Genomic DNA, 144179 nt, shown 5'->3' with positions numbered 1-144179 from the left:
CTCTCCCTACCGCTCCCCCACCCCCCTTGATAATCCAAGGTGAAACCCACTATGAAATCAAGAAGATTCTTGACTCTAGACTCTACCGAGGTCAATTACAATACTTAGTCCACTGGAAGGGATACCCATTATCTGAATCTACTTGGGTCAAAAGTTGGAAAGTGAATGCGGACAATTTAGTTAAACAATTTCACGACACTTTCCCTGACAAACCTAAGAAACCTCTTGGAGGGGGGAGGGGGGGGTAGAAGGGAATTATGCACCGTTGGCACTTTTTTTTTATCGACTCTTTGTTTTTCTTTCCTAGGATATAGTTTCTTTTCCAAGAGGGGACGCCTGTCAGGCCTGGAAACCATATTAAACTTTAGGTTTCCAGACGCTGCCACATTTTTATCTTGAGGGGAGGAGGGGGGGCTGAGGGGTATGGTAACATCCTTCCAGCGGTCAAGGTCGGATGGTGTTCACGTCAGCAGGAAGAGTGGCAAGAAGTTACTCGAATGAACTGGAAGAACGTGGGACCGTGTGATCGTCAGAGGGGTCAGGGGGGTGGGACTATTGGGGTTTGTATAACTGGGGAAACGAATCCGGAACTTCAGTTTTGGGAATTGCACTCATCGTGTGCCAGTCTCCTCATGCTAGTAAAGGACTTTGAGAAAAAGAAAAGATGCCTCCGAGTCTCTTTTACGCAGAAGAGGTATTTCTGGAACCTTGACATTCTGTCTTGGAGGGATTGAGCTTGAGCCTGTTTCTCCCCATCCAGACCCGTACGGCCTCCAGACACCAGGACAACACTTCAATAACTTCGTTGGGGTGGTCCGGTGTGGAAAAGTACAGCTGGGTGTCATCAGCGTACAGCTGGTACCTCACACCGAAACCACTGATGATCTCACCCAGCGGCTTCATATAGATGTTGAACAGAAGGCGAGAATCGACCCCGCGGCACCCCACAAGTGAGGCGCCTCGGGGTCGACCTCTGCCCCCCTGTCAACACCGTCTGCGACCGATCGGAGAGATAGGAGGAGAACCACCGAAAAACGGTGCCTCCCACCCCCAATCCCTCCAACCGGTGCAGCAGGATACCATGGTCGATGGTATCAAAAGCTGCTGAGAGGTCTAATAGGACCAAGGCAGAGGAATAACCCCTATCCCTGGCCCTCCAGACATCATCCACCAATGCGACCAAAGCCGTCTTAGTGCTGTATCCGGGCCGGAAGCCGGACTGGAACGGGTCTAGATAGACAGTTTCATCCAGGTACTGGGGTAATTGACATGCCACCACACTCTCTACAACCTTCGCCGCGAAACGAAGGTTGGAGACTGGACGATAATTACCTAAAACAGCTGGGTCCAGAGAAGGCTTCTTGAGGAGGGGCCTCACCACCGCCTCTTTCAAGGCGGCCGGAAAGACTCCCTTCCACCAAAGAAGCATTCGTAATCTCCTGGAGCCAGCCTCGTGTCACCTCCTGAGTGGCCAGAGGGGCACGGGTCCAGTAAACACGTGGTGGCGTTCAACCTACCCAGCAACCTGTCCATGTCCTCAGGAGCCACAGGGTCAAACTCATCCCAAACAATCTCACCAAGACCGCTCTCCGACGTCTCGCCTGAATATGTCTGTCATTGCCCATGCCACTGCATTCTGAACCAGCTGAAGTTTCCATATGGTGTTCAAAGGCAACCCCACATAAAGCACATGCAGTACCTAGGCAAGCTGTGAGGTGACCAGTGGCTGTCTGAACTGCCCCAAATCTGGGAAAGGGCACCAGATGAAACTAGCAAAGGCATTTCAGGTCACAGCTATCTCCTGTGCAAGGGATTTCCTGAGACCTAAACATTATTTCAAGGGTTCCTTCAGGGTAAAAAGGTTGAGAAAAGTTTCAGTAGTATGTCATACTTCATACACCTCGTTTATGGGATGTGGCTAATAGTATGTTGATATGTAAGCATGGTGGGATTCAGCCAGCTTGCACCACTTCAGGAGAACCAGTTGAACTTTCTGAGCAGTTTGGTGAACTGGTTGTTGGAAGACAACCAGTTAGGGCAAAGAACGGTTGTTAAATTATTTGAATCCCACCACTGTATGTAAGGTAGCCTCTAGATCAGAAAGCCTAGCAAAATTGGCCAGAATTCTCTTTACTAATGGCAGGCAAAGATGAGACATTGGTGCAACTACACATGATTAACTAGTCTAAACTTTATCTTCATTATAAACCAAGCCTCAATGGATCAAACCCATAATGGCTGGAGAAATTGAATTTCTATAGCTTATGGAACATTGCAAATTGGAATATAAATGCAATAAATTATAATAATTAATAAACTGGGGAAAAGTGCCTGAATCTAAGAATATAATAAATCTGAATGAATTTATATGATCTTTTGGAGTGAAGGTAATGAATACATGCATGAAAATTAAGTGCTATGAATGAAAGATCTAAATGTATGAGAAATATGAACTGACATGATATTTGTTGTGACTGCCTATGAAGGTAAGAACCTCTAGGTTGGTTTATGCTCCATTGACTGGCAATAATGGAAACATTGCGTTACATCCTCAATTCCAGAAGAATAAATATTCACTTCTATGTCATGAATATATAAATTGAGGGAATGAAGTGAAAGTGTCTGAGCCATTTGCAAACCCCAAAGTGAATGAGACTAGTGATTATTTATTGCACAATTGCATGGAAAAAGTTCTGCTAAATGCAGAAACACCTGCAGTAAGAGAAATAATGAATCATGTGGCAAAACATTAGAAGGAAATTGCTCTCCCAATAGAATGAATTGAAAAAGGATGTGAGGGGAGAGGATCTGGAAACTGCTTGGAACAAAGTAAAAACACTTATGTTACAAAGTGCCATTAAGTTATCTTAATGTGATGTATGAAAAGTACATTTAATTAAATTATGAAAGGGACTGTAGGTGAGGGGGTAAAAATATGCGTAAGACAGTGAAAATGCAAACAAAGAGAACAAGGAATAGTAAAGATTAAGAGACAAAGAAAATGCAAAGCAATTTTGGTAGAAATAAAAATCCAGTTCTGTAAGCGGGTGAAGAGGTCTAAACAAGAAACTTCTGGAAGAGTGAATGAAATTAAAAATAAAAGTGGCAAAATGCTTCTAGGAATTTGCATGAATTTGCATGAAAATGTACTTTTAATACATTAAAAACATGATTAAAAAACACTATACATGTTAGTGTCCAAGAAAAAAGTTGACAAAAAGCAAGTCGACTATGTTTCTAATTATAAAAATACTATTGTTTCCCTACATTAATGGGAAGAAAGCAGGGGTGAATGCAAAAACTATTTAACTATGTCTTAGAAACTGTTTGACAGAATTCTGATTTAAAGAGTACAATAAAAGTCAATGAACAAAATTTGGTAAGTTTGGTTCAGCCAAAGACTGGTCAGGGAGCGCATGGACTACATTTTTACTCTTTAGGGGATAACTGAAAAATAACAAGAGAATATACTCCTTGATTTATGAAATCGTATTATAAAATTATTAGGCTTGAATTGTGAAATTATGTTGTTGTTAGTTGCAAAGTCAAATCTGACCCATCGCGACCCCATGGACAACTTTCCTCCAGGCCTTCGTGTCCTCTACCATCCCCCGGAGACCATTTAAGCTCATGCTACTGTTTCAGTGACTCTATCCAGCCACCTCATTCTCTGCGGTCCCCTTCTTCTTTTGCCCTCAATTGTTCCCAGCATTAGGCTCTTCTCCAGTGAGTCCTTCCTTCTCATTAAGTGGCCAATATATCTCAGTTTCCTCTTCAGGATCTGGCCTTCTAAAGAGCAGTCAGGGTTGATCTCCTCCTGTGGAATTACAGATTTTCACAAAGCATGCAGAATCCAAGTATTAAACATGTATAGCAAACCTGAGCTATCTATATTCTGAGAAATCCATAATGGAATCTTTTGCATGATTATGGATTTGAAGATTGGTTGCTGAATAAAAAAACAGCTGTATCTAATGGAAATAAAGCATGGTTGGAAATAAGCAGAATGCTTAGGAAATGGTTCAATATTGAGCAGGCATTGACAAACATATGTGATATCCACTTAATTGCTTAATATATTTATGGATTAATATACAGGTAGTCCTTGACTTACAAAAGTTCATTTAGTGACCATTCGAAGTTATAATGACACTGAAAAAACAGACTTATGACCATTTTTCACACTTATGACCTTTGCAGCAGTTCCATGATCATGTGATCAAAATTCAGATACTTGATAATTGGTTCATACTTACGATTGTTGCTGTGTCCAAAGTCATTTGATCACTTTTTGCAACCTTTTGATGAGCAAAATCAATGGGGAAGCTGGATTCACTTAACAACCGTTTACCAACTTATCAACTGGAGTGGCAAGAAAGGTCATAAAATGGGGCAAAACTCACTTAACAAATGTCTCAACAACAGAAATGTTGGCTCAATTGTAGTTGTAAGTTGAGGACTACCTGTATAAGGAAAGCTTATCATGATGTGTATCGAGGACATGAATATACAGGGTTTTTTTATCAGATGATGCCATGTTGGTTGGTTGAGAACACAAATTATTTGCAAGAAATATAAGATAGACTGCATAATGCAATGTTAAGAGTATGAATTGTTAATTGTTTCTTTATTTCTAATTGTTCTCTGTGACTCACTACGGATTTCCTACTCACGAGACCATCTGCTAAAAATTAAGGAACATTTCTTTAAGGAGCAGCTTTCTTTAATCTCACCCCCGCCTGTCTTTACAAACACGGAGGAGATTCTAACACAGGAGGAGGCAATTCCCACGGAGCCATGGATTACTAAAAAAACCAAACGACGGAAACGAAGGAAACGAGGTAAACGATCTGGGATCTTAATCAAGCTAAGAACTCGCACTAAAACTCCTCTGCCTTCAATTTTCCTAACAAATATACGCTCGCTTGCAAATAAGATGGATGAAATACTCCTCTTAAACAAATACTATTCTGATTTTCGCAATTCAGCAGTCCTATGCTTCTCTGAAACCTGGTTAAATGAATCAATTGAAAATAGCAGCCTGAACATTCCAGGATTTCAAATTGAACGATCAGACAGGATTCCAGAAACATCTGGTAAAGAGAAAGGAGGAGGCTTATGCCTATATATTAATTCAACCTGGTGTCAAGATTTTAACATAATTTACAAATTCTGTGACAACAATTTAGAGACTCTAATTATCAACTGCAAACCTTACTATTCGCCTCGTGAATTTTCCTCATTTCTTCTAATTGCTGTTTATGTCCCACCACAAGCCTGTGTAAACGAGGCATTACGAACTCTAGCTGACCAAATCATGGAGGCTGAAGCCAAACACCCTGATTCACTGGCCATTGTTTTGGGAGATCTAAACAAGGCAAACTTAAGGAAAGAACTACCAAAATACTTTCAGCATGTCAATTGTCCCACCAGAGGCAAGAATACTCTAGACCACTGCTACACAACACTAAAAGATGCCTATCGGTCTTTACCACGTGCAGCTGTAGGACACTCTGATCATTGCATGATTCACCTTGTACCTGCTTACAGGCAAAGACTTAAAGCCATAAAACCAATAATTAAATCAGTGAAAACCTGGACGGAGGAATCAGAATTAAAGCTACAGGCATGTTTTGACTGCACTGATTGGAATATTTTAAAGATACCTCTGCAGACCTGGATGAACTCACAGATACTGTAACATCATATGTCAGCTTCTGTGAAGACCTATGTGTACCTACAAGGAACTTGCGAATACACAGTAATAACAAACCTTGGTTTACACCTAAACTTAAGCAGCTACGACATTCCAAAGAGGAAGCCTACAGAAAAGGTGATAAAATGCTGTACAATCAGGCCAGAAATGCACTAACAAGGGAGATAAGAGCAGCAAAAGAAGCTACTCTGAAAAGCTAAAGAATCAATTTTCAGCAAATGAACCAGCAAACATGTGGAAAACTCTTAAAATATCACCGCTATGGCAAACCTCCTTCCCAGGCTGAAGGTAATCAACAACTGGCAGATGACCTGAATGAGTTTTACTGCAGGTTTGAAAGGAAACTACAGTCACCTATCTCCACAACCCCCATCTCAGACACACCAACAACAGCCAAGCCTCCTACAACTGACCCCATTTCATTGGGTTCACAACCCCTAGTGATCACAGAAAAGGAAGTGCAGGACCTATTTCACAGACAAAAGCCAGGAAAAGCTCCAGGCCCAGACAAGATAACTCCTTCTTGCTTAAAAGTCTGTGCTGACCAATTGGCCCCCATCTTCACCCATATTTTCAATAAATCACTAGAGATGTGCTATGTTCCTTCTTGCTTCAAACGCTCTACCATCATCCCAGTGCCAAGAAGCCCACCATCAAGGAACTGAATGACTACAGACCAGTTGCTCTAACATCTGTAGTCATGAAAACCTTTGAAAGGCTAGTGCTTTCCTACCTGAAAACCATCACGGATCCGCTGTTAGACCCCTTGCAATTTGCATACCGAGCAAATAGACCAACAGATGATGCTGTTAATATGGCTCTGCACTACATCCTACAACATTTTGAGTCTCCAAAGACCTATGCAAGGGTCCTTTTTGTAGACTTTAGTTCAGCATTCAATACCATCATTCCAGACATTCTTCTAACTAAGCTAAACCAGCTACAGGTACCGGAACAGACTTGTAAGTGGATCACAAGCTTCCTAACAAACAGGAAGCAGCAGGTGAAGCTAAGCAAGATCACATCAAATACCTGTACAATTAGCACAGGGCCCCCAAGGCTGTGTGCTCTCCCACTTCTCTTCTCTCTGTATACCAATGACTGCATCTCCAATGATCCATTTGTTAAGCTACTGAAGTTCGCAGATGACACAACAGTGATTGGTCTCATTCGAGACAATGACGAATCCGATATAGACGAGAGGTCGAACGACTAGCCTTGTGGTGCAACCAAAACAATCTGGAACTGAACACACTCAAAACCGTAGAAATGGTGGTAGACTTTAGGAAAACCCTTCCATACTTCCACCTCTCACAATACTTGACAACACAGTATCAACAGTAGAAACCTTCAAATTTCTGGGTTCTATCATATCGCAAGATCTCAAATGGACAGCTAACATCAAAACATCATTAAAAAGGACAACAAAGAATGTTCTTTCTGCGCCAACTCAGTAAGCTCAAACTGCCCAAGGAGCTGCTGATCCAATTCTACAGAGGAATTATTGAGTCTGTCATTTGCACCTCTATAACTGTCTGGTTCGGTTCTGCAACCCAACAAGAAAAACACAGACTTCAGAGGATAATTAGAACTGCAGTAAAAATAATTGCTACCAACTTGCCTTCCATTGAGGACCTGTATACTGCACGAATCAGGAAGAGGGCCGTGAAAATATTTGCAGATCCCTCGCATCCTGGACATAAACTGTTTCAACTCCTACCCTCAAAACGACGCTATAGAGCACTGCACACCAGAACAACTAGACACAAGAACAGTTTTTTCCCGAAGGCCATCACTCTGCTAAACAAATAATTCCCTCAACACTGTCAGACTATTTACTGAATCTGCACTACTATTAATCGTTTCATAGTTCCCATCACCAATCTCTTTCCACTTATGACTGTATGACTATAACTTGTTGCTGGCAATCCTTATGATTTATATTGATATATTGATCATCAATTGTGTTGTAAATGTTGTACCTTGATGAACGTATCTTTTCTTTTATGTACACTGAGAGCATATGCACCAAGACAAATTCCTTGTGTGTCCAATCACACTTGGCCAATAAAATTCTATTCTATTCTATTCTATTCTATGAATCTGAAAATCTGGGTATCGAATTCCAAGGCAATTGGTCTCAAAAACAGAAATGGTGAAAACTATAGCAAGTAAATGAACGTATGTTCCTTGAAATATTAAAAATAGGAAACTGGATGGATGATTTTTTGAACATACAAATAAAGCTAAATACAGCAAGAATGGGATACTTAAGAAGTTATTTAGTAAACAATAATGGTAATAAAAGAATTAATGGGTGCCACTGAGGAATATGATTTCATTACGAGAATGAGTCTTGGTCTAGAGGAGTGTGGAGTTAGCCTTGAAAAGGGTTTTCAACCACCATTAACAGCCATTAAACTTATCTTACCTCATGGTTTAGCCCTAAAAGGAGGGAATGAGGCCGAAAGTTAACACTGCTCGCTTTTCATTCTTAATATAAGAAGGAGATAAAATCTTCGTCAGACTTTCAAAATTCTGTTGTTATACCCTGCAACAATAGAGTTACAATAGAGTGTAACTCTATTGTTGCAGGGCTAGCACACAATAGCCATGCAATCCTAGGAAAATACCTATCTTAAGGGCGGCAGTCTAGTTCAGAAGAAATACGCTGAGGCAGTTTATAAAGAATGAATGAGAAGTGAATTACAAAACACAGTATGACTGGGTCAGGAGGAAGACTAGGAAAGGTAAAGATGGATGGAACTGATGAAATCCTCAGAATGACAAAGAAAAAAAAGGATAGTGTATGTCTTTTGAGGGACGCGGTGGCTCAGGGGCTAGGATGTTGAGCTTGTCAATCGAAGGTCGGCAGCTCAGTGGTTCAATCCCTAGTGCTGCCTTGTGGTGCAACCAAAACAATCTGGAACTGAACACACTCAAAACCGTAGAAATGGTGGTAGACTTTAGGAAAAACCCTTCCATACTTCCACCTCTCACAATACTTGACAACACAGTATCAACAGTAGAAACCTTCAAATTTCTGGGTTCTATCATATCGCAAGATCTCAAATGGACAGCTAACATCAAAAACATCATTAAAAAAGGACAACAAAGAATGTTCTTTCTGCGCCAACTCAGTAAGCTCAAACTGCCCAAGGAGCTGCTGATCCAATTCTACAGAGGAATTATTGAGTCTGTCATTTGCACCTCTATAACTGTCTGGTTCGGTTCTGCAACCCAACAAGAAAAACACAGACTTCAGAGGATAATTAGAACTGCAGAAAAAATAATTGCTACCAACTTGCCTTCCATTGAGGACCTGTATACTGCACGAATCAGGAAGAGGGCCGTGAAAATATTTGCAGATCCCTCGCATCCTGGACATAAACTGTTTCAACTCCTACCCTCAAAACGACGCTATAGAGCACTGCACACCAGAACAACTAGACACAAGAACAGTTTTTCCAAAGGCCATCACTCTGCTAAACAATAATTCCTCAACACTGTCAGACTATTTACTGAATCTGCACTACTATTAATCGTTTCATAGTTCCCATCACCAATCTCTTTCCACTTATGACTGTATGACTATAACTTGTTGCTGGCAATCCTTATGATTTATATTGATATATTGATCATCAATTGTGTTGTAAATGTTGTACCTTGATGAACGTATCTTTTCTTTTATGTACACTGAGAGCATATGCACCAAGACAAATTCCTTGTGTGTCCAATCACACTTGGCCAATAAAATTCTATTCTATTCTATTCTATTCTATGAATCTGAAAATCTGGGTATCGAATTCCAAGGCAATTGGTCTCAAAAACAGAAATGGTGAAAACTATAGCAAGTAAATGAACGTATGTTCCTTGAAATATTAAAAATAGGAAACTGGATGGATGATTTTTTGAACATACAAATAAAGCTAAATACAGCAAGAATGGGATACTTAAGAAGTTATTTAGTAAACAATAATGGTAATAAAAGAATTAATGGGTGCCACTGAGGAATATGATTTCATTACGAGAATGAGTCTTGGTCTAGAGGAGTGTGGAGTTAGCCTTGAAAAGGGTTTTCAACCACCATTAACAGCCATTAAACTTATCTTACCTCATGGTTTAGCCCTAAAAGGAGGGAATGAGGCCGAAAGTTAACACTGCTCGCTTTTCATTCTTAATATAAGAAGGAGATAAAATCTTCGTCAGACTTTCAAAATTCTGTTGTTATACCCTGCAACAATAGAGTTACAATAGAGTGTAACTCTATTGTTGCAGGGCTAGCACACAATAGCCATGCAATCCTAGGAAAATACCTATCTTAAGGGCCGGCAGTCTAGTTCAGAAGAAATACGCTGAGGCAGTTTATAAAGAATGAATGAGAAGTGAATTACAAAACACAGTATGACTGGGTCAGGAGGAAGACTAGGAAAGGTAAAGATGGATGGAACTGATGAAATCCTCAGAATGACAAAGAAAAAAAAGGATAGTGTATGTCTTTTGAGGGACGCGGTGGCTCAGGGGCTAGGATGTTGAGCTTGTCAATCGAAAGGTCGGCAGCTCAGTGGTTCGAATCCCTAGTGCTGCCGTGTAACGGGGTGAGCTCCCATTACTTGTCCCAGCTTCTGCCAACCTAGCAGTTTTGAAAGCACATAAAAATGCAAGTAGAAAAAATAGGGACCACCTTTGGTGGGAAGGTAACAGCATTCCGTGCGCCTTTGGCGTAGAGTCATGCCGACCACATGACCATGGAGACGTCTTCGGACAGCGCTGGCTCTTCGGCTTTGAAACGGAGATGAGCACCGCCCCCTAGAGTCGGCAACGACTAGCACGTATGCGCGAGGGGAACCTTTTCCTTTACCTTTATGTCTTTTGAAAAAGCAAGAATGGTAAGGACTGAAAGTTAGAGAAGTATAGTGAATGAATAGTGCTGATGTAAAAACTGGGAATGCACAGGACTTTAGATCCAAAAGTTATTCATCGGAGCAGCCCCTCTTTAAAGAAGCTGCATCTTTTCTTGGGCACACACAATAGCCATGCAATCCTAGGAAAATACCTGTTTTAGTTAAGCAGTGTGCACACCCCAGTTCCAAAACATGATTTTGGCTGTAGATCACAGATGCAGTGCATCTTAAATATAAATAGATGATGATGATGATGATGATGATGATGATGATGATGATGATGATAATGATAATGATAATTATTGTTGTTGTTTCGATTTCTATACCGCCCTTCTCCCAAAGGACTCAGGGCAGTTTACAGTCAAAGTAAAATCAATTAATACAAAGGAAAATTTAGAGTTGATTGAAGAACTTAAAACCAATAAAACCCCTTATTAAAACCCCACTAGGCCAGTCCTGCACAGTGAAACAGAAATGTTTTCAGTTCGCGTCGAAAGGTCCAAAGGTCAGGGAGTTGACGGATACCTGGTGGTAGCGTGTTCCAGAGGGTTGGTGCCCCCACAGAGAAGGCCCTCCCCCTGGGTATTGCCAGCCGACATTGATTGGCCGACGGCACCCCACAGAGAACCTCCCTATGGGAGCGCACTGGTCAATGGAAGATCGCCGGTAGCAGCAGGCGGTCCCATAAGTAACCCAGTCCTATGCCATGGAGCGCTTTAAAGGTGATAACTAACACCTTGAATTGCACCCGAAAGACCACCGGAAGCCAGTGCAGCCTGCGCAGGAGAGGTGTTATATGGGAGCAACGAGTCGCTCCCTCTATCATCCGCGCGGTCGCATTCTGAACTAATTGAAGTCTTCGGGTGCTCTTCAAGGGAAGCCCCCATGTAGAGAGCATTGCAGTAGTCCAGACGGGAAGTGACGAGGGCATGAGTGACTGTGCACAAGGAATCCCGATGTAAGAAGGGACGCAACTGGCGTATCAGGCGGACCTGATAAAAAGCTCCCCTGGTGACGGCCGTCAAATGCTCTTCTAACGACAGTCGTGCATCCAGAAGGATGCCCAGATTGCGGACCTTCTCTGTGGGGGCCAATGACTCGTCCTCCACAGACAGCAATGACCTCAGCTGATTATACCGGGACGCCGGCATCCACAGCCACTCAGTCTTGGCGGGGTTGAGTCGGAGCCTATTTTTCCCCATCCAGACCCGCACGGCCTCCAGACAACAAGACATCACCTCAATGGCTTCGCTGGGATGGTTAGGGGTAGAAATGTACAACTGCGTATCATCAGCGTACAGATGACACCGCACCCCAAAACCACGGATGATCTCGCCCAGCGGCTTCATATAGATATTGAACAGGAGAGGTGAGAGAACCGACCCCATTAGTGTATATCCTCCTTTACCTCATTTTTTAAAACTATTTGGCTTACTATTTATCCTTTTCTGTGAAAAGTTATTTGACTTACTATTTCTTAGCATTTTCTGTAGAGAATGGAAATAACAGATTGGTGGATATATACCGTATTTTTCGGAGTATAAGATGCTCTGGACGATAAGACGCACCTACCTTTTTTGGTGAGGAAAACAAGAAAAAGAAATCTGCCTCTGCCTCCCAGCAATTTTGCCTCCTTGCAGCAAACAGCAAATAGCCTGCTTTACTTTTCATTTTCGTTTTCAGCATAGCTTGATTAGTACAAGAAAAAAAAAATCTGCTCCCAGCAATTTACCTCCTTGCATCACCCCCTTATAGGGGGTGAAAAGGTGCGTATACTCCAAAAAATACGGTATGTGCTACCATTTCTCAATTTGACAATACAAGATTGCCACCTGCTGAGTCTGTCAGTTTGTAAAATCATGCTTTTATTCTGAGTCTGACAATGTAGGAACTTATTGAAGGAAATGTTCTTCCCTATTGCAAATAGGTAGTTATCAAATATAGCTACCATGTGGAAATTATATATTTCAAGAGTATCTAAATGATACATAATCTTATCAGTTACCTATTCAAACATCCTTCTTAGCGTATCTATAATATGATAAAAATTAAGTGTAATATAGATTTTAAGAGTCATTTGTTAGATATACCATCTTGAGTTTGATAGATATAAAGCAAAATTGTCTCCAAAAGTTCCTTTATGGATGTCATCTTAGGAAGCCTTTTTCAGAAGAAAAATGACAGTTAAATCTACTAGGTTGATACAATATACAATATATTGAGCTATTAACATTTGTTGAAAAGAGAGACTATCTTAAAAACAAGGAAAACTTGGAGGAGGGTTTTATTTGTCAATGGATACATACAGTATGCTCAATTGCTTGAAAATTTTAAATTGGACAAAAATAACTTTACTTTTACAGATGAATGAACTGGTTTTGAAAAAGATGTATGTACAGTAATGAACAACTTATTGTTAAGGTACTGTATATAAATTGTCATGGATGATGAATCAGGAAGATGAATATTATATGATTAAATGAGCAAAACATTTAGGGGTATAATATAATGTCAAACAGATTTTGGAAATGTGACCAACATGAGGGATAGTTTTTATTACTTACAGTGAATCTGTAAAAGTGAAACGAAATATTGGGATCAGATAGGTTTGTTAATCCAGACGTTTCTTAAAAATAATGTACAGTATGGTTGAAACCAGAAGTTTTCCTTTTAAGTTTAATGGAGAAACAGACTGAAAGAAAACATGAAGCTTTATTTTTATATGTGATATCTGCTGCAAAGGTTTTGAATGCACAGAAATGGAAGATTGTACTAATTCCCACAAACAATAATCTAGGAACCACCAAGGGGTTCTATGACAATTCACCACAGCCAACTCACCATGGCCAATTTGCCACGGCCAGCTCACTATGGCTATCCCGCCAGTCTGTTGTGGCCTGAGGAGCTGGCAGCAGAGTCAGACAGTGAGGAGGCTGTGGAGGAACATGGGCCAGTCTTGGAATCTGGGGAAAGCTCGGACAAGGGCTCTGCGTCAGAGGCAGAGATGGGGCCAGGGCCATCTGGGAGTTATGTGCAGACTCCGGAGCCACCAAAGTCGGACATCAGCAAGGCAGAGCACGCATGCACAGAGCTGCCAGAAGGCAAGAACAGTTAAAACAAAAGGGACGACTCAGGAGTAGGGCTTGGAGATGATTGGCCCCTCCCATAAGACATAAAGGAGGAATAAAGGCACGTGGGCCTTTGCAGGAAACAATTGTTTTTGTGCTGGCCAGTTTCAATTCTCAAGCTCCATTTTGACTCCGTGTTCCATGTGGCCTTGCAAAATTAATTGCCAATTAGGTCTTGGCAGCGTGTCAATGGAGATAAAGGTGGGTGCTTATCAGCCTTATCCTGAAGAACTGTGGCAGACTTCTGTCATACTCTTTACAACTATTTGGGACTCATCTGTGAATGAACAGATTGAAAATGAACAGGCTGTGTGAATGAGCAGACTTTGCAGCCATTGAAATAAAGAGGGTTTTTGGGACTCATTGTGTGCTTTTATTGTATCAGGAAGCCTAGGTTGAACACAGTCAACTTGCCATGGCCAACCCACTGCAAGACAACTCGCCACGGCCATCTCGCCGCAGGAAAACTTGGTGCGAGACAAGAGTCACACTAATATCAAAGAAATTGTGGAATAGAATCATTATAGAAAGAACGTAAAAGGAGGGACAGAATGAAATGTGAATGGCAAAAATTAAAATAATTTTTATTTATTTTAAATTATTAAATAGAATTGTTAAATTGTCCCAGAGTGAGTTGTCCCACGGCGAGTTGGCTGTGATGTAAATTGGCCATGGCAAGTTGGCTATGGTGAATTGGCTGCAACAAGTTGGCTGTGGCAAGATGTCCCATTCCCCCACCAAGAACACTTCCAACCAGCACTGACAGGGCATGTCACTAGTATATAAAATGAGACTCTCCCTTCTAGCACTGTTGTCACCTAGTTTGATAATAAACCCTCTGCAAGAAAACACCAAGCTCAGAGAGCACCAGGGACATGACCATTTGCGGAATTGTTATTATGATGCATTTATGTGCTATCTGTTTTATTTAGAGTAATAAATTATGGTATATATATTGCTATTGTTATTTCATGGTTAGGCTGTGGGATTACAGACTTAACTTGATGTATATTGCTGTTATTATTTCATTATTAGACTGTGGGGCTTACAATCTTAACTAATAAAAGTGCCTTTTTTGAAGCAGAAATGATTTCTGTGTTACCAATGTGTTCAAGGACGCTACACAGAGATGGTGTAGGATTCTACAGATAATTTTGGAGTAGAATAGGAGAACTTCTCCAAGATATCTGTGTACCTCTCTTTTCAAGTTGAGCTGAGCTGAGTTAGTCTTTCTTCCATCATTTTAAACCAAGCTCAAAAAGTAGGTCAAGAGGAAAATGCTTATCTGGTAAGATACCATACCAATGTCTACTGGTATTCCCCTAAACTAGGAGTGTCAAACTTGCAGTGTCACATTGTCATCACATGACATATTGCGACTTTTCACCCTTTCCTAAACCGCAGGTGGGCGTGGCCACTGCATGATGCATCCAGCCCACGGGCCCCTGCCCTATACCATACTAGATTGTAGCACAGAAAAGTTTTCTCAAATATCTTCTGAAAAAGATAGTAATGTTTATTTCTCCTCTGTGTCAGCTTCCTCTCAACCCTCATTCAAAGAAAAGTTATACACTCTCTTTCAACAGCTGAGTTCTTAATTCACTTTCTTGCAGAAAACACTTAAGACAACTTGATTCTCATTTTTTTAATGGATTTGAAAAACATATTACATATACTGGAAGATCCCACAATATATATTATATCCATCAGTTGAGTCAGTAAAACTAATAACTTGTCTTGTGAAAAGAATACATATCCAAACGTAAAGATTCTCAGGGAGAATTTCATGTTAAGAAATAAAACATAGGTCAAATTCATTGAAAAGTTGAGCAGCAGAATGCAAACTTAAGAATAATCTTCACATATAGCTTGCCAGCCTATTCAGGTGTTTTTTTTAAAATTAAACAAAAAGCTATATTCTTTACAATACAAAAGGAATATCTCATTCCCAATATTCTATCTTGGGAATATATTTCTATCTTTCCCATAGCTTAGCGAAAGATGGGTGTACACCTCTGGAAGCCAAAGAAACAAACCCACAAAGACCAAAATAACAGCTTGTAGAATTTCATTGATGAGACAGCATATCGTAACTATCCCTAGGCATCCACTAGCGTAAGTCCATCATGAAGGGCACGTTTCCACATGTAGTAAGTGGAGCGTGCTGTTAAGGGAAAGTGGGTTCTGAACTCTTTGTATGTTGGAAAGGTCTTTGATTCAAACCGTTGCTGGAGAAACAGCTTGGCCTGGGCTTTGAACTGAGCTGTGGCAATCACATCCATCACAAACATGCTGCTGTTGACATTTTCAGACATTTGATAACCTGGAGTTGTACTGCTGCAGGGTTTCGGCATCTGCTCATCCACAAGCACTGGAGCAAACTCTTTTGGGTGTGTGGAATGGAATTTAATTTCTGCCTTTCTATTAATCTCAGATGATGTGGGAGTCTGTTGCAAATTTCGTGAAGCCACTATTGAGGGGAGGCAATGCTTTTTGGTCTCCTGGACACTTGTTTTCCTCCAAAACCAATAGGATGTAGAAGAAATACGATGATAACGCAAACGAAACTTACAGAAAGGCATTTTCCATTGGCAAACACGTTTCCTGGCCAACTCACGAGCTTGCTTTTGCCAACCGTAGAGAGATTGCTTAATACCCATGAGAATCCGGGGCCCTGCATGTTGCCCATTGAGCATCTTCACATTAGGCAGGTTTCCTGACTTTAGTGACAGATACAGATTCCTGGTTGGTTTCTGGGCTACAGAAAGAGGCTGGGGAGGCTTGAAATTTGGATTCCCTTTGATGGCTTTTCTTCTCCAGTTATAATATGTTGATCTGGAGATGCCAGGAAAGCTACGTTTAAAGTTTCTGTATGGCACAAGACTATTCATGGAAATGCATTTTTCTAGATAAGATTTGGCTCCTTGCATAGAAGTTCCATTTCTGATATGATTTGGGAAATTTGTTGAGCTCTGGCCTCCTTCAGATGTTGTTGCACCGTCTGGACTAGCGTGGCAAGGCAAGGCAACATCAGAAGAGGAAGAAACCTCACGGTTTTTCACACTTTGCATCTCGTGCTTCCAGGAATAGTAGGTGGAGCGAGAAATTTCTGGGAACAACTGTCGGAAGCGTTGAAGAGGAATAGTAGCACCTTCCTGAAAACAGGATTGCAAGAAATGTTTGGCTGCAAATCTGGCAGCTGCTTTCTGTCTATGCTCTCGTGACTGGCGTTTCCATCGATAGAAGGTGCTTTTGGTAATGCTGTATCTTTCACGTAGGTTAGAGTAAGTCACCTGGGGATCATTGTTCAGCAACTCCAGTGTCTTTACAGGCTGAACCTGAGGTTCCGGAATGGATGCTATGGGTTCCAGCTCTTCCAGACCCATGACAGGGACAAAACACTCAGCTTCAAAAACCTGGGTGGAAACCTGCTTCCCTGACCACATGATGTGAAGTGTGGAGATGTGCAATTTACACGTTCTGGGTCGGATGAGTCGGTTGAAGTAAGGCCGTATGTTAAGGTTGCTCATTGGGTAGATGGAATAAATGTTGCATTGTAGTACAGATGCTAGAGCGTACACATGCCACATGTTGACATAGCTGCTAATAAAGCAACTAGCTTTAACGTCAATATCAAAGATAGCCTCTAGGGTAGCCAAAGGTAACTTAGTCATGTGAGGAGATTTATGCGTACAAAGAGAATAACGAGAAGCTTGCAGCATCACCTTAGAATCAATCATGCCATTGAAATAGTACTGCTTGTGAAGCAACATCTCCACAACCGTGCGGACCCGTAACTCCAGAGTTAAGCTAGTGTTACCCCACAACAACACACTTGCTGCCTCAAACAAGTGGTTCCCACTGCCTTTACAAATGAAAGGCAACATATTGCGAGGAGCATCTTCTGGGTAAAGACTTTTTGCCACACGGTCAACTTCCAGCTCTTCCTGGAACTGCCTCCCATAATAGCTGGGTAGTGAAAAAGAGGACAATATCGTATGAGATTTCACGGCTGCCTTAATTAATTTCTCCAGCCCACTGTATTCACTTGCCTTCTGGAGCTTCTGGAGCATGGACTGCATTAGCTGATGGCGCTGGATCATTCTGAAAAATAGAAGTTTGACGAATTAGAATGTCATGTTTTGCACAGATATTCCCTTCATGGCTCCATAAAACTACTAGAGAGGCACAGTTATGCTGTTTTGTCTTGAACTATATGCTCAACTATACTTCTTGAGCATATCAAAAATCCATATATAATTAAAGGAGAAGTCCAAACTAAGAGATGTTTTTGTGGAAACTGGTGCACAATCCTGTGGGTTAGAATACTGAATTAAACCTTATTCCCTAATAAATAGTCATATGACTGCACTATGATTAATTTTACATTGGACCACACATTTTATGAAATTAAATTTAATCAAGTATGTACATTATCCCATCATCTTACCCATTGTTAGCATATACCAAATTAAGCTCTAGTATTATCCACTTGAACCTACTTAGCAGACTTTGCCATTAAACAGACAGATTAACGCTTGAAATATGATCAGTGTAAAATATGATCAGTGCTAAAATTCATTGGAGAGCACAGCAATGCTAAAAGATAAATGTATGCTTTCTAAATGAAGAAATATTCATTATGAATATTTTCATCATTTTAATGCTGCCCTTCAGTAACTTTTGCTCTTTAAAGGACAGATATTAGATTTAAATGCAGCTTGTTCATATGCTGTACTCTATCCACAAAATCTCTCATCTTTTATTTGTCTGGGTTTTTTTTTCATTTGTCAAATATTTGCTTATGTCCTTTAAAGAAAGAATTTAAAAAAAAAATCGGTGTTGCACCCCTGTAGTTTTTATTCTTTCCAGCCAGTCAGATGCATAGCAAGCATTGCAACTGCTGATTCAAGGGCCCATATCTAGTAGACTGAGGAAGGCTGAGGTAATGCAGTAACAAGCTGTTTTGCTTTAATTTGTCATAAATAATTCAGCACAATAGTTCATTTGTGTGTTTACATTTTACAGATTTATGTTCTAAATGTAACAGTACCTGGACTATTGTACAATTTGGTTGGCTTTGCAAAGTCAAAAAAAAAAAAAAAAAGCCAATATAAGACAAGACTTAAAGAGCCCTCTTCTGGTGATTAGACAACACTGCATTTCTATACCGGCATTTAGATAATTTACTTAGTGATTTATAAAGTAAAAAATAAATACAAGAATTACTGCAGGATGGGAAAAGTGTGGATATCACAAACACCTTGCAAAATTAGGAAATAAGTACCGTATATACTCGAGTATAAGCCGAGTTTTTCAGCACGTTTTTTGTGCTGAAAAACGTCCCCTCGGCTTATACTCGGGTCTATACGGCTTATACTCTAGATTTTTTTTTTTTTAAGCCCCTCGGCTTATACTCGAGTATATACGGCTTATACTCGAGTTTTTTTTTCTTCTTTTTTTCACATTTTACCGGACGGAAGCCCTGCCGGTGCAGTGAGAGGGCGGGGCGGGGGAGCCGCCAGCCTTCTCAGCTGAGGGAGGGAGGCTTTCCCCAACCGGTAGGTGCCTCATTTCCCACCCTCGGCTTATACTCGAGTCCCCAGTTTACCCCAGTTTTTGGGGTAAAATTGGGGACCTCGGCTTATACTCGGATCGGCTTATATTCGAGTATATACGGTATTCTCTTTTACCCGGGAGGAGTCTTTCCACTGAAAGCTCAGCAAGATATGAACATGAAGCAAAATTGTGCTTCTGTTTTTCTTAGCTGAGATTGTTTCTTTAAAGAAAATCCTAACAGTGTTTTGCAGTAATCTGAGAAGGTAACAATATGGTTTCAGCCACCTCAGGGTCATATAACATTGCTTATAAAATTCAGCACTTGTGGGAAATTCAGTTCTGAAAACCCAAGACCGAAATACCATTCTTCATAATGGTAATTATAAGGCTGCAAATTTATTTATTTATTTATTTTTCAAATTTATATACCGCCCTATCTCCCTAAGGACTCAGGGCGGTTCACAGGCAGTTAAAATACATATAAATTCAGATTAAAAACAACTATTAAAAAACTTATTCTATTGCCCAAATTTAAAATAGTATAAATAATAAAAAACCCTTAAAACCCATAACTTTAAAATCTAATCCAGTCCCGCGCAGATAAATAAGTGTGTTTTAAGCTCGCGACGAAAGATTCGGAGGTCCGGAAGTTGACGAAGTCCTGGAGGGAGTTCGTTCCAGAGGGTGGGAGCCCCCACAGAGAAGGCCCTTCCCTGGGTGTCGCCAGACGGCACTGCCTAGCTGACGGCACCCTGAGGAGTCCCTCTCTGTGAGAGCGCACGGGTCGGTGGGAGGTATTTGGTAGCAGTAGGCGGTCCCGTAAATAACCCGGCCCTATGCCATGAAGCGCTTTAAAGATTGTCACCAGCACCTTGAAGCGCACCCGGAAGGCCACAGGTAGCCAGTGCAGTCTGCGCAGGATAGGTGTAACACGGGAGCCACGAGGGGCTCCCTCTATCACCCGCGCAGCCGCATTCTGGACTAACTGAAGCCTCCGGATGCCCCTCAAGGGGAGCCCCATGTAGAGAGCATTGCAGTAATCCAGGCGAGACGTCACGAGGGCGTGAGTGACCGTGCATAAGGCATCCCGGTCTAGAAAGGGGCGCAACTGGCGCACCAGGCGAACCTGGTGGAAAGCTCTCCCGGAGACGGCCGTCAAATGGTCTTATAAGGCTTTTCTCATAAAGTTTACAGGATGCAGCACTGAGTTATATGGTAAAGGTATAGTATGCCTCACTTAATTTGAACACTTCAACAATGGGAAATATTCAACGTAATATATGCCTTTTACCGTTCTTGCCACAGGACCCATTTTCCTATTTCACGTAAGTGGGTAGACAGGAATAGCTTAATGCGAGGCTGGAGAACAGATACACGTTCTCTCCCTTATATACCAATTTTAAAAGGCATAAATGGTTTCAAATCTATCATGGAAGCTCTTCTGAGTAGCAGGGAACCTGTGAAGGCATATTCAGTTCTGTCTCCTTTCTCATGTATGAAATTCGGCTTTCCACATCTAGTCTCCCAAAGTTCCGCCATCCTAATTATATTTATCCAGAAATGCTTGTTTGAAATTTTGTTTTTCTTTCAACCCGACTTTTGCTGTTCATCATCTTTAGTAATTCTTTCAATGGTCTTCCCCTCACATGGCATATTTTATTACTGTCCACTTTGCACATTGTACAGACCTTTTTGTGTAGTACGTGGTAGTATTTAGCTGAGCTTCACCGTTCATTTTCTAATAACTTAATCCTCCAGTAGACTTTAAAAATTGCTGATCTTAAAAACTGCTGATCTGTTTAGAAAAAGTGAGAAAAGAGGATCTCAGTATTGACATATATTTTCCTGACTTTTTACAAAAAGTGCAAGCCTTAATCTGCTACATTTTGCCATCCCAATCATCTGTATAACAAGATATTTTAAGCCTTACTGTACAGATAAAAAATATAGAAGAAGAAGATTTCATAGTTTCGGTTTTCTTCTTCAGGAAAGCACTTTAAAAGAACATATAAAAAGTGCAGGTAGTCCTCGATGTATAACAGTTCATTTTCTGACTGTTCAAACTTACAATGGCACTGAAAAAGTGACTTATGCCCAATTTTCACAGTTACGACCTTTGTAGCACTGCCATGATCATGTGATCAAAATTCAGATGTTTGGCAAGTAGCAGGTATTTATGACCATTGGTTGCAGTGTCCTGGGATCATGTGATCCCCTTCTGACAAGCAAAGTCAATGGGGAAGCCAGATTCAATTAACAACCAGGTAACTAACTTATTGACTGCAGTAACTAACTTATTGACTGCACTTAACAATTATGTCAAGAAAGGTCATAAAATAGGGCAAAACTCACTTTAAAAATGCCTCACTTAACAACAGAAATTCTGGGCTCAGTTATGGTCTTAAAATGAGAATTACTTGTACTCTTCTCTTAGGATGTCTAAAACCATCACTAAAAAGTGATAGAACCCTTCTCAAAAATGTTAGGAAATGTTTAGCTCAAATGAAAAAAACTTGCGAAAACGAACTGAGATAGACATAGATGATATGGTGTCTTCATAATTTTTGGAATATAGCTCATACGGCTGCGCGGGTGATAGAGGGAGCCCCTCGTGGCTCCCATGTGACACCTCTCCTGCGCAGACTGCACTGGCTACCTGTGGCCTTCCGGGTGCGCTTCAAGGTTTTGGTAACTATCTTCAAAGCGCTCCATGGCATAGGGCCGGGTAACTTACGGGACCGTCTGCTGCTACCAAATACCTCTCACCGACCCGTGCGCTCTCACAGAGAGGGACTCCTCAGGGTGCCGTCGGCCAGACAGTGCCGGCTGGCGACACCCAGGGGAAGGGCCTTCTCTGTGGGGGCTCCTACCCTCTAGAACGAACTTCTTCCAGGACTCCGCCAACTTCCTGACCTTCGAACCTTTCGCCGCGAGCTTAAGACACATTTATTTATCTGCGCAGGACTGGACTAGATTTTAAATTTAATTGGTTTTAATGGGGATTTTATTATTTGTATTGTCATTTTAATTATTTGGCCATTTGTAATAAGTTTTTTAATGGCTGTTTTATTTTGTATTTATTTGTATATTTTTATCTGGCTGTGAACCGCCCTGAGTCCCTAGGGAGATAGGGCGGTATAAAAATACGAAAAAATAAATAAATAAATAAATAAATACAATCCAGTCTGTGAGTTAACAATGGAAAAGCACCTTTGGCCTTAATCTAAACCAGGGGTGTCAGATTTGATTTCATTGAAGGCCACAGGGTTGTGTTTGGCCTCAGGGACCAGGGTGGGCATGGCCAGCTTGACATTACTTGTGTCAGGGGCATCTGTGGTGGTCTAAGCACTCTGGCAGTAGAAACGGGCTCCCGAGCTCCATTTTCAGCCGGGCTCCTGAACTTCGTTTTCAGCCGCGATGGCCTCCTGCCACCCTCTGCCAGTGAAAATTGAGCTGGGGGGGGGGGGGACATAAGCTCCATTTTTGCTGGCAGAGGCACTGCAGGCTGGTCCTTTGCTGTTTCCAGGGCAGCCCCGCAGGCTAGATATAATCACCCCATGGGCTGGATCCAACCCCCGGGCCTTGGGTTTGACACTCCTGTTCTAAACAATGTAGTCCAGCAGCCCCCAATCTTTTGGGCACAAGGGACCAATTCCATGGAGGAAGGTTTTTCTGTGAACCAGAGGAAGTATGATTTTGCATGCTGCCTGCCTCCCATGAATGGGGCTTCGCTGGGTACCTCTGATATAGGCTTTAATGAGCTTTAAAGAGCGATGGTGGTGCAGTGGTTAGAATGCAGTACTGCAGGCTAACTCTGCTGACTACCAACTGTCAGCAGTTCGGCAGTTTGATCCTGACTGGTTCAAGGTTGACTCTGCCTTCCATCCTTCCAAGGTCAGTAAAATGAGGACCCAGATTGTTGGGGGCAATAGGCTGACTCTGTAAACTGCTTAGAGGGGGCTGTAATGCATTTTGAAGTGGTATATAAGTCTAAATGCAATTGATATTAAAGGCTGATACTAATACCAGGAAAAGAGAATATCTGTAGCTTAGGGTTGATGTTGAGGGGTCCTTGGTGGTCTCTGAGCTTGCTTGTTTTCTTGCAGACATTTTATTACCCTTGCACTGATGATGTTACCCAGTTTGGGTAATGAAACGTCTGCAAAAATGCAAGAAAGCTGAGAGAACACCAACACCAATACCAGTGTTTGCTACAGCTGATGGGCGATGAAGTTGGCTCCAGAACAAAAGGCACAGTAAAATCTAACACCATTCTTAACTTCACCATGCAGTACTGGACAACAGGGTGCTGCAAAATGTTCAAAAAAGAGGCTTCACAAAGAAATAGAAGTCTAAATGAAACCCTTCCTTGAAGCAGGAATGCAGCCAGGTCCTTTGTAAAGATTACACGGCTGCTTTAAAAGTTGTTCTCAGATGTGTTCACATGCATGTGAACCCATAGCTATTTTGCAGACTCAGACAAAGTATTGATTCTGTGAGACACAGAGACAACTTGATGTGACTTAAGCTTACAGGTTTATGTATACCAATCAATCCCTCTTGCCAACTGTGGAGTATTCGAAAACCTCTATTACATAAACCACCCATTCTTTTTCCAGGCAGTCAAAACTTCCAAGTCTCCTTACAATTTTCTTTTTCCTTCTCAGCCATGTTAAAAACTATTCCCATCACAGAATTTAAAACCGTATTTCAATTATCAGATCTTCTTTCCAATGAGTGCCATTTTAATTTGTATAGTTGTATAATAAAATAAATAGTTCTCTTCCAGAGATCAGAACAAAGATGTTCCATCTTTGGAAACTTAGGCAAGAGCACCTTTTAGGGAAGGCAGACACTTTATCTAAACTAACCTTCTGTAATTAAAAGTACTGTCATATTTCTCAAAAGCACAACTATATTTCTAGCTTTAGTTCCATATACTAACACAGGGTTGTCAAACTCAAGGCCCAGGGGCTGAATCCGATCTGCAGGGTACTTAGATCTTCACCCAGGAAACAGTGAAGGACCAGCCTGCGGTGTTTCTGCCAGAGAAAACAGGCTCCCAAGCTCCATTTTCGTCTGCTATGGCCATTTGCAACCCTCTGCCAGTGAAAATGGAGCTCAGGAGGCCCTCCAGAGCTCCGTTTTCACTGGCAGAGGGTTGCAGGAGGCCATGGCAGCCGAAAACGGAGGTAGAGTCTGTTTTCGCGGGCAGAGCACTCAGGCCACCACAGGCGCCCCAACAGGAGTGATGTCAAGCTGGTCATGCCCACCCTGGTCACACAAACCCCAGGTCAAACACAACCCTGATGTGGCCTTCAATGAAATTGAGTTTGACACCCCTATACTAAGATCACCAAGCTGAGGGGAATTGCTAACACTTTGAAAGATAGGCTCAAGATCCAGGAGGACTTTGCCCTTGACAGATTTGAACACTGGGCCCTAAGTAGTAAGATAAGTAATAAGATGCGGTTCAGTGGTGAAAAAACTAAGGTCCTGCATTTAGGTACAAAAAACTAATGCAGGGTACAGAATAGGTGGCACTAAGCTCAATAATATTAACTTTGAGAGAGGTCTAAGTATCCTAGTGGAATACCACATAGGTACAACCCAGCAATGTGCTGCAGCTGCCAAAAATGCTAAAGCTGTCGTAGGTTCCATCGAGTGAGAGGTAGCATCAAGACAATGAGAAGTGATAGTACTGCTTTACACTGTACTGGTGAGACCTCACATGGAATACTGCATCCAGTTCTGGTCACAATACAAAAAATCTGTTGAGTGTGTAAAAAAGAACAATATAGGTAATAAAGGGACTGGAGGCCAAATCGTATGATGAACTATTGTAGGAGCTAGCTATGTCTATTGAAGGGAAGGATAAGGGGACATGATAACTATCTTCCAGTTCTTGAGGGGCTATCATAAAGAAGAGATTGATTTATTCTCTATGGCATCAAAGGGCAGGATAAGAAATACTGGATGGAAGCTTATTAAAGAGAGATCCATCCTAGAAGTAATGAAAAAAAATTTGATAGTGAAAATAGTTAATCAATGCAACCTGAGCTTGCATTCTGGGATTATGGATGCTCCATCACTGGAGGTTTTCAAAAATACACTGGAGAATCAATTGACTGGGATAGCATAAGGCTCCTATCTTGAGCAGAAGGTTGGACTAGACTAGAAGATCTCCAAGGTCCCTTCCAGCCCTGTGATTCTATTAAAAGTCATATATCTTGACTATATATGACTGTATTGCTTGAAAAATAATACTATTTAAAGTATATTAATATTACTGTGGCTATTCTGAGATTGGATTGGAATTGTGATCTATTGACCAGACATGGACACTATAGGGCAACAATAGTCAAGTATGCAATGAAGTTGCAATCACCTCAAATTAGTTTATTTTTTTAATAATTTCCAGTGTAATGGCAGCAATATTACTTGTTCAATGAAAGAAACAAAGCATCTGGAAGCATGTGAAAGATTATATAATAACTTTGTTAGTCTTAAAGTTCCAAATAAGCTCTTCCATTATATTTGAGCAGCTTGATTAACAGGTTGATACTGGTATCATGGAATAAAAACCAAGGAGATTAGTTTTTGAATAAAGTACATTTTAACCTGAAATAATTATTAGATTATCTTTCTAAATGTAAACCATTTAACTTACTGTCTAAATATTGGTGCTGCAAATAAATGACTTGTTTTAGAATACTTGACAAAGTTATATACACTGAAAGCTCTATATAGGCTATTTTTTGCAGATTAATTTTATATATATTATACAAACATTCACTGTGCTTGTGCTTACTGCTGAAATGGCATCCAGTATCAGTCAATACTGAGTAATGGAATAAGGCAACTTTCTATTTATATTATCTAAATTTTCAAGATACCCTGAACACATTTCTCAAAAATTCTACATTATTAATTCTACAGTATTTCATTGAAATACAGGACATGGTTATTCTTTTAGGATAACTATATACCCACACCCATATCCTATGAAGTACTACCACCATGCACAAACTATTTTATTATTTTCAATACAGTTTACGCAAATAATAGCTTGTGCATGGCGGTAATACTTCATAGGATATGGGTGTGAATAGTTAAGTTTTCCTAAAGGAATATCCATGTCCTGTATTTCAATCCTAAACTCACCACTCGTTTCATTATTAGTATAAAAGGACCACGGTACTGTGTAAGCACTAACCTTGGTTTTAAAAAAAGGTATAGTTACAATACCGCATTTATAAGTTTCCACAAACTTTGAAACTACGGTATCAAACTTGCCTGCAGACCAAACATTATTACGCATTAAAAATTAAAAAAACAAGTTATCTCGGAGGAGGGGAGCGTTATCCTGGAATAAGTCGAATTATTAGATTTTTCTCACGTTTTCGTGAGACTAAGGGGAGCGTTCCGATTTGGAATTCTAAGTAAGAAAAAAACCTTTCGCCGACACCGCAAAAACCCAAATCCCAGCCAAGGCCTTGGAAATGGCACTTTCTATGGCCTCGTCGCAAACCAAGAGCAAACGCTTAAATAAGGTCACGAACGACGGCCCAGGTATGAAAATAAAGCCGGGTTTCCTTCTGCCGGCAATGCTCTCTCGCTCCGATCTAGGGGCAAAGGCGGGGAAACCTGAAGCGGGATCTTTTAAAAAGATGGAGGGAGAGTAACAGAAGCTAACCCGAGAATGAATTTGATGAGCTCCTGATCAGCCCAATCTTAAAAAAGAGGTGGAGGGGAAGGGAAGGGAAGCGAAGAGACCCGCCATCGTTGAAACTAGCGCCGTTTCCAAAATTACAAAAGGCACATGGAAACGAATTAATTCTTACGAAAAAGGATCTTGTTCAAGAGGCAGCGAAGCAGGCTAACCATCCCACAAGAGGGCAGCCAGAAGCCCCACGAAACCGCTTGAAGACGTACTCTTGAAACAAAGGCGGCGGCTGCTGCACATGGAGGGAGAACTTAAAAAGAAAATAAATGAGGGCCGGACTAGAAAGGCAAAGCCCATGGAGGCCAATTTGAAGCCACCTCCTTTACTGTGGCTTTCCTTTTCCAAGGCCACAGAACTAATAGAGCAACCCACAATCTTTTTACCCAGCTGTGAATCCCAAGGACTTCAAATTGCAACTCTACTTCTGGCCTTACTTAAAGGAAGGTACTAAGGAGTTGCAACTTGAACCACGTAATCCCCATTCCTTTCCATTTTCCCTTGACTTTGGCTGGAGTTTGTACGGGTGTGGTGGTAGAGTCCTCAAGCTCAACTCAGTTGTATGGAGGTTTAAGACACATTCCCTCAAGAAACCGATTTGTTAAAGGTTAGAAATTTCTTCCAACTCACCTTTACTGGTTGGACAAGGCAACTGGTTCTAAACAGCTGCTGCTGCTGCTCCTTCCTTGCCTTGGTCTCTCTGCAAGGCTATTTCCTGGGCATTTAAATTTGAATCAGGAAGCGCAGCAATCCCAGCTGTGTCCCACATTCAGACTGGAACTGGTTTCAGATCTGGAGTGAACCAATTGGAGTGGCTGCTTTAGGTGTGTAAAAAAGGCTTGGCTCCACCCCCTCCCCCAAGGAAATAGTTCATTCCCAAGTACTCTTGCATCCAACATGAAAGGAGCAGAGCAAATTCTGGGGTCATTTCCAAAGTGATCATTGCTGTTGTCTAAGACTCTCTTCTTAAAGAGACAAGCACCTTTAATATTAATGAATTACCATACTTTCCAAACTTAATTAAGAAAACAGTAAGGCTAAGCTAGGAGGGGAGAGCCAAAATATACAGTGAGGAATGAACTCAGATAAAAATTAATTTTGGCATTTGGAGGAATCATATAGAGGCAAATTGATGAGAACTTCTATAATCATCTAGAAAAAGGAAAAACAAACAACTAGAATCCTTTTGTATGAATTTTAGTGTAGCACACATAGGTACTAGAAATGCTGAATGAAAAAAAATGTTGAATCTACATAAGGAAAAATTAGTGACATTTTATTCACACACACCCCTTCAATTAACCAAAAAATTTAATCAACTAAACCTGGTTTTAAAAAGGTGCATGTTTGCAGGTTTTTTTTAAATAGAAAGAAAAATGGGGAGCAAATATAACTTAAAGAACTGCATTCCACAGCTTTGGCAGCAATGCAGGATATATCTTCTACTATGCACTGAAGAGGTGGCCTGATTAATAGTGGGAGGAGGTCACTTTTACCCCTCAAATGTTTTGCTTTATAAAGATCAGCATCAGTAGCTTAAATTATGCCTGGTAAACGATTAGCAACTAGAATAGAATAGAATAACAGAGTTGGAAGGGACCTTGAAGGTCTTCTAGTCCAACCCCCTGCTTATGCAGGAAACCCTACATCATTTCAGACAAATGGTTATCCAACATCTTCGTAAAAATGACCAATGTTGGAGCAACTGGAGGCAAGTTGTTCCACTGATTAATTGTACTAACTCAGTAAATTTCTTCTGAGTTCTAAGTTGCTTCTCCTTGATTAGTTTCCACCCATTGCTTCTTGTTCTACTCTCAGTGCTTTGGAGAATAGTTTGACTCCCTCTTCTTTGTGGCAACTCCTGGAGTATATCTTTCAACCAACTGGAGTATATCTTTCAGCACAGGTATCATAGAATCCCTATTCCTTGTACTAGTTAGCAATCTAGCTGCTGCTTTTTACATTGATTGCAATTTTTGGACAGTTTTCTGTGGTATCCTAAATAGAGCCCATAGTAAGTATCAAGTTAGGATGTAACCAGAGCCTGGATAAGTATTGCCAAATCTAACTGGCTCAAAAGATTTGCAGGTGGCATAATAGTTTTAATTTTGCAAAAGCCACTCCGTGTCGCTGTCGATTCAGCTACTATAAATTTAGTGAAAGCTGAGCTTCAAAGAGCGCTCCTAAATTGCAGAGTGCTTTCAGGTGAATGCATCTACATTTCAACCTTAACCTCTGTGTCTTTTTTCCCAATTACCTCCATTTTGTCTGGATTTGATTTGTCTGATCTCCATAAACAAGATAACTGTTGAAAACATTGTTGAACATTCAACATCATTCTAGAATATGACTGATTTCTTGGGATTAGATGGTAAGGAACAGTAGGATTACATACCATGAATATTTTGATGTCAACCAATTCTAAAACTCTGGATGACCCACTCTAAAGATTTCACATAGATGTTGAATGAAAATAAGGCAGAACTCTTGAGAGCACAATAAATAATGAAGTAGTGACCCAACAGTAGTTCCCAAACATTGTCTTCTAGGCATGGCCTGACAGTTGCCAAAACCATTGGCAAAATAGTGCCCTCAGGACCTAGTTCCATGAGATTGTCCAGAAAAATACTGTGAATGGTGTCAACTAAAACTCACCAAGAACTCTAGGAAAATCATCAGCCTCTTTGTCTGTCACCAGGTCCCAAAGGTGCTTTTTCCAAAAAGCAACTGGATTTTCTTGTGTTTTTTTTTCTTTGAAAATATTTTGCTTCTCATCAAAGAAGCTTGGGTGAGAAGCAAAACATTTTCAAAGAAGAAAAGTCTAGTTGCCTTTTGGAAAAAGCACCATTGGGACAACCATGACCTGGACGATTGAGAATATCCATAGATGTCCATCATCAAGGTAATCAAAGCAGTCTTGGTGCTATATTCTTACCAAATGCCTGACTGAAATTTGTTCAAATAATTCATATTCTCCATCTGTGTCTAAAACTAGAGGGTTATCACATCCTCAGTTACCTTTCTTGAAGATTAAATGTTTGAAATTGAACTATAATTGACAGATTTTCGATAGAATTTTACTATAGCCTTTTGGGGTGGGGAGGAAACACTTCTTACCTGTAAGAAAAGTCTAGTCTCTTCTCTTAACCATTAATTAAATCCTGAGGGGTTTATTAGCCATCATTTCTTTATACACTTATAGGATGAAGCCATAGCTTTTTAAACGATCACTGTCCTTCTAAAATAGGATTCCAGACACACCCTCCACTGTCCTTTTTTCTGCCAATCTGGGAAAGGTAAGAATTTAGGCACAATGCTAAAGGCTTATTCCTTCAGATCATAGGAAATCCTACTAGTGAGACCTGCTTTGGTATCAAGGATTTTGTCTATCTTCAAACTTAACTTCCCAATTACAAGGGCTAGAATTCTGCATTGCAAATAAATATAATTTTTGAAAGTCTTTCCCACCAAAACATCTACTTTTTCTACAATTGTGTGGAATGATATTAAGAATGATAATGGGTATAAAGGTATAAAGGTAGGAGCAAAAGAAAACAGCTGAGCAATACTCGGTACTGATGCTCAGGTTTAATTCTTTGGAAATGAAACTTAGGTTCCTAACAGGCACTGATAAAGGAGGCATCAACTCAATGTGCAGTTACATAGAAAGCAGCAAAGAAGGAAAATAAAAAAGAATCATATAATCTTACTCCATTCCTGTGTTAGACGCTTACCTTTTTCAGATCATTACGCTTAAGCATTAAGAAATTCATCTTTTGCTTAGAAAATGTTTGAATTCACAAATTTTAAATACAAGCAATAAAATATTGTGTGCTATTCACAGAGAATGTAGGTCTGGCAGCAGTAATAACTTATATAATTTTATCATGCATGTACTTTTTAGTACAACAGCTGGGAAGGTCCAGCAATACATGTTGAAAACATTCACAGATGAACAGTATCACTGAGTTAATCTCTTCTATATAACCATTGAGGCCAGGCTGATTTATATCTGCTTAGACATAGTCTCTGATCATGAGACTTTGGTAACTGTTTGGTTTTCCTACACTGCTGCTAGCATCTCTGGCTACTCTCTTGAAATCAGGTATGTAAATGAAACAATTGCTAGAATGCAATCTGACCAAGAGAATTCCTCAAAACATTTACTCATCAGACAGATCTTTTCTAATCAGACTTCATATATTTAATAACAATAGCACTTAGATTTATATTCCACTTCACAGGGCTTTTTTAACCTTCTCTAAGAGTTAACATATTGCTCCCAACTATCTGGGTCCTCATTTTACTGACCTTGGAAGGCTGAGTCAACCTTGAGCCTCTCAGAATTGAACTCCTGGAGTGAGCGGTGAGTTAGCTGCAGTGCTGCATTCTAACCACTGCGCCATCACAGGTCTTCAACTAATATCAACTTTGTATAAAAAATAATTGCAATAGTATCATTGTCATGATTTGGGAAATCAAAGTGTACTTTAATAAACTATTGCTCTTTGCAGGTTTGCCTGCAAACCTTGTGAACTATAAGATGTGTGGACTTCAAGTCATGTTCATTTATTCAGCATATCTGGCTGGGGAATTCTGTGAGTTGAGATCCACACATATTAAAGTTCACAAGGATGAGAAATACTGGCTTATTGAATAGAAGGTAGTTCCTAGTTGAGCTTGGCTGATTCTGAAAGTCAGGTCAGCAGGTTAGATCTGATAGCACCTGGATGGGAATCCACTGATTAATTCTATAGCTATAGATGAACTGGATTTTTTAAAAAAACGGGAAAAGGCAACAACAAACCACTTTGTATTTTTGCCAAGAAGAATGTAATTATCCATATCATATATACGATATATGATGCTTTTTATTTGTTATTTTAGATTCTTCATCCTGCCTTTATTATTTGCATAAAGAATGCAAAGCGATAAACATACCTCTTTTCTCCTCTTATTTTTCCACAACAACCCTGTGAGGTGAGTTGGACTGAGAGACAGATGACTTGTCCAAAGTGTACCAGGCAGCTTTCATGCCTAAAAGCAGGCTAGAACTCAGAATCTCCTGGTTTCTAACCAGATGCCTTAACCGCTAGACCAGTGATTTTGCTGTCACATGCCAAAAGTGGGGGAAGTGCTGGGGGGTTGTGTGTGTGGCCACACCCATAATTCAATGTGCCCTGCCCCCACACTCTCCCTGCTTTTGCCATGTGATGGCCTTGTGGGCCCAGTAGGCTTTCTTGGAGCCAGGGGAGGGCAAAAACAGCCTTCTCCACTCTCCCAGAGGCCCTCGGGAGGCCGGAAACGACCCATTTCCCGACTTCTGGTAGGCCCAGAAGGCCCAAAAATCAGCTGGCCGGCACTGAGCTAGGGCAACGCTCATGTGCCCACAGATATGGCTTCACATGCCACCTGTGGCATCCGTGCCATAGGTTCACCATCACAGCACTAGACCAAATGAAATGTATTACAACTGAAATGTTTGCCTACAAAAACTCAAACTCAGCATTAGTGAGCTTTTGAAAGTAAGATCACTTGACAACTATTTTTGCATGAGATATTAAGTTGTAAAGTTCAGCTAATGAATGTTGATACATTGTAGTACTACTCCAATTCAAATCTCTCACCCAACTATACGCAGTTTTTTAACTAAGGATTACATTTTGGATGTTTAGATATAGGCTGTTGTGCTCATTTTCTGCATTAATTCCAAAGTCCAGTTTCTGATCATCCAATATTATGTCTGTTTCAGGTTCATAACACAGTAAGCTAAAAACATGGGTGTTAAGGGAATAACATTCAAATCAGTTTTTAATTTTTACAGCCTCAGGTGCCATGAAAACATCACCAATCTCATATATGTTTCTCAGTAATAAGTCTCATGGTGCTCAGTGAAATTCATTCCCAAATCAATAGTATAAAAGTCTCCTGATACTACTTTATATATCCTTGCATGTACTGTATTTATGGAGAATCCCTATAAATTCAAATAATAAACTTATTTTCCAGCACAATCTTTGGAGAAAAAACTCCATGTCAGTGAAACTATAATTTTCCTTCAGTGTCAGACAGATTATGGCTAAGTCAATATCCATACAGCAGATCAAGCTTTAAATTGAATTAATGCCTCCAGTTTAAGCAACATCCTTTTTCTATGTCTGGACAATTAAATCAGTCAATTATTTACTTTGATATGATAAAACAAATAGATTGCCAGGACAGTCAGTCTTTCTTTTTATGAAGCAGAAGCTTGCTGAAAGATAAATTGTAAACTGCTAAATTCTATTCTTACCAGATCACTGATGAATCATCTGCTGAAAGCATCTTCAGATGTTTTATGCTTTTGCAACTGAAAATAACATTCAGCGTATCGGCAGATTATCTGCATCTTGTATGAAAACATGCAAAGAACAGAATCTTCAGAAAGGTGCAATTTAATTTCATCATTATTGAGCTATTTTTAATAGAAGTTGTAGAACTATGATTAGTGACCTGAATATTATCAAGCTGTTGATAGTAATGAATCTACATTTCATAAATATTTGTAGTTTAGGATGTTTTTCTGGACCTATGGTGTCTTTGGATTCCCCAACTGAGCATCACATTTTTCAGTTGTGAAGTGTATGGAGAAGCAAGCACACCAATGGAAAGTTGCAAATTGCAGCACGAGTATTATGTCAATAATTAAAGCAAAGCACCAGAAAGAGGAATAAATACAGCATACCAACTCCTTATGGTGTAGTGCCACATTGCAATAGGAAGAGTCCTGGAATCCAGAAACTTATGAAGTTAGTCAGATTCTTTTACAAGCATTATTGAAGTTATTTGTTGTCTAATATCAACTGCATTGCCAATTGATGGACATTTATGTGGTAATGGGTAAAATGGGTGGAATGCAGGAATAAAGGGCTAGTAGATTTTCAAGATAAAATGCAAAAATAGCATAGCAGACTAAAAGTCATGATAACCTATTTTTCACAAAAAATGATACCAACTCTCTATTTCCATCTGCACTTTAGTCCATTAAAGGATCAATTATTCCCTATAATATATGAATCCTCTTTAATAACTTGCCAGATTTGAGCATAGGCTGTAGAATTTCTTCTTCTGTTTACTATATAGAGAAGAAAATGAATTGAGAAATGGGGTAGGAAGTGACATTTTGTATCATATATATTTTATGGACTTAAGCATGTGTCATTGCAGTGGCCTTGGGTTCGAGAAAAACAAAGCAGCTTCTCTAAGAGCAGGGAAGGATTATTTATTCTAACCTATTGTTACCTAAGGAGATATGGACAAGTTGGAGAGGTCAAAGTCTGGCTTAAACTGCTCCAGTTATTTATGGCTAAAGATAAATTAGTTTATCCAGCTTATCTGTACTTAAATGATGACTAAAAGAGAAGAATAAACAGATTTCTGGAAGATGTAAATCTTGGAAAAGATGAGAGCAATGTATACCTTATGAAATATAATAAAGAAGTAAAAGTATTAAGTGAATTTCAGTAAACCTTTCCTAACAACAAAGATAATTTGAGCTTTGGAAAGATTGATTATCCCAAGAGAAGCAGTGGGTTAGCAGCAGGACTCTACTGTGTTTATAGTTAGAGTGAAACAATGCATTTGTAGCCCCCCACCCAGTGGTGGATTTCAAAAATTTTTACTACTGGTTCTGTGGGTATGACTTGGTGGGCGTGGCATAGCTTGGTGGGTGTGGTTTGGTGGGCGTGGCAGGGGAAGGTTACTGCAAAATCCCCATTTCCTCCCGATCAGGTGGGACTTGGGAGGCAGAGAATAGATGGGGGCAGGGCCAGTCAGAATTTTTACTCCAGTTCTCTGAACTACTCAAAATTTCCACTACCGGTTCTCCAGAACTGGTCAGAACCTGCTGAAACCCATCTTTGCCCCCATCACACACCAGATTATCTCTGAATTGCTAGTAAACTCATATGGGAATCCTGGGGATTCCATAGTTCATTCTTAAATAGTAAAATTTTACTTCTCATATTGCAGAAAAATATCTGAAAATAGAATGGTGAAAGCTGTGAAGCATGTAAACTGAAAACTGAAGGTAATGATTAGCTTGATTGTTCATTTGTTAAGTGAATTTTGCCCAGTTTTACAACCTTTCTTGCCACGGTTGTTAAGTGAATCATTGCAGTTGTTACGTTATGTTATGTTATGTTATGTTATGTTATGTTATGTTATGTTATGTTATGTTATGTTATGTTATGTTATGATTGTAAAGTGAATTTTTCTTCCTCATTGACTTTGCTTATCAGAACAGTGCAAAAGGTGATCACATGACCCCAGGACACTGCAACCATCATTGATCACGTGACCATGGGGATGTTGCAATGGTCATAAGTGTGAAATATGGTCATAACTAACTTTTTTCAGTGCGGCTGTAACTTTGAATGGTCACTAAATAAACTGTTATAAGTCAAAGACTAGTTGTAAATCTGTGCATCCCAATTTTCCAGAGAGTTAAATCTTCAATGAAGGCTGGAAGGACAAATGAAATGAAAATGCATAGAATTACAACTGAATATATAAATAAAATGATTGCTGATTCAGTGACCAAATACATTTAATTCAGCTCTTGTAAATGAAAGTGAGGTACAAATCATGTTACATAGTTTCATTCTAAATATTATTTCCAACCTGCCCTCTGATTTAAAAATAAATGCTTCTGTATTTCAGCCATCTCTATTATTGATGGCCATGTTGTGTTTCTTACGAATAGAAAAGTTTTACAGAGCTACTGGCTTAAGCCAAAAACCTCTGATAATGTCATACTGCATTAAGCTATGGCTTCCTTAAATATGGTTGATTGAATAAGCCCTATTTAGGTTAGTTTATATAATATACTAATTGCATCAGCAATAAGTCAACATCAAAGGATTCACATTGTAGTTAGTGCTACAAATGAACTCACCATGCATTATATCCACTTGCTCTTTTCCAGAACACAAAAGCATGCCACTGCATATTTGACTCAGCTTTTTCACATTGTCAATCCATGATTGATTATGGTGTGGCACACTGTCTAACCAATCATTACTAATCAAGTTCAGAATTTCATAATTGATGGATCATAGTTCTGGCTCTTGCTCTGCCTCCAGATTGTTGAATATGATGAAGGATTGAATCAGATAATCAATTCTAAACCATAGTTTGCCTCCACATTGGGTTTTAAACTGTGATTAAAGATACCTGTATTTTGAGGAACTCAACAGGTGGTATTTAAAATATCATAATAAATAAATCTAGTGTATTCATTCACTCACAATTTAATGTTTCTTGCTTAATATCTTATATAAATACAGTGGTAAACCACAATTTATAGTTTATAAATGTACTGTTCAATTACAATTTTTTAAACCAATAATCATTAAATATGTTATGGATAATAATGGCTCCTGTAATTCCAACATCTATGGTAAATATTCTCATACTGTTCAGAGATAGTTCCAATGTCATGCAATTTATTTTGCTCTGTATCATGACATTTTGCAAAATAATATGCTAAAAATGTCACCATACAATAAATTCACACCTCAGTTTCTTCCTCCATTTCTATTATATACAAAAATTATAAATATTTCCCTCCAAAGACTTAAATGTTTAAATGTTAAAATAAATCATTGTTACAATTAGTTTGCTCCCCTTTCCTGCAGATATCAATACAGGCCAAGCTATTGCAAAGTAATTCATCTAAATAAGGGTTTTTAAAGGGGAGGGACAAGGCGGGTGGGGGGAGAACCCGTCGGGAGGATCCAGCCCGGTGCCAGTTCGCGCACTATTACATCTGGTCTGAAGGCAGGGGAGGGTTTGTTCCAGGACTAGAGGGTGGTTCAATCTGTACGGTAAGTGGGAGAGGCAGATATGGCGGAGGGGGCGATCGAGTTTGGGGAGCACGTGCTCGATGTTTGAAAGCGATCACGTGCTCCGGCCCCTAGTCCCTACCCGTTCCTCGGTGGCCATGATCCTCAGAGCCTGGATCTTGGTTGATGTTATGTAATGCCGGTCCGTGGCAAATAAAGCCCCTTGATCTGCGATCTTATTCAGGGGAGTCCGCGGACCTTATGGGCATTACGGAGACCTGGTTGGGGCCAGAGGGGTGCCTCGTTGAACTGTGCCCCCAGGTTTCCGAGCATTCCATCAGCCGAGGCCCAGGGTAGGGGTGGAGGGTGGCGGTTGTCATTAAGGAAGATCTAGAGCCGAGGGAGGCCACTGTTCCTCAGATTGCCGGCTGTGAATCCCTCTATGTGAGGTGGGGCCATAGGAATCAGTTGGGCTTGTTGATCACGTACCTGGCTCCTTGCTGCGTGACCACAGCCCTGCCCGAGCTGCTGGAGTTATTTGCCACTGTGGCAGTTGAGACCCCCAGACTTATAGTTATGGGGGATTTCAACTTGCCATCAGCTGGCTTATCATCGACTGCAGCTCGGGAGTTCCAGGCTTCTATGACGGCCTTGGACCTGATTCGAGTAAATGATGGCCCCACGCACATGGGGAGGCACGCTGGATCTGATTTATATCTCTGGTCAGTGGTTAAATGATCTGATACTAGACGATTTAGTAACAGAACCAATGTCATGGTCCGATCATTTTCTCCTTCGCCTAGACTTCGAACCGCCACCCACCATCGCAGGGAGACGGAACCTATCGTTGGTTCCGTCCCAGGCGCCTGATGGACCCTGAGAGGTTCCTGACGGAGCTTGGGCCATTCCTGAGGATCTGGCCCGCGCACGACTGAGGAACTAGTTGCGGCCTGGGAACAGGCGCGGCTGAAACCTTGGACCGTGTCGTGCCTTTGCGGCCTCTGACCCGGCGCAGATCTCGTCCGCCCCTTGGTTCTCCGAGGCTGAGGGAGATGAAACGCCGGAGAAGACGCCTAGAGAGCACTTGGAGGTCCAGTCGTTCCGGCTGATCGGACACTAGTTAGGTCCTATTCTAGGACCTACCTAGTGGCAATGAGGAGCGGCGTTCTCGCCTCCACCCTCATTGCGTCGGCAGATAACCGCCCGGCCGCCCTGTTTGGTGACCGCTCCTCCTTCATCAGGAGGTGCGGGATGACCCTTACAGGGACGTGCCGAGGAGTTTAGTGGTTATCTATACGACAAAATCGCTCAGCTCCGGGATGGTCTGGACCGAAATTGGGATGATCCAAGCGAGGGAGAGGCACGTCTTGTTGAGTCTGTTTGGGATGAGTTTGACCCTGTGGCTCCCGAGGACGTGGACAGGTTGTTGGGAGGCTCCGCCACTACATGTTTATTGGATCCGTGTCCTTCCTGGCTGGTGCTGGCCACTCAGGAGGTGACACGAGGCTGGCTCAGAGGATTATAAATGCTTCTTTGTTGGAAGGGTTTTCCTGCCGCCTTGAAAGAGGCGGTGGTGAGACCCTCCTTAAGAAGCCCTCTTTGGACCCAGCTATTTTGGGAAATTATCGGTTAGTCTCCAACCTTCGCTTTGTTGCGAAGGTTGTAGAGAGTGCTGTGGCGCGTCAGCTACCCCAATACCTGGAAGAATCCGTCTATCTAGACCCGTTCCAGTCCGGCTTCCGACCCGGTTACAGCACGGAGACAGCTTTGGTCGCATTGGTGGATGATCTCTGGAGGGCCAGGGACAGGGGTTATTCCTCTGCCCTGGTCCTATTAGACCTCTCAGCGGCTTTTGATACCATCGACCATGGTATCTTGCTGCGCCGGCTGGGGGGATTGGGAGTGGGAGGCACCGTTTATCGGTGGTTCTCCTCCTATCTCTCCGACCGGTCGCAGACGGTGTTGACAGGGGGGCAGAGGTCGACCGCGAGGGCCCTCACTTGTGGGGTGCCGCAGGGGTCGATTCTCTCGCCCCTTCTGTTCAACATCTACATGAAGCCGTTGGGTGAGATCATCAGTGGCTTTGGGGTGAAGTACCATCAGTACGCTGATGACACTCAGCTGTACTTCTCCACCCCAGGTCACCCCAATGAAGTTGTTGAAGTGCTGTCCCGGTGTTTGGAAGCCGTACGGGTCTGGATGGGGAGAAACAGGCTCAAGCTCAATCCCTCCAAGACGGAGTGGCTGTGGATGCCGGCATCTCGATTCAGTCAGCTGCAGCTGCAGCTGACTGTTGGAGGCGAGTTATTGGCCCCAAAGGATAGGGTGCGCAACTTAGGTGTCCTCCTGGATGAGCGGCTGTCGTTTGAAGACCATTTGACGGCCGTCTCCAGGGGGGCCTTCCACCAGGTCCGCCTGGTTCGGCAGTTGCGCCCCTTCCTTGATCGGGATGCCTTGTGCACAGTCACTCACGCACTCGTTACCTCTCGCTTGGATTATTGTAATGCTCTCTACATGGGGCTCCCCTTGAGGTGCACTCAGGCGTCAGCTAGTTCAGAATGCAGCTGCGCGGGTGATAGAGGGAGGGTCTCGTACCCCCCATGTAACACCCCCCCTGCGCAGACTGCACTGGCTACCTGTCGCTTTTCGAGTGCACTTTAAGGTTTTGGTTATGACCTTTAAAGCGCTCCATGGCTTAGGGCCTGGGTACTTACGGGACCGCCTACTGTTACCATATGCCTCCCACCGACCCGTACGCTCTCACAGAGAGGGACTTCTCAGGGTGCCGTCCGCCAAGCAATGTCGGCTGGCGGCGCCAGGAAGGTCCTTCTGTGGGGCTCCCACACTCTGGAACGAACTTCCCCCGGGTTTACGCCAAATACCTGACCTTCGGACCTTTCGCCGCGAACTGAAGACGCATCTTTTTATTCGCGCGGGGCTGGCTTAAATTTTATGGATTTTATAGTTTTTATTATTAATTTTAAACGGGGTTTTAATTTCTATATATTTTAAATTTTTAGGCAAATTATAATAAGGTTTTTAATGTTGTATTTTATAGAATATTGTCTTGTCTGTTTTTATTTGCCTGTACACCGCCCTGAGTCCTTCGGGAGAAGGGCGTTATAAAAATCAAATAAATGAAATGAAATGAAATGAAATCTACAGTGCTGAAAATGAACTTGCATATTTTTACTTTCCACAATGTGGTTACTTTCATTTTGGCCTGTTGCAATATATGAACCTCACCAATTTGGTCCATAAATCATTATTAATGGTTTAACAGCCTATGTGAGCAAGACCACAAAGTATATTAAGTGACACACTGAAGTACAAACTAATGAGCATACTTTACCCCAATATGCTATGGGAATTCAATCTTGGTTAATCGGTTGTTTGATATACTGAAAATACAGAAAATAATTTGGCAAACCATTATTAAATTAACAAGAGTCTATTTAAATACATAATTAAAAAGCAACATGGCTTTTTTCTAGCTCTGGAAGAATCTGGATGCTCATTTTCCTCCTTCGCCTTTCCTGTGTTATCAACAACTCTGTTCAAAGGAAGCCTAGGAACATTCTTTCCTCTTACTTGAGAAAACATGGATTTATCAGATAGGTATTGTAAAGTCCTCAGACTTACGATGCGTCTCTAGCCTGGCAACAGCCAGGCAGTTCCTGATTGGATAAGACGCGTCTCAAGTTAGGCGGGAGTTTTTGAGCCCCGTCATTGGTGCAGCCGTTTTGACAACTACTATATAAGAGCTGTCAAAGCGGCTCTGGTTGTTCTGTCAGAGTTTTTTCCTTGCTGTTAACATTGTGTTCAAATAAAGTTAGTTAAAGCCGTTCCTGACTGGACCATTATTGGGGAAGCTGTCTCCGGACTTAATACTGGCGACGAAGGTGTAGTTGACCCTGCGCACTGCTGATTTTTTTTAACTGATGGCGAATCAACCGTCCTTCGTTCCTTTCGAGCCTTCAGCTGAGACTTGGGAATCTTTCCTTGACAGATTCGAGTGCTTCCTTCGGGCCAATGATTACACTGATTTGTCTGCTGAACAGAAGCGCGGTTATTTCCTCAGCCTTTGTGGTCGGGACATGTTTGGGACAGCCAGGGCTCTGGCCGCTCCCGTTCCTGTATTCGAGGTGCCTTGGGACATTTTGTTAAGGAAGCTAAAGAACCATTACTCCCCCACTCCCTCCCGTATCGCCCGTCGGCACGCGTTTAGACGGCGGACTCAGCTGCCCGGGAAATCTATCAACGGATATGTTGCTTCCTTGAGGACGGCCGCCTTAGATTGCGAATTCCATGATCTTGATGAGGCCCTCCTGGAACAACTGGTAAGCGGAGTTGCCGACCTTCGTTTACAGAGGCGATTGCTGGCGCGTACAGACTTGACTTTAACCACAGCGCTCGATGAAGCCCGCGCGACTGAAATGGCGGAGAAATTGGCGGCGGAGATCCATACATTCAAACCTACTCCCGCTCCTGTCGAGAAAAGTCTCGCCATTCATCATGCTGCCTCTGAACCATCGAATTCCTCCGACGATGACAGCGGTGTTCGCCGCCTCAAGGCCACTGCCAAGAGGGACCGCCCTGCAGCCAGATCGTCCATCGCTGGCTGTATGGGGTGCGGGGGGGACCACGGCAGATCAGATTGCCGTTTTAAGACCGCAACATGCCGCCGTTGTGGGAAAAAGGGCCATCTCGCCCGAGTCTGCTGAGCTATGTTGCCTGTTTCCAACCCCCCAAGGGACCCGGCTACCCGGAAGAAGACAACGGGGAAGTCCTCCGGCCCTCGGGACGACTGTTTTGCCGTTGACCATGCCATGGCCGCCCCTCATGGTAATAAGATTTACCTCACGGTTAATCTGGAAGGCTCTCCCTGCCGAATGGAGGTGGACACTGGTTCCTCCAAGTCATTAATCTCCTGGTCCACTATCAAACGACTTTTGCCGGGTTTTCCAAAAAACCGTCTGTGGCCATGCCCTATTACCCTGACTGATTATCAAGGGGGTGCTATTCCTGTTGTGGGATACAGACAGTTCCTTGTCCGCCATGGGAAGTTCTCCAGGTATTTGCCTCTCATTGTAGTACAGGGGCGTCTTCCGACTCTTTTGGGGTTGGATTGGTTTGAGGCCCTAGGGCTAAATATCCAAGGTGTCCACTTTACCGCTCCTAACTATTGGGATAGCATCACCCATGAATTCGCTGATGTTTTCAGTGAGCATCTGGGCAGGTACACGGGTACCCCGGTGTCATTTAACTTGGACCCTAAAATAACGCCAATACGGTTAAAGTCTAGGAGGGTGCCTTTCGCATTGAGGCATAGGGTGGACGCGGAGTTAGATAAACTCATCTCTCAGGGGGTCATTGAACCTGTGGATCACTCCCCCTGGGAGACTCCTATTGTCCTCTCCCTTAAACAAGACGGCTCAATTAGAATTTGTGCCGATTACAAGGCTACGATTAATAAGGCATTGCAGGCAAACCCCTACCCTGTCCCAGTTGTGCAGCATCTGCTCCACTCCTTGGGACGGGGCTCCATTTTCGCCAAGCTCGATATGGCACAAGCCTACCAGCAGTTACCGGTAGACGATGCCACGGCGTTGGCACAGACTATCGTGACGCATAGAGGGGCGTTTAAGTGTAACCGCCTCCAGTTCGGTGTCAGTGTGGCCCCTGGGCTGTTTCAGTGTTTGATGGAGCGGTTGCTTCAAGGATTGGAGGGCGTCGTTCCTTATTTTGACGACGTCCTCATCTCTGCGGTCGGTCCAGAGGACCTGACCATGAAGTTGAGGGCCGTCTTATCTCGATTTAGATCTGCTGGGTTAAAACTTAAGACGCAGAAATGTCAAATCGGGGTTCCACAGGTGGAGTTCCTGGGTTTCCTTTTGGACTCCCGGGGAATCCACCCTACCCTGTCAAAAGTAGAAGCTATTCGCAGGGCTCCGGTTCCCACAAATAAAACGGAGCTTCAGGCTTTTTTAGGTCTCCTGAATTTCTATGCGGTATTTCTACCGCATAAAGCTTCCCTTACGGAACCCCTCCACAGGTTGCTTGCGGCTAACGCGCCGTGGCATTGGGGAAGGGACGAAGCCGCGTCCTTTGAGACTGTCAAGAGCCTCCTAACCTCCCAGGCAGTCCTTGTCCAATATGACCCGCGCCTGCCCGTTACTCTGACGTGTGATGCTTCCCCCTTTGGCATCGGCGCGGTCCTGAGCCATGTGCTGCCTGGGGGGGCTGAGGCGCCAATTGGCTATTATTCCAGGATGCTCTCGGCGCCCGAGCGGAATTATAACCAATTGGATAAGGAGGCTCTTGCGGCTGTGGCAGGAATCAAGAGATTCCACCACTACATTTACGGCCGTTTTTTCTATTTGATTACGGACCATAAGCCACTCCTTGGGTTACTGGCTGGGGACAGACAGTCCCCTCAAATCCTTTCTCCCAGGATGTCACGCTGGGTGGAGTTTCTGGCCGCCTATAACTACAAATTAATCTATCGGCCAGGGAAAGTGATTGGGCACGCTGATGCCCTGAGTCGTCGTTGCCCCCTACCAACCCCTGTAGTGGACCCAGCCCCTGCCGCAGCAGTTCTTCTGGTTGATGAATGGCAGTCCCCGATATCCTCGTTGGATATCGCTCGCCACTCTGTTTCGGACCGGACCCTGTCCCAGGTTCTGGACTGGGTACGTAGGGGGTGGCCAAGGGACCCGGTGCCAGAGGAGTTCCTTCCATACCGTCACAGACAGCATGAGCTGTCAGCGTTAAAGGGGTGTCTCTTGTGGGGGAATAGGGTGGTGATCCCGCAAGATCTAAGGGGGAGCGTTCTTAGCACGCTCCACGAGGCCCACCCGGGCATCGTAAGGATGAAGGCTTTGGCCCATAGTTATGTGTGGTGGCCGAAGGTTGACCGGGACATTGAAAGCTGTGTAAATGGGTGTTCACGCTGCCAGCAATCACGGCCAGCGCCCCCGGCTGTGCCCGTCAGGGAGTGGGAAATCCCCCGCTCGCCTTGGTCCCGAATCCACCTGGATTATGCGGGACCATTCCTAGGGCAGTCATTTTTGGTGGTAGTGGACGCTTACTCCAATGCTTACATGTCCTCTACCACCGTGGAAGCAACTATTAGGGTACTGAAACGGTTGTTCGTGACCCACGGGCTGCCGGACCTAGTGGTTACAGATAATGGGCCTCAATTCGTATCGGCACCCTTTCAGACGTTCTTGGCCAAGCATGGCATTCGCCACGCTCCAACGGCGCCGTTCCACCCAGCGGCAAACGGCCGGGCGGAACGGGCCGTTAGATCGGCCAAGGAAGCGTTGGGTCGGATCGGGCCCTCGAATTGGTATGACCGGATCTGCCAGTACCTGCTAGCCCAACATTCGACACTGTGCCCAGTCACCAACCTTAGCCCGGCCGAACTATTAATGGGGAGGCGATTAAGGACAACCCTGGATAGGCTGCACCCCCACTATGACATGGAGCGTGGGCCGGACAACTCTCTCACAACTAGGGGGTTCAGTAGAGGGGACGCTGTGTTTGCCCGGAATTTTGGATCGTCGCCTAAATGGGTGCTGGGCGACATTATACAAATAACCAGGCCCTATTCCTATAGGGTCCGGCTGGCCAATGGGAGAGAGTGGCGCCGCCATATAAATCAACTAAGATGGCGGAGGCCTGGCACACAGGACCGACTCAATGACATAGACTACCCAGGAACTGGAGAGCTGGCCGTTTCCATGCCACCATCCAGGCCACCGGTCCTGGAAAGAGACCACAACCCTGCCAGGCCGCCTCTGAGACCCAGCTTTCCGGACCTACAGGTCGGGGAGGGACTCCAACCCTCAAAACGCAGATCGATCTCGTCGGGAAACTTACCTGGAAGTTTGGGAATTCCCGCATCGGCCAGGCCTCCTTTGGGGGTGGAGTTGTTAGTTCCTGCAGGAGCGGCAGCAGCCGCAGCCACTCCTCCTTCAGAGGCTGCCGCCCCTGAGCTGAGAAGATCTGGGCGGAGCCGACGGCCGCCTGCGTACTTGGCTGATTACGCATGCGCGGTCCAGGAGGGGAAGGGTGTAAAGTCCTCAGACTTACGATGCGTCTCTAGCCTGGCAACAGCCAGGCAGTTCCTGATTGGATAAGACGCGTCTCAAGTTAGGCGGGAGTTTTTGAGCCCCGTCATTGGTGCAGCCGTTTTGACAGCTACTATATAAGAGCTGTCAAAGCGGCTCTGGTTGTTCTGTCAGAGTTTTCCTTGCTGTTAACGTTGTGTTCAAATAAAGTTAGTTAAAGCCGTTCCTGACTGGACCATTATTGGGGAAGCTGTCTCCGGACTTAATAGGTATCATAATGATAAAAGAGATTCTTTTACTGGACTCAGAGTATCATCTGCTGAATGCAGATGATATATCTGCTGAATGCAGGAGTTTGTCTAGTACCGGTAAATCTTATCGTTATAAAGCAATTATATATATTTATTTTATTATAATATTTGTATACTGTCTTTCCCTTGAGAAGGGTTGATAATCTGTAGCACTCCGTGTATTACTAAACTAAAGCTACCCATGAAGTGTAGAAAATATAGCCAGTGAAGGAGTTGCAGTTCATCAACATTTGGAGTAGACACAGCTTCCAACTAGAAACTCAAGGATACGTGTGGAAATTTGTCCTTATTTACTGTTGCATAAAATAACCCTGTGAGATAGATTGGGCTGACAAATAGTATCTGGCCCAAGTTATGCAAGGAGCTTTGTTGTTGGATTCCTTATCCTCCTGTGACTCCTATGTGTGGATTTTCCTTATCTCCAACCATACTATTTCATTGCCACAGAGATCTTAGATACCATACTTAGAAGTCACAATACGTATTCCCAAACTGAGAAACTAAAACACAATGTTTTTGTCTCAGACCCTGCCTTTTTCATTTAGTTTTAATATTTTCCATCTTTAGTATTTAGGGGGAAAATCTTTCAAGACAATTGTAGGTTCTTTTTATCTTTCCTAAGGTCTTCGTGCATAAGTGTACAAACATGCCTACCGTTCCTGTCTTATTGTTTTTCTTTTCTTCTTCCTATATATAAATATGCTTATACCTCCTAATATTTACTCATATATATGTTTATATACTATATAAAATTTTTGTATGACACTTATATATATTGTTGTGACAAAATAAAATAAAATCTTTAAAAAAATTGCCTAGCAGGAGCGTGCAAAATATAGATCTTCTAAGAAATGGTTGCATGCAGTGAATCAATAATAATCACTCATAACTGTATAACAATGCCAATAATAAAACCTTTCTCCCCATAATTATATTGCTGAAATAAAAGGGGTTTGGGGTAAACAAATGTCGTTCTTTATGTAAGAGCCCAGTGAATTCAGATCACTTTTGGAAATCAAAGTAAATTCCTGGGTGGTAAATCTACATAATTGTTGTTTGCATCTGAAACCAGGTATAAATATCAACCAATTTCTATTGACGGAGCTTAAACCTCTAATAAAAAGAGATACACACACAAACACATCTGAAGTCTCCTCATCCTGGTGATATTTAGAATAGGACTAGTTACTATCAAGCCTATCTATAGCATTGTTTTGAGGGAATCTATATATACTGCAGGGAGTGAGGGGGAGATGGGTTAAGACAAATAAATGCAAGGATTTGTTTGTCTGTTTAAGAATTTAAGATTTTAAGAAGGAAATAATGATGTATAGCCGAAAAGAAGTGCAATTCCAGATAATTATTCTTAATACAAAAATAATCAGGTTTTAATCCATTGATAAGCAGTTCAAATGTCTTTGCAAATGTGGAAAAAATAGCTTTTCACCATATATAATGTAACTCTTCGAGACAGCAATGTAATTCTACCAATTTCTTCATGTTGTCTCAGCCATTTGAAATGCAGAACTGATGTTTTGGTTGGTTATGAGCTTCCTCCGTGTACTGTTCTCTACAGTGTTTTCTGCAATGTTCTTCTATTCCTGTTAAATAGGAAAGCGTGCACTCTCTCTTTTTTGGTCTCAATACAAGAGAATATTTGTAATTCAGGATTGAACTGTGGAGTGCTTGGTGCTCTCTAAACCTTGTTATTTTCTTCCAGTCTGAGCTGCAAATATGCTTTTCTATTGAGACAAAAGATTAGTACATGCTTTCCTATTAAACAGGACTGTAATGTTTGATGTATATTTATCTATAAACTAATTTTTTATTCTTCCAGTGGGATATGGAAGATATTTTTTCCTCAAAATACGGTTAATTACAATCTGGTATTTATAAAACAAAATAGATATATCAAAGCCAACAGCAGACTGAGCTCTTTTACAAAGAAATTATTGCATAGGAAGCCGAGAAAAATTAGAATGGCAGAGTCTGAAGGAGAAAACATGTTAATAATTAAGTCATGGTAGGAAAGCCAGCTGTGTTGCGCTATGATGAAGTCTCTGATAGCCGTAAATTATGGGAGATTATGTCCCACCATCTGTAGTGTATAACATTGGGACTATATTATGAGCTTGAATTGGTGGTGATTCAATAAACAGATTCATATGTAGTCAATGCAAGAGCTCTCAGGTTACATCAACACATTCTGGATTTTTTTAAAAATACAATGGTAGTCTTTATTTGAAAATAAAAATACCATACATTTATTTGTATAATTATTTTTAAGTTACTTTTGCAAAATGATTAAGACTTAAACATACTGTTATATAATTATCTGAACCCCTCTCTAATATCTCATGGATAAAAATGCATTTAAAGTAATATTAAATTTTTATGCCACTCATCTCCCCTACATGGTAACTCTGGGCAGCTTATAAGTTATAAAACAAAAATAATTAAAATATTAAAATTCTTATGCATTGAGGCTATTACATGATTGTAATACACAGCAATCTATGTATTAATAAGAATGGCTGGTTTGGTATGGAACCAAAGCAACAGATCTAAAGAGCTCAAGAGGATGGAAAAAGTTTTTGCATTATTGTCTCTGTGGCATCTGTCTTGCAAAGGACAGTTTCATTACTGATAGTGAAGTGTGAGGTGGGTGGGAATATTTCTGTTGTAAAATATGCAAATGTTTTGGTAATGTGTTTGGCTCCAAAGGGCTATGACACCAACTCTTGGAGGAGGGGAAAAGCTGATAGAGAGGCCCAGAAAATGCTCACTTCCTTTGTTCTTGAATTTGGATGCGTCAAAAGGGGCCATGGAAAGTTTTTGGAACTTACACACTAAATGGAGCTCACAGCAGGTGTTTTATCTGGCACCAAAAAGACAAAAAGGCTGGTGGGGAAGTGTTTGGAATGGACAATTGTAGCTCAGCATGTACTGTATGTGTGACAAACCCCTCCATTCCAAGGAGCAGATGCCTCTTCCAAGTGGTCCAGTTTTTTCACATCTAGGCTGTGCATATCAAAGGAAGTTGGTCTCCTAAAGAAATGAAGAACACAAAAGAACTGAAGTAGACTTAGAAGTTTAAGCAGAAGTCAGCACAATCAAGGGAATTTAATGACAAGAAGTAACAGAAATTCTGCCATCAGGTAAATAGACTGTTTCAAACTGCCAGGACTTTGATCAGAATGCATTTCATGGAAATGCCTCAATATTATTATTGTACAATATGCATACATAATCTACAGTATCTTCTGCAATGAGTCAAGACGTTAGTTGGATTGTGTATGTCCTAGAAAATCTTACGAGGTTACAAATCTTTCCTGATTCTAGACTGCCACTTTAACACAAATGTGCAATGTGGTGATTAAATACAAATCAGTTGATACATGTGATTGTTTGGGACATGGACTCATGGCTGGAAAAAAATGAAATTACTATAACATTGCTTCATATAAAAGCAATGCCTTTGTAAGAGTAATTTACTTTCTATTCTAGTTCATTTTTTTTTTGTTTGCTTAGTGTCCATTTTTCTAGTTTGCAAGCCATTCTTCAGCGGATGAGCAAGACAAAACTGGTTTAAGTAACCAAATGAATATTAAAATGTTTGGAGCACTAAATAATGCTGGGAAGTGAGTTAATAAATAGTACCCCATATTGGATATTTAAGCTGAGAGAGTGGATTATCTAAGGATATTTCCTCATTACTGAGATTCCTCCATTCTTCAGCTAACAAAAAATTATATTAACCTAAAATTAGATATAGGTAGTCCTCAATATTTGACCCCAACTGAGCCCAAAATTTATGTTGCTGAGTGAAACATTTAAGTAAGTTTTGCCCCATTTTATTCTTGCCATTGTTGTTAAGTGAATCATTTTGCAGCTGTTACGTTAATAACACGGTTGTTAAGTGAATCTGACTTTCTCATTGACTTTGCTTGTCAGAAGGTTGCAAAAGCTGATCATATGACCCCCCGGGACACTGCAGCCGTCATAAATATGAGTCAGTTGCCAGGCATCTGGACTTTGATCACGTGATCATGGGGATGCTGCAATGGTTGTAAGTGTGAAAAATGGTCATAAGTCATTTTTTCAGTGTTGTTGTAACTTTGAACGGTCACCAAATGAGCTGTTGTAAGTCAAGGACTACCTGTACTTTCTTTGGTGACCCCTAACTTGCCTCTATGGCCTTTATTCGGACTCACTGCTGGATGATCCCTATCCTGATAATGCATGTATAGTGATGGAGAGGCAAAACTATTAGTTGAGTCCTCCAACTTTCTACTGTCTCTCTTAAGTAGTTCACCAGCCAGAGGGAAAAAGATGCACTAATCACAGCAACCCAACCAGCCTATTATTATTATTATTTATTGGATCCAGCCTAGTGGAGGTCTGACCAAAGGCTTTGGCCCCTCAACTCTCCATTCTTCCTCATTTGCTGAATAAATACATCCTATTCTATCAATCCAAACTGAATAAAGCTAAACAGCATACACATATACAGAGAGAGAGAGAGAGAGAGAGACAGAGATCAAAAACACAAAGCAGCACATTTATTATGAATTACCTTTCCTTCCTTTCTTTTCATTATATAGACAATAAATGCCAACTTCCCACTTCCTTGGTGCTGTCTTCAAGAAAGAGTACCCAATGGAGGGGAGAGGCACTCTTGGTCCCATAATTCCAGTATTATTATTAAATAATAATTAAAATAAAATAAAATATTAAAGTATATAAGATTAAAATATGCCAGCCGAGGAGTCTAGCACTATTCTTCAATTCTGATAGACCACTATTTAAAATTTATTGGCCATTATCCATCAGCAGTGGGTTGTAAAATGGTTCCCATCCTTTTGCCCTACTGTTATACAGGTAGATATGGACTTGTGACAGGAAACCATTCTGTTCATTAAATGAAATACAAATGCAAGAGATCACTGGCACTGGGTCCAGCTCTTTAGCAAGATCGCAGCAGAGTGGTGGCAGACACAGGGACCAAGAAGGCAGAAGGCATGCTCCCATCAGCCTGAAAAACCCATAATTGCTCTTTGATTTTACCTTCTATGGGTCACTTGGCTTTATTGCGGAGATAATGGGCAGCAAAAGATAATAGTTGTCTTTGGATGCTCTCCCAAATTATTACATCAATATTACTTGCCTCAGTACTTACCTAATTAAAAGTCATATTGCTGGAAATAGTCCAAAGCCAAAGTGGATGTTCATTCATTTGTTTCTTAAATGATGACATGTAGAGCAACAGCATATGGAAGGAGCAAGGTCAGAAGAGAGATCTGATGTGCTGAAATGGCTCCGCATGTGAGAAAAGAACATTTACTGCCTGCATAGATAAGCAGCAGATGAAGCAAAAGAAATGCTAATATATGTGAAAAGACAAATCTAATTTCTGGTGTATGTGATTTCTATAAATTCTTGCTTTCTATTACCCACAAGAAGATGACTTCATATCGTGTTTTGTTCCCAGTTCACAAAATTCCAGTCAGCTACCAGTAGTTATGTTGGCATTTTATTCCTTTTTATCCCATTTTTATTATTTTTATATGTAACTAAAAGCAGCAATCATACCTCATTCTTTTTCCTCCTATTTTTCCCCGCAAGTCTTCAAAGTGGGTTGGGCTGAGAGAAACTGACCAGCCCATAGTCACCCAGCTGGCTTTCATGTCCAAAGGGGAATTAGAACTCAAAGTCTCCTGGTTTCTAGATTGATGCCTTAATCATTATACCAAACTGGCTCTTTGCCAATTGTTCAAGTAGCTGTCCTAGGAAAATTAGTTACTGTACTTTTTTTGAAGACAATTGTTCTCCTTTAAAATGTTTCACATTTCAAAATGTAGTAACTGCCTTGTACTCATTCTTCTCTAATCATGATTTTCTTTCAGAATGGGGCGGGGAACATACCCGCTGTTGGAAGAAATATCCATCTGGGTTCAGTTCCAAGTGGGGACAAAGACACTGGAAACATGGAGGCTGCTTGGAAAGATGGTTTAATGGTGGTCAGGATCACATGGCTTGAGTTCCTGAGCAGAAAAGGGGCCCGAGATCCTGTGTGCTCCCTGGTTTTATGATTTTTCTGAGCTTTGACCTTTCTGGGGCACAGGAAGAGTATCCTGATTGGTTGTCAGACTCCCAGGGGGTGGGGGTCTTAGCTAGCCTTGCTGGCTGTCTCTCAAGCTTGCTTGAGCCTTGCCATGTGGTGAGTTTCAGTTGTATTGTGTTGCAAATCATGGGGGGATTGAGTGAGCTTGGTTGAAGCCTTAATTGCCCATTGACAAAGGTGGGGAGAATGAGTGAGCTTAGCTGAGGCTTTTAATGGCCCATTGACAAAGGTGGGGGGGAGTCAGGAAGTTGCAGGGAGCTCCTTTGTCTTTAAAATATGTTTCTCCATTTCTCATCCAGGAAGGTATAATATTCTGCTTTTTAAAATATTTCCTAGAATATTTCATTCTTCTAGGAGGGGGGTGGGTGCTAAATTCCTACAATCCCTACTTTTTTTTTTTTTCAAAACGTGAGTTTTGAAACATGCTCTTGGCAAAAATTAAAATTGATCAAATCAGTGGGTGCTTTTAATTTTCCTGATGCAAAGGAAGCCATTGATAGAGACAACAGAAAAAGATTCCTTCAGTGGCTCCCAAAAGCTTTCAACCATGAAGGTCTAGCAGCCAGGGGAAAAGTTCTGGTAAGAATTTTACAGTATCCAATTTTTTATGCCAATTAATTTCAGCTGTTAGATATCACTTTCTGAGAGCTTCCAGTCAGGTCAAGCACACATCCCAAAATTTTCACAGCCTTGGTTTTCCTTTAAATTACAGGCTGCCCATTTCCAAGGGTTGGTTACTGAACCTGCCCTAGCTCTTACTTTAGTCTATCCAAGATTTTTTCCAGTCCAAATTGAGGTTAATCAGTGTGCAATCCAGGCTTTTTCCTTTCTTTTTTTTTTTTTAAAAATTACACACAATGAGCCCTAGGACTTCTACTCATGAGACCACCAGTGCAATATATCTTGCTTTACTGGGCAACTGGGCAGCATCATTTGTGAGTCATAGTCAGGGCTTGGGTTTTGGATATCACTTTTTCTGCTATCTCTTCAAGAGAGGAATTGCCTGAGGGGGATGCCTCTCCCCCATGGAATTAGCAGGGAGATCTGACTCCTTGGGCTTTTAGTGCCACAGAGCAAAATCAACCTAGGGGAAGCCTTGTGTGGAGGTAAGTGAAGGGAATAGACTAATTCTGAATGGTGTGTCTCTCTGTGTGTGCCTGTGTATGCAGCTACTTTTACAATTCAGGCAATACAAACAATACAAACATGCTGGACAAATTTCCTACCATTAGACAGAAATCTCAGGTGTTCAGAACTAACTGTGGCAGCCACTTTCAAATACAATCCTTACATGAGTACTTTAGACTGATTACAATGTAAATGAGACAAGACAGAAAACCTTACAATGAATTTCCCACCTCCCCCATAGTCTTTCCAGCTGTCTTCTGGGAATTGAAAAGAGTCTTTAGTCTTTACTTGTACATCTCAGGGTCCTTTCTTTCATATCTTTGGGTGGCATGCTTGTTGGTCAGTCAGGTTTGGAAAGGTCTGCTCCAATCTGGTTGCTGTGATGACTTTCAGTGGGGCTGGATTCAAACTCAATTCCTGGCTCCAACAAATGGAAGGTCTCCTCTGGGGCAGCATCTGAACCATGTGCTCTGCTTCCACAGTTGCAGAGTCATCTTTTCAGGGCTGAAAGGAAACAATAGGACAGGAACGGTAGGCACGTTTGCGCTCTTATGCACGCCCCTTATAGTCCTTTTAGGAATGGAGTGAGGACAATAGTAGATAGTTTTTGGTTAAAGCTCTTGGGATTTTGAGAAGAGACCACAGAGTCAGGTAGTATGTTCCAAGTGTTAATAACTCTGTTACAGAAGTCATATTTTCTGCAATCAAAATTGAAGCGGTTAACATTAAGGATAAATCTATTGTTTGCTCTTGTATTAATTGCGATTGCTGAAGTAGTCTTCAACAGGAAGGACATTACAATAGATGATTCTATGAGTTAAACACAGGTCTTATCGGAGTTGACGGAGTTCTAAGTTTTCTAAACCCAGGATTTCAAGTCTGGTGGTATAAGGTATTTTATTGTTTTTAGAGGAGTGGAGAACTCTTGTTGTAAAATATTTCTGGACATGTTCAATTGTATTGATGTCCGAAATGTGGTATGGGTTCCAGACAGGCAAGCTGTATTCAAGAATTTGTCTAGCAAATGTTTTATATGCTCTGGTTAGTAGTGTAGTGTTTTTGGAAAAGAAGCTGTGTAAAATTAGGTTTACAACTCTTAGAGCCTTTTTTGCTATGTAGTTGCAGTGGGCTTTGGCACTTTGATCATTTGATATGAAGACTCCAAGGTCTTTAACAGGGAGGGGGTCATCTGTAAGGTAATGTCCATCAAGCTTGTACTTAGTGTTTATGTTCTTTTTTCCAATATGTAAGACTGACCATTTGCTGGTTGAGATTTGGAGTTGCCAAGTTTTAGACCAATCGGGTAAAAGTCAACGTCTTTTTGAAGGGTAGTAGTATTGTTGGTGGTGTTAAATAGTTTGACATCGTCAGCAAAGAGAACACAATAACTTGAGATATGGTCACAGAGATCATTTATGTATAGTATGAAGAGTGTTGGTCCAAGAACGCTGCCTTGAGGAATGCCACTCTTGACAGGAACAGGATTTGATAGAGCATTGCAATTTTGACCACTTGTTGTCTGTTTGACAGGAAAGCAGTTATCCAATTGTGAAGAGGTCCTGAAATGCCATAGGACTTTAGTTTTAGGAGAAGTTTATCATGTACTACTGAGTCAAAAGCTTTGCAGAAGTCTATGTAGATTGCATCTATTGCTTTCCCTTGATCAAGATTAGTAGTCCATACATTTTTGTAGTGGAGAAGTTGTAAGTTACATGATAATTTTTTTCTGAAACCAAATTGTTTATTAGAGAGTAGGTTGTTTGTTTCTAGGTGGAGGGTAATGGATTGGTTGATGATAGATTCCATTACTTTGCAGGTGACGCAGCATAGAGAGATTGGTCTGTAATTTTCAACTAGGCTGGGGTCTCCTTTTTTGAAGATAGGGATGACTGTGGCTAGAGACCAAAGTTTGGGAAGGGAACTGGTCATGAAAGCTTTATCAAAGATTATGCTTAGGGGTTCTGCTATATTAGTGGAAAGTTATAAAAAAAAGTTATAAAAGTGAAAATGTGCCAGTAACTATAAATACAAAGCACAATTCTCAGAGAATATAGCAGACCATGTTTTGTTTTGATAAAACACTAGTGCTGTTACATTAGAGCCACTTGGATAATTTACTTCTAAACACTGTACAATTAGTACAGCCCCCCCCAAGGCTGTGTGCTCTCCCCACTTCTCTTCTCTCTGTATACCAATGACTGCATGTTTAATGATCCATCTGTTAAACTACTGAAGTTTGCAGATGACACAACAGTGATCGGTCTCATTTGAGACAATGATGAATCCTCATACAGGCAGGAGGTTGAACAACTAGCCTCGTGGTGCAACTGGAACAATTTGGAACTGAACACACTCAAAACTGTAGAAATGGTGGTAGACTTCAGGAGATACCCTTTCATACTTCCACCTCTTACAATACTAGATAACACAGTATCAACAGTAGAGATCTTCAAATTTCTAGATTCTACCATATCACAAGATCAAAAATGGACAGCTAACATCAAAAACATCATCAAAAAAGCACAAGAACAAGAATGTTCTTTCTGCACCAACTCAGAAAGCTCAAACTGCCCAAGGAGCTGCTGATTCAGTTCTACAAAGGAATTGTTGAGTCTGTCATCTGCACCTCTATAACTGTCTGGTTTGGTTCTGCAACCCAGCAAGACAGACACAGACTTCAGAGGATAATTAGAGTTGCAGAAAAAAAAATTGCTACCAACCTGCCTTCCATTGAGGACCTGTATACTGCACAAGTCAAAAAGAGGGCTTTGAAAATATCTACAGACTCCTCACATCCTGTTTCAACTCCTACCCTCAAAATGACGCTATAGAGCACTGCACACCAGAACAACTAGACACAAGAACAGTTTCTTCCCGAATACCATCACTTTACTAAACAAATAATTCCCTCAACACTGTCAAACTATTACTAAATCTACACTACTATTAATCTTGTCATCGTTCCCATCACCCATCTCCTTTCACTTATGACTGTAAGACTGTAAGTTTGTTGCTTGTATCCTTACAATTTATATTGATATTGATTGTTTCCTGATTGCTTATTTGTAACCTATGACTATCATTAAGTGTTGTACCTTATGATTCTTGATGAACGTATCTTTTCTTTTATGTACACTGAGAGCATATGCACCAAGACAAATTCCTTGTGTGTCCAATCATACTTTGCCAATAAAAAATTCTATTCTATTCTATTCTATTCTATTCTATTCTATTCTATTCTATTCTAAAAGAAGTAGTGGGGCAGAAAAGGCTGGAGGCTTAGACACTAAAGTAAAAATGATATGTAAGTAGTGGTTTGTTATACAATCTTTTTCTGTTCAAAATACCCCACATGCTACACAGAGAGTATAAAGCAGACATCAACTATGCACATTTTTCTTTAATGGTTCTATTGTTCTGCTTGTGAAATGATCCTTATCCGATACGATCAAAGGTAAAGTATTTCAGGTTGTGTTATCAAATGAGAATCATACTCCTAAAGAATAGCAAGAACAAAATAGTATTTGTGCAGCATGTAAAATTTACCCTTAGAATCTAATGCTACTAAATAAGATAATAGCATTTATTCATTCATTCATTCATTCATTCATTCATTCATTCATTCATTCATTCATTAATTCATTCATTCATTCATTCATAATTCAAATTTCTGAAGGAGAATTAAAAACAAAAATACAAAACATCAAACAGGACAGAAGAGAAAGATGGTCATCCCATTGGAATAGGAGTAGGGCCTTCTCTGTGGGGGGCAGTGACGCTCTGGAACGAACTTCCCCCTGGCCTGCGTCAAGTGCCTGATCTTCGGACCTTCCGTCGTGAGCTCAAAACATATTTATTCATTAAAGCGGGACTGGCATAATTATTGATGAATTTTAATTGGGTATTCTTAATATTTTTTAAATTTTAAATCTAAATTTTAATAATCAGCCTTTAAAATTTGCTCTTTTTAAATGTTGTTTTAAATTGTATATATTTTGTTTTTATTCTGGCTGTACACCGCCCTGAGTCCTTCGGGAGAAGGGCGGTATAAAAATCTAATAAATAAATAAATAAATAAATAAATAAATGATCATCCATTAAAAACCTGAAAAACCTTTCATTGAGGGAGCTCACATGTTGTTGTTGTTGTTGTTAGTTGCAAAGTCGTGTCCGACCCATCGCGACCCCATGGACAACATTCCTCCAGGCCTTCCTGTCCTCTACCATCCTCTGGAGTCCATTTAAACTCATGCCTACTGCTTCAGTGACTCCATCCAGCCACCTCATTCTCTGCCGTTCCCTTCTTCTTTTGCCCTCAGTCTTTCCCAGCATTAGGCTCTTCTCCAGTGAGTCCTTCTTTCTCATTAGGTAGCCAAAGTATTTCAGTTTCATCTTCAGGATCTGGCCTTCTAAAGAGCAGTCAGGGTTGATCTCCTCTAGAACTGACTTGTTTGTTCGCCTTGCAGTCCAAGGGACTGGCAGGAGTCTTCTTGTCGTGTCCCACTCCTCCTCTGACGGCCGAGTCGGGGAAGTCCGTATCAAGCGTGCCTCTGCAGCTCTGCCAAAGTCCTATCAGAGTCCTCAGGGCAGGCAGGAATCCAAGGTGTGACTTCAGCAATCCAGATTAGACTTTGCCTGACTCAGAGAATGCCAGAAAGCAGATCCTTTATATAGGCCATGGGGTGTGGCTCCATGACTCAGCACTTATCCAGGCCTGCCCCTCCCTTCCTTTTGCTGATGTCGCCTCTCCATTCTCCGGAAGCGTGGATCTATCCATTGCATCGTTTCGTCTCCAGCTGTTGGTAATCCCAGCTTGTGGCTGGCTTCAGGCGCACATGCTATCGGAGGGAGGTTTGTTTGTTCGGTTTGTCCGGGCATGGTGCCAGGGCTGGGGGCTGGAGGCATGCCAGGATATTCTTCTGTACTATCAGCGTCCGGCAGGAGATAAGAGAGGCCCGGCTGCGGTGGGGGGGGGGCAAGCAAGGCACAACACTTCTCCAGCACCAGAATTCAAAGGCCTTAATTCTTTGGGCTCAGCCTTTCTTATGGTCCAACCTTCACAGCCATACATTGCAACTGGGAAAACCATAGCTTTGACTATACACACTTTCGTTGGCAGGGTGATGTCTCTGCTTTTTAGTACGCTGTCTAGTTTTGCCACAGCTTTCCTCCCCAGGAGCAAGCGTCTTTTAATTTCTTGGCTGCAGTCCCCATCTGTGGTGATCTCGGAGCCCAGGAAAATAAAATCTGTCATTACCTCCATTTCTTCACCATCTATCTGCCAGGAATTGAAAGGGACGGATGCCATGATTTTAGTTTTCTTAATGTTGAGTTTCAAGCCAACTTTTGCACTCTCCTCCTTCACCCGCATCAAGAGACTCTTTAGTTCCTCTTCGCTTTCTGCCATTAGAGTGGTATCATCTGCATATCTGAGGTTGTTGATATTTCTTCCAGCAATCTTAATTCCAATTTTTGATTCATCTAGCCCCGCCTTTCTCATGATGTGTTCTGCATATAAGTTAAATAGGCAGGGTGATAGTATACAGCCTTGCCGGACTCCTTTCCCAATTTTGAACCAATCAGTGGTTCCGTGTCCAGTTCTCACTGTGGCTTCTTGATCCGCATACAGGTTTCTCAAGAGACAAATAAGATGGTCTGGTACTCCCATCTCTTTAAGAACTTGCCACAATTTGTTGTGATCCACACAATCAAAGGCTTTAACATAGTCAATGAAGCAGAAGTAGATGTTTTTCTGGAACTCCCTAGCTTTCTCCATGATCCAGCATATGTTGGCAATTTGATCTCTAGTTCCTTTGCCTCTACGAAATCCTGCCTGTACTTCTGGTAGTTCTCGATCCACATATTGCTGGAGCCTAGCTTGTAGGATTTTAAGTATAACCTTACTAGCATGTGAAATGAGTGCAATGGTGCGATAGTTTGAACATTCTTTGGCATTGCCTTTCTTTGGAATTGGAATGTAAACTGACCTTTTCCAATCCTGTGGCCATTGTTGAGTTTTCCAAATTTGCTGGCAAATTGGGTGTAGCACTTTTACTGCGTCGTCTTTTAAGATTTTGAATAGCTCAGCTAGAATACTGTCTCCTCCACTAGCTTTGTTGTTGCTCAGATTTCCTAAGGCCCATTTGACTTCACATTCTCGGATGTCTGGCTTAAGGTTAGTGACCACCCCATCGTGGCTATCAGGGATGTTAAGCTCATTCTTGTATAGTTCTTCTGTGTAATTTTGCCACCTCTTCTTAATCTCTTCTGCCTCTGTTAGGTCCCTGCCATTTTGGTCCTTTATCATGCCCATCTTTGCATGAAACGTTCCCTTCATATCTCCAATTTTCTTGAATAGATCTCTGGTCCACCCTATTCTATTGTTTTCTTCTATTTCTTTGCACTGTTCATTTAAGAATGCATTCTTATCTCTTCTAGCTATTCTCTGGAATTCTGCATTCAACTGGGTATATCTTTCTCTTTCTCCTTTGCCTTTCGCTTCCCTTCTTTCCTCAGCTATTTGCAGAGCTTCCTCAGACAGCCATTTTGCTTTCTTGCATTTCTTTTTCTTTGGAATGGTTTTAGTTGCTACCTCTTGTACAATGTTGCGAACCTCCATCCATAGTTCATCAGGCACTCTGTCTATCAGATCTAATTCTTTAAATCTATTTGTCATCTCTACTGTATATTCATCAGGGATATGATTTAGTTCATACCTGAGTGGCCTGGTGCTTTTCCCTACTTTCTTTAGTTTAAGCCTAAATTTTGCAAGAAGCAGCTCATGATCTGAGCCACAGTCAGCTCCTGGTCTTGTTTTTACTGACTGTGTAGACCTTTTCCATCTTTGGCTGCAGAGCACATAATCAATCTGATTTCTGTGTTGACCATCTGGTGATGTCCATGTGTAGAGTCGTCTCTTAGGTTGTTGGAAAAGAGTGTTTGCTATGAACAACGTATTGTCTTGACAGAATTCTATCAGCCTGTGCCCTGCTTTATTTTGTACTCCAATGCCATACTTGTCTGTTATTCCGGTTATCTTTTGGCTTCCTACTTTAGCTTTCCAATCTCCCATGATGATAAGGACATCATTTTTTGGTGTTAATTCTATCAGGTGCTGTAGGACTTCATAGAACTGGTCAATTTCATCTTCTTCAGCACCAGTGGTTGGGGCATAGACTTGAACTACTGTGATATTGAATGGTTTGCCTTGGATTCGGACTAAGATCATTCTGTCATTTTGGGGATTGTATCCCAGTATTGCTTTTCCTACTTTTTTATTGATTATGAAGGCCACTCCATTTCTTCTGAGGGATTCTTGCCCACAGTAGTATACCTGATAGTCATCTGAATTAAATTCGCCGATTCCTGTCCACTTTAGTTCGCTGATTCCTAAGATGTCGATGTTCAGTCTTGTCATCTCTTGTTTGATCAAATCCAGCTTGTCTTGATTCATGGATCTTACATTCCAGGTTTCTATGGAGAAAAAATCTTTACAGCATCAGACTTTCCTTTCACCACCAGATACATCCACAGCTGAGCGTCCTTTCGGCTTTGGCCCAGTCGCTTCATTCTTTCTGTATGTTACTGTACATACACATGTTACTGTAAATTAAAAAAGCCTTTGAAGCATGTTTTAAAGAAAGGAGGGTTATGTCTATTTAACTCTTTGGAGGGATACTGTTCCAGGAGGCAGGTGCCACAGCAAAGAAGATACTCCTTTGGGTCCCATCAGATCACATACCTTAATGTTGACTCTTTGATCTTGCAGGAGGAGCAAAAATTAGCAATAATTGCAGTTGAAGGTTGCTTCAAACTAAGATAATTAAATCAAAATGACAAACATCAGGCATACTTGCAATGGTTAAAGGCACTGAGGACACACGTTAGCCATAAACTTTGCACCAATCACTCTTAACCCCAAGGAGATAGCAATGGCAACCTATTTCCAAATATTTTTTACTAAAAGAATTCATGGATTTGTCTGTGGAGTCAATACTGATTCAAAAGTATCAAACAATTACATTCCATTAGTTTCTGAGACTATCCACAAATTCCTAAAATATGCAGATAAAGAACAACATCTGCAAAATCTTGAATACTGAACACAATTCTGAATTATGCTATGGAATCAGAGGTGGGTTTCAGCAGGTTCTGACCAGTTCTGGAGAACCAGTAGCAGAAATTTTGAGTAATTCGGAGAACCGGTAGTAAAAATTCTGACTGGCCCCACCCCCATCTATTCTTTGCCTCCCAAATCCCAGCTGATTGGGAGGAAATGGGGATTTTGCAGTAACCTTCCCCTGGAGTGGGGCGGGAATGGAAATTTTACAGTATCTTTCCCCTGCGATGCCCATCAAGCCACAGCTACAAAACTGGTAGTAAAAAAAAGTGAAACCCACCACTGTCTGGAATGTATATTTTTATCAAGAAGGGATATCAGAAAATATCAAAAAGTAAGTGACAGTCACAGCTAGGAGAGCCTTTGGACAACTTCAGATTGTGTGCCTGTTGCAGCCTCTCTGGGATTAGGAGTCCCTGGGGTCAGTCATTCGAGTCCTAGTCCTCTCACGTTTGGACTGTTGCAACAAGCACTATATGGGGTTACCCTTGAGGTCGGTTCCAACCCTCCTGGCCTTCCGCAAGAGCTTAAAAACCCAAATCTTGGTTTCCGCAAGAGCTTAAAAACCCAGATCTTGGAGCCCCAAACCAACCAAATCAGTTGGTTTGGGGCTCCAAAGGGGGAGCCTCATATTGGGGGTGGTTGATAGATTAATAACAGAACCTACCTTCCCCCTGTTAATCCTACTCGCTCCCTCTCCATCTTTTAGCAAGGTTTGTGTATTGTATTTTTATAGTGTGGTAGTTTATTTATATAGTTTTATCTTTTTAATATTGTAAGTTACCCTGTGATAATATGGGCAGCCAATAAATGTAATAAATAAATGGTTCCTATGGAGAATGTGTTTTAAGACTCTCCAGTTCTTTTCTTCCATGTGATTCATGAAGTTTTTTGATTCAGGCCCATTTCCGAAACAGATTTTTGTCTGAAGCAAATAATGGGACAGAATTTCCACGAAAGTTTTGAATCTTGTGGGACTTTCTAATTCTATATAACTTGCTAGTTATTTGATTGGGCGGGCTGGCTGGCTATAAAGCTGATTTTGCAGCTTCTTCCACGTGATTCTAATCTGTTGGGAGGTTAGTGAAGGCACAATATTAGAAAGTTCATAAATGAGATTACTGATTCCTGGCAAATTGTGCTCTTCTAATATGAAATATTAGAGTGTAATTCCAGCCCATTTTATTTCAGAGTGGCTTCTATAGCACTGATGGCTATTTAGAGCGCCACCTCTAGAGCAGTGGTGGGTTGCTCCTGGTTCTTTCCGGTTCTATAGAACTGGTAGTAAAACCAGCGGGAGGTCCCAACGTCATCAAGGGGCTTCTGCGCACGCACACTCCCATTGAGAACCGGTAGTAAAGGTAAGTAGAACCCACCCCTGCCCTAGAGTCACTGGTTTAAATAGCTTAAACAGCAGCTGCTATTGTTGGCCAAAAAGCTGGCTAAGTACAGGAACCCAGTGTGAAGAACCAATGTCTACACAGGATCAAGGAAAGATAAAACTCTTTTATTTCTGTACAGAAGAGGATGCCTCTTTCATACTCAAGGAAAGCACCAAAATCAGACAAAGTTATTTTTATACAATTTATTACGGAAATACAAGATAATTGCTAATTAGTCACAAAGTTACATGATACTTACACATGCACACAAAACCGTCCCATAATACTTCATTATTTAATTTTGCTTCATTATCATATAAGCTGATTGCCTCTTAATGTGCTTTTTTTTATGCTAATGATTAACTTTGCTTAATTCTAAGACCCTTTTCCAGACACCCCTAACTACTGCTTAAGCTAAATAGCATGTCACCTTCCTTGATTTATTTTTGTTTTATTTATTTATTTTGTCACAACAGTATATATAAGCATAAGCATGAAAATAACAATATAATATATAAGCATACATATAAACATAAGTATGTAATAACTATATTAATTGGATATAATGAAAGGAAACAATAGGACAGGAACGGTAGGCACATTTGTGCTCTTATGCACACCCCTTACGGACCTCTTAGGAATGGGGTGAGGTCAATAGTAGACAGTTTTTGGTTAAAGCTTTGGGGATTTTGAGAAGAGACCACAGAGTCAGGTCGTGTGTTTCATGTATTAATAACTCTATTACAGAAGTCATATTTTCTGCAATCAAGATTGAAGCGGTTAACATTAAGTCTAAATCTATTGTTTGTTCTTGTATTGTTGTGATTGAAGCTGAAGTAGTCTTCAACAGGAAGAACATTGCAATAGATTATTCTATGAGTTAAACACAGGTCCTGTCGAAGACGGTGGAGTTCTAAGTTTTCTAAACCGAAGATTTCAAGTCTGGTGGCATAAGGTATTTTGTTGTATTCAGAGGAGTGGAGAACTCTTCTTGTAAAATATTTCTGGACACATTCAATTGTATTGATGTCTGAAATGTGGTATGGGTTCCAAAAGGCGAGCTGTATTCAAGAATTGGTCTACCAAATGTTTTATAAGTTCTGGTTAGTAGTGTAGTGTTTCTGGAGAAGAAGCTACGTAAGATTAGGTTTACAACTCTTAAAGCCTTTTTTGCAATGTAGTTGCAGTGGGCTTTGGCACTTAGATCATTGGATATGATGGTTCAAGATATCCTACAACCAAGCATCAAAGCCACAACCTGTTAGCTAGGCCAGGGGTCTGCAAACTTGGCTCTTTTAAGACTTGTGGACTTCACAAGCCAAGTTTGCAGACCCTTGAGCTGGTTATATTAGAAATGTTTGTGGTCAGCCTGTGGAGTGTTTGTAGTCAACCATTCTAGCTCCCCCCTCTTAAAGAAGTGTCACTTTTATCAGGTAAAGGCACAACTTATAACTTTGGCTAACGCTAATTCATGTATTACAAAAACCTCTAATTATTTATTAATAAGCTAAATAAGCCACAAGACCCTCAAACTGAAGGGTTGTCATAGGTATAAATTAAAGCTATTTAACTTCCACTCATCTGACTCTATCATGTTATTATATCTATAGAAGCGAGCATTGTCCTGTCCATGAATCTTTATTTATTTTTATCTATTTTTGTCACAAAAATATACACAAGCATCACACAAAATGATTATATAGTATATAAACATATATATGAGGAAATATAAGGAAGTATAAGCATATATATAAGAAAAACAATAGGACAGGAACGGTAGGCACGTTTGTGGTCTTATGCACGCCCCTTATAGTCCTCTTAGGAATCTAACTGTCCACTAAGAGCCATAGAACGGGGCTTTAATCTTATTCAACAGAGTGATTAAATTCTTATGTAAGAAAACGTGATACTGTTAAACGTCTACAAAATCAATCAAAAAGTTTGGATCTTTGACTTTGCATTTTACACTGTCATTACACAATTAGTCCGGTAGAAGGCACCCTCACTTCCTTCTTTCTGAAAAGAGACGTATATAAGATCTGCAGGAGCCTCATTTCCGGTTCCCTTTAAGATGGGAAACATCTTCCATTTGAGGGGCAAGAGAGGTAGAAATGTATAGAACTTGGTGAAAGAACACATAAAAAGTTTGCTATTTATCTTTTCTAACTGTCATTTCTAACTTATTAAAAAAAATCAGGTCTCCAACTCTTCTTTAGTAATTTGGTATTTATACTCCCCTCCCCCCCCCCCCCCAAAAAAAAAAAAAAAGACGCTGCTGCAGAAATGTTGTTCTTCGTTGATTTCGGTTAGTGGAGTTAAGGATATTTGGGAACGTTTTGTCATAATCTGTTCGTTCGGAAAAGGAGAAGAAAATCGCGAAGTTAAAAGCAAAGGAAGTTTGTTTCTTTGTTTCTTGATTCATTAATGAACATTTGTTTTGGAAGCCCGGTTCTTAAGTTTTTCCTAACGCAGATTTTCGAGGGAAGTAACTGTTGCAGGAAAGAAAAAGAAAGAAAGAAAGAAAGAAAGAAAGAAAGAAAGAAAGAAAGAAAGAAAGAAAGAAAGAAAGAAAGAAAGAAAGAAAGAAACTAAAGCGTTTGTGTTTATACATCGTTTTTTTGTAGACCAGGGGTCTCCAACCTTGGCAACTTTAAGCCTGGAGGACTTCAACTCCCAGAATCCCCCAGCCAGCAAAGGAGTTGAAGTCCTCCAGGCTTAAAGTTGCCAAGATTGAAGACCTCTGTTGTAGATTACACTTCAGGGCATGTATTTCGTCATTCACGCAAATGCTAACTGAAGCATTTCCGCCACTCTTTATCCCTAGAAGGATTTGAACGGTAATCCGGGACCGGAAGTATATATTAAATCCACGAAGGTTGTAAAACATGACTCTTGGCGATACAGACAGAAAATGAGAGTTGCATCGGTAGAATGCCGTCCTGTGTAGTTCTTTGGTTATTCCCACTAAAATAACTCGGATATGAATATTTGGCCATCTCGGCCGTCTTTTTCTGTAGCTTTTAGTAACCGCTTGCTCACAGCTCGTTTTTCCAGTGATGACACCCCTTATAATCGCTATATCTGACTTGCTAATGCTTAATCCAAAGGAATAATGAATACTCATCAAAATCCCTGGTTGGGGTGGGATTAGAATCGAAGCCTCGAAGGGACGGAAAACTTCCAAGTCTTCCTCTACTAGCGCGATCCGGAGTGGACTCTAGGAAGCCTTTTGTTGTAGCTGTTGCAAGGAAGTGCGGCTCGTTCATGGCTCCAGGGAAAACAGCTAGGAAAACTATCCGGTAAGTGCTTTCAATAGTCCACGATCGAGTACGAAAAAGGGGAGCCACTGTGTTGGGGCCCCTTACGAACGGAAACGGCTATTGTCAGGGCTCCGGGGCCGAGCAGGGTGGGGTAAGAAGCAATGGTGGATTTCAATACTAGGCACTACAGTTCAGAGAAAGCAAAGAAAATAGTAGGTTTGAGGTTAGCCTTAAGGAACACTATACTCTCTTTCTGAGTTTCATATAACGCTACATACTTCAAAAGGGGATGTGATAGGCGTGTGTGTGTGTGTGTGTGTAACTTTTTACATGGCACCTATTCATATAATTCAGTAGTTTTTCAAACTTGGGAACTTTACGCTGCCTTCTTTGATGAAGTGAATAAACGAATGGATCAGGGAAACGCTGTGGATATAGTTTACTTGGACTAAACCAAGGCATTTGAAAAAGTACAGCGCAGCTGCCTGCTTGGTAAAGTAGAACAATGTGGGACAGGCAGCATCACCACCAGATGAATATAATCAGTGGTGGGTTTCAAAAATTTTTACTACCAGTTCTGTGGGTGTGGTATACCTTGGTGGGCATGGCAAGGGAAGGTTACTGCAAAATCCCCATTTCCTCCCGATCAGCTGGGACTTGGGAGGCAGAGAATAAATGGGGGCGGCGCCAGTCAGAATTTTTACTACCAGTTCTCCAAACTATTCCAAATTTCCACTACCGGTTCTCCAGAACTGGTCAGAACCTGCTGAAACCCACTTCTGAATATAATACAGATTAGAAACATCATCTCTGGCCTGGACAACCAGCTTTCATTCATGAGTTGTTATTTCAGAGTGATTACCGGAAAGGGTCAATCTGACCTGCAGAGAGGCAGGCTATGACTGAGAATGCCTGTTTGTAGTTTCCACTTTCATCATATTCCAAAATTGGGTGGCGGAGGAAAAAGAGATCCAGAGAGTGCCCTTCTGTCCAGAATGAGGAGATTTTGCCTGGAGCATAACAAGGACCCAATCCATTAAGACCTTGATAAATAGTAACCAACACCATGAAGTGGATTTGGAAGTCCATTGGCAGGCAGTACACTAACACCAGAAAATTGGTGTTATTCTACTACAAGCAGATGTTTTTATTTTATTTTTTTCAGGCTGCAGGAAAAAAATCACCAAACCTTTACAATCAACAGGCAAAACTCTAGTGATAGAAAATTGTGTTTGAGTGTACTTTCCCCACCTTTGTTTTCCACTGAACCTAATCAAATTCTCATCATGATTTTAAAAACTCTACTCAAAATCAATCAACAGATGATGCTGTTAATATGGCTCTGCACTACATCCTACAACATCTTGAGTCTCCAAAGACCTATGCAAGGGTCCTCTTTGTAGACTTTAGTTCAGCATTCAATACCATCATTCCAGACATTCTTCTAACTAAGCTAAACCAGCTACAGGTACCGGAACAGACTTGTAAGTGGATCACAAGCTTCCTAACAAACAGGAAGCAGCAGGTGAAGCTAAGCAAGATCACATCAAATACCTGTACAATTAGCACAGGGGCCCCCCAAGGCTGTGTGCTCTCCCCACTTCTCTTCTCTCTGTATACCAATGACTGCATCTCCAATGATCCATTTGTTAAGCTACTGAAGTTCGCAGATGACACAACAGTGATTGGTCTCATTCGAGACAATGACGAATCCGCATATAGACGAGAGGTCGAACGACTAGCCTTGTGGTGCAACCAAAACAATCTGGAACTGAACACACTCAAAACCGTAGAAATGGTGGTAGATTTTAGGAAAACCCTTCCATACTTCCACCTCTCACAATACTTGACAACACAGTATCAACAGTAGAAACCTTCAAATTTCTGGGTTCTATCATATCGCAAGATCTCAAATGGACAGCTAACATCAAAACATCATTAAAAAGGACAACAAAGAATGTTCTTTGCGCCAACTCAGTAAGCTCAAACTGCCCAAGGAGCTGCTGATCCAGTTCTACAGAGGAATTATTGAGTCTGTCATTTGCACCTCTATAACTGTCTGGTTCGGTTCTGCAACCCAACAAGAAAAACACAGACTTCAGAGGATAATTAGAACTGCAGAAAAATAATTGCTACCAACTTGCCTTCCATTGAGGACCTGTATACTGCACGAATCAAGAAGAGAGCCGTGAAAATATTTGCAGATCCCTCGCATCCTGGACATAAACTGTTTCAACTCCTACCCTCAAAACGACGCTATAGAGCACTGCACACCAGAACAACTAGACACAAGAACAGATTTTTCCCGAAGGCCATCACTCTGCTAAACAAATAATTCCCTCAACACTGTCAGACTATTTACTGAATCTGCACTACTATTAATCGTTTCATAGTTCCCATCACCAATCTCTTTCCACTTATGACTGTATGACTATAACTTGTTGCTGGCAATCCTTATGATTTATATTGATATATTGATCATCAATTGTGTTGTAAATGTTGTACCTTGATGAACGTATCTTTTCTTTTATGTACACTGAGAGCATATGCACCAAGACAAATTCCTTGTGTGTCCAATCACACTTGGCCAATAAAATTCTATTCTATTCTATTCTATTCTATTCTAAAACTGTGCATTCTGGGTCAACATGAAGGCTGCTGCGTTTTGCACCAGGCGTACCTTCTAAATCCTCTTCAAGGGCAGTCCCAAACAAATTGCAGCAAGCTAAGCAGCAAATAAGGAAGGCATGAGTACTCATGGCCAATACTCGTAGTCCTCAACTTACAACCACAATTGAGCACAAAATTTCCATTGCTAAGCAAGGCAGTTAAGTGAGTTTTGTCCCATTTTAGAACCTTTTTTGCCACAGTCATTAAGTGACTCACTGCCGTTGTTAAGTGAATCGTGTGGCCATTAAGCAACTCTAACTCCCCTCATTGACTTTGCTTGTCATAAGCTAGTTGGGAAGGTTACAAATAGTGACCGATCGCATGACCCTGAGACATGACAACTGTCATAAGTACATGCCAGTTGCCAAGTGCACACACTTCAATCACGTAAGCAAGGTGATGCTGCAATAGTCGTAAACGGCGGCTCGGGAGTTCATGGCCTCCATGACGGCCCTGGACCTGACACAAATAGTTGATGGCCCTACTCACATTGGGGGAGGCACACTGGATCTGATTTTTATCTCTGGACAGTGGTTAAATGATCTGGATTTAGGAGATTTAATTACCGAGCCATTGTCATGGTCAGATCATTTTCTCCTTCGTCTAGACTTTCGGACCGCTGCTCAACACCACAGGGAGACGGGACCAACACGCTGGTTCCGTCCCAGGCGCCTGATGGACCCGTCCCAGGCCTCTGATGGAGCTTGGGCCAGTTCCTGAGGATCTGGCCCACGGCACGGCTGAGGAGTTAGTTGCGGCCTGGGAACAGGCCGCGACTGGTGCTTTAGACCGTGTTGCGCCTTTGCGGCCTCTGACCCGGCGCAGATCTCAACCAGCCCCTTGGTTCTCCGAGGGGCTGAGGGAGATGAAATGCCGGAGAAGACGCCTAGAGAGTGCCTGGAGATCCAGCCGTTCCGAAGCTGACCGGACACTAGTTAGGTCCTATAGGAAGACTTACCTGGTGGCACTGAGGGAAGCGAAGTGTTCTTACGTTTCCTCCCTCATTGCATCGGCAGATAACCGCCCGGCGGCCCTGTTTCGGGTGACCCGCTCCCTCCTTTATCAGGAGGTGCGGAATAACCCCTTACAGGGCCGTGCCGAGGAGTTTAGTGGTTATCTATACGATAAAATCGTTCAGCTTCGGAACGGATTGGATCAACAGTGGGTAGATCCAGGTGAGGGGCTGGAGACACGTCTTGTTGAGACTATTTGGGATGGATTTGACCCTGTGACTCCCGAGGACATGGACAGATTGTTGGGGCGGTTGAACGCCACCACATGTTTATTGGACCCATGCCCCTCCTGGTTGGTGCTGGCCACACAGGAGGTGACACGAGGCTGGCTCCAGGGGATTATAAATGCTTCTTTGATGGAGGGGGTTTTCCCCACCGCCTTGAAAGAGGCGGTGGTGAGGCCCCTCCTCAAGAAGCCCTCCCTGGACCCGGCTGTTTTAGGAAATTTTCGTCCTGTCTCCAACCTTCGCTTTGTGGCGAAGGTTGTTGAGAGTGTGGTGGCACGTCAATTACCCCAATACCTGGATGAATCTGTCTATCTAGATCCGTTCCAGTCTGGCTTCCGACCCGGGTACAGTACGGAGACGGCTTTGGTCACGTTGGTTGATGATCTCTGGAGGGCCAGGGCCAGAGGTTGCTCCTCTGCCCTGGTCCTATTAGATCTCTCAGCGGCTTTTGATACCATCGACCATGGTATCCTGCTGCACCGGTTAGGGAGTTTGGGAGTGGGAGGCACCATTTATCGGTGGTTCTCCTCCTATCTCTCTGACCGGTTGCAGACGGTGTTGACAGGAGGGCAGAGATCGACCGCGAGGCCCCTCACATGTGGGGTGCCGCAGGGGTCGATTCTCTCGCCTCTCCTGTTCAACATCTATATGAAGCCGCTGGGTGAGATCATCAATGGCTTTGGGGTGAGGTACCAACTGTACGCTGACGATACGCAGCTGTACTTTTCCACCCCAGGCCATCCCAACGAAGCCGTCGAAGTGCTGTCCCGGTATCTGGAAGCTGTATGGGTCTGGATGGGGAGAAACAGGCTCAAACTCAATCCCTCCAAGACGAAGTGGCTGTGGATGCCGGCACCCCGGTACAGTCAGCTGCAGCTGCGGCTGACTGTTGGGGGCGAATCATTGGCCCCAGTGGAAAGGATGCGCAACTTGGGCGTTCTCCTGGATGGACGGTTGTCTTTTGAAGATCATTTGACGACCGTCGCCAGGAGGGCTTTTTACCTGGTTCGCCAGTTGCGCCCCTTCCTTGACCGGGATGCCTTATGCACGGTCACTCATGCTCTGGTTACCTCTCGCTTGGACTACTGTAATGCTCTCTACATGGGGCTCCCCTTGAAGAGTACCCGGAGGCTCCAGTTGGTTCAGAATGCAGCTGCGCGGGTGATAGTGGGAGCCACACGTTGCTCCCATGTAACACCACTCCTGCGCAGTCTGCACTGGCTACCTGTGGTCTTTCGGGTACACTTCAAGGTGTTGGTGACTACCTTTAAAGCGCTCCATGGCTTAGGGCCAGGGTACTTATGGGACCACGTGCTGTTACCGAATACCTCCCACCGACCTGTACGCTCGCACAGAGAGGGACTCCTTAGGGTGCCGTCCGCCAAGCAATGTCGGCTGGCGGCCCCCAGGGGGAGGGCCTTCTCTTAGGGGGCTCCCACCCTTTGGAACGAACTTCCCCCTGGACTTCGACAACTGCCGGACCTTCGGACTTTCTGCCGCGAGCTGAAGACCTATTTGTTTGTTCGCGCAGGACTAGCATAGGATTTTAATGGGATTTTAATTAGTTTTAATGTTTAACATTTTATAATTTATGGGGTTTTATTCTAAATGTTTTAATTTGGCCATTTGTGTAATAAGTTTTTTAATTATGGTTTTACGTGTATATTGCTGTTGTTTTTTACCATGGCTGTAAACCGCCCTGAGTCCTTCGGGAGAAGGGCGGTATAAAAATTTAATAAATAAATAAATAAATAAATAAATAAATAAAATGTGAAAACCAGTCATAAGTCACTTTTTTCAGTGTTGTTGTAACTTCAGTCACTAAACAAATGCACAGTCACTCATGCTCTTGTTACCTCTCGCCTGGACTACTGCAATGCTCTCTACATGGGGCTCCCCTTGAAGAGCACCTGGAGGCTCCAGTTGATTCAGAATGCGGCTGCGCGGGTGATAGTGGGAGCCACACGTTGCTCCCATGTAACACCACTCCTGCGCAGTCTGCACTGGCTACCTGTGGTCTTTCGGGTACACTTCAAGGTGTTGGTGACTACCTTTAAAGTGCTCCATGGCTTAGGGCCAGGGTACTTATGGGACCACGTGCTGTTACCGAATACCTCCCACCGACCTGTACGCTCGCACAGAGAGGGACTCCTTAGGGTGCCGTCCGCCAAGCAATGTCGGCTGGCAGCCCCCAGGGGGAGGGCCTTCTCTATGGGGGCTCCCATCCTTTGGAACGAACTTCCCCCTGGACTTCGGCAACTGCCGGACCTTCGGACTTTCCGCCGCGAGCTGAAGACCTATTTGTTTGTTCGCGCAGGACTAGCATAGGATTTTAATGGGATTTTAATTAGTTTTAATGTTTAACGTTTTATAATTTATGGGGTTTTATTCTAAATGTTTTAATTTGGCCATTTGTGTAATAAGTTTTTTAATTATGGTTTTACGTGTATATTGCTGTTGTTTTTTACCATGGTTTTTTACCTGAGTCCTTCAGGAGAAGGGCGGTATAAAAATTTAATAAATAAATAAATAAAATGTGAAAACCAGTCATAAGTCACTTTTTTCAGTGTTGTTGTAACTTCAGTCACTAAACAAATGCACAGTCACTCATGCTCTTGTTACCTCTCGCCTGGACTATTGCAATGCTCTCTACATGGGGCTCCCCTTGAAGAGCACCTGGAAGCTCCAGTTGGTTCAGAATGCGGCTGCGCGGGTGATAGAGGGAGCCGTCCGTAGCTCCCATATAACACCTCTCCTGCGCAAGCTGCACAGGCTGCTTGTGGTCTTCTGGGTGCACTTCAAGGTGTTGGTTACCACCTTTAAAGTGCTCCATGGCTTAGGACCGGGTTATTTACGGGACCGCCTACTGCTACCGTTTGCCTCCTACCGACCCGTGCGCTCTCATAAGGAGGGACTCCTCAGGGTGCCGTCAGCCAAACAATGTCGGCTGGCAGCCCCCAGGGGAAGGGCCTTCTCTGTGGGGGCTCCTACCCTCTGAAACGAACTTCCCCCAGGACTTCGACAACTTCCTGACCTTCGGACCTTCCGCCGCGAGCTGAAGACGTATCTATTCTTCCGCGCAGGACTGGCATAGAATTTTTTAGAATTTTTATTATTGATTTTTTAAATTTTAATGGGGTTTTATGGTTTTATGTATTTTTAACTGGGGCCAAATTGAATAAGTTTTTTAATCATTGGTTTTATCTGTATCGCATTTATTTATTGTTGGTTTTTACTTGGCTGTGAACCGCCCTGAGTCCTTCAGGAGAAGGGCGGTATAAAAATTAAATTATTATTATTATTATTATTATTATTATTATTATTATTATTATTATTATTATTATTATTATTATTATTATTATTATTATTATTAATGATGGTAAGTCAAGGCCTACCTATATAAATCACTACTGTGTTTCTTCCCAGCCTATTGTTCTCCACCTGAATTTGATTAAAGTTTAGCAGAAGGAGAGCCCTTCTGGGCCTAGGTTTGGCTGATGTAGGAGGGAGGGTTCCATGCATGCATCAATGTACACATGGGAGAGCTCCTCTTCCATGTCAAGTGATGGGGGGGAGTGAATTAATTGCTGACGGTCCACCCTGTATGATACAATTCTGCATCTATATGTGATCTGTACATTTGCTCCAGGCTAGTCAAATATTTGCTCTATGTGGAAGCTGTTTGGTTTGCAAACAGTGTTCTATATCGGGGGTCCCGAACCCCCAGTCCCTGGACCTGTACCAGGCCGCAGCATGCCAGGAACTGGGCCATGCAAACAAGCGAAGCCCCATCCACGGGATGCAGGCAACATGTGAAACCATACCCCTTCTGGTCCACAGAAAAACCTCTCCACAGAATCGATCCCTGGTCCCCAAAAGGTTGGGGGGAGCTCTTCTACAAACAAAAGTGCAGCTATTCTACATATTCTGTGTCCAGTGTTGAAGTATAATTTAGACATCAGTCCCATTGGCCTCACACTTGCCAAGATATCTGGGACCCTCCTATTGTTGTTCTAGTGAGAATTTTTTTTCTAAATTTCAGTCAGCTTAAACATGCACTGAGTGGATTGGAGGGATTGGCAGGGACATTTCCGTGTTAACAGTTCAGCTTTATAACTTTTTCTTGTCTTTTTATCTTTCTCCTAGGCCCCAGCTGGATCGTCAGTTCCTTCACCGATTCCTAAAGATCCAAACAATTTTATTTCCTACCTTCGCCTCTAAGAATGTGCTGATGTTTCTAACCTTGCTTGTAGTTGCATTATTGAGTAAGCAAACAATTTTCCAAGACAAATCATTTTGTATGTTTCTTTTTGCCATAATGCAGGATTATTCTCTCTTTTTACTGATATACCTTTGGAGCTTACGCTTTTAAAAATGTTTCTCCTATCTTTCCTAGCTCAACTGATCATTTACCAGGTGGGACTGATTCCCAGTCAATATTTCTCAGTTCTGGGAAAGAAAGACCTTTATGAGTTCAATAAGGTGACAGCAGTTGCTCTGATACTCATTGTACTCAACTCTTTGGTAAGAATTTTTTTTTTCTTATTACAAGGGGAGGGAAAGATTGGGAAGACAACTGGAATACACATAAAGTCTTATTTTAGATGTTAAAGAATGGTTTCAAGACATGGGCATTCTGTCTTTGAAATGTCTGTATTTTGCAAGAATGAGAAAATGGAACCTTATGCTTTTCTATAATCTAAATTCAATGAGATGTTTAAAAATGCAGTTTTGGTATATATTAATATTCTTCATTGGGACATTATGTAGATCTTCTTTTGTTTCTTTAACAGTTTACTATTGTTTATTATCGTTGCTATTGGGGTGGAGGGTCTGTTAATTTCAGTTATAAAATAATAACATTTACTTTTTTAAAAATCCTGAACTAGAACACACATGAGGCCTAATATGTATAGGCTACAGAAAGCCAGATGATCACTAGAGAACAGCAGAGAAATACAGGTGTTCTGTATCATTACTGTCCAGTTTTTTGCAGCTCAAGTAGAGTGGTCTTTTGCATCGTCCCTCTCATATAGGCTTACTCTCCAAATTCTACAAGTGCTCATCCTAAATCTCAAACAGCGTAACACAGTTGATTATTTCAATATGTTGATGGATGAAAGGTCACTACAAAACAAATCATTTCTCCAAATTAATATCTACTTAATTTAGACCACAACCTATAATGAACATTGATCTACTGTATGAGCAATGTACATATTGCAAATCAGTTGCCATGAGCATAACTCAGAACTCCTCCCATGAAGAATTCACAGTCTCTGATGCTGTGATTCTGTCATATGTTGCACATAAGTTTTATACTGTTGGATAGCTTGAATGATGTGTTAAAAGTACGCATGTATGGTCAAAGGTAACATATATTGTAAGTATGATGTCTAGTGGCATGCAAACTGGTATAAATATTTTTTTAAAAAAATATCAGCTCTGCATCCTAATATGTAATACTGCAGGGTCTATCTACCAAAAAGGGAAGGTAATGAGAGTAGTGTCCCTGAACAGGAGCAGGCATAGATATGTATAGATCCACACTGGGTTGTGTTGCTTTTGGCATCATATAACTCCTTATATAAATTAGATTGAAATATAGGAAAAAGTTCCTGGGCTGCATTTGTTCTGTAATATGCATCAGATTAAATCTGACACGTTGCAAGTTGACCAAAAGAACCAGTTGCCTATGCATTAAGGAATTAAAGAATATTCCTTATGCTATTAGTCCTTCGTCCAAGATAAAAAGATGTATAAACAACAATGTTCGCATTCATTTTAGCCTAACTCAAGGTTCAAAGACTTTTGCCACAACTTTTGCTAAGGTCCCAAAGTGTACATTTGTATTTTGTTTTTATATTACTCAGAAAAGTTACTAAGGCTGGAGTTGCTTAAAGCTGTAACTGGTTTCTAAAACAAGTGAAGTAAACTGTAACTGGTTTCTAAAACAAGTATCATGGCTTCTAATATTTTTCCTACACTTTTACTAGCCAGGGCTTACATATGTGTGTATGCATGCAGCCAAAATCATGAGATGGTCTTTATATGCTCTGCTGTCTGTTATATAATTTATGGAGCTTAGGAGGAGCTGTGTCCACCTGCTTCTCTCCACAGATATCCAGTGGGAGATTTTTCTGGATAGTTTTTCTCCACAATCTTGGCTTTATATGTCCACTTTTTAAAACCTGATTTTTCTTTTACCTGTTTCTCTCTATGCCAAATTTGGTCCTGTCTGTTCAGTTTTTAAAGTATGCTAATAAACAGACAGATTGGGTCCCAACTCCTTTACATAATTTCTTTCCAACAGTCCATTGGATCCGAAATAATAAAAGTAATCTTTACAATTTGCTTCAGAAAATGTAGCTATTTGCTCACCAAACATTCAAAATGTTCCTTTTAAATGTTGTATCTCCCCATGTTTGATCTTCAGTGCTCTGTCTCTCTCTCTGTCTCTCTGTCAGCTGAAGAGTTTAGACCAGTTTATCTGCAATCTGATGTATGTCAGCTGGAGAAAGACTCTTACAGAATACCTTCATGGCTACTACTTTCAGGGCCAGGAGTATTATACTCTGAATGTTCTACATGAGGAAATTGATAATCCGTAAGTGGCTAATCATTTTCAGTGCCGTTCTAACTATTGTTGTAGATGTTTGTGCATCTAGACTTTATTCCAGGTCTGGCTTATATATGCATATTTTTTTTCTCATCTCAGTGTCCTATTCATAGTCACAGGGATTTCATTTAATTTCTATTCTATCACCTGCTAGGTTACTGTATACTAGTACTAAGGTATATTTCAATCTAAAATGCACAGTCAAATTGATGTTTTGCTCAAATGGAAATTTTTATTAATGAGAGACATATTTTGGGATTGCACATTTTAGAAGTTGGACAGTCATTTCTACATCCTTCCTTGATAGAATGTTTGAGCTGCTATATTATAAGTATAATAACACTGCAGTAGTTGCATTCAGAATTAAAGCATTCTGTGTCAAATAGGGTTCTGATTTTAAAAATATATGACATAAAGAATCTTACACATCTTAAATATTAACACAGACTAGCATACGTATTACGATTTTGTGGTAAATGCAGTTTACCAGCTAAAGAGAATATACCCTTGGAGAGAACTTGTGCGGGTATAGTCTCCAACCTGATGCCCAGAAGTACCAGTACCAGCACACCCATTATCAGTAGGGTCTCTCCAGATCTCCCTTTTTCATTTTTAAATTTTCCTTCAATTTAAAAAAATGGGAAGCTGGAACATTGTACATTCTTTATATTCTATGTAACACTTGTCGGCATAATCTTTTATTTCCAAGACTGCCTCTCCAAGTAGCCTCCTCACACTCCTTGATAAATACAGATACTTCTCAATTGATGACCAAAATTCCAATTAACTGGGATTGTTAGTTGTTGTGATCATTAAGCAAGATTACAGAATGGGTTTGGTCTCTGGCATTTATTTATTTATCTTATTAATTTTACTTAATTAAATTAATTAATATCTTATTTATTATACTTTGTTCTGTGTAGTACACAACAAAGAAAAAACTGAGAAAAAAATAATATAACAAAAACATTTTACAGGTCACAAAATATAAAAACATATATACAGATAAACACCCATATCCAAGCAATTGAAAACCTGATGGAATAGGGAGTTCTTAATGATCTTCTAGAATAGAAGAAGGGAAGGAACTGCCTGAACTTGGAAGGAAGCCATAGTACATCCGGTCCCATGAGCCCTACCAGGGAAAGTGATTTTCAGCAGGACTCCTCAGGATGGAAAGACCAGCCAAGTGGAGTCAGTTTGGAAAGCAGGGCCACAGGGAATAGTGTGGGAACGTAAGTGATCATTACCACTCTGAATTGGACCCAGATATTAAGAGAATTAATAATTAATATTGATACATAACTTAAAAGAGAAACTTCTGATGTTTCTATTTTAACCTAAGGTCTCCACCAGGTGTCAAACTCACGGCCTGCAGGGCAGATGTGTCACGTTGCCAGAGGCAGTGCCCATCCCGGGTTTAGTGAAGGAGGGGAAGTCACGATACATCACATGACGACGTGACAACGCGAGTTTGACACCCCTGATCTAAGGCATGTCTACTCAGAAGTATGTTTCATCACAGATAAATGGGCATAAATGCGCATACTTTGCGAACAGGACTTTGTCCATAATGTTGGAATTGGATAGCAAAGAACAACTAACCATGTAGTGAGGCAATTTTGTGAATGACATCTAAAACATTATTAATGGTAAGGTCGCAAAGGGGATAGATACTACAATTATACCAGCATTTTATTTGAGATAGCTAAACCAGTTTTATCAAATCAATTAAATTTCTCTTAATTATGGGAATATTAGCTTTTCAGCAGAAGAGAATATAGCTCAGGTCTCAGCAAAAAAAAAAAAATAGTTTAAAACATTGTTTTTTGTTATAAAATAGGAATAGAAAATATTTTATAATGGTTAAAAATGGGAGGCTGTTGAAAAGTCTTAAGAGAATAACAATCTTTTTAATTATACTTGTGTACCATTCATATAAATGTTCCTTTAGTTAATTGTTTTAAAAAAATATATGATATTCATAACTGCAACTATGGAAGAAGAGTTTGTTGTGAAAATCCATTACCAGTTTACCATTCCAAATCGAATTTTGCTGTGAATGCATTTCTAAAACAGTACACATGAAACTATGAAAACCCAGATCTTTGTTTCACTTCCTAAAAAATAATGCTGACTGCAATAAACTGTTTAGATTTTAGAACGTATTTGTTTTATCTTCTCAAATGCTTTTAACTATTTTTTGTGTATTCAAAACTTTTTCCAGTAGACATGAATTGGAGCTTCCTCGGGTCATTTTTGATCTATGTTATCTGAGCAGCTGATAAGTTAAAAGTATAACCACTAAAACAATAGAAATCAGGACAAAAACATGTTTCCTTTATAAATAGCTTCTGCCTGGGAAGATTGCTTTATGCCCCAAATCCTGCTCATGAATCTAGGAAAATAATTTATTGGAAGACTGCAATATCTGAGAAAAGAGAGAAGAGAATTTCCTAAAATGTTTCATTTGCTGAAGTGGTGCTCTTGCCATGAGATAATTATGACCCACCAAGTCACTGTTTCCAGCTATCCAAAGCCATGGTTTCTAGAATAAGCTTTAGTGGCTGGGTTTTCACAGCATAATAAGCCAAAAGCCAAAGATTGCAAACTACGATGGCTGAATTCTTATAGAACAAACCAAATCAGAAAAAAACTGGTTTTTTTGCAATATTTGATCCTACCACAAATGACGGGGCAGTTGACGTTATTCCAGCTTCTAACAGGCACGTGGTAAGATAGTCCTCGACTTACGACCATAATTGAGCCCAAAATTTCCATTGCTAAACTAAGGTAGTTGTTAAGTGAATTTTACCCCATTTTATGACCCTTTTTGTTAAGTGAATCACTGCAGTTGTTAAATGAATCATGCGGGGGTTAAGAGCATCTTACTTCCCCCATTAATTTTACTTGTCAAAAGCTGACTAGAAAGGTTACAAATGGTAATCACATGATCCCAGGACACTGCAGTTTTCATAAATACAAGCCAGTTGCCAAGTGCCCCAATGGGATGCTGCAGTGGTCCTATATGTGAAAACTGATCATAAGTCTCTTTTTTCAATGCCATTTTAACTTTGAATGGTCTAATCAAATAGCTGTAAATCAAGGACTACCTGTAGTGGCTTGCCTGATGCAAATATTTATTCACTATTCACTTGGAATAGTGAATGAATCATTTTGTTAAGAACTCATTAACTTTTCTCCTTTGCTATTCTTGTCACAGTGGTATATGTCAAGGTAACATCTCTCTTTATTGCACAATTGTTTAGAGACCAGAGAATCAGTCAGGATGTGGAGAGGTTCTGCAAACAGCTGAGCTCCATGGCCAGTAAGCTGATCATCTCACCCTTCATTCTTGCTTATTACACCTATCAATGTTTTTACAGGTAGGAAAGTGATTCCTATAATGAAGAGCGTGCTTGCAGTCGGTCCTATCACATAGGAATTTTCCCCTGCACTAGCTACTGGACTCCCCACCTCCCCGATAGTTGTATGATACTAATGGCAGTACAGGATTGGCTCATTGCAAGCAGCAAAGCAAACAAACAAGTTCACCCACAATCTTGTGCCTGTCCTGCAACCTCAGGAAACCATCTTTTCTTCCCTTTTCCCTCCTTGATTCAAGTGTGTTTCTCCTCTGGTTCATGACAGATATATGGGCCCTGCACACCAGCACACAATTCACAGTCATTCAACAGGGATAAATTGCACCTGAAAGCCATTGCAATCTTCATTTGGTCAGGACAAAGCAGGGAAAAGCAAGGATAGGATTACAGTGTTTTGGGAATGGCTTGTAAATCAAACTGGTCATGTTCAAATAGGCTGTAATATTTTTCACTCACCTAGTGATAGTAGAATGGAGGGGATGAAAATGCTCCATAATTAAATAATCTCTCTGAGCTTGCATGTCCTTGAAATGAGGGGATTTAAACTCTGATAAAAAGACTGTGCTGATTGGAAATTGTTGGTCACCCATCTGGACAGTACCCAGTATGGGGATCACTGGGATCTCAGTAAAAAATAATAGCACTTAGACTTATATACCGCTTCATAGTGCTTTATAGCCCTCTCTAAGCTGTTTACAGAGTCAGTATATTGTCCCCAACAATCTGGCTCCTCACTTTACCGACTTTGAAAGGATGGAAGGCTGAGTCAACCTTGAGCTCTTCAGGATCAAACTGCTGGCAATTGGATTGTTTCTAGATTGTTTCTAGTGCGCATGCGTCAAGATGGCGGTGGCGATCTTGGTCCGGTCGCTTTCCAGGGGTCTGGGACCGAGAGGGGTCTTTAGCCTCGGTCCCAGACCCTTCAGCGAACATCAGAGGAGGCGTTGGGCTGAGGCCCGCCGAGCTCGCCGAGCCGCGAGCCTCGGAACAGCTGATAGGCGCGGCGGCTCGGCGGTTTTCCTCAGCGTCTCCCGGGCGGTGGCTGTTTGGCGGTAGGCCCGCGGCTTGGCGGCCCCTGGTGGTTCTTTGACGCCGGTGGCGGCTTTGTCCTGCCCTGCCCTGCCTCTGCCCTGCCCTGCCCTGCCCTGCCCTGCCCTGACTCAGCGGCTCTGCCCCGGCTCTGCCCCGGCTCTATGGCGGTTCAACCCCGGTGTTGGCTACGGTCTGCCTGGGCCTGCGGGAAGATCGGCGGCCCAGTGACGCCCAATGGCGGCTCTGCGGCTCTGTCCGCGGCCTTGCGGTGGCTCAGTGGCCCCTCGCGCCCGGCAGCTCCTCGGCGCCTCCCCACCTTCCTTGGGGTGGTGGCTGGCCATGGCGGGCGCCATGGGCCTTTGGGTCTGGCGGTGGCGGCGGCGGCCCAGGGGCTAGGGTTTTTCCAACAGTGCTGGATGGGACTTGGCCGGACTTTTCTCCCTTGAGCCCCTCGGCTTACCCTTGACTCTGTCGGCCTGCTGGGCCTCTGGCTGGGGTGATTACGGCGACCGCGCTTGGCTTCCGGCATCGGCGGCGATGGCAGCGGCGGCAGGTGGCCCCCCACCCCGAGGACTGAGGGTTTTCAACAATGCCTGAGAACGGTCTTTCCATCAATGCCAGGGAGGAGGAGAGACGAGAAGATCGATCGCTGAGTGGTAGTGGCGGAGGGTCAGATGTAGCCATCTCGGAGGAGGAGGACTCGGAGGTGTGGCTGGCCTCTTTAGACCCTCGGCAGCTCGGCCTAGGATTGTTCAATCTGGCCTGGAGTGTCGGAGCAACTGGGTATGGAGCCCTGACATCAAGGCCTATATTGACTTTAACACCAATTGATTGACTTGATGGAGAATGGCTAGTCATCTGTACCTGGGGCAAGTGAGACCGTTTGGGTTTGGGGACAGAATAACGCCCCATGGAGCCCTGGAAGTCCACGGTTCATCTCGCCAGCCAGGAGCCTAACCTTGCTATAATAACCGCCACAATAACACCTTGACATTTTCACCGCCTGGATGGACTGCTGACCGCTTTGTATTTGTATTTTTATTTTATTTTATTATTTATTATTTAAATTTGTATACCGCCCTTCTCCCGAAGGACTCAGGGCGGTTCACAGCCAAGTAAAAAATACATAATACACTATAAATACAATTAAAATACTATTAAAAAACTTATTAAATTGGCCAGAATTAAAATTTAGAAGTAAAACCCATTAAAAACCCATAAACTTAAAAACTAACCCAGTCCAGCGCAGATGAATAAGTGAGTTTTAAGCTCACGAAAGGTTCGGAGGTCCGGAAGTTGACGGAGTCCTGGGGAGTTCGCTCCAGAGGGCGGAGCCCCACAGAGAAGGCCCTTCCTGGGCGCCGCCAGACGACACTGTCGCTACCGACGGCACCCTTGAGGAGTCCCTCTGTGAGAGCGCACGGGTCGGTGAGAGGTATTCGGTAGCAGCAGGCGGTCCCGTAACCCGGCCCTATGCCATGGAGCGCTTTAAAGGCGTTCACCAACACCTTGAAGCGCACCCGAAGGCCACAGGTAGCCAGTGCAGCCTGCGCAGGATAGGTGTCACCGGGAGCCACGAGGGCTCCTCTATCACCCGCGCAGCTGCATTCTGACTAACTGTAGCCTCCGGATGCCCCTCAAGGGGAGCCCCATGTAGAGAGCATTGCAGTAGTCCAGACGAGACGTCACAAGGGGCGTGAGTGACTGTGCACAAGGCATCCCCCAGAAAGGGGCGAACTGGCGCACCAGGCGAACCTGGTGGAAAGCTCTCCTGGAGACGGCCGTCACAAATGATCTCTCAAAAGACAGCCGCTCATCCAGGAGAACGCCCAAATTGCGACCTCTCCATCGGGGCCAATGACTCGCTCCCGACAGTCAGCCGCGGACTCAGCTGACTGTACCGGGATGCCGCATCCACAGCCACTCCTTGGAGGGATTGAGCTTGAGCCTGTTTCTCCCCATCCAGACCCGTGACGGCTTCCAAACACCGGACAGCACTTCGATAGCTTCATTGGGGTGGCCCGTGGAAAAGTACAGCTGGGTGTCATCAGCGACAGCTGGTACCTCACACGAAGCCACTGATGATCTCACCCAGCGGCTTCATATAGATGTTGAACAGAAGGCGAGAATCGACCCCGCGGCACCCCACAAGTGAGGCGCCGCGGGCCCACCTCTGCCCCGTCAACACTGCCTGCGATCGGTCGGAGAGATAGGAGGAGAACCACCGATAAACGGTGCCTCCCACTCCCAATCCTCCAACCGCGCAGCAGGATACCATGGTCGATGGTATCAAAAGCCGCTGAGAGGTCTAATAGGACCAGGGCAGAGGAACAACCCCATCCCTGGCCCTCCACATTATCGAGGGCACATCTTGAGGACGGGTTTTGGAACCCCGAGAGATGGCATGAAATCTAGGAGGCTTAGGGATTTTAATGAACTCTTTAGTCGCTTTTTATTGGGGATTTTAAGGGAAATTTTAAGGGGAGGGAAAGGGCGGGAGCTGGGGTAGCCCGTCGAGGTGGGGCCAGTCACTGCGCATGTTTGCGGCGGAGTGTTATTAGGTCCGAAGGTTCCGGGAGGTGATGTTCCAGGTGACAATTGTGGTTCCATCTGTGTGGTTAGTGGGAGAGGCAGATATGGCGGAGGGGGCGAGACCTGGGAGCACGTGTTCGATGTCTGAAGGCGATCACGTGCTCCGGCCCTCAGTTCCTACCCGCCTCAGGAGGCCATGATCCTCAGAGCTTGGATCTTCGGCTGATGTTATGTAATGCCCGGTCCGTGGTTAATAAAGCTCCCCTGATCTGTGATCTTATTCAGGGGGAGACCGCGGACCTTATGGGCATTACGGAGACCTGGTTGGGCCCGGAGGGGGGGGTGCCCTTTGTTGAGTTGTGCCCTCCAGGTTTCCGAGCATTTCATCAGCCGAGGGCCCAAGGTGGTGGGGGTGGCGGTTGTTATTAAGGAAGATCTAGAGCCGAGGAGGCCACTGTTCCTCAGATTGCCGGCTGTGAATCCTCTATGTGAGGTGGGGCCATAGGAATCAGTTGGGCTGATCTACCTGGCTCCTTGCTGCGTGACCACAGCCCTGCCCGAGCTGTTGGAGGTACTGGCTGCTGTGGCGGGTGGGACCCCCAGACTTATAGTCATGGGGGGTTTCTACTTGCCATCAGGTGGCTTGGCATCGGCAGCTCGGGAGTTCCAGGCTTCCATGACGGCCTTGGACCTGATTCGAGTAAATGATGGCCCCACGCACACGGGGAGGCATGCTGGATCTGATTTATATCTCTGGACAGTGGTTAAATGATCTGGTATTAGACGATTTAGTAACAGAACCAATGTCATGGTCGGATCATTTTCTCCTTCGCCTAGACTTCCGAACCGCCATTCACCACCGCAGGGAGACGGAACCTATACGGTGGTTCCGTCCCAGGCGCCTGATGGACCCTGAGAGGTTCCAGACGGAGCTTGGGCCATTCCCTGAGGATCTGGCCCACGGCACGACTGAGGAACTGGTCGTGGCCTGGGAACAGGCCGCGGCCGGGGCCCTGGACCGTGTCGCGCCTTTGCGACCTCTGACCCGCGAGATCTCGTCCGGCCCCTTGGTTCTCCGAGGCTGAGGGAGATGAACCCCCGGAGAAGACGCCTAGAGAGCACCTGGAGGTCCAGTCGCTCCGAAGCTGATCGGACACTAGTTAGGACCTATTCTAGGACCTACCTAGTGGCAATGAGGGAAGCGAGGCGCTCCTACGCCTCCACCCTCATTGCGACGGCAGATAACCGCCCGCCGCCTAGGGTGACCCGCCTTCCTACATCAGGAGGTGCGGATGACCCTTGCAGGACGAGCCGAGGAGTTTAGTGGTTATCTATACGATAAAATCGCTCAGCTGAGGGACGGTCTGGACCGAATTTGGGATGATCCAAGCGAGGGAGAGGAGGCACGTCTTGTTGAGCACATTTGGGATGAGTTTGACCCTGTGGCTCCCGAGGACGTGGACAGGCTGTTGGGGAGGCTTCACGGCACGACATGTTTACTGGACCCGTGTCCTTCCTGGCTGGTACTGGCCACTCAGGCGGTGACACGAGGCTGGCTCCAGAGGATTATCAACGCTTGTTGGATGGGGTTTTCCTGCCGCCTTGAAAGAGGCGGTGGTGAGACCCTCCTTAAGAAGCCCTCTTTGGACCCAGCTATTTTGGGTAATTATCGTCCAGTCTCCAACCTTCGCTTTGCTGCGGTTGTAGAGAGTGCCGGCGCGACAGCTCCCCCACCACCTGGATGAAGATGTCTATCTAGACCCGTTCCAGTCCGGCTTCCGACCCGGATACAGCACGGAGACAGCTTTGGTCGCATTGGTGGATGATCTCTGGAGGGCCAGGGACAGGGGATATTCCTCTGCCCTGGTCCTATTAGACCTCTCAGCGGCGTTCGATACCATCGATCATGGTATCTTGCTGCGCCGGTTGGGGGGATTGGGAGTGGGAGGCACCGTATATCGGTGGTTCTCCTCCCATCTCTCTGACCGTCGCAGACGGTGTTGACAGGGGCAGAGGTCGGCGCGAGGGGCCTCACTTGTGGGGTCCCACAGGGTCGATTCTCTCGCCTGCTGTTCAACATCTACATGAAGCCGTTGGGTGAGATCATCAGTGGTTTTGGGGTGAGATACCAGCAGTGCGCTGATGACACTCAGCTGTACTTTTCCACCCCAGACCACCCCAATGAAGTTGTCGGTGCTGTCCCGGTGTTTGGAAGCTGTACGGGTCTGGATGGGGAGAAACAGGCTCAAGCTTAATCCCTCCAAGACGGAGTGGCTGTGGATGCCGGCACCCCGATTCAGTCAGCTGCAGCCGCGGCTGGCTGTTGGAGGCGAGTTATTGGCCCCAAAGGATAGGGTGCGCAACTTGGGTGTCCTCCTGGATGATCGGCTGTCGTTTGAAGACCATTTGACGGCCGTCTCCAGGAGGGCCTTCCACCTGGTTCGGCAGTTGCGCCCCTTCCTTGATCGGGATGCCTTATGCACAGTCACTCATGCGCTCGTTACCTCTCGCTTGGATTACTGTAATGCTCTCTACATGGGGCTCCCCTTGAAGTGCGCTCGGAGGCTTCAGTTAGTCCAGAATGCAGCTGCTGGGTTATAGAGGAGCTCGTAGCTCCCATGTAACACCGCTCCTGCGCAGACTGCACTGGCTACCTGTGGCCTTCCGGGTGCACTTTAAGGTGTTGGTTATGACCTTTAAATCGCTCCATGGCTTAGGACCTGGGTACTTACGGGACCGCCTGCTGTTACCACACGCCTCCCACCGACCCGTACGCTCCCATAGAGAGGGACTTCTCAGGGTGCCGTCCGCCAAACAATGTCGGCTGGCGGCCCCCAGGGGAAGGGCCTTCTCTGTGGGGGCTCCCACACTCTGGAACGAACTTCCCCCGGGTTTACGCCAAATACCCGACCTTCGGACATTTCGTCGCGAACTCAAGACTCATCTTTTTATCCGCGCAGGGCTGGCTTAAATTGGGATTTTAATGTTTAAATTCATTAATTTTAAACGGGGTTTTCTTAGTATGGTAAATTTTAATTATTGGGCTAATTTAAAATAAGTTTTTTAAATCGTATTTTAAATTTGTATATTGTATTGTCGGTTTTATTATGCCTGTACACCGCCCTGAGTCCTTCGGGAGAAGGGCGGTATAAAAATCGAAAATATTATTATTATTATTATTATTATTAATACTACATTCTAACCACTGCACCATCACAGCTCTCACCTTTAACTCTTTATCTACCACTAACTTTTTCCAGTAGAGTTTTGATAGTCTCCAACTCTTATCTTTTAGACATCAGGGTTACAAGGGAAAGGAAATCAGGGAAGATGGCTACAAAGATAGACTTGGAGACTATCAAAAGGAAAAGTTGTCTGGTAGATAAGGAGTCTAAGGTATAAGTATAAAATTATGTGGGAAGGATAGATTTGGCTTTTATACATGGGAAACAAAGATTGTGTGTGAGGAAAGGGAAAGGACTGGAAAGAGCAAATACAGTATGTGTCTTGTCATTTTAAAAGACTTACATGGATTCTGAGACATATGTGTTTATGATATTCTCTATGTTTGTTTCCAACAATTTTTCAAAAATAAGCATATTCAACAATTTTGCCTACAGCATGTCTTCAGATAGGTTATGTTTACAACTCAGTGAATAACAAATGGCAAGATTAGCAAAGAGTGAGAAAGAGTGGAATGGAATGGAAGCTCTTGGTGCTTCTAGTTTAGGAACGAAGTGAGGATCAAAAAAATTAATTGGCAATTATACAAATGCTTTGCAAAAAGCATTTGTCAACATCCACTTATCCCAGATAGCCACCCATCTTGGATAACTGGAACCACATTGCAATAGTGCTTAAGTGTTGCAGTGTTTCCAAATACAGTTGAAAGAGATGAATTTGGATATGCAACTCACAGGTTCAGGTGACATTAGGGTCCTTCACACAGTAGATTTATAGGATGCTATGAAAAATGCTATTTTATTTAATCTTTATTTTATTTTAAGTAAAATGTTATTTTATTTAATCTTATTGTATTTTTAATGCCATGGAGGAAAATAGCTTTAATGAATTTTCAGCATCAGGTACAAAAATATTCTGACCATCATTTGCTTCTTTTGAGCAAATAGGGTGAAAAAAGATTAAAAAGTTTTCAAAATAATACAATTGTATATTTGGAGAGTCTCAGTTTGGTAGAACTCCATAGTGTAAAATTTCAATGTCACTTAATGGCATTTATTCTATTTAATATTGCCAGCTCAAGATCCATCTTCTAATATTTTTGAAAGGAGAATTATCACTAGCAAACCGCAATTAAGTCATAAGGCAGGGAATATAGCAGGTAATTAACTATGCTTCAGATTGTCTGGCCACAGATTCCATGTCATAATATATTGAATTCATGAGGAATTCTCCCAGTTTAAAATGGGTGGCGGGGGGGGGCAGCATTTGCAATGCTATATATTGATGTTAGGGAGACTGTTGTTGCTGAACACCTAGTTTCTCTTGAATGACCGTGGTAGCTGTTCAATGACTGTTCATTTGGACAGTCACTACCTTACCATACAGAATTTGTAATCCTCACTTAACAAGGATAATTGGGACCGGAATTTCTAATACAGTCATACATTTTGATGTCGCATGATTGCACTGTGTAGCAGCAGCAGTTCTGGTAGTCCCTGTTTATCATTAAGCAAATCACTAAAATCATTAAATGAGGACTTCATGTGATTGCAACTTCCAACTTCCTGCATTCTTTCCCATGGACTTTGTTGAGGAAACTGCCAGGGAATGTTGCAAATTGCAATTACATGACCGCAAGACACTGTGATGATTGGAAATCTGAACTGATTACCAAGCACTAGGATCATGATCATGAGACCATGGGATGCTGGGGTGGCCGTATCTTTGAGGACCGTCTGTAACTACCACTTGTTCAGGACTCTTACAAGTTTGAACAGTCATTGAACAAGTAATCTTTAACTGGAGACCACTTATATATGGTTAGTGTAACAACTGTGACACTAATAACTGCTGCCAATTTATAGTGTTATAAAAATAACTCTCCTGCCGCTAGATTTGCTAACTTCTCTGCATTTCTCTCTTTTAGCACTGGTTGGCTGGGTCCTCTAAGCATCTTTGGCTATTTTATCATTGGGACAATTGTTAACAAGTTCCTAATGAGTCCCATTATTTCAAAACTGGTGCAACAGGAAAAGCTTGAAGGTGATTTCAGGTGAATATATTGAGCAGATCTTAATAATTGGTTCACATCTAAAATGACGTGTTATTTGCAAAGATATTAATACATCAACTTAGTTGTGATATCAATTCAAGTGGCTAAGATATAGAAGAGACAGGTCAAATATGTTATTAATGTTTCCATGCCTCTTCTTAAGATGCTGCACAATCCTTGTACCTATTCCTGTCCTTGAAAGAGGCGGTGGTGAGACCCTCCTTAAGAAGCCCTCTTTGGACCCAGCTATTTTGGGTAATTATCGTCCAGTCTCCAACCTTCGCTTTGTTGCGAAGGTTGTAGAAAATGCCGTGGTGCGACAGCTGCCCCAACACCTGGATGAAGATGTCTATCTAGACCCGTTCCAGTCCGGCTTCGACCCGGATACAGCACGAGACAGCTTTGGTCGCATTGGTGGATGATCTCTGGAGGGCCAGGGACAGGGATATTCCTCTGCCCTGGTCCTATTAGACCTCTCAGCGGCGTTCGATACCATCGATCATGGTATCTTGCTGCGCGGTTGGGGATTGGGAGTGGGAGGCACCGTATATCGGTGGTTCTCCTCCTATCTCTCTGACCGTCGCAGACGGTGTTGACAGGGGCAGAGGTCGGCGCGAGGGGCCTCACTTGTGGGGTCCCACAGGGGTCGATTCTCTCGCCCTGCTGTTCAACATCTACATGAAGCCGTTGGGTGAGATCATCAGTGGTTTTGGGGTGAGATACCAGCAGTGCGCTGACGACACTCAGCTGTACTTTTCCACCCAGACCACCCCAATGAAGTTGTCGAGTGCTGTCCCGGTGTTTGGAAGCTGTCGGGTCTGGATGGGGAGAAACAGGCTCAAGCTTAATCCCTCAAGGCGGAGTGGCTGTGGATGCCGGCACCCGATTCAGTCAGCTGCAGCAGCGGCTGGCTGTTGGAGGCAGTTATTGGCCCCAAAGGATAGGGTGCGCAACTTGGGTGTCCTCCTGGATGATCGGCTGTCGTTTGAAGACCATTTGGCCGTCTCAGGAGGGCCTTCCACGCCTGGTTGGCAGTTCGCCTTCCTTGATCGGGATGCCTTATGCACAGTCACTCATGCGCTCGTTACCTCTCGCTTGGATTACTGTAATGCTCTCTACATGGGGCTCCCCTTGAAGTGCGCTCGGAGGCTTCAGTTAGTCAGAATGCAGCTGCGCGGGTTATAGAGGAGCTCTGGCGTAGCTCCCATGTAACACCGCTCCTCGCAGACTGCACTGGCTGCCTGTGGCCTTCGGGTGCACTTTTAAGTGTTGGTTATGACCTTTAAATCGCTCCATGGCTTAGGACCTGGGTACTACGGGACCGCCTGCTGTTACCACCGCCTCCCACCGACCCGTGCGCTCCCATAGAGGGACTTCTCAGGGTGCCGTCCGCCAAACAATGTCGGCTGGCGGCCCCCAGGAAGGGCCTTCTCTGTGGGGGCTCCACACTCTGGAACGAACTTCCCCGGGTTTACGCCAAATACCGACCTTCGGACATTTAATGCGAACTCAAGACTCATCTTTTATCCGCAGGGCTGGCTTAAATTGGGATTTTAATGTTTAAATTTATTAATTTTAAACGGGTTTTCTTAGTATGGTAAATTTTAATTATTGGGCTAATTTAAAATAAGTTTTTAAATCGTATTTTAAATTTGTATATTGTATTGTCGGTTTTATTATGCCTGTACCGCCCTGAGTCCTTCGGGAGAAGGGGCGGTATAAAAAATCGAAAATATTATTATTATTATTATTAATACTACATTCTAACCACTGCACCACCACAGCTCTCACCTTTAACTCCTTATCTACCAGACTAACTTTTTCCAGTAGAGTTTTGATAGTCTCCAACTCTTATCTTGTAGACATCAGGGTTACAAGGGAAAGGAAATCAGGGAAGATGGCTACAAAGATAGACTTGGAGACTATCAAAAGGAAAAGTTGTCTGGTAGATAAGGAGTCTAAGGTACAAGTATACATGCAGCAGGGTGAATGCTGAATCTGTTGCTTTCTACAGGTAAAATGTCTTTCCCTTTTTTCAGTATCTCTTTCAGTCTTCAAAAGCAAGAAAATTGTATATTCCATTTTTAGGGATAATACATATTCCATATACAGTAAATGGAATTTCATGTAGTTGTCATTTTTCTGCAAATTATTTTCTTCATGCCTCTTCATGCTGTTGAATGATTTTCTCCCCTTTTTTCAAATTTAAGCTCCCTTTTCTTAAGTTATACATGCATACATAGATAACCATCACTGTATTCTTTTTGGGGTGAGCAGTATTGTACTAAATGCAGGAAGAGGATAAAAAAATAGTGAACCAAGGTAATTAAAGTCACATGATAAGGAAAGGAAAAATACACCTAAAATTAGTTTATACCAACTACATATCTTTTTATATATTTATGTCCTTGCTTCTACCATATATAAATTCTACTTCTACTTCAGTGGTGAAATTCAGCTGGCTCTATCCAGATCGCACGATCCGATAGTGCCGGTGGCAGGAGGCTCCGCCCGCCCACCCAGAGGTCATCACATCCCATTTTTGACCCTCTGTGCATGCGCAGAAGGCTCTGCGCATGTGTTGAGGAAGCACAGGCGAGTGTAATGAGCGTGAGTGCGCTCACATTTGTGAACCAGTAGCGAAGGTAAGTGAATACCACCCTGTTCTACTTAAATGTGTCATCTCTTTTTTTTTGAGGATCAGATCAATTTCATCCAACCATGAGTGACCAGGTTATATGTCAATCAATAACTTTCAAAGAATTTTTAACAAAAACTATGGAACTTCCTTTTCATCCATTTGGTAGTCATCAGCTCTCTGTCTTGACTTATTAGGATTTCTAATTATGGCAGTTTCGTAAATTTATTCAGTTCCACTGTTATCCTTTCAAAACTCAGTGATGAAAGATCTATGGTAAGCTAATCATGCTGAGACTTTATGAATGAGGCTCGTTTGTGTGCTTGTAGCTTGTGCATAGAGACTGAAAATGTGCAGTGCTTTCAGTCATTTGTTTTGAATTCTTTCCTCAAAGCGCAGAAACAAATATTATATGTCTCATCACAGGAAATCAATTCAGAAATAAAAGAGATCAGGACCCAATGGAGAATCAAGTTTTTTTCCTGTCTGTGTTCACTATGGTTATTTTCAGTTACTCATATGGCAGGTAGAAATTTTGAAAGCAAAAAGTGCTTTTCTGTAAGAAGTATATGTAACTTACACTACAGGGACATTTTGGTGGAAGGACGAGCAAAAAGGGCCTCAGATAAATATAGGGGGAACAGACATGGCCCATCTGGCTTTCTGCTTTTTGCCACATGAGGTCACTAGTGGCAGTGTTTCAATGTGGTTTGAGTATAAATGCTCCCTGGGGATGAGGGAAGCTGAATTACAGCAGTAAATAGGGGTCCTTTTTCCATGTTTTAATTATGGCGTTGCCTGCATGCTGGGGAATTCTAAGTCTACATATATTAAAATTGCTAAACCGCAGATCTAACAGGTTTTATGAACTCAGTTCATGAAAATGTATGGAGAGTTTCTCTGTGTTTTTTTTTCTAATGCTGCATTTGATTTCCTGACCCACAAAAATAAATTTGCAGAAAGGACCACTATACCTGACCGATCATGTCCTTTTTATTTTGTTGTTTTGCAGAGCTGGGGAAGTTGAACACATGCGAACCAACTACAAGCTTCAAAATCTTTTAAAGACACAAAGAGAACTGATGGGAAAGGAACTATGGCTATACAGTAAGGAGAAACGTTTTAGCACCTTACCTTGTACATTGATTAAAGTAGCTTCACTAGGGAGAAATTTTAAACCTTGTATGTGGGAAAAATTTTGAGGACAAAATATGTCAAACAGTAAAGTAGTCAAGCATCAGCAAATTCTGAATCAGAAGATGAATTCCATGGCTGTCCAGATGCAAGTGGAAATATTTGATTTTTGTACTTGAAAGGTGACAGTCTTTAGGGTCCATGTTAAAGCAGGATACAGCTTTAGCATTTTTGAACAAAGTAATCAGCACTTGGATTTTATGGGATTTTCTGTCTCTATTCAAAGGACATTCCCGGTGTTTTGCTATTCAGAATAATGGACAGATATATCCGTACCATTAATATGTATGTCCCTAAATATCAGAATCTAGTTTGGATCAGGGATATTTCTTCCAGGCTAAAACAAGCACAATGTCAAAACATATATACCGTATATACTCGAGTATAAGCCGAGTTTTTCAGCACGTTTTTTGTGCTGAAAAGCGCCCCCTCGGCTTATACTCGAGTCTACGTCTTGATGTACTTCGGGAACCCCGCACAGGAGACGCCAAAGAGGCGGCGAGATCGTCCGGCGGGATTTGCCCAAGGCTGAGCAGTTCGCGCTGACCTGTGAGCCAAGCCGGTCGCAGTCCAGCCGAACGGTGAAAGCGACATGCCGAGCGCCGCCGCTTTCACCGCTCGCTGACTGCGACCGCTTGCTCGGGTCCGCAGTAACTCCGCCAGGCTGTGCCGAAGAAACCATTTAAAAGCCCGCCAGGGCTTTCTTCTCCTCCGTGCTTCAGAAGTTGGGCTTTTAAATGGTTTCTTCGCACAGCCTGGCGGGAGTTACTGCGACCCGAGCCAAGCCGGTCGCAGTCCAGCCGAACGGTGAAAGCGGAGTGGCGCCGCATGTCGCTTTCACCGCTCGCTGGACTGCGACCGCTTGGCTCGGGTCCGCAGTAACTCCGCCAGGCTGTGCCAAGAAACCATTTAAAAGCCCGCCAGGCTGTGCCGCCAAGAAACCATTTAAAAGCCCGCCAGGCTGTGCCAAGAAACCATTTAAAAGCCCGCCAGGCTGTGCCGAAGAAACCATTTAAAAGCCCGCCAGGCTGTGCCGAAGAAACCATTTAAAAGCCCGCCAGGCTGTGCCGAAGAAACCATTTAAAAGCCCGCCAGGCTGTGCCGAAGAAACCATTTAAAAGCCCGCCAGGGCTTTCTTCTCCCTCCGTGCTTCAGAAGTTGGGCTTTTAAATGGTTTCTTCGCGGCACAGCCTGGCGGGAGTTACTGCGGACCCGAGCCAAGCCGGTCGCAGTCCAGCCGAACGGTGAAAGCGGAGTGGCGCCGGCATGTCGCCACCGCTCGCTGACTGCGACCGCTTGGCTCGGGTCCGCAGTAACTCCCGCCAGGCTGTGCCGCCAAGAAACCATTTAAAAGCCCAACTTCTGAAGCACGGAGGAGAAGAAAGCCCTGGCGGGCTTTTAAATGGTTTCTTCGCACAGCCTGGCGGGAGTTACAGGAAGCCGTCGCAGTCCAGCCGAACGGTGAAAGCGACATGCCGGCGCTGCCACCGCTCGTTGATAAAAAATTGCAACAGCCAGGCTGTGCCAAGAAACCATTTAAAAGCCCAACTTCTGAAGCACGGAGGAGAAGAGCAGCCTGGCGGGCTTTTAAATGGTTTCTTCGCACAGCCTGGCGGAGTTACTGCGGACCCGAGCCAAGCCGGTCGCAGTCCAGCCGAACGGTGAAAGCGACATGCCGAGCGCCGCCCGCCACCGCTCGCTGGACTGCGACCGCTTGGCTCGGGTCCGCAGTAACTCCCGCCAGGCTGTGCCGAAGAAACCATTTAAAAGCCCAACTTCTGAAGCACGGAGGAGAAGAAAGTGGCGGGCTTTTAAATGGTTTCTTCGCTGCACAGCCTGGCGGAGTTACTGCGGACCCGAGCCAAGCGGTCGCAGTCCAGCCGAACGGTGAAAGCGGAGTGGCGCCGCATGTCGCCACCGCTCGCTGGACTGCGACCGCTTGGCTCGGGTCCCGCGGGCGGGCGGGGAGCCGACTTTGGCCCTTTAGCAAGGAGGAAGGTGGGAGGAAGCGGAGCTGCCGCTGTGGCGCCCGCGGACCCGCCCCCGCCGCCGGGAAGGGGGAGGAGGTGACCTCCACGGGGGGAGAGGGGGGGGGAGGGGGGGGTTGAGGGGCGTGCAAGAGGAGCGAGCGTGGAGGAAGAGGAGGAGGCGACGGCCCCGCCGGGACAGCGCGGCTTCTAAGACCAGCCCACGCTCCGAAGAGGGAAAGGGGGCGAGTGGGTGGGTGGCTGGGACGAGACCCCCACCACAAACACACACACAGCCGGTCGGACGGCGCGGTTCCTTTCTCTGCTCTCACTCGCTCTGCGTCAAGGCGCTGGAAGGGGCGGAGAGCGAAACAGCAGCAGGAGCAGCCGCGCCGCCGCTTCCTCCTCCTCCTCCTCCTTTCGTGGCGGGCTGCTTCCAAGTCTGGAAATCTGTTTTGGGAAGTGGTGGTGCAGCGGCAGTTCAGCCCTGTCGGCCGGGGAAGGAGGCGGTGGATCGGATTCTCGCCACAATCAAGTCGGCTGGAAAGCTTGCTGCTTCTTCTTCTTTTTGCTTCTCTCCCCACCCCTCTTTTCGGCTCTCTTGCAACGTTGCTGCAGCTCCTCGGCTCCTTTTCCCGGCGCCCAGAAGGCTCGAGCCTCTGCTGCCGATTGAATACTAAAATAAAATAAAAGCGGAGAAGAACGGGCACCGCTTTTGGTGTCCGGCCCTGTCGCCGCCCGCAGGACGCGTTTAAAAAGGCGGGGAGTTGAAAAGAGGCTGCCTCTTCGGGTTACCTCAACATCCATTCCAGAGCCGCTAAAGAGCGGCTGCTTGGCCCGCCCTGGTTGGGGAACGGCACAAAAAGGGTCCCTGGTGACCCAGAATTCATCCTAGCCCCATTGACTGGCCCTTTGACTCGATAGGATTTAGCTGACGGGATTGTTAAACAGCCGCACCTTTCTTCTGGGGAGAGAAGTCACCTAATAAATATTGGGAGGTGTTTTCAAGGAAACATAGGGGTCCACCTTCTGCCCACAAGAAATGTAGGGAAATGCCACCATTCCCAGCCTTCTGAGCACATCAGCTTATCCTGGCAGAGGATGAGGAAAGTCGATTTCAAAGCCTTTGGAAATCACCAGCTTGGAAAAAGCTAAATTATGTAGGGCTATTCAGCTACAACTTCGTGTTTAGGTTTTGTCTTTTGAAGCGAGATAATGATAGCTAGCTAGCTAGCTAATTAGATAGATAGATAGATAGATAGATAGATAGATAGATAGATAGATAGATAGATAGATAGATAGATAGATAGATAGATAGATAGATTAGAAAGAAAACAGAACAAAAAAACAGAATAATAGAGTTGGAAGGACCTTGGAGGTCTTCTAGTCTAACCCTGCTTACGCAGGAAACCTTATACCACTTCAAATGCTTATCCAATATCTTCTTAAAAACTTCCAGTGTTAGAGCATTCACAACTTCTGGAGGCAAGTTGTTCCACTGGTTAATTGTTCTAACTGTCAGGAAATTTCTCCTTAGTTCTAGGTTGCTTCTCTCCTTGATTAGTTTCCACCCATGCTTCTTGTCCTGCCCTCAGGTGCTTTGGAGAATAGTTTGATTCCCCCTTCTTTGTGGCAGCCCCTGAGATATTGGAATGTTCCTATCATGTCACCCCTAAACTAGACATACCCAGTTCACATGCCCCGTGAGACGTCTTGCTTGCATGTCACACACACGCACCGCTCGCTGGGAAAAAAAAAAAGGATGGAAGGAAGGAAGGAAGGAAGGATGGATTGATGGATGGAGGCGACCGCTTTGAAGCGCAACCCTTCTCCCGCAACTAAGGGGGGGGGGGTCAATGTTTTCCCCAATCCTAGGGTGTGGGGAAACAGTCATTCTTTCTTCCCCCCTAGTCTCTCCCGAGATCGCACTGCAGCGCCCATCATCCCCAGCCGGCAATCTGAGCTCGTGCCATCGATGTGGTCCTTGAACTTCCCCCTCCTTGTTTCTAACCCAGCCTAGGATGGCCGGCGTGGAGGGTATGGTGGTGGTAAAACGACCAGGAGAAAGCTTTCGCTCTTTTCGAGAGGTCCTCTTGGAAGGCTGCCTTGGAAAGGGAAAGTGGGAGGGGCAGAGATTTCTCCTCAAAGGTCCCCTTGGAAGGCTGGGTTGGAAAGGGAAAGTGGGAGGGGCAGAGATTTCTTCCTCTCGGGTCCCCTTGGAAGGCTGGGTTGGAAAGGGAAAGTGAGGGGCAGAGATTTCTTCCTCGGGTCCTTCTAGAGTCCTTGAGAAACTGATATCATACAAGGTTAATAAATTATACTCCTCCTCCTCATTGATGAGTTTTTCATCCTGAAATTGATTGAAACATTGTACCATCATATGCTGCCATAGTATAGTGTTAACAACATCTGTAAAGATGATATATGAGCATGACACTAAGTTTTTCTATATTTCCCTTTATTGAAAAACTTCCATCATGCTTCTTTCTGAAAACAAAGGTCATTATAATATACCTCATTATATATTTGATTTGATGATATTTCAGTTAATAAATACCATTTAAGGTGTTAAGCTTCCTTTCTTTTTCAGCAGCAAAGTGAATTACAACTTTAAAGAACTTTATTACTTTATATTCATTTATTTTAAGTATAGATTTTAGATTTTTAAACAAATATGTTTAGAGCTTTTATATCTTTCAAGTTATTCAAATTATCCCCTCAGCAGGTATATAATGGCATCCAATTCCAATATCATGTTGGGGCTTTTGAGCAAGGGAGGAGGAACGCGAGCACCACCTTTCGCGCTGGCATTCCGGGATTTCCCTTTGTTTAGAGCTGGGAATCCTCCTTCCCCCTTTTGCACTTTTATTGTTTTTCGTTCAAATAAATATTCATGTTATTTTACTTGGCTCTATCTTTATTTTTTACATTGACCAGTAGCTGCCTCATTTCCCACCCTCGGCTTATACTCGAGTCAATAGTTTTTCCCAGTTTTTTGTGGTAAAATTAGGTGCCTCGGCTTATATTCGGGTCGGCTTATACTCGAGTATATACGGTATATATAATGATGTATAATCATGGTTATAAGTGGATCAAACTGATCTGTGTTTATGGCTCATGCAAAGGCTAATTAACTTTGATTCTACACTCCTCCCCCGAGTCATTTTGTTTCTTGAATAACTGCAAGATTTGTGCCACATATAACATCTATTTTAAAAAGCACGGTAAGGACTGGAGACATTTTTAAAAGCATGGTAAAGACTGGGGACATTCTTACATTGTAAGAATGACATTGAACCAACAATATTTGCTTTGGCCCACACTGCTAAAGCAATCTTGTTGATATAGAAACATTCCCTACTTTACAAATATAAAGATCATTTTCAATCTAATTTCAGCTAAAGTGCAGGTGATAAGTCTTTAAATGTAGTGCTCTACAATAAACTTTGTGCCCATGTGGAAAAAAATTGTATCTTTCTGCACATTAAGCCCAGTATGGCAAGACCTGGATCCTATTACCTGTTCAAAAGCTCTCCTCTACTGACTATATCATGCTGATATGTTTTTTTGTTCAGTTGGGATCAACACTTTTGACTATTTGGGCAGCATCCTGAGCTACGTGATGATTGCCATTCCTATATTTAATGGAGTATATGATGATCTGAATCCCACAGAATTGAGCTCCTTAGTCAGCAAGGTGAGTTTTTGCAAATTTTCTGAGGTGAAAGACCCTGTTTTTATGTTAATTAAAGGCTTGCTCTCAGTTTATATTCTATGTCTTGCCCTGGGGTGGTCTTAGAAGTTCTGTGGTTGGGCTGTTTACTGTTTACTGTTGGCTTGTTTGGCAGTTTCTTGATTGGGGTACTGTTTACTTGATTGTTGATCTGATGTTAATCTTGAAATTAATCTCTGCTCATCTGGGTGCTGATTCCTGGTGGAGAGGTGTTCACCATAATAAAAAAGGTCCAATTAGAGAACACTCATAGGACCAGCAATAACATCGTCAAAAAATCCAGTTTACCAGAGAAAAAGAAAACAATTAATTATCTTATTTTAAACCTAATGCAAAGACCCAGCTTCTTTGAGACGTTAAGAAAGTGGAAGAAAGAAGGACAACTGGCAGGTGGATAAAATTGATTGCAACAGCAATGGGTGCACCATTGGAAGACTTGAAGGACTTGGTTGGAGGACAGATCATCCTGAAGAAAGTCTATGTGGTTGCTAAGAATTGACATCAATTTGATGGCACATAAGCAGCATATAAATATAAGTATATTTATGTAGAACTTATAATATAAGTTCTACAACTGAAATTGTTGTAGATAATTATCCAATATCTCTTCTGTGATTTCACTACCTTATGCTCATATATTTTGACTCTATCTCCTGCATGAAGGCTAGGAACTTCATCTACGTTTAGAAGGATGTGAAAAGTTGAGATACCCAGGCTGCTGATGTCAGGTTCTGCACAAACATCCCAGAGCGTTAACTTAGTCTCTTTTTCTTTAAAAGTCACAATATTTTCAAAATACTCTGTTTCCAACTTATTTATTTATTTATTTATTATTCACATTTTTATACCGCCCTTCTCCGAAGACTCAGGGCGGTGTACAGCAAATAAAACGACAATAATACAAACAAATGTTTAAAATACCATAACAAAGTTAAAAATCTAATTAAACTGCTGTATACTTAAAACTATTAGATAAAAATACAAAAATAAAACCCCTGTTAAAAGTCCGCTAAAATCCCCAATTATTAAAATCAATCAGGCCAGCCCCGCTTGATGAAAAAAGAAAGTCTTGAGCTTCATTAAAACAAATGAGAAATGCTAATCAAACCCTAGCTTCTCTGAGGCTATTCTATATATTTCAGTCCACTAGGTTTCATGAATTTTAAAATGTTTTACAGAAACGAAAATAAGTATTAGATGGAAGAATCCAGGAGTTCTCTGTTAGGGATGTTATTGCTTATTAACCAAGGAGAAGCCTAGAAAGTATTAAATAAGAGCCTCCAGTCCTTCCTGCCATAGGATACTTCTTGTTTCTACATACTGCTGACTGTTAGGATCTAACTGGCTTGTCATAACAGCATTCAAGTTGGAATATTTATTGCTTCACCTGTCACAGGATGAACACCCTCTTTCTGAAAAGGAGGGATCACTGAAATCACTCTTTCAAGGCAAATTGCCAGAACTAAATTCCTGCTTGATACAAATCAATCTAAAAATAATTGGGTTTATATTCTTTACTATATAATGAAACATTTTTGGAAGAGGAAGGAGATTTTCAAGGCAACCCATATATGACAAAATATGTTTCTATTTTTCTCTGTGAGATGTATGACAAATTCTGTGAGCAGCAGAAGAGTCAGAAATTATCTAGGAACAATTTCTTAGCGTCAGGGTAATGTAGTTAGAGTTCCCTTTCTCTTGTGGACCGTTTCTCCATCTTGGCCTAACTCTGTTTTCATTTATTTTGCTTTGCAGAATGCCTTTGTCTCCATTTACCTGATTCACTGTTTCAGCGTCTTAATTGATCTCTCTACCACAGTGTCTGACGTAGCTGGCTACACGCACAGGTATGTTATTCTCCAGGTTTGGGAAGCACTCAGATAGCATGGAAGCTTCTAGATCCCTCAAGCTCTAAAGGGCAAAAGAACCCATTACTGTTTGTTCCAGAAGTCTATGATTTTTGTCTGTTCAAGGACTACACCTGGGTTTGAGGGCCTCGTTTCAAAGGTGGACAGAACCAGATCTCCTTTTGAAATGAGAGTTTAATAGTTTGAAGAGATGAAATGGGTGTCTTAAATATCTGATCTTGCTACAAAGGCTATTTAAAAAGGGGGGGGGAGAGGAAGGGCAGAGTTTTCACTCTTCTCAACTTTGAGGCCATAAAAGTGGGTCTATCATAGAATCTCTTCTAAGATGCCTTTTTAAAAGGGAAAAAATAACAAGGCAACCTCTTTTTTTCTCCTCTTGAGAAAATGCTGACCATCTTAATTCAGCAGCCCCCATCCTTTTGGGCACCAGGGACCAGTTCGGTAAAGAGAGGATTTTCCACAGACCGAGCGGGCATAGTTTTGTGTAATGCCTGCATCCCGCAGATGGGGCTTCGCTTGTTTATGTGGCCCAATGCTGGTCTACAGACCGGGGGTTGGGGACCCCTGATCTAATTAGAAGTGGTAGATACAGCAGAGTAAAGAATCTTATTTTCAACTTCTAAAGTGGTTAATTTCAACTGGCACTTCTCTTAGGCTACAGAGCATTCATATCTGAAGAGCATTTCAGGTGCACCCTGGAACTCAACAAACATTAACCACTCCAATATATCTAATCCTATATGACCTCTTCCTCTTTTCAGCAAATATTTTCTTAGCTTTGGGGAAATCGTATAACGTAAGCGTTTTTCTTTCATCTAATTTCCTCCCTAATCACTGCCTTTTGTAGAATTGGAGAGTTGGAAGAAGTATTGCTGAACCTTTCCAAGAAGCAAAATCATAGTGAATCACAAGACGAATGGGACTTCGACAGGTATGTAGCTATAGGATATGGAGTGGCAATTTGGTATTTATGCTATGGTGCTCCTTGATTATTTGGCTAAATATTAATTATAGCTAAATATCTTGGCCAAACCTGTGGAAGAATATTCCAATTTATCCTTCTGTGATGGTTTAGCAGGGAAATAATTCTAGAAAATTCTAAGGATATATAGGAAGTCAGGGATGTAAGAAGCTGCAGTGTATCTAGTCAGACTGTAAGAACCTAGTATTAGGCTGAGGCCTTCTTTCACCTGTAATATGATTCTTTTTATGAATTTGAGAAGCCAGAGATACCTACTTCATGCCAGGTGCCTAAAAATGCTAGGTGGCTCCCAATCATGTTTCTGGGTCAAAAATAAAAATTTTGGGGGGTGTGGATAATTAGTGGTGATGGAAAGGGGGAAGTCTTTTAATTATTCCTCCTTTCTTTTAAGTAGAAATTCTTGTAACAATAGAAATTTGTGGAATTCCCCCTCTAAGAAACTTGGTTGTTATCCATACTGGCATTTCAGCACCAGGTAAAATCAATTCTATTTTTCACACTAGCAATTCACTTTATTTTAATTAATATGGTTTCTTTTTTGAATGATCTAATTTACTATATATGGTGTTTTAGTTTGACCTTTTATTCGGTATCTGTCTGATTGTAATTTTTGTGTGTGTGTTATCGTAAACCAGCCACAGAAACTGAGCTATTGAGCAATTTAAACATTTAAAATAATAAATCAATCAGGGCACACACATACACACCAATGCCAAGTGGAACCTGAGAGCTGTAGCACTTGGTGCTGACAAGGATTTGGACAAGAAGTATAGGGAGTGAAAAAGAGATGGGATAGCATACTTTGACCTTTATAAAGAGGCTTCCAGGCCCTGATCTTCTAAATTCCCAAAGGTTTCTCAGGCCACAAATATGGTTGGGGGAACATATGGGTACCTGAGAATTCCGACACCAAGAAGTTTTAAAAGCTCTGCACATTTTAGCAGCAGCAGCAGACGCCCAGAATGGCTGACAGTTGAGAAGTGTCCCTGTAACAAAATATTTGGAGCGGGGCTGTCCTTGTTTTTTTTGGGCTACACAAGATATTATCATTAAAGTGCTAAAATATATATAGGCTGCACTCTCTTTCTATGAACCATGCACATACTATCTGTCCTTAACTTATCTTTACTCTCTTTTTATGGGGGCTTGATGTCCTCAGCATTTCTAAAGAGAAGAGGATTTCAAACGACACCGCTTTTGTTCTGGAGCATGTTTCCCTTGCTGCTCCTTCCAAGAACCTGCTTATCAAGGACCTAAACATGAGAGTCACACAAGGGAATAATCTCCTGATTACTGGGAATACAGGCACAGGAAAGACATCTTTGTTGCGTATTCTCGGAGGCCTGTGGAAGTGCAAGCAGGGTGAGTGCCCCAACTTCCCAGAAATGATGCATTGGTACATTAAGGCCTTTCAGCAAATTGATCCTTCATAACCTGGCTAATGGGATAAAAGTTGAATTTAGATTATTCAGAAATGTAAATATATATGTGATGCCATCCAGAGGTGTAATGCTACAAATGTTCAGAGCGTAGTCATTGATAGTAGTTTTAGTCCCAACCTTCCTCAACTTAAGGGTGACAGGTTGGAGAAGGTTGTTTATAGGGATTGTAGACTTCACTGAATTAGGAAGACTTTCAGAAATTGTCCAGGTCATGAAGTCAATGGACTCCTTGGTGCTTTCTGATCTTGGTTGTTTGCTTACAGACATTTCTTTACCCAACTAGATAATATCGTCAGTGCTAGTGAGTGTGGGGTTTGTTTCCTGTTTATATACAGTAGCTTGTCCTTCCAATGTTGGTGGGGGTGTTGTTTTCTCCTTGACAGCTCTTTGATTAGAGCTTTGTTTTCTGCTTGTTATCTGCTTAGCTGAATGTAAGCTGCTGGAGAAGATGTAGTCTAGTCTTTTTATTTCATCCTTAGCTTTTTTATTACTTTTTTGATTGGTTTTTAAATGTGGTTTACATCTATGTGTCTATTGTGATAGCTGATTTGTCTGAATGTCAGAGCTTCCCTAGCATATTTGGATTTAGCTTGGTCTAGGATCCTCACAGTTTCCCAGCTGAAACTATTATTAAAAATGTCCATAATTTGTGAAATTAAGAAGTTTTCATTGTGTTTTCGGATGGCAGTTGATGTTTATGAAAGCACTCGCTTAGTCTTCTGCCTGTCTGTCCTACATAGTGGCTATTACAGCATTCACACTGTATGCTGTAGATGACTCTTGGTCTATTGGTCTTTCGTTTTACTTAAAATGTTTTAGATTATTGATATTGTTTTTTTGTGTGTGTATTGAAAGAGTGCCTTGATTTATTTCATTTATAAAATTTGCTTATTTTTCATTGTGAATGCAATAATCCTAAAAGGGTGGGGGGAGACTAAACAGGCTTGAAGGCAGAGGTCTCCCACATTTTAAAACAAAAAACAGAACAGAGCAACAAAAAGAACAACAGTACACATTTTGTTAAAATCCTGAGTGAGCCAATAGGTTTCCAGTTGACATTGAAAGTTTACAATGCTTTGTGTCAGCTGAAGTAGAAATATTGTACATCCAGAGATCCTATCGTACGGGTCTGGATGGGGAGAAACAGGCTCAAGCTCAATCCCTCCAAGACGGAGTGGCTGTGGATGCCGGCACCCCGGTACAATCAGTTGCAGTTGCGGCTGACTGTTGGGGGCAAGTCATTGGACCCAGTGGAAAGGGTGTGCAACTTGGGTGTTCTCCTGGATGGACGACTGTTGTTTGAAGATCATTTAACGGCCGTCTCCAGGAGAGCTTTTCACCAGGTTCACCTGGTTCGCCAGTTGCGCCCCTTCCTCGACCGGGATGCCTTATGCACGGTCACTCATGCTCTCGTTACCTCTCGCTTGGATTATTGCAATGCTCTCTATATGGGGCTCCCCTTGAAGTGCACTCAGAGGCTTCAGTTAGTCCAGAATGCAGCTGCGCGGGTTATAGAAGGAGCCACACGCGGCGCCCGTGTAACACCACTCCTGCGCAGACTGCACTGGCTGCCTGTGGCCTTTCGGGTGCACTTTAAGGTGTTGGTTACTACCTTTAAAGCGCTCCATGGCTTAGGGCCTGGGTACTTACGGGACCGCCTGCTGTTACCTCATGCCTCCCACCGACCCGTACGCTCACACAGAGAGGGACTTCTCAGGGTGCCGTCCGCCAGGCAATGCCAGCTGGCGGCCCCCAGGGGAAGAGCCTTCTCTGTGGGGGCTCCTACTCTCTGGAACGAACTTCCCCCGGGCTTGCGCCAATTGCCTGACCTTCGGACCTTTCGCCGTGAGCTGAAGACGTATTTATTTACTCGCGCGGGGTTGGCTTAAATTTTAAATTTTAAATTTTTGGATGTATTTTAATGGGCTTTTAGATTTTAATATGTTTTAAATTTCGGCCAATTTTATAATAAGTTTTTTAATTGTTTATTTTAATTGTATTTTGTTACTGTTTTTATTTCGGCTGTACACCACCCTGAGTCCTTCGGGAGAAGGGCGGTATAAAAATCTAATAAATAATAATAATAATATATCAAAAATTCCCTTCTTAAATTGCCACATGATGAACCACTGGCAAATGTGACAAAATAAAGATCCCTTTCCTGCAGCTAATAAAAAAGCAGCAAATTCATAAGATGATCCCGCGTACAACCAGACCGTGAATAGGGTAGATCTTTTGATTAAATGATTTTGAATTTTTACAATTGGAAGTGTTGGCTCATTGTTTTGCATTTTACTTTTTCTGCTGGACTTGTGCAGGAGAAGTCCACATGCTGACTTCCTTTGGCCCCCATGGAGTGGTGATCATACCTCAGCGTCCTTTCTTCACAGATGGAACACTGCGGGAACAGGTGAGTCATGTTAGTATCAGAGTAACCACTCTGCGGTTAGATTTCCTGTGTGCTCCAGAATTACTTTATACTCAATATATAGTTCTAGGAACCCTGCTTGGTTTACTTATTAAAAGTGCCTTAAGGGAGGGAAATTGCTGCTTATCTCTGGCTCCTTTATGTTTGTGACGTGTCTCATTTGGAATTTGTGTCTGCTTTATTTGATTTAGATTATATACCCTCTAAAGGAAATCTATCCAGATTCTGGTGAGTGGGAATTGAATCGGAGACTACCATGGTGTATATCTTTTCTGAATTGTATATGCCTTCATTTCATGAACTAGCAGTAACTATAGGTAGACTAATTCTTTGCAGCTTTGCTATTTCTTTTGCAAAACATAATTAACTAGAATGTTCATTGAAAGTATATAAATGTATAGAATTCACCTTCCAGGAAAAGTGGCTGAAACTGTGCTCTCCTTTTACAAGCCCCAAATCAATCCATGAAAGTATGATGGGGGATAATCTAAACTTTATAGTCTAAAATAAACTATGGAGTAGACAATTGAGTTTGGGCAGAAAAAGCAAAGTTGATAAAGTGCAACTTTGATAAAGAGGTAAAATGAAAGGCCTTCTTAAGAGATACAAATTCAGTTTGGGTGTGTGGCACACGTGTTGTGCATAAATCCAGGAAAGAAGTTTTTATCTAAAAAAGTTTGGATAAAAAGGATGGGGATAATAGAGCCCTTTTATCAAAATAATATATTGTGAGTCTTAATGAATGGCCTCTAAGGCAATTTTACTCACCCTCATTTCCTCATCCTCTCCTGCTCCTCCCTCATTTTATTGGGTATCTCTGATACGTTTCTGGTAATATATGTCTGTAACTGCATGGTTTTATTTGGCAACTAAATGTGGGACATGACCCCATTGAAAACCCTTCCACCCTGAGGTAATATGAGGCGATGTGAAAGTTTTTCTGGTAGCCAACCATCTGTCATAGCTCATTGATGTATGCAGGACATCATTGTCAATTATAAATCCAAAGGGTGGACATGCATGTTTATAAAAGCCATGAGAATAATCAAACAGTTCTATTTTATGATGATAGATAACAACTTCTAGGTTCTCAGCAAATTAAGTGGGATTTATCAGTGAAAGCGTTGTTTAAAATCAATCTCTAAAATCCTTGGTGAAAGGTCATCTAAATAAAAATGATGCTTGATTAATAAACAGCTGTCCTCTAGTTTCAGATAGTTTGGAAAGTCCTGTTAATGTAAGTCTAATAAAAGCTTGAGGTTATTTTATGGGACTGGAAGTTATTTTGCTTGGCTTCTGTCTCAGCAACGTCTAGCTCTCATATCTATTTTGAGTTGTTCCTTAATTGCTGGAATCTCTCCGATTTGGAGAAGTGCATGTTTTTCTGGGCTGGAACCAAACATAGAATGTCAGGATCTACATTTTAAAAAGTAATAGCTGGAGCGAGAATAAAAAAAATAGCATTTGCATTTACATTTAAATTTGATTGAAAATAAATATAATAAATTTGATTATTTTTATGTTGTGTATTTAATCATTTTCTTCATTAATAACTTTTGGAAGCTCTCCAGAGGTTGCTTCCAAGCATTTGAGAGCTTCAGACTTGTATACCTTGACTTTAATTCATACTGGAGTAATTGGATTTTTCTCAATCTTGCATTCACCGGATGTGTTGGATTGCAAATTCTATAATTCCCAAGTTTTATAATGTTACTTAATTACAGGAAAGCCAGTGCTGGACACTGATATGCCAGAAGGGAAGAGAAATAAAAATGGAATTTGTAATCCAATAATACAATGCCAGGTCATAATATCCAGCTCCAAATATTTTTGTGTTCTCAGAATATCCCAGTTGGTTGTGGGATATTCCCACTGATATGAGTCTTAGGGGATCCTTATCGATAGGGATAAGGAGAATTGGGAGAAGGAACAAAGGATAACAAATTTTTGTTTCCTGCCTTTACATGACACTTCAAAAGGGCATGAATAGAAATAAGAAGACAGAAGGACTACACTACAATAACCCAGGCTGAGGTTTATACCTGAGGACTGTGCTCATTTTACTTTTGCTTCCAGTTGCAAAAGATTTGAAAATGTGGTCAGAAGCAATGGATGTAGGGGCAGAAATATAGGTATCTTTCTTGGGAACAGAACCTTCCTATTAAAAAATGTCTGTCTACTTAGCTATAGACAGACTGGGTTTCCTGGGAGTTGCAATTCAGCCACATCTGGAAGATCACCAATTATAGATTAAATGTTAATTATTTTTAAAAAGTGGGGTGCTTTTTTCCCTTTCTACCCTAATTTCAATAAGTCATTAGCTTTATTATGGGAATTTCACATGTCTTTTCACAATAAGATAAATTCATGTCTTATTTTGGGGGTCCCAGCACTGTAAAGTTTGCAGAATGTTGATCTGAAAAAAGCACCTTTTTATTAGCATGCTTCTGCCACTGAATTTCTTGTACCGTAGGGTCTATAGATGATGACAGGATACTCAGGTTCCTGGAGCTGGCTGGACTGGTGAGTTATCTAGGACATAAAATATATAAATTGGTTCATAGCCCAGTTTTTGGAAGACAGTGGATGAAAAGGTTCACCAAGTTTAAGCCAATAATTAATCCTTAAAGAGAAGAACTATGAATTTCAGCATGTTGGCTTGATTTGGAGAACACCGAGCATCAGCAGTTAAATTTATGACTGGTATGAAAGCTGAACCTTGGCTCCCAATGATGTACTGAACAAACCTTACCAGTATAATAAATTCTAGTGACAACCTTCATGACTTACAGTGAAGGCATGATGCCAGAGAGCAAATAGGAGTTGGCCATGGGCTTATACCAACAAACCAAGGTGATTCTGTGACGACAGGCCAGAGAATGCATTTGGATGATAAGGTGGGGGGACCAAGGTGTGATTTTTAACATGTTGTTGTTTTCTATGCCTAACACAGTCAGACTTGTTAATGAGAACAGGAGGTTTGGACCAGCCTGTGGACTGGAACTGGTAAGGCCGCTTTGGTGTGAGTAGATCAAAAACTGAGAAAGACCAGAGTAATGGTGTTTATTGCGGATTGTTCTGCTTCTTGTTGCTGCTTAAAAGTTTTATTAAATTTTTTAATTGGGGTTTTTATGTATCTTAGGGTTTTAAATTGTTTTAAATTTTGGCCATTTAAGTTATATGCTTGGTTTTAAGTTTTCTTTTAATGTGTATATTGTGGGGTTTTTACTATTTTGGCTGTACACCGCCCTGAGTCCTTCAGGAGAAGGGCGGTATAAAAATCTAATAAAATAAATAAAATAAATAAATAAATTCTTATTTTTGATGCAGGTATGACATTCTTTCACCAGGTGAGATGCAACGGCTGTCATTTGCTCGCCTATTCTACTTACAACCCCAGTATGCAGGTAAGAAAATGAATGCAGAGTGGAGGGTAATAGGGTTCATTATCTTATTTAATGATATGGGAAGGCATTGAGCAAAAGTGGTTTGTGGCACTTAAGAAATTATGATTAATTGGTTTTTGTGGATCACAATCCACCGCTTAGTCCCTCTCCCTATAACAGTAGTTTTCTCACAGACCATGTGCCTGGTGAAGTGATCACAAAAGCTTAGACAATAATAGAGACATCAGTCTTTGAGATATCACAAGGCTCTTCATTGCTTTTACTATGAAAAGCTAATATGACCATCAGCTGGAAAGCTTAATAGTTATTTTCCTTAGTATTTCCTATAGACCTTTTGGTTTCAATATCTTCAGAAAGGCAGAGCTGAGGAAATAGGACCTTGATAAAATGTAAAATGCAGAAAGCCAAAGGTCAGAGGATGCTTCAAAAGATCTAGGAAAGGAAGATCGGAACAGGGATAACTCTACTACATTGAAGAGCAGAGCATGAAGGGAAAAGTAGATTAGAAAACAAAACTGGGCAGAGAACAAAGTTGCTTCATGACCAAAACCGCAGTAGTAAAGACATTTGAAATAATTATTTCAGCCTTAGCAAGTGACACGGTTGACTGTGATAATGAGAGTTTTATCCCAAAATGCTTGGAGAATGCCACATTAGGAAAGGCTGAACTAGCTTAGAGGCTGCAAAAATCCAAAATGGCCACAGATGGCAGCAAAGTTCATAGTGCTATTTAATAGGCATTGCAGATTTTTACAAGCCAGTTCTGGTAGCACTAAAGTAGCTACACTGTTGGATACAAGCCTAGACATTCTATTTTGGCTGATTTACATTTCAGTATCCATTATCTTTAATCTGGAATGCTGCTAGAAAAATACTTGGAGACGTTTCAACATTGGCCCATGATGACAACTGTGTAGTTTAAAATGCCACTTCATTATTGTTGAGGGTTATAGAATGAGGTTGTGCCTCTCCCAGTGTTGTACTTCAAATAGCATTAACTCTAATTATAAGCCATGCTGTCTAGGATTGATGAGAATTGGAACTGAATATTATTTACTTACCTAATTTCAAGGCTTCCCAATCCATGACCATTTAAAGCAGATAAAAAGAAAAACAATACATATAAAAAGAACATTAAAAGCAAAACCCAAACAAAAAACCAGCCATAATAAATGTGACTAAAGTGGGCTTTATAAACATCCTGTTCTGAGCTCTCCGGGAACAACTTGGTTTTTAGTAGCTTCCTGCACATCATAAGGATGGGAGCTACACAGACTCTTGGGGGGGGGGCTCATTTCAGAACGCAGGTACTGCAACAGAGTACTTGTGCTTCCTACTGTAAGATGGCACTGTTGCATACCTGGAGCATATCTACCTTGCTTTTTTGTACTAGATAGAAAATGGCTGCATAGAATACTTATGGGCCAGTGCCTGTGATCTATTTACCTCAATATGCATTTTTATCGTTGCAACAGTGGCGAATATCTGTAGCTTGGGTGTAGGATGAGGGTGAAGATTCATTCTCCAAGCTTATGGGTTGGTTTCTGGATGTTTCGTTACCAGGCTAGGTAACATCTTCAGCAGAGTTTAGGGGATGCAGATGTTATCTAGCCTGGTAATGAAGCGTTCGGAAACCAACCCACAAGCTCAGAGAATGAACCTTCACCCTCATTTTTATCAATCTTAAATTGAGAATTCTCCAATGTATGAATGTTTAGGCTGGATGTTTTACATTAAATTGTATGTATGTATGTTAGTGTATTTATAAGCCACCCCAACCATCTAGGATTCTGTGCAATGAACAATCCAACTAGTACATACGGTTAAAACCCTAACATAAAACAAGTAAAAAGCTAATTATGTAAGAGGCACTAGAACAAGCTAGGGGCTGAATGCTGATTCCAATGATAAAGTTTTAATTTCTTAAGCATAAAATGGGAGAAGGTATTCTCACTTCTAGGGACAAAGCATTCCACAGATAGAGGCCATCATTATTGTCTGTCTCATGCCTCGTGGTTTTTGCAAATGAGATGTGTCTCAACAGACTCTCTCTAGGTGTTTGTACAACCTTGGCTGGGCATTGTCTAATATAACTCAGCATAGCACTAGGTGGATTTTAAAAGGGATGGCTAGAATTCACTGTTGGGCCCAAAAGGCAACCAGTTGACAATGGAATGATTCAGGATAGATTGTGTAATAGTATTCTGTTGAGGTTGTTCCATCAGCAGCTTTGCTCCCATATTTTGAACCAGCTGTAGTTTTCTAGTTGTCTCCAAAGACAACTTAAAGCACATTACAATTACCCGAATGGTGATCTCGGCATGCTAAAATTAGAGAACTAGACATTTGCTATGTTTTACTCAGCAATGGAAAGAAAAGAAGAAGATTGTAAATTGTAGTAGTGCCATATTGAAGGGTTCCCGTTTAAACTTGCAGTGCTAGATGAAGCTACAAGTGCATTGACAGAAGATGTAGAGAATGAGATGTATAGAATCTGCATCCAACTGGGAATGACTCTGGTCAGTGTGGGCCATCACAAAAGTCTGGAAAAGGTAAGAATGATGGAGTTAAAAGGGAGATAAGGGGAAATTATTCTTTAAAGTCATAGTTCTCATTGTGTTTACTATTTAATTTCAGTTCCATAGCTGGATTTTGAAACTGTATGGAGAAGGAAAATGGGAACTAACAAGAATTGAGAAACCCTGAACTGTTCCCAAACCAATCACAGAAAATATTGGAGTTAAAGTCTCAAGTTAAAGTGCCTTGGAATCAGCATGCTTTAATGGAGAAAGTATGGTTGGAAAGTTCAAAATTGCAGGTGCCAAGAGGATTTCCAATTTTAAAAAAAAACATGGAGAGGAAAGTTTTTAATAATTTCTTATCTTTTAAATTTGCTTCCAATCCATTGTTTTGATTGCAATACAAACTTTCAACCAGAAGGGAAAGAAAGAATAATTTTGTTTCATCTATGAAACTCATTTTTAAGTGTGACTGGTATCAAAGTTCTGCATAACAGGAATTATGCTGGCCTATCTACATAAGGACCGTGAATGTAGCACAGCCTCTTTGATCGTAATTTATATCAAGGTTGGAGCTATAGCTTCCTTGCCTGAGTCAAAGGAAGAAAGAATCGGTGTAATTTCTATGATCTGCTCTTAGGCCTCTTATTTTTTGAGTTGCTAGCAAATGGATCAATAATATCGCCCCTAGAACTGTTCAGTCATACTATTTAAAGATTTTATTTGATGCAAAATAACAATGAGTTTTGTAAAATGTCAACGCCACTTGATAAAAAATCAAATAAGCAACTCTGGACAAGTTGTGAAGTACAAGATAGAACTTTACAGAGGGTTGGGATGGGAGGGAGTTTTTTCAGTCATTCTACTCCTTCCCCAATGGTCATTCCAGTCTGTGTTGGTGCAGAGGTTAGTGACCTTTGATGTGTGAGATGCCACAAAGGTTACACCACTCTTTCCTGTTCATTGCCTATATCAGTGCTGTCAAGCTCACAGACCGCGGGCCGGATGCATCATGTGCTGGCCACGCCTATGCCCGGTTTAGCGAAGGGAGGGAAAGTCCCGATACATCACGTGATGCCATCTTGATGATGCGAGTTTGACACCCCTGGTCTATATGAAGCTTCTAGGAAAAACCATCTGATATTTGGGGATTCAGTGTTAACAGTATGCTAATGATAGTCAATATCGCATTACTAGCCAGGCTTTGAGGGGGTGCTATCAGTGTCCTTTCCCAAGACCTGGATGGCAGAGCAAAGACTGAAAATGAAGCTTAGTAAGTTGGAGTACTCCAATCAGTCTTGGTCTGACCAATCAGACCAAACACAAACTACAACTCATCCTACATTTTCAAGAGGCTCAGGGCCCTGAAGCAAGAAGACATTGGTCTTTCAGTGGCAGCACCAATTCTGTGGGACAGCTTGCTGGTAAAGATCAGGCTAGCCCCCTCCTTGTTGATGTTTCAGAAGCTACTAAAGATGAAATTATTTTGGAGAGACTTCCCCTGATTTTGCTCTACCACCTTCTATTTTATTGTTTGTATTATTATATTTGATGGGGGGGGGTTTACTATTTTTTTTATACTGTAGATGTTTTACTTGGTTTTTATAGTCTATGTAAGCCAGCAAGCATCTTTGGCTTGTGGCAAAATGGAAATGTGAAAAATAAATACCTCTGTCTATCTTATCAAATTGTGGCAGTGTTTTTCAATGACATGTTTAGCTTACAAGGAGGGACAGAATTACATTCTTCAGAGCTGTTAAAAATGGAAAACAATCAAGGTTGCTGTTTGTATGGAAACTATGCCTCCATTCATTCCTGCAGACAGCTCTTACCAAAATGACCAAAGATGATTTTTCAAGACAGAAGAGTATACACATTTCTACTAGGAGGTAGATGAGGATGTGGGGATATGTGTATTCTTTTAATTTATTAGATTCTTTTGGTCATTTTTAAAAGAACATGCTCTATTTGTTTTTATTGGGATTTAAAAGGAAGGGAAATTTGATAAACAACAATTGAAAAAAAATCATTATATTGCTTTAAAATAAAATCCAGAATGAAGCTATTATAAGACTTCAGGTGGGCAGCAAACCCAAAGTATTCTTTTATTCCCCAAAGTCTGATATCATGTAAAGATCTTCTATAAATGTATTTAAATTTTCCCTTAAAGTTTGAACTTTTCCTCCCAGCACATTTTAGTTGCTCAAAAATAGCCATTTAATTTCTAATACATAAACCATGGTGCAAATGTGAATCATCCAGGAGTGGTTTCTACAAGTAGTGAGTGTGGTATAAAATATTAAACAGCATGTTCTTCAGCTGTTACTTAAGAGTTATAGTCTTCCCATTTATTAAAGTAAGTTTTTGTCAGTAATGAATAAGCTTCCCTTTTTGGTTTTGCAAGGGATTTTAAGAATAAAAAGATTGCTGTTGGCCCAGTACTCTTCTCATTGTTGCTTCTTGAGAGCCAAGATATTTTGGGCTACTGGCTCTGGTCTTTCTGCAGAAGTTTCTTATGTCCCTCAATTATCTCTTTCACCGTGTCATGATCATCCAGGGTTGTCAGATCTCCAAGTTCATCTGCTTTGTTTTCTACAATCTTCTTCAGAACCCGCCGCATAATTTTTCCTGAACGAGTCTTAGGCAGGTTTCGAGCTACCTGAACCAGAAAAGTGAAAGGAAAGATTAAAGCAGCATCAGGAAATTCACCCCATAAATATTAATTGAGAAGAAATGTACTGTTAATCTTACAAAATCTCACTTCAGTACCTACGGTACTTTCTTTCCCATGGACATATGTAGTTGAGCATGTCTTCTTCATTGCATGTGCAAATGTAGGAGGGTCTGCTCAATTCCATTTCTTACCATGTTACCAGCATACAACGGTAACAGAAAAAAAGGCGTTGTGAGGTTATGATACTCTTTCTTTGGTGCATCTTAGCACTTCAGAATTGATTGCCAAAAGAAGTAAAATCAGTATCTCAATTAAATTGATTACTTGCTCAGTAAACTTTCCAATAAAAGAAGGCCAAAAGTGGATTTGTGTAAGGGCCTCCTCTGACATAGTAATCTTCAGTGGGAAAGTTTATGGAAAGAGTGAACTAACCACTCACAAGAAGATGGGAAAAGTCAAGGGCTTGAGGTGGCATAAAAGTTAAGATCTGGAGAAAATTTTAGTTAAAGGTTATAAAAGCAGGAAAATTCTATAGACTGATAAAAAGATTTATTTCCACAAGGGGTTTCCTTGTGGTTCTGATTGGATTCACACATTCTAAACCATAGTTTGCCTAATTATAGATCATTGACTAAGCCATAATTGGCTGGAAACACACCACACACTGAGCCATAAACTCTGGCTAGGTTCATACAGTACATAAGCTGCAACCAAAGAATGGGTCAGCATGTATGAACCTGGTAATAGTGTTTTTTTAAAACTTGCAACCAAGTAATGCCAGAAAAAATTAGGAAAGTTATGTTTATTTAAATAAATTTGTTGAAAGATTATTTGATTCCTGTTGCAATAGCATTTATGTGTTTGTAAAGTATCTTCAGTAATGTAATCTTTTCATAGCTAATAAGTCTATTTAACCTATTTAATTTTAAATGGGGTTTTTAGTATGGAAAATTTTTAATCTCAGGCTAATTTAATAAGTTTTTAAATGGTATTTTAATCTGTATATTGTGTTGTTTTATTTTTGCCTGTACACCGCCCTGAGTCCTTCGGGAGAAGGGCGGTATAAAAATTAAATAAAATAAATAAATAAATAAATAAATAAACCTGTAGAAACCAAGCTAGAATGAACAGAACACGATAAGATTTCTATCCCTGCTCTAATACTTTTGAAGTGCTTTAGATACTCATTAAGTTAACTAAAGTTTTCTTTAAAAAGAACATTATATACTTAAGCTTGATATGTAAGGTAACTTTCAGACTTAATTTTTTGTTTTAATAGTGAAACCATTATGGTTTGGTTTGTTTGGCTAATCAATGGAATGCAAATCATACAACTACCAGTAAGCAAATCAAAAATATTCTGAGCAAATGATCAATGACAGCAGAATTAGATTACACTGGACATTTAAAAAAATATTTAAAATGTCTTTGCAAAAACAATTGCATTGGTTATCCAACTGCTTTGAATTTTCTTGCAACTTTGGACCAGTCATACACTCTCAGTCCAACCCAACTCAGAGTTGTTGTAAGGAAAATAGGAGGAGGAGGGTGCATTGGGTATGTTTGTCACCTTGAGTTATTTTTTAAAATATTAAAGGTAGGATCCAACTATTTTTTTTAAAAAAAGTGTTCTACGTTCTGTCAAATTACAAATATTCATTGTTAGGCAGAATGAAGGTGTGCATTAGGAAAAGAAAAGTTTGCCTGTTGTTACCTGAACATGGTCTGGTGCTGCATATTTTGCTATCTCTTTTGAAACAAGATTCTGGAGTTCAGAGGCCAAGTTCTCTTGGGATAATTTAAAGCCTTTTTTCAGCACAATTAATGCATAGGCGCCTGTTTTTAACAAAAGTAAAAGTAAAATAAACAATCATCCAAACTAGACTTTCACACTAAAATAGTCCCTTTTTAGCTTGCAAGAAGCTGAATTACCCTATGTATTGGCTGATATTGAGTAGGAAGTAAGAGCTATTATTAATTTTACTTTTGAGTTGCTGATTAACTTTTGAAACAATGCCCCTACTCATACAAATTTTAGAATAAGTCTATTGGAGCATTTATTGTTATTGTCCTGTGAGGTAAGAATCGGGGTATGCAACTTCATGCTTTAGCATTCTTCTTCCCTTTCTTACTATAAATTTTACTACAATTGAATTCCGTATCTCCTCTCAGCGAAGGCTTGAGAACTTGATCTTCACTTCAGTTATCATTAAATGACCACATGAAGGCTCTGAATGGAGCCTATCCCAAGCATGCAATAAATATGCATCATGCAAGCAAATTCTGTGGGATGTTCATTCCGTATGCTAGTGAAAGCAGAGTCTATTAGAGAAATAGCAGTTATTAGCAGCCAAGCTGACTCACCCACCTTCGCCTTTGATTTTATGAGGATATCCAATCACAGCTGACTCTGCCACTGCCTCATGTTTATTCTGGAACATAAACAGGTCTATAATTTACTGCAAGGATCCTGACAGGCTGGCGGAAACATGTGGGTCACTAAGCCTGGTGTGGTCAAAACAAAAGGAATAGACTAACTAGCAAGGCAAGGCTCTGAAGTACCAGCCTTTCTTCCTAATGCAGGTTAAGTGGTTATGTGATAGAATATCTTTCTTGCATGAAGAAATACTGTTAATGAGACTTTGAGCTGTAGAACAAAATAGAGTAAGTGTCCACTTTAAGGGCAATATGAGTCAGAAAGACTAATCTGGTCAGAGATGCTTTAAAGCAGGGGTGAAAGGCTCCCGGTTCGGACTGGATCGCCTGATCCGGTAGCAATGGCAGCGGGTGGTTAGGAGAACCGGTAGCAAAAATCCCTGGGGCCCCCCGCCCATGCCCAGCTGAGCCACGTGATCATCAGGTGTGTTTCTTTTACTTTTAAAACCATTTTTCTTCGGCTGAAAAAATGCTTTTAAAAGTTTTTTTTAAAAAACTGATGATCGCGCGGCTCAGCTGGGATCATCAGAACCTTTTAAAAGCATTTTTTCTACAACCTCTTCAGCTGAAGAGGTTGTAAAAAAATGCTTTTAAAAGTTTAAAAAAAAAAACCTGATGATCGCGTGGCTCAGCTGGGATCATCAGAACCTTTTAAAAGCATTTTTTCTACAACCTCTTCGACTGAAAAAAAATGCTTTTAAAAGGCTCCTCTGGAAATCCCAGCTGAATTGCCTGATCATCAGAGGTTTTTAAAATGCTTTAAAACATTTTTACAACCTCTTCGGCTGAAGAGGTTGTAAAAAAATGCTTTTAAAAGTTTTTTAAAGAAAACCTGATAATCTCGTGGCTCAGCTGGGATCATCAGACCCTTTTAAAAGCATTTTTTCTACAACCTCTTCGACTGAAAAAAAATGCTTTTAAAAGGCTCCTCTGGAAATCCCAGCTGAATTGCCTGATCATCAGAGGTTTTTAAAATGCTTTAAAAACATTTTTTTACAACCTCTTCGGCCGAAGAGGTTGTAGAAAAAATGCTTTTAAAAGTAAAAAAAAAAGTTGGCCATGCCCACTCAGTCACATTACCCACTACCAAGCCATGCCCACAGAACCAGTAGTAACAAATTTCACATTTCACCCCTGCTTTAAAGCAGTAAATATTTCCAGTGTTTAATGTATCACACAATGTTATGTTATTTGGCAAATTAATGTCAGGAGGATAGGAGAAAGCATTGATGTGTTTATTACTTGACTAACTTTTGTAGTGGTTTTTTTGAATAGGTCAGGAATTTTATACATGTGTATGTACGTCTCCACTTTTCATTGTGGCAGACAAGATTCACTGAGAAAATTTCACTGCATTTTAAAATTCTGTATCCCCTTAAATACATTATTTTCTGCATCATTCATTATTCTTATCATTTTTAAGGCCCTGTATATTTTGGATAACAATATTGATTATGAAAATAATAATACTGTGAGTAGAAAGCAGTTATGAACTACAGTTTAGTTCCCAAAAGGAAAACGAGGCAGACATTTGTTTATATTTTTCTGGCAATCAAATTTGTTTTTCATATTTTGTTGTTTCCCACCAATCTTAAGTCGGTGTGGAAGGAGCAGCGAAGCATGCAAAGATCTGGAAAGCCATAAGCAATTCAGCTACAGGGCCAGCTCAAATAGCAGCAGCTGCCCAGATCATTGCATCTTAGTAATATTCTTAGTATATTACAACGAGCATGTTGTAATAACTGCTAGTTTCCCCATGCCTCTTACCACAACATCTTCTATCTCAGCAGTGCCTAGCCTATGCCCACTGATGTTGATGACATCATCCAGGCGACCTGTCAGCTGGTAATATCCTTGGCTTGTCCGGTAGACCCCATCTCCAGTGAAGAAATATCCTAGGATGAAAAACAGGGCAAAAATATAAGGCAGTTATTTTCTTTTAGAAAGTCCAGAAGGTTCCCACACAGGATGAACATAGGAAAAGATTTCTTCTTCATAGCACATTTTATGTTAAAATGAGCAATACAGTTAGTTTATAAAATGTATTGGTTGTCCATTTTAAGCACAAGGTAACTCTGGCATCTTGCAATTATAAAAACCTATCTCTATATATTAAAACATAAATAAGTTAAAATCAACTATTAAAATCCAATTACAAGTTCGGCAGTGATGGGTTTCAAAAAAAATTTATTACTGGTTCTGTGGGTGTGGCTTGGTGGGCGTGGCATGGCTTGGTGGGTGTGGCAGGGGAAGGATACTGCAAAATCTCCATTCCTACCCCACTCCAGGGGAAGGATACTGCAAAATCCCCATTTCCTCCCCATCAGCTGGGACTTGGGAGGCAGAGAATAGATGGGGGAGGGGCCAGTCAGAATTTTTCCTACCGGTTCTCCGAACTACTCAAAATTTCCGCTACCGGTTCTCCAGAACTGGTCAGAATCTGTTGAAACCCACCTCTGAAGTAGGGAGGAGTGGGGCAGGGTGGGTGGAGGTGAAAGCTTTTGTTAATCAACCACCTCCACAGTGCTGTTTCCCCACTGGAGCCCCAAGCCAGGTCTTAAGGCCCTTACAAAAGATAGGAGGCTTGGGGCCAACCTCATATTGTTCCAGACGGCAGGTGGAACAGCAAAGAAGGCCCTTCTCCTGGACCCCATTGGCTGGAATAATCTGGCTGACATGGCCCACAGCATGCCTCCTCTGCCAGCACTGGTGGGATGGGCCAATCCCAGTAGGGTGAGAAGTCCCTCAGGTAGCCTGAACTCATGACGTGAAAGCCTTTAAAGATGATCACCAACACCTTGAATTGCACCCAAAAGCAAACTGGTAGCCAATGCAGCTTGTGGAGCCATGATGTTACATGGTCCATTCTTGGGGCCCCAAGAACTGCCCATGCTGCCACACTTTGGACCACTCTGAACCAGCTAAATACAAAAGTGTAGGCACCCTGAGTCAACTTACATGTTTCAATGAATCTCTAAGTGAACAGAAGCTGACACAATCTCTGCATTCACTGAAATACACAATCTGATCAGGGTGCGTAAACATTTGCACAGAAAATGTTGGATGTGTTCTGTCAAAAGCCTTGGACTTCTCCCAGCTATTTTTCACAGATGGCTAAGCTGGTAAACCTTTTCCTCTACTGAACCACTTCAAGGTACAAACACAATACTGTGTTTCTGTCCTTCAATTTAAAAAATACATATTGAAAGGTAGAGTTGTATTTTCTCTCCCTAACATCTAGTCCTTTTGTTATCTTTGAGTTCTGGTCTTGAAAAAAAATGCTTCAGCCCATTTTGTCTAGGCAATGGTTTCTGCACATCTCAATCAAGGTCATTTTCCTTACTGTCTATATCAGAGGAGATTATTTGAATTAGAAGGGAAGCATTCACCTTTACAATGCAAACAATAAGTACAGAGGCCCAGTTTGTATTTGTTAAAGTCCTTGTGACCTTCTAGGATCTGAATCCAAAACATACTCTTTGCTCCTACTATTTATATTTATAGGAAATATGCATATAATTGTCATAAATGATATGACAATTATATTCTCCATACTCCATGAGTACGGTGCTCCCTGAACTTGGTTATTTGCTTGCAGATGTTTCATTACCCAGCTAGGTAACATCAGTGCACTACTTGGATAATGAAACATCTGCAAACAAACAACAATGTTCAGAGGGCACTAAGGATTCCACAGTTCAACCCTGACCCACATTTTTATTTTCTGGTGAGTTATATGGGTGGCATTGTGAGTTTGGCTCTGACAATAACTTGAAAAAATATTTTTCTGGTTCTACATGCCATTGTGCACAAGGATTCAGAAGGAGGAATTACAATTTCTATTGAGAATTATATATTACTCTTATTTTCCCTTTCCATCTCCACTGAGCTATACCTGGGTAAGGCATCAGGTAGGTCTCCAGAAAACGTCGGTGATCATTGTAAATAGATCTTGCCATGCCTGGCCAAGCCTGAGAAATACAGAGGGCTCCAGAGGCATCATTCTGTGTTAAGACATTTCCCTAGAGATAGAAAAAAATAGTATAAACTTAATTAACTTCGGAAGTGGCTTGCATAGTTATTCAGATTATTACTGAGGTTAAAAAGAATGCAGCTAAAGGCACGTACATCATTGTCAGTTAACTCATTTTACAAAATCATGCATTTCCTAACTTTGTTTAAAATTTCTTCTGCTAGATGTTCTGTATAAACTAGCAATAAAAGTCCTTTGCATTTTTTATTTTCCATTGCCTTTGTGTTGTTCAGAACTCTTATCTGAATGCTGAAAAGCCTGGCTTTTCTTTATAAAAAAATCTAACCTTTGTAATCTTAGTTAACATTATAATTTTCATCTTAGTTAGTCCAGAATGCAGCTGCGCGGGTGATTGAGGGAGCCACATGTTGCTCCCGGGTAACACCGCTCCTGCGCAGTTTGCACTGGCTACCTGTGGTCTTTCGGGTGCGCTTCAAGGTGTTGGTTACCACCTTTAAAGCGCTCCATGGCTTAGGGCCCGGGTACTTACGGGACCGCCTGCTGTTACCCTATGCCTCCCACCGACCCGTACGCTCACACAGATAGGGGCTTCTCAGGGTACCGTCCGCCAAGCAATGCCGGCTGGCAGCCCCCAGGGGAAGGGCCTTCTCTGTAGGAGCACCTACCCTCTGGAATGAACTTCCCCCTGGTTTGCGTCAATTACCTGACCTTCGGACCTTTCGCCGTGAATTGAAAACGTACTTGTTCATCCAAGCGGGACTGGCTTAATTCTTAATTTTTAAATTTTGAATGTTTTGAATTTTAATAATTTTAAATTGGGTATTCTGTTTTATTGGGTCAAATTTGATGGTTTTTAAATTTTTCGGCCATTATAGAATATGTTATTTTAATTTGTTGTTTTAAAATTGTATATTGTATTGTTTTAATCTGGCTGTACACCGCCCTGAGTCCTTCGGGAGAAGGGCGGTATAAAAATCTAAATAATAAATAAATAAATAAATAAATAAATAAATCTTTATATTTGTGCCTTTTAGTCAATATCCTACAGAAATACATTCGATTTATGTAGCCTGTATATTTACCCAGTTCGGTTTCCCTACATTTTTAAAACTATCGTTGTTTGTCATTTGTCTAATTGGATTGGATCGAGATTGAGTTTGAGTTTCCAAGTGGTTTATAGGTAAAGCATTATGACTTAGTGATATGTGTAAACCAGGTTCCTAGGACGTCTTCAACAAGTCGTGATTTAAAAAGTATAGTTTATTGTATAGGAATATGCCACCCAGAGTTGTTTCAACAGTGAGATGAGTGGCACTCATAATTATTATAATAATTATAATAAGGAGGCCTTTGGGCCCTTTACATCCTTGCAACCCTTTGGGAATGTTGCTCAATCATTATTATTATATTATTATAATCATTATATTATATATACTTAAAATATATGAATCCAGAAAAAAAATTCCAGAATGAAAAATAAAACAAAGACTTCAACTCTCACATTATGCTGACCTCACCAGAAAATCTTTATGCAAAGCCTTGTTTGAGCATATGATATTGGATAACTAATACACAATATAATACTCAAAAAGCACCACCCTTCTACATAATGCTTTACAAAGCACAGATATACTAGACCCCAATCCAGGACACAATTAGAAAGAAGATGGAATGAAAACGGAAAATATATAGGATGATTTCAATTATACATTGATTTAATGATAATATGCAGTAGTACCAGGATCCAAACCCTTTTATTAAACAAGACTTTTGGGAAGAGATTTGAAGGCATAAGGGATCATGCTATTTCAGTTCAGGAAAGTAAAGGGAAAGCACATAGCATAGAATTGTTGCTTTGATACTTATTTATTTTTTAAGAACTTGTGTGAATTGAAAAGTGGATTATCAATTCTCCCAACTGCTAAATTAAAAATATACTTTATCATCTAGAAGAGAAGGTCTGATGCCGAAGAACGGCCTCATGGCCATAGCTGGAACAATCTCATCTTCAGGGTTTGAAGGTCGAGGAGCAATACAGATGCCTCCTGTTTCTGAAATGAAAGAAAAATAATGAGGGAAAGCTAATAAGAAAATCTTGCTCATCTTTATGATCACCATATTTGTTCATAATACAAGTTATGCTTCTGATCTTATACTTTGAAGAAAAGTAAAAGATACCTGATCATGTCACTAGAACATTTTTGCAAATATTCCTATCTATAGGACTCTATTCAGGGATGGGTTCTACTTACCTTTACTACCACTTCGTAGCGGGATCGCTCACGCACACACGCTTGCTTCTGCGCATGCACAGAAGCTTCCTGATGATGTCGGGGTCAGTGGGCGGAGCTTACCCCCCGTTTTACTACCAGTTCGCAAGAACCAGTCCGAACTGGGGGCAACCCACCACTGACTCTATTCCCATACATAGTAATCTTAATGAATGTAGTCAAGCTGTTACCATCAAGTATCTTTATTTAATTTGTTTTTCAAAGAGATTTTGGGTCAGCATATTTAAATCCTTCATCTCTATCTTGCTTGGTGTATAAGACACGATGCTAATCTTTGCAAATAAATGCAATGCTTAATCAAGTGACAATTACTGCTTCAAATATAGTGAATGCTTCCTACCAGTTTGCCACCAAGTGTCAACTACAGGACACTTTCTATCTCCGACTACATTGAAGTACCACTCCCAGGCTTCTGAATTGATAGGCTCGCCCACTGCAAGAAGAGAGAAAAAATAAAGTAACTTGTAAAGAAAAAAAATGGTTTGGGTACATGCATTTTGTTAAACCTTAACATATTTTAGCTCTGGCTTAGCATAATATGTGAATCCATCTGTTCCAGCTTAACATAACATAACATAATAACAGAGTTGGAAGGGACCTTGGAGGTCTTCTAGTCCAACCCCCTGCCCAGGCAGGAAACCGTACACCATTTCAGACAAATGGCTATCCAACATTTTCTTAAAAATTTCCAGTGTTGGAGCATTCACAACTTCTGCAGGCAAGTTGTTCCACTTATTGATTGTTCTAGCTGTCAGGAAATTTCTGGCAAGTTCTAAGTTGCTTCTCTCCTTGATTAGTTTCCACCCATTGCTTCTTGTTCTACCCTCAGGTGCTTTGGAGAATAGCTTGAATCCCTCTTCTTTGTGGCAACCCCTGAGATATTGGAACACTGCTATCATGTCTCCCCTAGTCCTTCTGTTATGTGCACACCATTCATTCTCAATAACATTTTAACAATGATTTAAAAAGTACTGGATGAGCAAAGGGTGTTAATCCTACAAATACGATGAATTTAACACCCCACCTGTTAACCAAAATACATACAAATTCCAATAGAAGAGATTGAACTGCATTGAATCCTCAAGGTTTTCTGAGCTTGATTCTTTGCATGCAGACTAGTGGGATAATGAAACATTTGCAAGCAAATCAACCAAGCTCAGAGAGCACAAGAACTACATATACCTTCTTTGCCAGGATGAAAATGATATTGGCTGCCTTAGTACTCACCTGATCCGAGAATTTTGAGGGAAGATCTGTCATATTTCTTTACCCAGTTATCTCCATATTTAAGAAGAAGACGAATTGCTGTTGGGGCTCCATAAAACTGATTTATCTTTAACCTCTCCACAGTTTCCCAATAACGCCCTAAAATAACAAACAAATCCTTTACCTGGTTCACATTTACAACATGTGCTTCTCAAATATATAAAATCAAAATGAGAAGCTGAAATAGGTCACATCCCATATTTTAACTTTGCATGAAGTACATGTAATAGTTATTAGATGTACATGCTATGTACATATAAATCTAATCATAATTTAATATTTATATAAATATTATTAATATTTATATTAAGCTTTATGTTTTTATATTTTGCTTGTACACCACCCAGCATCGCTCTGTGAGACAGATGGGCAGTTTCTAAATGTCATATATAAATAAATGTATTAAAAATTCCATTAAAATAGATAAAAATGTATATTATAGGAACTTGTAAAGAAGATGCATATTAAGACTTTAAAGAATAAAATATCAACTTCATTGCCAATACTGGCCTAGTGATTAGGGCACCAGGCTAGAAAGGAGAAGACTATGAGTTCAAATCCTGCCTAATCCATGAAAGCCAGTTGGGAGACCTTGGGCCCATGACTCTCTCTCAGCCCAACTCACCTCGCAGGGTTATTCTTGTGGGGAAAATAGGAAAGTGTATTGGATAGGTTCACTGATTTAGTTAATAAATAATAAAGGTGGGATACAAATCTATCAACAAATAAATAAATGCTATTGTAGAGTTAACAAAACTAAACTAAGACCTAATGCAATGAGTAAATCCACCAATGATTTCAGAACACTACAGGTAGTCCTCAACTTACAACCACAATTGAGCCCAAAATTTATGTTGTTAAGTGAGGAATTTGTTAATTGCATTTTACAACTTTTCTTGCCACATTTGTTAAGTGAATCATTGAAGTTATTAAATTAGTAACATGGTTGTTAAGTGAAACTGGCTTCTCCATTGTCTTTGCTTATCAGAAGGTTGCAAAAGGAATCACATGACCCTGGGACACTGCAACCGTCATAAATATGAACCAATTGTCAAGCAGCCAAATGTAAATTTTGTGACCATGGGGATGCTGCCAAAGTCATAATTGTGAAAAATGGTCATGAGTCACTTTTTTCAGTGCCATTGTAACTTCAAATGGTCACTAAATGAACTGTTATAAGTTGAGGACTACCTATATATCTTTAGAAAGCATAGTAATTATGTATTTAGCTACAGGCATCGCCACACCATTATCACTGTGTAAAAAGCTATTATTTGAAACAATTCTACCCATCATTTTCTTCTTCGCCTAGACTTTCAGACCACCGCTCACCACCGTAGGGAGACGGAACCAATGCGTTGGTTCCGTCCCAGGCGCCTGATGGACCCAGAGAGATTCCTGACGGAGCTTGGGCCGTTTCCTGAGGATCTTACCCACGGCACGACTGAAGAACTGGTTGCGGCCTGGGAACGGGCCGCGGCTGGGGCTTTGGACCGTGTCGTGCCTTTGCGGCCTCTGACCTGGCGTAGATCTCAATTGGCTCCCTGGTTTTCCGAGGAGCTGAGAGAGATGAAACGCCGGAGAAGACGCCTAGAGAGTATTTGGAGGTCTAGCCGTTCCGAGGCTGATCGGACACTAGTGAGGTCTTTTACTAAGACCTACCTAGTGGCAATGAGGGAGGCGAAACGTTCCTACGTTTCCACCCTCATTGCATCAGCAGATAACCGCCCGCCGCCTTGAGCCTGGGTGACCCGCTCCTCCTTCATCAAGAGGGACGGGATGACCCTCACAGGGACGAGCTGAGGAGTTTAACGGTTATCTATACGATAAAATCGCTCAGCTTCGGGATAGTTTGGACCAAGATTGCGATGATCCAGCCGAGATGACAGAGACACGCCTTGTTGAGGTTTTTTGGGATGGGTTTGATTCTGTGGCTCGAGGACGTGGACAGGTTGCTGGGGAGGTTACATGCAACTACATGTTTACTGGACCCGTGTCCTTCCTGGTTAGTGCTGGCTGCTCAGGAAGTGACACGAGGCTGGCTCCAGGGGATTATAAATGCTTCTTTGGTGGAGGGGGTTTTCCCCGCCGCCTTGAAAGAGGCGTGGTGAGGCCCCTCCACAAGAAGCCTTCCCTGGACCCAGCTATTTTGAGAAACTATCGTCCAGTCTCCAACCTTCGCTTTGGGGTGAAGGTTGTAGAGAGTGTGGTTGCATGGCAGCTCCCCCGGCACCTGGAGGAAGCTGTCTATCTAGACCTGCTCCAGTCCGGCTTCCGACCCGTTATAGCACGGAGACGGCTTTGGTCGCAGGATGACCTCTGGAGGGCCAGGGACAGGGCTGTTCCTCTGCCTTGGTCCTATTAGATCTCTCAGCGGCTTTTGATACCATCGACCATGGTATCCTGCTGCGCCCGTTGGAGGGATTGGGAGTGGGGGCACCGCTTATCGGTGGTTCTCCTCCTATCTCTCTGACCGGTCGCAGACGGTGTTGACAGGGGGCAGAGGTCGCCCCGAGGCGCCTCACTTGTGGGTGCCTCAGGGTCGATTCTCTCGCCTACCCTGTTCAACATCTATATGAAGCCGCTGGGCGAGGTCATCAGTGGTTTCGGGGTGAGTTATCATCTGTACGCTGATGACACTCAGCTGTACTTTTCCACCCCGGACCACCCCAACGAAGCGGTCGAAGTGCTGTCCCGGTGTTTGGAGGCTGTACGGGTCTGGATGGGGAGAAACAGACTCAAGCTCAATCCCTCCAAGACGGAGTGGCTGTGGATGCCGGCACCCCGGTACAGTCAGCTGCATCCGCAGCTGACTGTTGGGGGCGAGTTAGTGGCCCCTGTTGTGTCTTGTCCGCTCTCACCGCAGCCGGGGTCTGCTTATCTGCTCCCGAACATGGAGGAATATATGCCTCCCGGCCCCAGTCCTGGCTCCATGCCCAGACAAGCTGCAGAGGAGGGGGCACCTCCCGGTCCCAGCCCTGGCTCCATGCCCAAGCAGGCTGCAGAGGAGGGAGCATCCCCCGGCCCCAGCCCTGGCTCCATGTCCAGGCAAACGGAGCAGCTCCCCCTCCTCCACAGCATGTGAGCCTGAGGAAAGTTTACTTCCAACAGCTGATTGGAGTGACCCTCGCATCAGAAGATTGGATAGGCGGAGGCAACAGAAGGAAGGGAGGGGCAGGCCTTAATGAGTGCTGAGTCATGGAGCCACACCCCATGGCCTATATAAAGGATCTGCTTTCTGGCAGTCTCTGAGTCAGGCAAAGTCGAACTTATCTTGCTGAAGTCACTTACTGGTCTCCTGCCTGCTCTGAGGACTTTGCTAGGACTTTGGGCAGAGCTGCAGAGGCAAGCCTGATTCGGATTTCCCTGACCCGGCCGTCAACGGAGGAGTGGGACACGACAGCCCCAAAGGAGGTGGTTCGCAACTTGGGCGTCCTCCTGGAGGGACGGCTGTCCTTTGATGAACATCTGGCGGCCGTCTCCAGGAGGGCCTTTTACCAAGTTCGCTTGGTCCGCAATCTTCCTTGACCGGGATGCCTTATGCACGGTCACTCATGCTCTGGTTACATCTAGGTTGGATTACTGCAACGCTCTCTACATGGGGCTGCCCTTGAGGTGCACCCGGAGACTACAGTTAGTCCAGAATGCGGCTGCGCGAGTAGTAATGGGAGCCGCTCATGGCTCCCACGTGACATCACTACTCCGTAGTCTGCACTGGCTTTCTGTGGTTTTTCGGGTGCGCTTCAAGATTTTGGTTACCACCTTTAAAGCGCTCCATGGCTTAGGACCCGGGTACTTACGGGACCGCCTGCTGTTACCCTTTGCCTCCCACCGACCCGTACGCTCTCACAGAGAGGGTCTCCTCAGGGTGCCGTCCGCCAAACAGTGTCGGCTGGCGGCCCCCAGGAGTAGGGCCTTCTCTGTGGGGGCAGCGACGCTCTGGAATGAACTTCCCCCTGGCCTACGTCAAGTGCCTGATCTTTGCACCTTCCGTCGTGAGCTTAAAACACACCTATTTATTCAAGCGGGACTGGCATAATAATGTAGAATTTTAAATGTGGGGTTTATTAATATTTAAAAATTTTAAAATCTAAATTTTAATTTATCAGCCTTTATAATTTGCTATGTTTTAAATGTTGTTTTAATTGTATATATTTTGTTTTATCGTTGGCTGTACACCGCCCTGAGTCCTTCGGGAGAAGGGCGGTATAAAAATTTAATAAATAATAAAATAATAATAATAATAATAAAACACAATTTCTGTTATGTTCTGTTATGTTCCCATTTGTAATATACCCCATGTATTAAAAAAACCCAGAGCTCCCATCACTCTTAACTTGCATGTTTGTGTAAGCTAACAGATATGAGAAGGCAATGGAAAAGAAGGGGAAAAGTTTCATCTTCTATTAATTCTAACTAATTAATATAGCACCTCCACTGAACATATTATTTTGGAAAATAATCCTAACATACGCATATAGACAGTAGCGGAAGCCAATTAATGGAAGATAGGGAAAAGGAATGATAATGAGCACAAAAGAAGCAATGTAATGAGGTATAAATTCAATTATTGATGTTACCTTAAAGTCTCTTAAAATGGGCTGCATAGAAATAAAGTAAAATAAAAGTTATCTGAGCCACGAATTAATCTACTGATTATACCGAAACCATATAATTTAGTGCCTTTCTTTGTCTTGCACAAAAATCCCATTACCGAATCTTTTTAATTTTTAATTTTAATATTTTTTTACCTGGATTAGGATACACTGGAGTACTCTCAAAAAGGACTGTAGTTCCTCCATTACATAAAGGTCCATATACCACATAACTGTGACCTGTGATCCAACCAATATCTGCAACGCAGCCAAAAATATCTCCATCGTTGTAGTCAAACACATACTAAAGAAAAATGGGCAACATGAGATAGAAGTCGCTTTCTCCTGTCCCAATATACTTATATAATTTTCTCCAATTAGGCAGTCTCCAGATGTGCAGTTTTAATGTATAGCCTCCGATTCCTCCAATAATCATGGTATTATCTGTGGTCAGATACCTGCTTCATTTCATATATTTTTGCATAATATCCTACCTCAAACCATTTACTCTGGTTGATGAGCAATCATATGTTCTTTGGCAAAAAAGAGCTAGAAAAAAGCTTTCACTGTGCTTGAGAATTAATGTGAGATTCTCTTATTAGCAATATTTTCATGATGTAGCCACCTATTTAAGAAATGAACCGAGGATTGCCTTCCTTTGCTCTTCCTATCAACTAAGTTACCATGAATACCAGTTCCCATCACACCGTTTTCAGGCTTCACCTGAACAAGGTGGGAGTGGACTTTTCCTAACCTTTGACAACTTGACCCAATACTGCCAATATTTACAATATTTCAGGAACTTTCATGAAAAATTAAATGTACAGGTATAAGCTCAATAGAGTATCTTCAAATACATTGTAGTTTAATATGATGTAAAGAGGGAGATTACAAAAGTATGAACAAGATTTATAATGAACGAAAGAAGTAGCAATTAAAAAACAAATGTGAAGGAAAAGGGCTTATACCGTATAATCTTTGGGGTCATGGCCTATTTTCAAAGCAATTTTTAATCTCAATGATAATAAATGTGACATGGCCATCTGGACATGCATATTTCTTCTCCTGCTTTAAGAGAGTTAAATCAAACTCTTCCACTCCATGCACTGTTTCTAACTACAATTAATCATTACACAGGTATTCTTCAAAAATCACATCACTGTTTCTTCTGCTGAACTGGTCCTTTTTTTGCAATCCCCTGAATCTTTCCAATCCAAATTTGCCTTAAAGATTAAAGATTAAGAAGTCACTAAAAGTGACAGAAGAGAACTTGAAGTTGTCCATCAACAGTTAGCAACACTTAGAAAACAAATGAAATAGACTGTCTGCTCACTGTATTAGAGGCTTTCCAACTATGATGAAAAACACATTATTTCTAGATTTCTATCTTAATATATAAATCAACATTTGCAAATTGCAAGCTTCTTCTATCTTTTTCCTAGTATCTGTCAGTTTTGGAAGACAATTTTCTTTTTTGCTTCTTAACTGCCACATATTTTAGCTGGGGAAGTTGGGAGGGGGTGTTGGAGCGATAGAAAATTAGTCATAACAACATTCCGCATTCAAGGACATCCTGCGTCTGATGGAGACTGCCTGAAGATTGTATCCAATTGAGCGTGAAGAGTTGATTGGACAATGTGATGAACTTGTGGGTGTGGGGCAGGGCTGTGAACTGTCAACTGGGTGTGGAAAACCTGGAAGCTTTCAGCGTTCTCCCAGCTGTGCCAACATGACATCTCTAATAAATTGGAACTTTGAGGAACCTCAAGCCTCAGAGCTTTATTTCATTGGGGGAGTTCCTTGGAACCCTGACAGTATCAGTATGTGACTCTCCTCTAATTAACAATTAAAGGCTCTGTGAGTACTGTTGTAGCAACTAGTTCTGTGAAATCCCTAGTTCAGCCTCCTGAATTCAAAAAATAACTGCATTTCCTAGGAATGTTTCCAGAATGTAATTGTTGGAATTTTAATATAGCTTTGGGGGAAAATGGCTTAGGTGACTTTGTCAACATCTACCTTGCAAAACTGACCCAGGAACTGGGTTTTTCTCTGGCCTGACACTCACTGTATTATTTCACTTTCTAACTTCTTGCAGAGCGGAACATTCTCTAATGCACTATCTTTAGTTTCTTGGCTGTTATTACTGCAGCTATTATTGAAAACAATGCTGCTCCATTCCCAGCCCTCTCTTCACTCCCCTTTCTTTCTAAATCTATTGTAACAGATGAGCATTCCAGAGGGGGATGTGGGTGAAAGAGCATTCAGTTTGCAATGGAAATTTGACATTCTCTGAGTTGGTTTGGGGATTTTTTTTTTCCAGTAGGAAGGCGCCAATGTGAGTGCTGTTTCCAGCTGAAGAGAAGAATTCATTTCAGAGTTGTCTTGAGGTTACAATGGCACTTGGACGGAAGGGCTGAACCACACATTAAAGCAGCGGTCACCAACCTTGGTAACTTTAAGCCTGGTGGACTTCAACTCCCAGAATTCCCCAGCCAGCTGGCTGGGGAACTCTGGGAGTTGAAGTCCACCAGGCTTAAAGTTGCCAAGGTTGGAGACCCCTACATTAAAGTACTGTGACCAATATCCCAGTCTTTTCTCTTTTTTTTGCTTTTACAAAAATCAGAAACTGTGAACGTTATTTGTAGTAACACAATTAACTTTTTTTTAACCAAGCAATTTTTTTTCTTGCAAAGAAACATATGAAGCCTTACAAGCTGGAAAGGAAGAGATATCAAACTTTATCCTGTGGGGAAAGAATCTGAAAATTTGTCTGATGCCAGCGTATCTACTCCAAAGTAAATTCTACAATGGTGCTACATTCCACATTAATATAGGATCAGTCTGCCAAGCAAAGACTTCTAGCTACAAATGGCTGTCTGGCTATCATTTGGGAATAAGCCCCCCAGAGCACTATAGAGCTTGATTTGGATATTCATGACAAGAGTATAGACAATTTATTGTAATTTTGTATATACCCCTTGGAAATAAATTCTGCTGGATATAATGGAGCTTCTGTATATACCTGTTAAATATGAGAATAGTCATCTCTTCGTGTTCATAAGGAATTTGCTTTCTAATTAATTATGTGGAAAATAAAAACATTTTACAATAAAAAGTGGCCATGTGAAAAAACACTTTTTAATAGCTTGCTGGCTATTTACTGCCTGATTTGTTGTCTGCTCAGGGCTTGCTTACTTTCAGTGCCATGTGATCACCCATGAAGAATCACAGATAAAATGCTACCGAATATAATTGACCTTGTAGAATTGCAAGATAACCCCTATTTTGTACCTTATGTGTGAGGGCAGCATACAGCAAATAGCCTGCCTGAGAATGAACCAGGCCTTTGGGTTTTCCAGTACTTCCTGAAGTGTAAAGGAGGAACAGTAAATCTTCGCTCTCCAAGGTAGCAGGTTGACAGGTTACATCCTCTTTCATAATTTCCTGTCACAGGAAGCAGATAATCTTTCAGTAGGCTCTCCTCAAAGATCCTCTGAGATCTTCTCTAGTTCCCTCTGTACCAATGACCAAACTAATAATGAAGCATTATTAGCATGGAATAGTCCAAATATTCATTTTCACAAAACAAATTCCTATTTCTCAAGGCTCTGCAAGGAATGTTATAATAATAATAATAATCATAACAGAGTTGGAAGAGACCTTGGAGGCCTTCTGATCCAACCCCCTGCCCAGGCAGGAGACCCTACACCATTTCAGACAAATGGTTATCCAACATTTTCTTAAAAATTTCCAGTGTTGGAGCATTCACAACTTCTGCAGGAAAGTCGTTCCACTTATTAATTGTTATAACTGTCAGGAAATTTCTCCTTAGTTCTAAGTTGCTTCTCTTCTTGATTAGTTTCCACCCATTGCTTCTTGTTCTACCCTCAGGTGCTTTGGAGAATAGTTTGTCTCCCTCTTTTTTGTGGCAACCCCTGAGATATTGGAACACTGCTATCATGTCTCCCCTAGTCCTTCTTTTCATTAAGCTAGACCAGCGGCTCTCAACCTGTGGCTCGTGACCCTGTTGGGGGTCGAATGACGATTTGCCAGGGGTCGCCTAAGACCATCGAAAATATGGGAAGTATACTTGCGAGTCGAAGAATTCTGCTCCACAATGGTTGACTCCACAAGCCAGCTGCAGGCTCTTCAAATCGCTAGCCAAATTCAGCTTCAGGCGCAATGAATTAAAAAAGAGAGAAATCTTTGCTCTGATGTCTCCCTCTCAAGCCAGCTGCAATCACTCCCAATCGCTAGCCTAATCTGGCTTCAGGTGCGATAAATTTAATAGGGGAGGAGTCTCCACTTTAATGTCTATTAATGCCTATTAATGCCAAGGCAATCGCAAGCAGTTCAGATCGCTAGCCAATATGACTTCAGGCGCGATAAATTCAAAACGAAAATAATTTTACGGTTGGGGTCGCCACATCGTGGGGAATTGTATTAAAGGGGGTCGCAGCACTATAAAAGTTGAGAACCACTGACTTCCGGTTTGGCACCGTAGGTGATGGCGGTGATCTTTACGATCACCAACCTCTGGATTATGTGGAATCGCTAGGACAGCTTAAATCTGCTGTCCAGCGGTTCGGAAAACCCCCTCTTCGGGAGAAGGAGAAGGTGGTGAGCTGAGGGCAGAGGTTGAATTTCCCTAAAGCCCCTGAGAAAAAAGGGGTTTGAAGGGTTAAGTTCCCTCCAGTAACCCGAAGTGCTCCAGATCCGAGGATTCTTCTGCTTTGGCGGAACCAATCACCACGACCAAACGCCGAGACTTATTTTGGACAATAAAGGATTATACCGGACAGAACGAAAGTGGGAGAACTTTATGCAAGTAGCCAAGCCGATTCCCCGATACTTTGTAACAAGCTTGAAAACAGTAAAAAAATGGAGGCGAATTGTTAACAAGTTAACGAGTGGAAAGTGAAAGTGATACTTTCAGCGTTTGTCTGCAGTTGGTAATTTGCATGTTACTTGCTGCTTTTACTCTTTAACTCTTTGCTGCCTGCTGATAGAATCTAGGGGAGATTTTTAAATACTGCTTTAAAAGACTGTGTTTTTTAGAGGTTAAGAAGATTTAAAGTGAATATTAAGTTGGAAATAAATAAATATATAATTTTATAGAAGATGGCAGCCAAACAATTAAAGTCTACTGTAACAAAGAGCTCTGGAACTTTATCAGCTGGTGCTTCTCCAGCTCATACAGCAGGGACTAGAACATTGAATTTAGAGGCGTTACAAGAGAACTTAAAAGGCTTTATAGAAGAAAAATTTAAAGTAATAACTGATGAGATGTCTGAAATGAAAGAGCAGATATCAGAAATTCAAGTGGGAAATAAAGAAGTTAAAGAAGGATTTGTAATGGCAGTACGAAGTTTGGCAACGAATGTGATTTTATTGGAGGAGGAGGTTGAAGAAATTAAGCAACATAATTTAAAATTAGAAAATAAAATGGATGAATTTCAAAGTAAAATGGAAAAAACAGAGGATGAAATAGTTTTGATACAATATAGAAATATGGAATTTGCTCTTAGAATTCGAGGTTTGAAAGAAAATAAGGAAGAGAATTTAAGGGAAATTTTTTCTGAAGTATTTGCTGAGATATTAGCAGCTCGTCCAGCAGATGTGGCTTATCAAATTGATAAAATATATCGTGTGAATTCTTGGATAGCAAGGCAAAAAAGTTGCCAAGGGATGTTGTTATTTATTTTACAAACAGAACAGTGAGAAATCAGATTTTGCAAGCTTCATATAAGGGGGAGAAGATTCAGATTGCTGGTCAAGATATTTTGATATTAAAGGAAATTCCACCAAAAATGTTAAGGGCTAGGAAGGAATTTGCCTTCCTGGTGAATGAACTTAAAAAACATCAGATTGAATATAGATGGGATATTCCAACTGGTATAATAGTATATTATGCAGGAAAAGTATATCGTTTCAATACGGTTGGAAAAGCAAGAGAATTTTATGTTGAGGTATTAAAGTTGGAAGTCTTCCCCATTGGAAGCTAGAGGAAGGGAGGCTGAAGTGAAGGAAAGAGAAGTGAAGCAGGTACAAGAACAGATTGTGATGGAAGAAGATTTATTACAAGTGTTGGAAATACCTACGACGGGTTTAGATTCAAAAGAACAAAGGTTGACAAGAGCTGCTGCTAAACGCAAGGAACAAGAGATGAAGGCACAACAACAACTGGCAACTACTACAACGGAAACAGTGGGAGGAGCAAGGCCTAAAGTAAAATGTGATCTGCGGCTGGTGTTCCAAAAGTTTCCTATCTTGGAATGTTAATGGCCTGAACTCACCGTGAGAAGAGAAGGAAAGTATTTCATTATTTGAAACAATTTAAAATGACATTACCTGTTTACAAGAAACACATATTAGATCTTGCTAAATGTTGAGATGCGATTGTGAAGATGCTACTTATTACCATATATGGTGGACTTGTAAAAAGTTAAAGCATTTTGGATTAAAGTATGGTGGATTATGCAGAATATTTTGGAAAAGAAGATTAAGTTTACACCCCAGTTCTTTCTACTAGGAATAATTATGGACTATACAGCTATAGAGACTAAATTGATTTTGAACTTAATAACAGTCGCAAGACTTTTGATTGCTCAGTATTGGAAGAAAGAAGAATTACCTACAATCAAGAATGGACACTCAAAGTATCAAATCTGGCAGAGATGACAAAATCTCCGCTTACTTGAAAGACTATACACTAGAAAAATATATTCTAGAATGGAAAATGTGGATTGATTATATTTAAAATAAGTATCAGATAAAAAAATATTGAATAGCATATGAGTAAATTTAGGAAATATTTTGTATTAGATATATTTTTGAAGGAGAGGGGAATTGAGAGTGTGACTAAGTGTGGTGTGACTAGAGATTATAATTTAGGAATTATTTTGGATTATGATTGTTAGTTTTGATACCCTGCATTTTGTTCTGGGAAGTCGGGATGGGGGGTGGGGGGTAAGGGGGAGGGGAATTGGGGGGGGTTTGGTAGAGATGGAGTGATGGTTAATGTACAGGGATTATTGAAGAAATATAATTAATGTAGGATCGGGTCTGCATAGTTACCATTTTAGAACGGTGAGGAGGGAGAAAAGAGAGAGTAGGAGGTAGGAAAGAGGAGAAGAGGAAGGAAGAGGGATAGTAGAGGGAGAAGGAAGGTGTAGGGTGGAGGGAGGAGCGGATGTAGATAAGAGAAGGAGAGGAAGGTTTGGAAAGTAAAAGAAGGTAGAAGAGGGAAGAGTGTTAAAAAGGGGGGTGGTGACTGGGCAAGCCCGACTAATTGTATATAACTGTACATTGGATGAATTATTTGATATGATTGTAAAAATAAAACTTTTTATGGAAAAAAAAAAAAAAAGTTGAGAACCACTGAGCTAGACATACCCAGTTCCTGCAACCGTTCTTCATATGTTTTAGCCTCCAGTACCCTACTGTTGATTCCCTTATGGGCTATTTCTAACGTAGGTAACATTGCTTACACAAACCCTTGATCCTTCTTCCCTTGTGTCTCTAATGAAGTTTGATCTAATGATGTTTTCCTTCATAGCAATTAGTAACATGCACCTAGCTTCTAGGACAATATAATAACCATTATGTCATTACTTCACCCCAAATTGTCATCTCATTTTATCTTAATTGACATAGCTGCAGGTGACATATTTATTATCACATTTATTTGTTTGTTTAATTGTTTTGCCTCTAATCTGTACTTTCCAAGTTATTCTTTCACTCTTTCATATTTTTGAAACCTGAGTATTTTGCCCCAAGGGATAAGTGTTAATTTTAGGAATGATTTTAATTAGAGAGCTATTGTAAAAAATGAATTGGTTCTCCTTTTGCCAGTAATGAGATCCCAGTTAATACTGGGAAGACGACATTGTTATTTAAAACTACCAGAATTCTTAACAAATGGTCTTCTTGGCTTAAAAAAAAAAGGCTTGAGGAAATTTGGATGTGTTTTAGGAATTTTAGAAGTTGCATTTTGAAGCCATGGTGACCACTTTGCAACAGCACCTTTCCCACCCTTCCTTTCATGTTTCACTGTATGTTACATACAGTATTCTTAAATACTCTGAAAAAAATTATACTATATAGTATAATCCAGGAACTTTGGCTTATTATCACTAGGTAGAACACAATAGTATCCCTGGGTCAGATGGGGGACTCAAATCTTGGAAGGAAACCAAGTTTAGACCGATTCTGTTTTCTTCTTCCCAGAGCAGAAACAATGCCTCCCAAACAGGGATAAATTACTCCCAAAGTGAGTGTTTTTTATTTGGGTAACAACACATGAAGACACTATCTAGTCCAGGGGTCCCCGACTTTGGCAACTTTAAGCCTGGTGGACTTCAACTCTCAGTATTCTGGGAGTTGAAGTCCTCCAGGCTTAAAGTTGCCAAGGTTGGGGACTCCTGATCTAGTCACAGCAGCGACACTTAGGACTTTCTGATAAGCAGGTTTGGTGCTGAAAGAAAAGTTTGAGAAGAAATGAAGTTCTTAGGCATTTGCTCTAAAGGCACCAAAATGTGAAGATTAAGAAGCAAAAAAGAGTGACTGAACCAGTGTCCAGTGCAGACAGAATGTAGAAAAAGAGGTAAAATTCATGGAGGAGACAAGGTAAGGAAAAGGAAGCTATAAGAAAGCTATAAGAAAGGAGAAGGAAATGAGTCTCAGAGGCATCTTACTACCTTCTCAGTCCTGGCATACTGCAAGCTGGTTTGTTAACTGATATTACAATATTAAAACACAGTTCTCTGGCTCATTTTTCATCCAAAAGGAACATTTAGGTTAATAGAAACTAGGATCTTAGGGCCAAGCATGGCCTGAACAAAGAGAAAACAAGAGATGAAAAAAAGTTTCACTGAATATACTACTATAGCACTCATCCTCCGTGAGTTCATAAACTATGGAAACTGGGCAAACACAACTTTGTGTAGTGCTTTGGATCTCTTCTTCAGTCAGTAGTATAAGAATATATTACTCACCTCCTCTAGTGGTATGTCTAAATCAGACATGAGAACTTTCTCGTCTGTCCTTTTTGAAACAAAAACTCGCTTCACTGTTGGACAAAACTTCACAGCCTCATCTACTGTCTTCTTTAGTTCAACAACTTTTCCTCCTCTCAAACCTTGATTGACTGTGATCACTGTTTCAGACTGAGCTGAAAAAGGCAATACACCCCCACCCCCAAAAAAAATTAATATGAAAATTTTACGCTTTTCAAAGCAACTTTCTCCTGCTTTGTATTCTAAGGGGGAATTTGTCTAGTAAATTCCTCCCTGATACACTGTAGAGTATATTTTAACAAGTATATTATTTGTTATAAGTTAGTAAGTGTATTTTTGTTACAATAATTAACAAAAATACAGATTAGAAATTCTAATCTGGTCTCAGATTAGAAATGGTCTCACGATTATTTGGGAAATTCTTCTAACTTATCTCCTTAAGCATTACTGTATTTTCAAAAAGAAATAATAGCAACAGTTGGGTTAGCGTTAGGGTCAGCGTACATATAGAAAACTATAAAAAATAAAACAAAAACATACATCCTTCACATTCTATACAATTGAATTGAAAACCCCTGATACTGCATTAATATTATACTATACAACAGAATTCAATATAGTTATTGCTCTCGTTTTCAGCCTATTTGTCCTTGTTTTTATTGTCCTGTACCGTCTGCCAGATGGTAATAGTTCAAAAAAAGGGGTGCTCAGGATGAGATGGATCTTTAAGAATGTTTTGAACTTTCTTAAGGCAGCGGAAACTATAAAGTTCTTCCAAGGAGGGGAAAGATTTAACCAATTATCTTCTGGGCAATGATGTTAATCCTCTGGAGCGCTGTCCTATCTGCCACTGTGTAATTAGCAAACCATACTCAGGTGCAGTAAGTGGGAGGGAATAGTCTGTTGGAGTCTGAAAATTTGAGAGAAAGAGATGAAGAAAGAAGGAACATCAGCTTCAGAAGACAATCTTCCTTTGTTTACAAGTCAATTTACAAAATAAAAATTCTTGGGTCTTCAATTTCTACTGCTTTACTAAGGGCAGAAGTTCTTTTAAGCTAAGATATAGGCTTCTTTTTCTGCCAGCACTGGAGGAATGAGGATCTTGATATGTTAAGAATATTGTTTGTGGTTAAAAGCAAGTCATCCATAATCATACTTTTGAACACCATACTAGTCATGAGCTGAAAAAGAAAAGAAAACAGAGAAAGAAATACAGCATTCTTACCATCTTGGATTCTGTCAGCTAATGCAACAGAACTGAATCCAGCAAATACTACTGTGTGTATTGCTCCAATCCTGGCACAAGCCAACATGGTCACCACAGCCATTGGACAGGAAGGCATGTAGATAGTGACTCTGTCACCTTTCTTCACTCCCTGGCGCTTTAAGGTGTTCCCAAGTCGACATGTCAATTCTAGCAATTCTCTGCCCAAAGAAAATAAGTAATTTTAAAATAGAATAGAATAGAATAACAGAGTTGGAAGGAACCTTGGAGGTCTTCTAGTCCAATCCCCTGCTTAGGCAGGAAACCCTACACCACTTCAGACAAGTGGTTATCCAACATCTTTTTAAAAATTTCCAGTGTTGGAGCATTCACAACTTCTGGAGGCAAGTTGTTCCACTGATTAATTGTTCTAACTGTCAGGAAATTTCTTCTTAATCCTAAATTGATTTTCTCCTTGATTAGTTTCCACCCATTGCTTCTTGTCCTGCCCTCAGGTGCTTTGGAGAATAGCTTGATTCCCTCTACTTTGTGGCAATCCCTGAGATATTGGAACACTGCTATCATGTCTCCCCTAGTCCTTCTCTTCATTAAACTAGACATACCCAGTTCCTGCAACCGTTCTTCATATGTTTTAGCTTCCAGTCCCCTAATCATCTTTGTTGCTCTTCTCTGCACTCTTTCTAGAGTCTCAACATCGTTTTTACATCATGGTAACCAAAATTGAATGCAGTATTCCAAGTGTGGCCTTACCAAGGCATTATAAAGTGGTATTAACACTTCACGTGATCTTGATTCTATCCCTCTGTTTATGTTTATTCCATTAGACATCTCTAAATCAAGGTAACAGAGAACAGTGGAGAACAGCTTTTATGAACTATACTGTATATCTCCTATTCAAATTAGGACAAACAGAAAGGTCTCTATTTCTGAGACTCAGAAAACAAGCATGGTCATCGCTGTCTCCTGTACTGGGCTGAATGAATCACTGATCTGACTTTTAATAATGTAATATTGACATTTCAGTTCAAATCTTTTTCCTTCTCTAGAAGCCTAGGACTTGGCTGAGATTAAAAAAGCAAGTGTTAACCATTAAGAAGATTCACACCTCTTAGAAGACTGAAATAGATGGATAGAGAAAATGATAAGTCAGGACCTGTATGTAATTTGGTCTTCTTGCCCAGGCTCATCTTTCTCCCAGATTAACGCTACTTTATTTGGATTTTTGTGGACATGTCGATCCAGACAGTTAACTGAAAGAAAATACACCTCTCATTATTACACACTCAGCCATCTGCAGCTGCTGTTACTGTGCCCATCATAAATTTAATGTTGCTGGCTAGGCCATATTTCCTCAATCAAATGTACTATGCAAGGAATCAAGAATTAGCATCCTCTTTTGCTATATTTATACATCTATACCATATGTATGTAGCTATGTATGTATGTACACACACACATATACATACACATAAACACAGATATGCCAGATTCTACATATATATGTGTTTGAATATATATTAACAGACCCATCATTATTTGCTTACAAAGTTCAGGTGCAAAATTGACAATTGATAAATGAATTGTACAACCTAAAGTCAAATTGTGCATGTTGCCCTGCTCAAGGTCATCTAGGTAGCTCATGCCAATTATAAAATGTACTATTGAATTTCACAACTCAAGAATTCTAGAGTCTAAAGTTAATCATTCGCAATCTCAAACAAATGTTAGTAAATACATTTCAGAATTTAAACCACAGATTCTACCTTTTCTTGAAATCACTGCTTCTTGATTAACTGCGTTCTTTCATATTTACTGTGTTTTTATCTTGTTTATATAACCCATTCAGAACATAGTGGTTATTGGTAGAATTAAGAAACACACTAAATAAATAATTTGTTACATAGATACTTTCTCTTTCTAAGCCATGGTCATTTTTAGAGCTTTAATCCTTAACTTGGATTCATTACAGAAAAAATACAATGTTTCTATAACACAGGTTTTAGAAAGTGTTGCTGAGAGGCATGACCAGCGCCGTGACGGAACGGACACGAACCCCAAGAGCTCTGGGGTGAGTACCGACAATCCCCTCGATATGGGGGTCAGGTCTGAACCATAGCTGCCCTACAGGGGCAGTGAAGAATGAGGGAGCTGCTGGAGTGGACAGGGAAGTTGCAAATTCCCTGTAGCTCTGGCTTTTTTCCCTTGATCCAGCGAGGAGGACCGCAGCTATCACCAGTTGCCTGAAGTCGGGACGGCCACAAGAATGGGCAGGAGGATAAAGCATAAGTACTGAACAAGATATTGAAGCTGGTGAGTTAATACCAGCTTACGAAGAGGCACTAGGAGCAATTTTGCCACCAAGCATTTAAAGAAAAATTGAGAAATAGCAGCTAATTTAAACAGGAAATGCAAATGGAAGGAAATAATTAATGATACCTAAAACCTGACAAAGTTGGCTTGGAACTTAAGTCTAGAGCCCTAAATGAATAGAGAAAACAGAGAAAAATATGACTTTTAATTAAAATTGACTTTGGAGAATTTTGGAGGTTTTTATCGATTATTTAAAGATTATAAGCAAGAAGAAAAAAGAGAGGAATTAACTAAGATTTTAAAAATGGATTTTAATTGAGCATCTCCCAGTTCCTCTATTCTTTATAAATTCTTTAAAGGATTATAATGAAACTATTTAAACAGGACTGAAAAGAGGCAACAAAGAGAAACAAAGAGAAAAAAGGTGCGGCTTTAAAATGGATACTTTGTTAATTGTGGATTGTAACTGTAGATTAAAGACTGACACTTAAAGACAGAAGAAGAAATACAGGAGGGAAATGTCTTTGTGATTTCAGGACAATTTCAAAGGAGGATTTCAGCAACTAGATGGATGACCTTTAAGATTCATAACATCAAAGAATAAAGTAGAAAACAATGGACAATAAGATGTATACAACTGTCATTTAAGCAAGAAATATAAGAAATGATTACAGACTGGAATATTAAAGAAATAAGCTGCCTGCAGCAATGATAGCGAAGAATGTAAAAAGCATGATATAATAATGTAAAACTAAAATTTATGTTAAAGATTAGAGGATTATAAAAATGTTGAGAAGAGGAGGAATGGGGTAACAAGGAATCTAATAAGTTAAGAAAATATGCAGTTTTTAAGCATATGTAGTGAAATTGAAATAATCTGAGATAAAACTTCCAATAGAATATTTGAATATAACTGTGGAATTATGTGAGAAATGCGATATGTTTGCTCCTTTTCATTTTGTTTTTTTTATCTTGTTTATTATTTTAAATTTTTTCTTATTTGGAATGGGATTATGAAATAATAAGTGATGGGAAATTAAGGTGAGATTTAATGTAGGAGAGATTTTTATAGAGATTACCTTGTTTTTGTTTTTGTTACTGGTCTGTCTTTGATAACATTAGGGATAAGTATGGCTGTATTTTGTTTAATGAAGAAGGGAGGGGCAAGAAAGGGGGCAAAAATGTGGGAACTAGATTTGATTAAATATCATTCAGGATAAAGGGGTAGAACAGATGTTTTGATAGAAATGTGCAAATAATAAAATTTTAAGAGGGGAAGGGAAAAATCTTGGATAAACAATACGAGGGGGTGAAATTTGAAAAGTGTTTAATTATGTACCTGACTGATATTTTGTTCAAAAGATTTGTATGTGGTTCTTTTAAAAAATAAAAATAAAAAAAACTTTTTTCCAAAAAAAAAAGAAAGAAAGTGTTGCTATAAATCTACTTTTTACATACAAAGGGTCATGTGAGTCTCTACCACATCTACTTGGATTTTGCATTCCAATGCGTCACACAGTTTTTGTTGGCTTTTTTCTCTCAGGAAGACTCACTTCCACTACTGGAACCAGACTGGGAGAAAAAAGCCAGCTTAATTGTTAATTCACACGGTACCCTATCTCACTTGCTTCTGGGCTTTCCATCTAAATGAAGCAAGTCAAAATGGCCACCTGTACCAAATTTATTTTGACTTTTACAATAATAGTAAATGTATGTTTCATTGTAATACTTATTTTTCTCCATTAATTGCACCATTATTTCTCCATTCATTGCATCATTAACACAATTATAAGCCTTTCTTTTTATTCTACAATTTCCATCATCTGGGAGCACTTGATCTGCGTCAATTTCATGTTATGTTTAATGCATTTATTCAGTAACCATAGTTTACTGCAATGTGTAAAGTCAACCATTCACCCAAAGCTATATAGCAAATCCACTGCTCATGCCTCACTGCTGGGAGGTGGCTGCTGGAACTTCAGGAGAACAAATACCAGACAGCTGGAAGACAGCGCAAATGTTTTTAATCTTCAGAAAGGAGGGAAAAGAGGATCCATATAATTACCAATGGCAAGTCTTATATTGATACAGCTATCCCCTAGGAATAATTTAATTTGGATCCCTGCAGAGAGAAGAGGCATTGCTAAACAGGCTCTTCCACACTGTAATTTTTAGAAAGCTAATGTAGGTTAGAATGTTTTTATATGTAAGAGTGATACTTAGCACAGGTTTGTGTTCTGGTTTGTTTTTGTAGTGATAGGATTATGTCACATACACTATATTAAGATGATATATTTTAAGAATATCTGCAGGAACCCTGATAACTATGTTGACATGAGAAAAGTCATCGTAGTTTATATAAGCATCACTAAGAAATATCAGTTCAATTGAAACGTAGCTTCTCAATGTCCATGGTTTACTGACTAATATTTCTATGTCATTCCATTTCTGCAGGATATGAGCAGGGCATAAACATCAGAAAACAATTAAAACTGCTCCAAACTTATCTGATAAGCTAGATGAAAAGCATACACAGCATATACAACAGATGAGTGAAACCACCTGAGCTATATAAACAATTTACTCATGTTGAGTAAATACTTTTTCACATACACAATTGAATTCTGTGAGCTGCAGTTCTTTCGTTGTACTGTTATCAACTATCTGATTCTATTGCAGTTATTTTAAATCTGAAAACATAAACACTTTATAAAGTATAAAAATTTGATCTGATTTTTTAAAATCAGTAAAATGCAAAAATAGGTAATTACTTCTAAAAGACATTTTGCAGAGAACATTTGTCCTACAGTCAGCTAGATCAATGTCTTCCTGAATCCAGTGTAAGAATAAACAATATATTTCTGCTTATTCTGCTTTTCTTTATTATGTGATCCCTTATCTGACTATTTTCCAAAGATAGAAAAACAGTTCATATCATTGTAATCCTTCTAGTAAGCAGGCTACAGAAGTCTTATAAACAAAGAGCTTCATATTATAGATAGGAAGAATTTTAGATCCACACTATACATTATGCTACTTATGCAACATTTACTCTCTCCCATCCCTTCCAATATGTGCTACTTTCTTGAACTATACTCCCAAGCGTGTTTAAAATTAATTAATTAATTTTCAGGGTATTCAAAAACAAGGCAAAATGGTTGGAAAGTTGACTTTGGTGAAATTTAAAACAGAATTTTAAAAGACCTTATACCCAAAGGTCCTGGGCTGCAATATTTTCTTCCTTCACAAGTAGAAAAAGACAAAACAGTTGAATTTATACTGACCTGCTACATTAAGCTGTCCTCCAAGGAACCAGGATACCTTGCCCTGCTGAAAGTTACAGTCACTAACAGAATGAAAAGGATTGCTCCACATCAGTCGGCTTCTTGCTAGTGCTCCCCAGAATACATCTGCTTGCTCCACTGAGAGCTGGTATAGTTCTTGGTGATTCCTTGGTCCAGGAAAAGCTGTGGCTTCTGGCATGTATGCAGTCAAGGGACCTCTGCTCCATGCTCTGCTTTGATAAGAAAATTTCTGTCCAAAGGCAATTTTGGGGAAGCAAGTTCTAACCAGCAACCAGGCCATGATTCTAGGGTATAAGATTGTCCTTTATTTTTACCCAGACAAAATCTTACTAGCAAAAGTAAAAAAGAAAAAAGAAAAATATTTGTTCCTGGCGCTAAGAAATGTGATCCCATTAAGTTTTCCAGAACCAGATGGTAAATCCACATTTAAACTGAGATTTCAAGAATGTCATACTCTCTTCCTGAAACATAGAGTACACGTATACTACTCTACTTCTAGAGAAACATAAGCAAAGGAAATCCAATCTCTTTTAAGGGAGGAGTAGAGGGTGGGATTTAGTAATGCCTAACTGAAATAACCTTCAGGCTGATCTGAATATGCTTCTGTATTAAATCCAGCTGTGACTAGTACTCACATGCATTTTAGTCAAATTAGACCATGCTGGCTCAGAATCTTCCTGTATAATCTTGTCTGCATAGTGGGTCAGTGTTTACTTCTGCTGCCTGCAAGCAAAAGAGCTTCCAGGCATATGAGAAACTAATCTATTCATAAAGAACGACATGCACTGGTGCATGGAATGTGTAAATAATAATAGGCCAATTTATGATAAAGAGAAGACTTTGGTTACAGTACCTTCATTACACTCAAACGTCATTTTCCACAACAATTGACTCAATCATTATACACAGAGTTTGCTAGG

General features: G+C 41.5%; 3 protein-coding genes across 14 annotated transcripts; 1 reads left to right on the top strand and 2 right to left on the bottom strand.

Annotated features, from left to right (window-relative positions):
* Nucleotides 1-15847: 15847 nt before the first annotated feature.
* Nucleotides 15848-27759, bottom strand: VRTN (vertebrae development associated). Its single transcript, XM_058167286.1, has 3 exons — nucleotides 27661-27759; nucleotides 20996-21102; nucleotides 15848-17852 (listed from the first exon to the last, which is right to left on the bottom strand). The coding sequence occupies exons 2-3, from the start codon at nucleotides 21040-21042 to the stop codon at nucleotides 15848-15850; spliced, it is 2052 nt and encodes a 683-aa protein (XP_058023269.1). The 5' UTR covers nucleotides 21043-21102; nucleotides 27661-27759.
* A 37089-nt stretch (nucleotides 27760-64848) lies between these two features.
* On the top strand, nucleotides 64849-111790 carry ABCD4 (ATP binding cassette subfamily D member 4). Of its 8 annotated transcripts, none has more exons than XM_058162341.1 (18): nucleotides 64850-65292; nucleotides 73310-73428; nucleotides 73560-73687; nucleotides 75631-75770; nucleotides 79052-79168; nucleotides 87843-87968; nucleotides 91619-91713; nucleotides 97343-97464; nucleotides 99256-99347; nucleotides 100216-100299; nucleotides 101510-101712; nucleotides 104111-104202; nucleotides 104412-104448; nucleotides 106703-106743; nucleotides 107174-107226; nucleotides 107551-107627; nucleotides 110064-110179; nucleotides 110265-111789. In XM_058162341.1, the coding sequence occupies exons 1-18, from the start codon at nucleotides 65258-65260 to the stop codon at nucleotides 110331-110333; spliced, it is 1746 nt and encodes a 581-aa protein (XP_058018324.1). In that variant the 5' UTR covers nucleotides 64850-65257; the 3' UTR covers nucleotides 110334-111789. The 8 variants fall into 8 exon arrangements, 5 of the variants coding, with proteins under 5 accessions (XP_058018324.1, XP_058018323.1, XP_058018325.1 ...); XM_058162340.1 differs by having other exon boundaries at nucleotides 64851-65292; nucleotides 106694-106743; nucleotides 110265-111788; XR_009152619.1 differs by lacking the exon at nucleotides 110265-111789 and having other exon boundaries at nucleotides 64849-65292; nucleotides 107571-107627; nucleotides 110064-110144.
* Nucleotides 111791-111806: 16 nt separating this feature from the next.
* On the bottom strand, nucleotides 111807-143775 carry LOC131187751 (acetyl-coenzyme A synthetase 2-like, mitochondrial). Of its 5 annotated transcripts, none has more exons than XM_058162336.1 (14): nucleotides 143239-143775; nucleotides 138798-138894; nucleotides 137645-137844; nucleotides 136399-136574; nucleotides 130694-130846; nucleotides 127559-127706; nucleotides 122769-122906; nucleotides 121882-121974; nucleotides 121189-121301; nucleotides 119152-119278; nucleotides 117024-117151; nucleotides 115189-115252; nucleotides 114535-114656; nucleotides 111807-112805 (listed from the first exon to the last, which is right to left on the bottom strand). In XM_058162336.1, the coding sequence occupies exons 1-14, from the start codon at nucleotides 143537-143539 to the stop codon at nucleotides 112629-112631; spliced, it is 2037 nt and encodes a 678-aa protein (XP_058018319.1). In that variant the 5' UTR covers nucleotides 143540-143775; the 3' UTR covers nucleotides 111807-112628. The 5 variants fall into 5 exon arrangements, 3 of the variants coding, with proteins under 3 accessions (XP_058018319.1, XP_058018322.1, XP_058018321.1); XR_009152615.1 differs by having other exon boundaries at nucleotides 112670-112805; nucleotides 115185-115252; XM_058162339.1 differs by lacking the exon at nucleotides 143239-143775 and having other exon boundaries at nucleotides 138750-138887.
* Nucleotides 143776-144179: the final 404 nt, after the last annotated feature.

This window comes from Ahaetulla prasina, chromosome 1 (assembly GCF_028640845.1).
Source record: "Ahaetulla prasina isolate Xishuangbanna chromosome 1, ASM2864084v1, whole genome shotgun sequence".
In the NCBI taxonomy this organism is placed as follows: domain Eukaryota; kingdom Metazoa; phylum Chordata; class Lepidosauria; order Squamata; family Colubridae; genus Ahaetulla; species Ahaetulla prasina.
The sequence above is the reverse complement of the archived record's forward strand: the minus strand, read 5'-3'. Positions and strand labels throughout refer to the sequence as shown.

Coding starts and splice junctions, on each gene's coding strand:
- LOC131187751 (XM_058162336.1), bottom strand. CDS start 143,539: ATGGCCTGGTTGCTGGTTAGAACTTGCTTCCCCAAAATTGCCTTTGGA. Junction 136,575..137,644: donor AGCTGACAGAATCCAAGATG/GTAAGAATGCTG, acceptor TGCCTTTTTCAG/CTCAGTCTGAAACAGTGATC. Junction 115,253..117,023: donor CTGAGATAGAAGATGTTGTG/GTAAGAGGCATG, acceptor TTTATGTTCCAG/AATAAACATGAGGCAGTGGC.
- VRTN (XM_058167286.1), bottom strand. CDS start 21,042: ATGAACGGTGAAGCTCAGCTAAATACTACCACGTACTACACAAAAAG. Junction 17,853..20,995: donor ACCACGTACTACACAAAAAG/GTCTGTACAATG, acceptor TCTATTTTTCAG/AATGATCCAGCGCCATCAGC.
- ABCD4 (XM_058162340.1), top strand. CDS start 65,258: ATGGCTCCAGGGAAAACAGCTAGGAAAACTATCCG. Junction 87,969..91,618: donor AAGCTTGAAGGTGATTTCAG/GTGAATATATTG, acceptor GTTGTTTTGCAG/AGCTGGGGAAGTTGAACACA. Junction 106,744..107,173: donor TCCTGGAGCTGGCTGGACTG/GTGAGTTATCTA, acceptor TGCCTAACACAG/TCAGACTTGTTAATGAGAAC.